This window comes from Carcharhinus amblyrhynchos, chromosome 4 (genome assembly GCF_965287045.1).
Source record: "Carcharhinus amblyrhynchos chromosome 4, sCarAmb.v2.hapA, whole genome shotgun sequence".
Taxonomy (NCBI): Eukaryota; Metazoa; Chordata; class Chondrichthyes; order Carcharhiniformes; family Carcharhinidae; genus Carcharhinus; species Carcharhinus amblyrhynchos.
This window is the reverse complement of record NC_137327.1, coordinates 15972097-16116275: the sequence shown is the minus strand read 5'-3', so window position 1 is coordinate 16116275 and position 144179 is coordinate 15972097. Positions and strand designations below refer to the sequence as shown.

The following is a 144179-nucleotide window of genomic DNA, read 5'->3' as shown; positions in this document are numbered from 1 at the left end:
GCAGGTACTAAGAAGGCAGTTATTACAGGTAGTTATTACAGTCAATACCATCCTTAGGGTGATCAGAGTTTGCAAAAGTCAAAAGCGCGGCACATTGAAAATCTCTGGGAAGACGGGGCTCCATGATGAACCAATGACATGGTTCCAGGGCAATGATGAGTGTAGGGGTGAGGGTCAAATGTAGGAGGTCATATGATGCTATCTCAAAAATGTCCAGCCAGTGTTGGCAACTCTATTATGGAGCTCAATTATTGAAGACAGTGCCTAAAATCCACAGACATTCACTTGAAGGCCATTTTTGCTTCATTATCCAAAATTAAACTCAACCAATAGTTTTGTTTGTTACGTGAGAACAGAATCCTCTAATCCACTCTACTGTGCAATGCACAATGATAAGGCCAGACTCTACTCAAAGGTCCCATTTATTTTAATTTGCACACTGAGTTCTAAGAGTAGATATTTTCAGACAGAAGCTGAAGTGAAAACCAGTGAACATAACTCCAATGTGGGAGATTTTGTTTGCCCAAGAGCTATAGTCAGGATAGCACGTGGCCTTTGGTTGAATGTGCCACGGCCCAACTGAACTTGCCTGTCACCTTCTTCAGCACTGATTGATGACTTACTGGGTGGCACGGTTAGCACTGCTGTCTCACAGTGCCAGAGACTCGGGGCCCGATTTTACCATCGAGTTGCACCCGTTTTCAGGCACGAAAACTTGTTAAAGTCGGGCGTGAGGCGAATGGCACAATCCGTGCCCGCCTCCGTGCCCATTCCCTCTTTATCAATCGCCAAAAATGGCTGCTATCTGGACTGTGTCCGAAATGCGTGCGACCTTAATTTGAATGCATTTGCATGCATTTAAATTGATTTAATGAGTGCACGCCCAAACTTCCCAGCATTTCTCCCTTTACCACAGCGTTGCCCGTCTGGAATCAGCGCAAAACAGACATGTTCGGCAAAGGTCTGTTTCGGGCGCTGCATCTCTGAGGAGGTAAGTTCAGATCTTCCAGCGGCTGTCGGACTCAGATCGGTGGGGGGGCGGGGGGTGGAGGGGAGTGGGGTGGGGGGGGGGGGGGGTGAAGCGGGCGAGGTGGTGAGGTTGGGTGGGAGAGAGGCAGATCAGCGCTCTCTGGTGGGGGGATGACAGGGGCAGTAATGTTGTGAGGGTGGGGCAAAGTCTGTGGGGGCCAGGAGGAGGTATTATTGGCTTGGGAACGATGTGGCAGAGGAGCGTTTTTCCATTTTGTTTATTGCGCATGCGCAGTTGGAGTCTCCACTTGGAGCTACAAGATTTTGGGTGCATTAAGCCCCACCCACAGACTTGTGCAGCGCGATTCAGAATCGCTGCTATTTTTTCAAGCAGAGTATGTATGGGGGTGCCTGAGAACGAGTCTAAAAGTCAGATCTGAAACACCCCCAGATTCAAGCCTGCCTAGCATTTAGAGTCAAAATGGTGAAATTGGGCCCTCGGGTTCAATTCCTGGCTTCGGCTATTGACTGTGTGGGGGTTGTATGTTCTCTCCATGTCTGCGTGGGTTTCATTTGGGTGCTCTGGATTCCTCCCACAGTCCAGAGATGTGCTGGTTTGGTGCATCGGCCACGCTAAATTCCCCCTCGCTGTATCTGAACAGGCAACTCGGGGATTTTCACAGTAACTTCATTGCAGTATTAATGTAAGACTACTTGTGACACTAATAAATAAACTTAAACTTAAAGTTAACTGTTTTGGCAAAGCCACATTCCACTTGCCTCTCAGAGTTCAGAGAGAACACAATGAAGTCCCGTCTCGGGCGATATGGAGCCTGTGTCACCTCCCTGAATTGGGAACTGGGCGATGTTAGCTATGTTCTCGATTGGAAGTGTGTTGACATGTACAAGGGCCATAGTTACCTTCAGTATCATGGAACAAAGCTACCCATGAGGCTGCACTTCTAGTTGCGAGAGGCAGCAGAGTTCTGTGAGCAGGTCCTTCACAAATCTCAGTCACCGAACATAGTAATTTATTATTGTCACGTGTATTAATATATTGTGAGAGGTATTGTTTCTTGTGTGCTATTACAGACAAAGCATACTGTTCATAGAGAAGGAAGGGAGCGAGTGCAGAATGTAGTGTTACAGTCATAGCTAAGGTGTAGAGAAAGATCAACTTAACGCGAGGTAGGTCCATTCAAAAGTCTGACAGCAGCAGGGAAGAAACTGTACTTGAGTCGGTTGGTTTGTGACCTCAGACTTTTGTATCTTTTTCCGGACGGAGAAAGGTGGAAGAGAGAATGTCCAGGGTACGTGGAGTCCTTGATTATGCTGGCTGACTGCCCGTGGTTTCGGTGGAAGCAGGAGCACCCGTCAGATTCTGCGTGCCAAATTCACCATCCTCACTTGTAGTATCGGCGGAGTGTGAAATGCCAGAAAATTCCAGCCAGTATGTTTTACTAAGTTATCCAAAAGAGTTTTAATGGACTGACATGTAGCTGTCCAGTTCCAAACCTCGTCACCTTACTGTAAGAACTTCAAACCTCTCTATCTTTCAGAAATGTTGTCCTATGTGATGCAAAGGATCAGCTATTTAATAGAAAACACAGCTCTTTATTATCCGGCTTTTATCCTTTGTTATCCAGTGGCTGGTTTCATTTGGGTTTCCTATGGAATTGACCGAAAGTTGCTGATTCAGCACTTTAAACAAAGCCTGACCTGGCCGATTCATGTTATTCCCCTTAGCTTTTCAAGCGAGTGTAACTCACCCTGCTGTTTTCAATGAATCCCGTGGAATATGTCATTGCAGTCAGGAACAAGCGAGCACAAAAATTCACAAGTGAGTTGGAGTGATTCACAGTGCAGGCATTGTCCGAATAAAAGAGATTAGAGAAGTTACAAGATGCTGGGCCCTATAAACTTGCATCATTTCTCTGACTCTAAGTCGTCAATGTGGCATCGGTTTTCAACAGAAATAAACAGCTCAGAAACGCTAAAGGCTTTCAGGACATGAAGTAACAACAGGTCTTTGTATTTTTTGGGAGGGAGATGAGGCACATGCTACTTGTGTTATTAAACACGTAAATGCTAGATGTGTAACATGGTCTCCTGCTGTTTGCTCTCACCTCCAAGATGAATTAGTTTCCACATATTAGCTCTTAGTTTTACAATGTTGTGAAAAAAGCAAGTGAAAGATTAGAATCAGACTTTCTTTTACATTTCATTTATTTTCTTCCTCCTTACACTACTAATTTCCTGCCTGTACTACATCCACTCTGAAAGACTGGGTGGGCAGAATTTTCCTGTCCCGCCCACCATGGGAATCATAGCCATGCAAAGATCTGTTGACACAGGTGGGATTTTCCGGTTTTGGGGCTGGAAAATCCTATCCAACGACAGGATTCCGTTCGCTGACCACTGGTTGTCCTCCTTTTGGCAATTACTCACCTGTGGGCTAAACCAGTGATGTTTGCGAAAGGGGGAACTGAGCTGCAATCTCCCCCCGCTGGGCAATGCTCACACATGCACTTCCAACAGGAGGCGTTACAGGAGAAGAGGCAACAGAAGAGACCCTTGCCAATCCTTTCCCCTTCCTGATCAAGGAGCACTGAGGCCAATTGTAGCGCTGACTGAGATCAACTCATTCAACAGATCAAAGCCGAAACAAAATCAGAGAATGCTGGAAAACCTGAGCCAGTCTGAAAGCATCTGTCAAAAGAGAATAGCGCCAACCTTTCAGAGTCAGGGTAACCCTGAAGACAAGGAAAATTGGACAAGATTTATACTGTGAGGGTGAGAGGGGCTTGTGGGGGAGGGGGGAGCTACAATTAATGGGAATAGGATAGGAATCAAACTTAAAACTGTGCTCTTGCGTACAGCCCAGCCAATCGCCATTCCTTTGCAGTCACTGGGTCAAACCTGGGATTCCCGCCCTATCAGTATTGTGGCTCAACCCCACAGCACGTGGACTACAGCGATTCAAAAAGGCAGCTCACCACCACCTTCTCAAGGCCAACTCGGGATGGGTAATAAAGGCTGGCCAGCCAGCGACACCCGTGTCCCAGAAATAAGTTTTAAAAAAAATCACTCTCTTAACCAAGTTACGTAACAGGAAGCTGATTTATGTTATTAGATTTTACAAAAAGAACATTTTAATTAATGTTTCTGATCCTTTTTTCATTGGGATGGTTAGCGTTTCTTGAGCATTGTTTGAGGTTTGAAATTATTGCTCGCCGTCAGTCTCAGTGGCTGATGGTGTTAACCTGCTGATCCAAGATGGCGCCGGAGTGAGGAGACTTCTTGCCAGTTGTGCCCAGCTAATTCTATCTTTTACTCTCGTTCTACACTTCTAAAACTTCATTCTAACTACCACATTCTGCACTCTCTTGTTTTCTTCTCTATGAATGGTATGCTTTGTCTGTATAGAAAAGATACAATACCTTTCACTGTCTGCTAACACATGTGACAATAATAAATCACATCAAATGCAATCAGAATCCCTTTAAAGACACAGCTTGGCCACTGTCTGTGGGTCCAGTGGCCAATTAGAGGCAAGATATTTTTGTTATTGGAAAATTCTCTGCATTGGCAGCTGCTTGCTTCTTTTCCAGGTTATCGCAAAGACCAAAAATAACAGGAAATAGCTGTGTGCGTTTTTATTTAAAAGATTGTTGAGTTGTGACTTATGAGGTGTGACATCCTGAGGGTCAAGTCCGCAGTGCGATGTCGAGAGTGTTTCAGAAACATTGTTGTGGATAGATTTTCCTTCTGCAGATGAGCGTTGAGACATTAGGAACAGGCAGAGGCCACTCAGCCCCTCGAGCCTGCTCCGCCATTAAATGAAATCATGGCCGGAATCTTACCATCCCGCCCGCCATGAGAATCGGAGCTGGCAAGGGGCGGAACATGGAAAGATCCGTTGACTTAGGGCAGGATTTTGCGGTTTCAGGGCAAGCAGCGCCTTAAAATCCCTTACCCGTGTCTGATCTGACTGTAACCTCAACTCCACATTCCCTCCTACCTCCAATAACCTCCCACTGCCTTGCTTGTAAAGGACGTTTCCACCACTGCCTTAAAAAAGAGCCCAAAATTCTGCTTCCACTGCCATTTGAGGAAAAGATTCCAAAGACTCACAACTCTCTGACAGAAAATAATTTCTCCTCATCTCTGTCCCTAGTACAAGAGTCTCCTACAAGAGGTGGATTGGCCATGCTAAATTGCCTTTAGTGTCAGAGGGACTCGCTAGGGTAAATACATGGGGTTATGGGGTGTGGGCCTGAGTGGGATTGTGGTTGGTGCAGACTTGATGGGCTGAATGGCCTCTTTCTGCGCTGCAGGATTCTATAATTCTATGATTCTATGAAGTGGAAACATCCTCTCCATGCTGACCCTGTCAAGACCTCTTAGGATCTTTTGTTTTTAAACACATCATCTCTTAAACTCCAGTGGACATAAGCCTATCTTATCCAACCCTTCTTCAGGAGACAATCCACCAAATCCAGTTAACCTCTGAATTGCTCCCAACATGTTTATATCTTTCCTTAAGTGAGGACACTAGTACTGCATGCAGTACTCCAGATGTGGTTTTACCAAACCCTGTACAATTGAAGCATAACCTCCCTACTTTTGTATTCAATTCCCCTCGCAATAAATGGTAACATTCTATTAGCTTTCCTAATTATTTGCCTGTGCACTATCCTTTTGCAATTCATGCACAAAGACACCTATAGTCCTCTGCATCTCAGAGCTCTGCGATCTCTCACCAATTGGATATTATGTCTCTTTGCTTTTTTTTTCCTGCCAATATGAACGCTTCGTCCAAGGTATCAACTTAATCTTAGAATAGAACAGAATCATAAAATCCCTACCGTGCAGAAGGAGGCCATTCGTCCCATCAAGCCTGTACAGACAACAATCCCACCCCGGCTCTATCCCTGTAACCTCACATATATACCCTGCTAGTCCCCCTGACACTAGGGTTAATTTAGCACAGCCAATCCATCTAACCTGCACATCTTTGCACTGTGGGAGGAAACTGAAGCACCCGGAGAAATGGGGAGAACATAAAGGGAATTTTGAATCTTACAGTCAGCGGGAATTGAATTCAGATGAAAATTTAAATGGAAACCAAGTCAGTGTGCAATGTTGACAGTAAGAAGCTATAATATGAATATACTGAATAGTTAATGGAACACTTTGAAGCAGAATGTGAACATGTTCAAGATTTGGAGTCACCATTATTCCGGACTAAATTTGGAACTCTGGCTGCAGCAGAGTATTAAATATATTGTGGATAACTATTTTAAATTGTAGACTTCAGAGAGTAGCACCTCCAGAGCTGTTCATGACTGATGTAATCATGTATAACTTTAACTATTTGATGAACAAGATAAATGTAAAGTCAAGTTATACTTTATGTTTGACTGCTGATTTCTTTTTGCCTCCCTTTGGGAGTGCTTAATTTTGTCTATGCCAGTTGTTTCCACCACTTATTGTTCTGGAGAGCGCATTGCAGCTCACTCATCACTGATCGATGAAGTGAGACTTTTGGAATGTAGTTGAGGCCAAAACATTGTGTGATTTCAAGAAGAAATTAGATATAGTTCTTGGGGCTAAAGGGATCAAGGGATATGGGGGGAGGGGGAACCAGGATATTGAATTCAACGATCAGCCATGATCAAAATGAATGTGGAGCAGGCTCAAAGGGCTGAATGGCCTACTCTTGCTTCCAATTTCTATGTTTCTATGTTTTTTATGGATCAAAATGCAGGTAGCACAATGCTTAGCATCGCTGCTTCACAGCGCCATGGTCTCAGGTTCAATTCTGGTCTCGGGTGACTGTCTGCATGGAGTTTGTACATTCTCCCCGTGCCTGTGTGGGTTTCCTCTGGGTGCTCCAGTTTCCTTCCACACTCTTAAGATGTGCAAGTTAGGTGGATTGGCCATACTAAATTGCCCCTTTCTGTCAGGGGAATTAGCAGGGTAAAAACATGGGGTTAAGGGGAAAGGACCTGGGTGGGATTGTGATCGGTGCGGACTCGATGGGCCAAATGACCTCCTCCTGCACTGTAGTGATTCTATGATTCTATCATTCTATGGTTCCGCTCATGTTGGTAGGGATAAAGGTTTACCTTCAGGTTGAATCGAGCATTTGGGAAGCCCAGTTAGGTTCATAATTACTCTACCACCACAATTTTGGATTATAGCTAGGCCTGGTCTCCAAAATGGTTTGAACATCTGAATATTTTGAACGGAATCCCAGTAGCTGGTTATACCCTATTTTCCTATACGTTTGAATTGTCCGTGAACCTCATGCATGCACTAAAAGAATACTCGCTGGGGAATTAGTCCCCAGATGTTCATTGGCAAGTTAACCGGTTTCAACAGTAAACATTTATTAGGATTCGGCAAATTATCTACCATGACAACAGTAAAAAAAAATGTAGCCAGCGGAAAATAAATTCCATCAGCATTAAAATAAGTCACCAAATCCCACAGCAGCTCTCGTTAACACAAATAAACATCAGTGAAACATTAACCCTTGGCTAAATGAAGACGAAGGAACAATAACTGATGTATTATCTTGTCACTTGTTTATCTCCCCAGGTACTGACTGACCTACTGACTTATTTTTCTTCACTTACAGGACGGAAGCTTTTCTGGCAAGACCAATGTTTGCTGTCCTTCCCTAGTGGCCCTTGAAAGTGTGGTGATGAGTCACATCCTTGAGCTGCTCAGACCGTGTGATATAGTTCCCCACAGGACTGCTCGGGAGGGAGTTCCAGGGTTTTGAGCAACCATGCAGGAGCGATGATATATTTCCAAGTCAGGATGGTGTGTGGTCCTGAGTGGAAAATGTTTCTACGTGTCCGCTGACCTTGTGTGTCTGGGTGGTCACCGGTTTGGAAAGTGCTGTCGAAGGCGTCTTGCAGCGTTTTGGTGAGTTGCTACAGTGCATCTTGTAAATGGTGCACACTAGCGCCATAGAACATTGCGGCGCAGTACAGGCCCTTCGGCCCTCAATGTTGCGCCGATCTGTGAAACCAACCTAAAGCGCATCTAACCTACATTATTCCAATATCATCCAAATGTTTATCCAATGACTATTTAAATGCCTTTATGGTTGGCAAAATGTTGGTGCATCGGTGATGAAGGGTCTAAGGTGGTGGATCGGATACCAATTTGGCAAGTTGCTATTTCCTGTGGAGTGTTGAGTTTTTGAGCATTGTCAAACTGGTGAGATTATCTCTGGTTGTGGCCTGACTCATGTTTGTTACTTGCTACTTATCTGCCCAAACAGGAGTATTGTCTGGGGTGGAATTTTATCAATATTTGACGAAGGGTCAAGTCAGGCAGGAAAAGCAGGGTGTAGCCTGTCAGCCACATCACTGGCTTTTCCCTCCATGTTTTTGATGCTTATACAATAGGAATCCTGGAGATGATCCAAGGATATATTGGTTGCGAGCACGTCTCACCAGCAACCTTGGCTTTCAAGTGATCAGTTTGCTGTTTTAAAAGGACGCCCTGATCTAAAAGATATAAGAACACAGAAAAGGTTTCTTCTTCCACAGAAATGGAGGCATCCTCAATGCACACAGCCCCTACTCCCCACCTCCCTCCCTCCACCCAATTCCAGGGAGCACTTAGCATCCCACAGACATGGGAAACCACCCTCCCACACCAGGGACAAGGGAATCCCCCCACGGACCTCCCCACTGTAACCTCTTACTCCCTGACAGGGGGCAATACCAGGGCTGTGCCGGGGACAATGCCTGGGACAATGGGAATAGGAAATCCTGCCAGCGTAGAAACCTTTTAGGGACTCCCGTTTGATTGTCCGCCTCCACCTGCTGTTCTGCCCACTGAAAATGGGGGCAAAAATCCACCATCCCCAGCTTTTCCTTAATATCCATGGAATGGATAATGAGCTGGGTCAGCCATGATCCGATTGTAGCAGGCTGGAGGGGCTGATCGATCTACTCCTGTTCCTGTTTTCTATGGTCTTGTGGTCTTATTAACATCAGCAATAAATGCTGGCCTTTATAAAAAAAATTAAAAACAAAAAAATCAGCGAACCTTCCCACTTTTGACCTTATAATGGAGGGAGGGTCATTGACGGAGCAGTTGCTGAAGATGGTTGGGCCTGGACACTAAGGAGTATCCGCAGTGAAGTCCAGAGGCTGAGATGATTACCTTCCAACAAGCACAATCATCTTCCTTTGACTCCAACCAGTGAAGTCTTGTCCTCCTGATATCCATTTACTTCAACTTGGCTGGGGTTCCCCAGTGCCACAATCAGTCAAACACTGCCTTATGCCAAAAACCGTCACTCTCACCTGACCTTTTGAATTCAACTCTCTTGACCAAGTTTGGGGCAGGACTATAATGAAATCTGGAGGCTAGTGGCTCTGGAGTGTTCATAACACTTTCTATTTTTACCCATGGATATTCAGGGGTGGCACGCTAGCACAGTGGTTAGCATTGCTGCTTCACAGCACCAGGGACCCGGGTTCAATTCTGACCTCGGGTGACTGTTTAGAGTTTGCACATTCTCCCTGTGTCTGCGTGGGTTTCCTCTGGGTGCTCGGGTTTCCTCTTACACTCCAAAGATGTGCGGGTTAGGTTGATTGGCCAGGCTAAATTGACCCTTAGTTCAGGAGGACTAGCAGGGTAAATGTATGGGGTAATGGAGATAGGGACTTTAACCTGGTGTTGTGAGACTTCTTACAATATGCTGGCCAGCCAGCAATGCCCATGTCCCAAGAGTGAATTAAAAAAAAAGTTTGCTGCCCTCCTCTTGTTTCCTCTCTGTGAGTGAGAGAATGGCGAGTGGAAGGGAAGGATTGGGAGGGAGTTGGGTTATGGAAGCAGCAAGTGGGAGGGTTGGGGAAGGAAAGAAGTGAGTGGGAGGGTGGAAGTGATGGGCAGAAGATATATGGAAAGAGTTAGTAAGTTATTTGGAGCTAGTAAGAACACTTTTGGGTCGAGCAATAAATGTTCCACGAATGAATTTTTAAAAATGAATCAATTCAGTGAATTCTATCAGTCACTGCATTTTTCTGAACTCCTTTGTTTACTGTCTTTTAGGAATTTTAGGGCCTTGAATTTCTGAGAAATAACTTTCTGCAACACTCAAAAGGTCAGAAGAGGGACAATTGGTTATTATTTCAGTATCAATCAGCAAAAACATGAAGCACATCCCTACAAAGTGCTCTGGATCCAGAATAAGGCTGCCCCGTTCCGAACTTCAGCCAAGAGGAAATGGGAAAGTTCTGCTTAATCAGTAATCATCAACTGATTATGTCTTCCAAGAAGGTTAAGATTTTGAAAGACGTCAGGGTGAAATTCTCATTCGAAGGAATTTGACCCAGTGTACGCACTACAAAACATACAAAATTACAACTAATTATGAATAAGGAACTTCTGAATACTGTAAGTAAAACAAGGAATACATGGGAACAGACAAACTTTACAGAAATGATCCGCTACTGAAACACAGACATTTACAATGGAGCTTGCTCACACATTCCAAGCAGGCTGCATCTTAACTTATCCAGGCTGTAAATTAAGATATCCTATTTTGAATCTGATCATGATGTTTCCACTTTGTTGAGTGGGAATGAGATACTTGACCTGTGGAAATTATGTCACATTGTGCTGGTAAAATGTGCAACATGCAACTCAGAGAAGAAACAAGGGATTGCAAACTCCAAGGGAGTTGGAGCTTCATCCAATTACTTGTTTTGTGATCATTCATCACCAGCAAGGCCAGCATTTGTTGCACATCCATAGCTGCCCTTGAAGAAATGATGGTGAGATGCACACTTGAACTGCTGCAGCATTTGGTGACATTGTAACGGTGACACAGTGGTTAGCACTGTTGCCTTACAGCACCAAGGTCCTGGGTTCGATTCCCAGCTTGAGTCACTGTCTGTGTGAAGTTTGCACATTCTCCTCATGCCTGCATGAGTTTCCTCCAGGAGTTCTGCTTTCCACCCATAGTCTAAAAATGTGTGGGTAAGATGGATTGGCCATGCTAAATTGCCCCTTTGTGTCAAGGAGGAGCTAGCTAGGATAGATGCATGGGGTTATGTGGAATAGAGCCTGGATGAGATTGTGGTCGATGCAGACTTGATGGGCTGAATGGCCTCGTTCTATACTGTATGATTCTATAATAACTGGTCCATATGGTGAAGACTCTCCCACAGTGCTGTTATGCAGGGAATTCTGAGATTTGAAGGAATGGTGATATATGTTCAGGTTGGGATATGACTCAAAGAGGGAATTTTCCTATCCCGCCTGCCACAGGAATTGTAGGAGTTGGGAGGGGATGGACAATGCAAAGGTCCATTGACCTTGGGCAGGGTTTTCCAGTAACTTTAATTTAAAACCATAATGGCTGTCTTAAACCTAACTAACCCAAAAATGTTTTACTAACTCTTAATAACTTGCTCTTAATAACTCTTTCTATATATCTCTGCTCACCACTTCCATTCTTCCATTCACCTCTTTCCTTCCCCAGCCCTCCCACTTGCTGCTTCCATACCCCAACTCCCTCCCATTCCTTCCCTCCCACTCACTGTTCTCTCACTCACAGAGAAGAAAAAAAGGAGGGGCAACAAACTTTTTTAAATTCATTCATAGGACATGGGTGTTGCTGGCTGGTCAGCATTTATTCCCCATCCCTGGTTGCCCTGGGAAGACAATTGAGAGTCAACCACATTGCTATGGATCTGGACTCATATGTAAGCCAGGCCAGGTAAGGATGGCAGATTTCCTTCCCTGAAGGACATTAGTGGACCAGATGGGTTTTTCTGACCATCCACAATGATTCTGGTTTCATAGCCATCAGTAGATTCTTAATTCAAATATTTATTTTTATTGAATTTAAATTCTACCATCTGCCATGGCGAGATCCGAACCTGGGTCCCCAGTATGTTAGCTGAGTTTCTGGATTAATAATCTAGCGTTAATACTACTTGGCCATTACCTCCCTAGAATCAATGAGAGCACAGGAGAGGCAAGTAGCAAGGGAGAGCGTCGATGAGGAATGCAGGAAGTAGGAAGGAATGGAATTGTTGGAAGACGCACCAAGACAGTTCAAGACAGCTTGTTCTGCGAGAAGACCGAGTGTGAACAGTAACTGCCTTAAAAAAAAATGGACACTGTACTATTCGGGAACTTCTGTAATCTATAAACTGCACTCGGATGAAAACCAGCTATTCTAAGGAGCTTTAAATGCACAAGTCATCCATAATTTAACAGAAGGACAGAACAAGGCAAGGGGGAAGCAGATAATTTGTATATTTCAATGAAATTATGATTTGATTCTGAATCTTTGGTTTATTCAAGATAAACATTAACCACTGCATATGGGTGGCAAGTGGCACAGTGGTTAGCACTGTTGCCTCACAGTTTTGGAGACTTGGTTCAATTTCGGCCTCAGGTCACTCGCTGTGTGAAGCTTGCACATTCTCCCTGTGTCTGCTCTTGTTTCCTCCCTCAGTCCAAAGATGTGCAGTTTAGGTGAATTGGCCATGCTAAATTGTCCCTTAGAATCAGGGGGATTAGTGGGTAAATACGTGGGGATAGAACCTGGATGGGATTGTTGTTGGTGCAGGCTTGATGGGCTGAAAAGCCTCCTTCTGCACGAAAGTGATTCCACGATTAATTTTATTTCAATATTTGGATTAATCAAGGGAGAAAATTATGGTTAATTTCATCAAATGAAACAATGAAAGAAAAAAAAAGCAGAGAAGTTTATTATATTCATTACCTGTGAGTGAAGTGAATTAAACAGCTTCAGTGTGGGCTCGAAGAGTAGAATGCTGATGTCACTCTGTTCAGGCAAGTGCTCAACTATAACCCACATAACATGTAACTCCCTAAGTTTTCTGGAAACTGAAATTAAGAAACAAATTATTAAAAGGAATTTGGAAGTGGATGTCTCAGCAGCGTCAGTTGATTGCAGCACTTAGTTCCTCTTCAGAAATGTCAAAGGTTCAAGTCCCAGGGCTGTCTGTGATTCCAGCGTGTCTGCCTTGCCAGTTTGTCAAACATGAACAAAAGCCACAGAATGTTGTCAACACTTGGCCAGAGTAAAGGGAAATGAGGCCTTTTTCACTAGATGGAGGAAAATGATGGAGAGCAGCTGGCCCTCAATGAGACCGAGTCCCGATGGACTGTCGTAGAATATTGTTGCTGGCACAGATCACAGTGAAAGATGCTTGCTGAGTCATTAGTGACCTATTGAGGGAGGAAGTATCTTTTCTTGTGTGGATAGGGAATGGGGAAGGGGAGGAGGGGGGGGCGGCGTTGGAGGGAGGAAGGGTGGGGAAGAGGGAGGGGGTAGGGAGGGGTCAGAAAGGGGGGAGGGAAGGGGTAAGAAGGGGGATAGAGGAGGAGAGAGAGGGGGGAAAAGTTTAAAGTTTAAGTTCATTTAGTAATGTCACAAGTAAGCTTACATTAACACTGCAATAAAGATACTGTGAAAATCCCCAAAGTCACCACACTCCGGTGCCTGCTCAGATACGTCGCGGGAGAATTTACCAAGGTCAGTGCGCCTAACCAACACAACTTTTGGACTGTGAGAGGAAACCAGAGCACCCGGAGGAAACCCACGCAGATACAGGAAGAAAGTGCAAACTCCACACAGACAGTGACCCGAGGCCAGGATTGAAACCTGACGCTGTGAGGCAGCAGTGCTAACCACTGTACCATCGTGCTGCCCAGTGACACCTCATATGCAGATCTTGCTTCCTAATGCAAATCAAACTTAAAATGGTCAATTGAAGTGCAACGATGTCTTTGTGTTTTATGTGCCACTTCAGTGTATTAAAAATGATGTTCAGCTTTGCCTAAAAGAAATATTAATTTAAGGTCAGTTTCATTAAATATGAGAGAAACCACAGAGCTAGGTGACTTTTATGTTTGTTTATCTGAGATGGGTGCTGTCAAATATATTTCTGTTTGCGGCCACACGAAATAGATACTAATCAGCGAGTAACTGCAGGATCTATCTATGCTGGTCAGGTCTCCATTACAATGCGATAAGGGATGTTCAGTGCCTGTATCTGAGCTGGTGGGCTGTGAATGTCAGGTCATTTAATGATACAGCTTCTTCAAACGTCTGCCCTTGTTCTAACCCCTTATTATCAGTCTACGCTGGTTAGTCCGGTATCTGTTGGACATCTGAAATCATAAATGAGAAGAGTAGGGATGCGGGAGGGGGTTATAGGCTATCCCTCACTAGCGGGAATGATTGACTTCCATTAGAGTTAAGGAGAGCTGATGAGCCCTATTCTGCAGACTTTCTGATACGTAGGACGTTTGTTTTCACGTGTTATCAGCTCAGGTCATGGCTTGTTCTTTCTGCCGCTTTTGCTCCCTCTTCATTTTCTCATCATTCAGTCTCAACATATTAGGATCCTTCCCATAGACTCTGCCTCTATTTGGTTTGGTTCAAAGGCGTTGCTCTTCGATGTCAATATTACATTTCTTCATGTTGGCTTTCAGCATATCCGTGAAGCACTTCATCTATCCTCCTCCGTTACATCTGCCCTGACTGAGCTGGGAGAAGGAGACCTGCCTGGTTTCTAACATCCGGCCTATATGACCAACACAACGAAACTTAAGGTGGGTGATTGCAGCCTCGATGCTTGTGGTGACTGATGTTGGTACATCTGTCCTCCCTCAGTGTCGCCCCATATCCATAGGTAACATTGATGTCTCTGGTACTTTGAGGTGCCCCCTATGCATTGTCCATGTTTCATGCCTGTGGACTAAGAGACCAATGCCATGATGGATCCTACCATGGATGCCATAAGCTGGATTTCAGTTTTGATCTTCAAACACCCCCCATTTCCTCAGTTGGCCAGAGGCTGAACCCAACGATTTCAGGGGATGCTGGATTTCTTTGTCAATGTCAGCTTTCTGTGAATGATAACTCCCAAGGTGCTGAAAGTGTTGAACATTTTCCAGGCACTCATCATGAATCCTAATCAATGGAGCTGGGGCCATGTGCATTCGGAGCTCGCTTTGGACAACTTTGCTCTTCTAAATGTTGAGTGGAAGTCCCAAATTCTCATACACCTTGGTAAATATGTCAATAACTTTCTGGAGATTTGCAGCACTTACTGCAGCATTGTCAGTGTATTAGAGCTTACTGACTGAAATGGAGCCGATCTTAGTGCTTTGTTGGAGACATTTGATTTTAAATAGTTTACCATCCATTCAATAAATAAGCAGGGAGCTTGACTCTAGTCAGACAGAGCATAGCAACAAGGACGATCAAAACTAGAGTTGTAGCTATGACACTACCTTGTTTTACTCTTGTCTTAACCTTGAAGGGAGCTGTAATTAATCCATTGCTGATGGTCACTGCTCATATATCTATGGAAACACCACTGCCTGGAAGTTCCCCTACAAATCACACACCATCCTGACTTGGAAATATATTGCCATTTCTTCACTGTCAATGGGTCAAAATCCTGCAACTCCCTCCCTGACTGCATTATGGGTGTTCTGACACCACATGGAGTGTAGCAGTTCAAGAAGGCAGCTCACCGATGCCTTCCTGAGAGCAAGTAGGGATGGACAATAAATGCTGGCCTGGTTAATGATGCCCACATCCCACAAATGAATTTTAAAAAATCATCATGAAGCAGACAAAGGATGGTAATGAATTTTGGAGAACATCTAAGCATCAGCAGAGTCTGCCGAAGCACCTCACCATTTGCGTAGCCAAAAGCCCTTGTCGGTAACACAGTTTCTTTTGTTTTTCCCTCCTATTATGTGCCACCCTATCTGGCAAGCAAGAGGGAAGTGAATGTGCCGCAATGTGTTTTGCTGCTGTGTCTATATGTATATCTATGGTATAGACATATACTTCCTAACTGGAGAACTTACTCTGATGGAACATGGCACCTTTCCTCTTTTCCACCAAATAAGGCGTTTACCAGTGAAACTGTGGGAGGTATTTCTTGGGACTGCTACTCCAATGATAGTTCCAATGCAGCCAGAATGCACCTCCCTTTGTAAAGGTACAACTGCCCTTTACAATATTCAGGATAGCTTTAACTCATGCTAGATTCCTGTCTGGGCATGCAGTCACTCGGCAGCCTATTTGACTGTGGGCAGCCCACCACAATGATGGAGATGAGTAATCAGTGTAAGGGCTGCAGACTGCTTGCATCAACTTAATTGGGTGCTGAGTAATGATACATTCCTGTGCCCACAAACCTGCCACATCAAATTTCTACTTCTTGCACTAAAGATAGCAGAAATGTTGAGAAGGATGAAGAAAGATATAAAGCCATGAACACAGACACTCCAGAGGTGCTTTTACCACAGTCTGAGTGTTATTCATGTGCCTGGTAATCATTTTATCTTGATTATTTTTGATTAATTGCAAGTTTATTTATTAGAGTGACAAGTAGGCTTACATTAACACTGCAATGAAGTTACTGTGATAATCCCCTAGTTGCCACACTCCGGTATCTGTTCAGTTACACTGAGGGACAACTTAGCATGGCCAATGCACCTAACCAGCACATCTTTAGACCATAGGAGGAATGATGTGGATATGCCGGTGTTGGACTGGGATAAACACAGTAAAAAGTCTGACAACACCAGGTTTCAGTCCAACCGATTTATTTGATAGTAAATTGACAGTGAATTTACTATCAAATAAATCAGTTGGACTGAAACCTGGTATTATCAGACTTTTTACCATAGGAGGAAACCAGAGCACCCAGTGGAAACCCATGCAGACACAGGGAGAAAGTGCAGACTCAACACAAGCAGTGACCCAAGTCAGGAATCGAACACAGGTCCCTGGTGCTGTGAAGCACAGTAAAAGTCTCAAAACACCAGGTTAACTTCCAACAGGCTTATTTGGCAGCACAAGCTTTTGAAGTTTCAGGCTCCTTTTTCAGGTGAGTGAGGAATTGTGTCCACAAAAGTGCTTCTCGGCCTTTTGGCTAAGATCAAGTGTAGTATCGACATGCTGCGCTTGGTTGAAGTCATTAGGTTACATTTCAGCTTCATCTGAAGCAATTTTTTAAAGCGGCTTTTGGCTTCTTGGCTAAGATGCAAATGAGATCAAGCCTTGGAGGAGGAGCAATGCCTACTCCAATCAGCTTGGATCATGTAGATCAAGCCCAAGACAGGAGGTGAGAGCCCTGTCTTGTCAGCTTGAATCGGGAATGTCTCAACTGGTTGAGACTCAGAATTGGACTCGACTGGATTGAATTGGAATAAAAACAAGAAAAACAAGCAAGGCATATGCAAACACAAACTCAGTTTACAAGACAATGGTTGAAATGCAAGTCTTTACAGATAACCAAGTCTTAAAGGTACAGACAATGTGAGTGGAGAGAGCATTAAGCACAGGTTAAAGAGATGTGTATTGTCTCCAGCCAGGACAGTTAGTGAGATTTTGCAAGCCCAGGCAAGTTGTGGGGGTTACAGATAGTGTGACATGACCCTGGTTGAGGCCATCCTCATATGTGCGGAACTTGGCTATCAGATTCTGCTCAGCGATTCTGCATTGTCGTGTGTCGTGAAGGCCATCTTGGAGAACGCTTACCTGAAGATCAGAGGCTGAATGCCCATGACCGCTGAAGTGTGCCCCGACTGGAAGGGAACATTCCTGCCTGGTGATTATCGAGCGGTGTTCATTCATCCGTTGTCGTAGTGTCTGCATGGTCTCCTCAACATACCATGCCTCAGGACATCCTTTCCTGCAGCTTAGACAACGTTGGCCGAGTTGCAAGAGTATGTACCGTGTACCTGATGGATGGTGTTCTCACGTGAGATGATGGCATCTGTGTCGATGATCCAGCTTGCAGAAGTTGCTGTGGCAGGGTTGTGTGGTGTCATGGTCACTATTCTCCTGAAAGCTGGGTAGTTTGCTGCGGACAATTGTCTGAGGTTGTGCGGTTGTTTGAAGGTAAGGAGTGGGGGTGTGGGGATGGCCTTGGCGAGATGTTCATCTTCATCAATGATATGTCAAAGGCTCCAGAGATGTTGTAGCTTCTCCGCTCTGTGGCACTGTTATGAGGCAGCAATGCTAGCCACCGTGCCACTGTGCTGCCTTGTCAGCTGATTTTGCAAAAGTGGATTTTTTTTATACCCAATTCAATCCAATCAAAGTCCAATTCAAAAGCTGATGAGACAGGCTTACTATTACCTGTCTTAGGCTTGATCTACACGATCCAAACTAATTGGAGCAGGCATTGCACCTTCTCCAAGGTTTGATCTCATTTGCTTCTTAGCCAAAAGGCCGAGATGCAGTTTTAAAAAATTGCTTCAAATGAAGCCTCAGTGTAACCTTCAACCAAGTGCAGGACGTTGATACTACACTTGATCTTAGCCAAAAGGCAAAGGTAGATTTGCCAGAATAGCTTTTCTGCTGCATCCAACAAATAGTGCGATGTCCGAACGCGAACCAAACTTAAATAGTCCATTGCATCACAAACATGTTTTCATATGCCTTACGTGTAACTTCTTTGTGTTAATGATGATGTTTAATTGTCCCTATATCAGAGATTAAAGACAGAATTCCTTTAAGGTTCAGCTCATTGAGCAGGTTAGAAAATATATGCTGGTGAGTTGTTTACCTGATATAGGTGCTGTCAAGTATATTTCTGTTTGAGACCACTAGAGGTAGCTATGAATCAGTGAGTAACTACTGAGCCCGTTTCTGCTGATCAAGCCTCCTTCTCTTATTGGTAAGTGAGACAAAAGCAGGCCTTTTATGGAAATAAAAGTTTATGCTCAAACCATAGCTCTTGCATCACTCAGATCTGCTTCAATCTCTCATGTTCAAATTTCCCTGACTTTTCTCCTTTATTTTTTCTCTCTTTGTCTGTATTGTTCATTCAGTAATCTCCCAAAAACTTCTTCCTAACGCCACTTGGGTCCCAGATGTCCCGTGTGAATTGCCTGGGCCATTCCCTCCATTAAAGATCCTGTACAAGTATGAGGTGATGTATTTGATTCATAGACAACTGTGAAAGTCAGGCTATCATAGCATTAAAATCGTAGAATCCTGACAGAGCGGACGAGGCTATTCAGCCCATCAAGTCTGCACCTATTCTCTGATAGAGCATCTCACCCAGGTGCTCTCCAATGCCTTATCCCTTTAACACCATGCACTTCCCATGGCTAATTCATCTAATCTACACATCTTGGGACACAGAGGGGCAATTTAGTATTGTTGACCTAATTAACCCGCTCAAGTAGTGAACCAACGCCCACCCACTCCACCCCACAGCCCCAATAGAAACGGGTGCCTATGTGGAGCCATTTTGCTGTCATGGAGTGCAAGATCTCAGGGTTATGGTGGAAACGTCCTGCCTTGTGAGACAATGGTTTTCTGAGATAGGATTATAACCCTATTTCTAATTGGTGCTTCTATATAGCAAGGGCCCATGCTGGGAGTGGAGTGTTATAAAATTAGCCCTTGTTTTATTGGAGGGCTATGGTTAATGCTGGAATAGCCCCTTCTCTTCTTTCATTAACACTCTCCAGGGAAAAAACAAGAGAATTGTCAGGGATCATTCTTCCAAGTCCATATGCATATTGTAATCCTCACATGGACACACCACTCATTTGGATCTCTAATGAATGAGGGAATGTTATTAACCTGTTGAATCCAAATTAAAGAAATTTTCTCATAAAAGCTCTTCTCGCTAATCATAGAATCCCTACAGTGATGAAGGCGGCCATTCAGCCCATCAAGCCTGCATCAATAACAACTCCATTCAGGCCCAATCCTCTTAACCTCCATTTACCTTGCTAATTCCCCTGACCCTAAGGGACAATTTAGCACGGCCAATCTACCTAACCTGCACATCTTTTGACTGTGGGAGGAAACCGAAGCACCCGGAGAATGTGCAAACTCCACAAGGACAGTCACCCAAGGCTGGAATCGAACCTAGGTCCCTGTGAAGAAACAGTGCTAATCACTGTGCCACAATGGCACCCCATGTATTTGCACTAAATGTTTACCTTTACTGCACTGACCATGAGTGATTAATCACTCAGCCAGCTTGCACATGTCCATGTTCAGTGATATAAAACATAACACCCACAGCCAGAATGCTTATCTGAGATCAAGATATCTCACTTAAGATCAGACTAGATCAGTTCTCTTCTTTACACCATTTTGGATAGGAGTACCAACAAAATAGATTCTACAAAAGGCTGCCTTATCACTGAGGACAGAGCATAACCATGAGAGTGTGCATGCTGACTAAAAGACATTTTAACTGGGTCCACTATCAATTTGTAAATGCAGCAATTGATCCAACTCTTAGTAAGAGAAAAGGGTGTCAGCACTAATGCTGTGGTGACATCATGTTGCATGTCAGTGCGCCACACAAGATGGTAGATGTGGGTTCACACTGTGACTCACCACAGATTGGGTTACTGTTCTTAACTGTGCACTCATCAGAAACAGCCAGAGAAACTTAGCTGAGTTCCCAGAAAGGGCGACATGGAATCTAGGGAGTATCCTTGCATGGTAGCTTGTATCTGAAAGCTAACCATTTCCTCTTGCAAGGAATGAAGACTGTGAATACTGCGCTAAAAAGGAAAAAAAAATAGCAAAATGTTTGCAGAACCTGAGGTTAAAAGGGCCACAAGTTCCATCGCTTGTTTATACTGGATTAACTGAGTTAAGAGAAGTGGCTCAAAAAATAGTCTTTGAAGGATAAACTGCTGTCAAGTTAAACTGCTGTAAGACCACATGAGAAACTGTAGCCCACATTGTTGTCCACTGTCCCTGTGTTCCAGTACAGACAATACTTCAGAATCTTGAACAAAAACAGACTGTTAAAATGGCCCACCCTGATAATCAGTTTCAGCTCCAGACAATCCTGAAATTCAAGCCTAGTTAAATACCGACCTTCACATCTTTCTGGGGAATTCGCACATCCCTTTGTTTAAGGATGAAACATCAATCAAAGAATCATAGCATTCCAGTCAACTCATCTTGCTGGTACACCATGGACAAAGGGCACATCGAATCATAATGTGTATTAGATGAATGCGAATCAGCTCTAATTGCATTATGGTGGCCCCCGATCCAAACGCAGACTGGTAGATTGCAAAATGTCAAAAGACAAACACGGGGGCAGGATTTTATGGCTTCGATTGGCCCAAGATCGGAAAACGCTGCCTGGGGTCAACGCACCTTCCCATTGTCCGCCCCTTGCCTTCTCCGATTCCCATGGCAAGCAAAGTGGTAGAATTCTGGTGAGGTTGTTTATCCACCTGACCACTTATCTGACTTGGGAAAGGGTTTTGTGCTTGTAACTGGTCACATGAGTGTGTCAGCCATAAAAAACCAATAAATATCGTCTCTGCTGAGAAAGATGGCCCATCAGAAAGGCATTAAACCAACTGGAGTCAACTTGACAGCCAAGGCTGCTTAAACAGCAATATCTAGAAAGTGGGAGAAGGATTCTGCCCAACCTGTTCCAACTTCAAGTTCACTTGTGAACTAGCCTCCTGTAAATTAAACTACTGATAGCTCAATTAGCTATCCTCAGAGCTCACTGAGAATCCTCTACTTTCTAAGCCCTTCATTCTGATCAAAGTTTCAACTCATCTAAGAAAATGCAGGCCTGATATGAAGGAGATCGAAATAATCCCAAATTGCACTTGTGTTTTTTTTTATCTCATCTGGTCCGTGTGTGATAATGTGAATGAATTGAGTCACGAGGCCTTCTTCGTGGCTTGGCATTTTCCACCCCTATCTACCGTTTGGACCATTCGGTTCCACCTAAACTCAATGGGCTTTTGTCTGGGTGGCTGGATTTCTCGCAGCGGGTCCTACCACGTCGGTGCCTAAAAGTCCCAGCCATTTCTGGTAGGTGAGTGATGCCGGTGAATTAAGCAGTGACTGAGGCTAGTGGTACAGTTTGTTTTTGTTTCTGTATTTAATATTGTTGCTCACTGGGAGAGCCGATACCTAATCCGTTTCATCTCTGAGGAAACCCGTCATCAGACATGCTGGTCTGCAAATGTAAAACTCCAGAACATCTACTATTTATCCTCAGTTGGGATGTACTGTCACCAGTGCTGTGGAATTCATCTCCCAGGCCGTAGATTTTTCTCCATGTCCACCCTACAGGATAATTGTCCAATGTGAAGAGTTTGTTCGACAGTCAGTCTATCAATTGATGACCACAATGTTTTAATTCATTAGTATCTTTGTTGGAGTTAAAGTTGCTAACTTTGATTGGATTTATTCCAGGAAGTTTTGTCACATAACTCCCAGCCACCCTGCCCACCTCCTGCAATCCTTCCAGTGATCACCTCCTATGAATTTTTTTGCCAACTGGAGAGAGAATTGACTCTTTGGCCTGAATTTTACCGCGGGCTTCAGGATCCTGGGGGTGAAATGGGGACCCACACCTGTCAGCAGTGTGACCAATTTTACCACAGGCAACCTCCTAAGAGGCCACATGGAGGCCCTCTGACCAAATAAGGACAGTGTGTTCTATAAGATGCTGGGTGGCACGGTGGTTAGCACTGCTGCTTCACAGCATCAAGGAGCTGGGTTCAATTCTGGCCTCAGCTGACTATCTTTGCAAACATTCTCTGTGTCTGCATGGGTTTCCTCCGTGTACTCTGGTTTCCTCCCACGATCCAAAGACATGCGGGTTAAGTGAGATTGGCCATGCTAAATTGCCCCTTAGTGTCCCAAGATATGTAGGTTTGGGGGATTAGCAAGATAAATCCATGGGGTTTAGTGGATAGGGCCTAGATGGGATGCGCTGTTAGAGAGTCAGTTTCAGAGACTCAAAGGGCTGAATGGCTTCTTTTGGGACTGTAGAGATTCTATAAAATTCTATGAAAATTAATAGGACCTCTACTATTGCAAATCTGCTACCCGCCTCCTAACTAATTGATAAGCAGACCATGATTGGGACTGTGTCAAGGAGTCATCCCTATGTGGCTTCTTGCTATTTTATCAGCGACCCTTGTTTCTCATCTCACTAACTATGGGTGGCAAAAATCTGCCTTTTTCACCCAACGAGCTGATTTTTTTGCCTGATAATAAAACAGCCTTTCGTTTCCTATCTTCAGTAACTTCCTAAAAACTGCTCAAAGGAACTTTAAAAAGAGATTATTTTCCTATGAATTCTTTCCTCCGTCCTGGATATTGGTCTTTAATTCCAGAAGATTCCAGGCCACTCTTGGAACACTGAAAACCCTGGATGAAATTGAATTCTACTATTCAAGGTCGAGTTACTTTGCAGATTCAGCTGAAATTTTAAAATAAAACAACTCATCAGTTTTAAAGTGACATCACATTCCTGTCCACCTTGGCTCAGTTGGTCGCTCTTTCACCCACTTCAGCAAGGTTCACCTAAGAACAGCTTCCTGCGCTGCTCAGTATCACAGTGGTTAGCACTGCTGCCTCACAGTACCAACAACCCAGGTTTGAATCCCAGATTGGGTCACTGTTTGTGTGGAGTCTGTACATTCCCCCTGTCTCTGCATGGGTTTCCTCCAGATGTTCCAGTTTCCTCCCACTCTCTGGAAATGTGCAGGTTAGGTTGATTGGCCATGCTAAATTGCTCCTTAGCATTAGGGGAATTAGTAGGGTAAATATGTGGGGTCACGGGGATAGGTCCTGGGTGGACTTGTTGTCGGTGCAGGCTCGATGGGCCGAATGGCCTCCTTCTGCACTGTAGGTATTCTATGATTCTATTCTATGGTTCTATGACAGTACTGAGGGAGTGCCACATTGTTGTAGCTGCTGTCTTTCGGATGCGACCAAACTGTAAAAGATCGCACCATTTCAAGGAAGAACAGCTGAGTTATCCCTGGTGTCCTGATCAATGTTTATCCCTCAGCATCACAACAACAGAATGCTATGTTATCGTTTACTGGGGTTTGCTGTGCATATATTAACTGCTATGCTCCCCACTTTAAACAGTAGCTACACTTAAGAAGTACTTTTTAAGCTGTAGTTTGCATGTGAAAGCCTTGTTGTCACATATGAGAGGCATAATATAAATGCAAGTCAAATGTTCATCTGTCCAACACCAACGAAGAACATGCAAGCTTCTGATGATAAGGCAGGGAGTGGGACTGGATCGAATGCTCTTTCTGTGAGCCAGTACAGACTCAATGGACCAAATGGCCTCCTTCTGCCCTGTGAATATTCTGTGATTTCATTATCTGCTTCCTGACTCCTTCACTCTATTCACTCTTTGCCACTCCGCTTTGCCACGATGCTCTCACTGGCTTAAGTTACTCCTCAATTTATAATTCATTTCTTACGGCCAATATTTAAAGTTTCCCATCTTGGCAGGCTGATTTTCTTTCTAAAGTTCATCTTTCCAGGTATTAAGTTTTAAAATATGTTCCTATAGTGCCATATTGGTTCATCCACTTCATTGTGCTCTGAGCAGTATGGTGCGATGTATCAAGAAATTTAAACAAAAATTAACAACAGTTTGGAGTTCTGTCTTCACTGCCAGATGCAGTAAAACATGATTTTGACCTTGTGGTACCTGCTACATATTATTTGACAAACACATTATTTTGATAAGGAACTTCATAGTCTCAATTTAATACAATGAATCTCTAGTTTTACATCAGAGTTTTGAGCTCCAGATTTGCATAGAGCAAAAAGTGACTTTTAACCGTATTAGGAATAAAGATTTTGGCTAGTGTTTTATGTCAGACAATAGAAGTGACATAGGTCTCTGCTTCATTCATCTCCGCTTCAGCAGTCTGTGGTTCGTGCTGCGGTGTTGCCTGATTTCACTTGTAACCATCTACCTGCCCCTACAAGTTCTCTTGGCTGATTACCATATACGGCAAAATCGACTGAGCTTCCAGCTTATCAGGCCCTCACAAACACTACATATCTTAAAGCAACTGAGTATGAGGAAGTGTTCAGTTTTGCAATCGGTTTTATTTGCACAATGATTGCAGACAGCAAAAAGTGGCGCATTCATTGTGAAAGCACTGTATAAAATATCGGTGCAGTCGGAATTGCAGCTGAGTGCATGCGAACAGTATAACACACGTCATGAAGATAACTCTTTGGTTTTCTTAAGTTGGTTCCCCGGTGTATATAAAACTGGGTCACTTTGCCTCAACTCTCATTCATTTGCCAGGTAACTGCATCGATACTTTTCAATCATCTAAAGCAATTTTTTTTGTACAAACGAGGTGCAAAGCTCATTCAAAAACAAATGGTTTCCCAACATCCTACTGTCAACCAGACATTTCCTGTGTTTTTAATTTTCATGCATCTTCTGAGTTTATATCTGAAGAGGTATTGGCACTCAAGTTACAGCATGTCACACTAATTTTGCAGCTTAAGTTCTTTCGTAAGTTAATATTTACACTTTGGAAATATAATTAGTGTGTTTGTTAATACTTAACATCAGGGATCTGATGCCCAAGTGCTTAGAATTGTTTTCAATAAATTTAACACTGGGACCAACGCTTGTACAGTTTGGGAGAGATTGTTTTTGTTTCCCTCTCTGAAGAGGAACACATACCAATCTTTACCACAAAATCTGTAGAAGAAACAGCACAAAACTCAGTCATGAGTTATTTCCATATTTGGCAAACAAACACCAAAGCTCCTGGAGATATTTGGTGAGTCCATGGTGTGTCAGACAAAATGACCCAAATCTGAATCATCATATTCCCTTCTTCAAATGCTCCAGGTGAACATCAATAAGGCAAAGCTTGCCCTGTTCAGCTAATGCCAATTTCCCTCAGTGCACAAAGAGGGGAGGTAGGCACAGTTTGCCACACCCAGAACTTAAGTTATAACTGGTAAGAGGATCGGTAGTCTATTGCGGCTGTACTGGTAAGACGCAGCATCGGTGTAAACTCGGCAGCAGTGGCTTGAGAAACAACATCAGTTGAGGGGGTTGAGCTATGAGGAGAGGCTGAATAAACTGGGCTTGTACTCGTTAGAGTTTAGAAGAATGAGGGGAGATCTCATTGAGACGTATAAGATGATGAATGGGATGGATAGGATAGAGGTGGAAAGACTCTTCCCGCTCAAAAAAGACAGTAGGACTAGGGGGCACAGCCTCAAGATAAAAGGGGGGCGGTTTAGAACGGAGTTGAGGAGGAACTTCTTCACTCAAAGGGTGGTGAATCTCTGGAATTCTCTGCCCGTTGAAGTGGTGGAGGCTGCCTCTCTGGCTGGATGGCCTACTCCTGCTCCTATTTCTTATGTTCTTATGTTCTTATGTTCTCTGATGTTAAGTTGGCAGTAAAACATGAAATCAGCAACTGGGGCACCATTGTGGAAGAGGGTATTCTACACATGGCACCCTGCAAATGCAGCTAACTATAGACAAATGGGTGGGTGGACTCAAAACCTGGCTGGTGCATGGTCCCCTGCTCTGTCACCCTCAAGAAAACAACACCGGACAGAATGCCAAAAAACGGCCATGGCAACTGGCGGCACACATTTTCACACCTGCCCATCCCTGTGTGCAACACCATCAAACCAGAAATCTTACCCTTCACTTCTATCCCTCCGGTGTTACTTCCTGTCTCTACCTTTGTTCTCTTTCCTCTTTGCACACTAACATTTCAAACCCTGAGTTAGGATTCTCCATTGAGAAGGAGGTGGATGAACATTAACTGAGGCAGTGCTATCTATCCCATTCCCTACCTGAGAAGATATGCGGTCTAACTGCGGAACACCTTGAGCGCTCATGAATGAATAACAGGCAGCAAACAAAAGCCTTTCATAAACAAAGCGGAATCATTAGGTTGGCTTTCCATGATCTGCCAACACCAATTAAAAACAAGCAGTTGATTTTCTTGGGGCCACTGAGATAAGCAGTATTATCAGAGCAATGCAATGGAACCTTTTTCTATTTTAGGCACTCGTCTAAGTATAAGAAGGAAATATGCGGAATAGGCCTTTCTGTACTCTGCCTCATATTAACCCAGGCACAGGAGAGTACCTCTGCTGAACTGGAGTGTGGTTTGCCAATGTTTACATGGCCTGAATGAAGATGTCAAGTTTGCACTAAATTGTGTTCTAGTGTGGCCTGAGATCCAGCTCTGAAACTTAGCACATCATTCATCAATTTGCCAATTTGATCTTGTCAGCAGAGTTATCCTCACAGCTTTCTGGGCCTTTCACGTCTAAGTCAGTGAAAAGAAAACACAGACGTATCAACAGTATGTTTGTCATGATGTAATGTAGTATATATCCAGAGACAATTTTTCAGATAACGTTAATAAAAACTCGGGGTATTTTTCATAGGTTCAATTCTAAAGTTTACTGAAAGGCTGTCAGAAAAGGTGTCGTGTCCCACTCCTGCTGTGTCTTGTTAAAGAGTCGCTGTGACAGCGAGGGAATCTGTTGATTTGAGAGTAAGTTAAAAATAATACTTTCCATTCTCATTTACTTGACTCGGCCCTGGTTTGAACAACAACTTTCAAAGATGTCCTTGTTTGTCTCCCGTCCTGTTAATGTAGCTGTGCTGATTCCTGATTGGTTGCCATTGTTGCCTCTGGCATCGTCTCCTGGGGTTTACCAAGATCTGTCAGGTGATTCAAACTTCCCCTGGGCTTTTCCCAGCCTTTGAATAGCTACATGAAGTTCCATGTTGTGATCAACAATTACGTTAGTATGACAAGTTAATATGACACCATATTGCTAACAGCCTTTCTGTTATGTGAGTGAGACAGAGGACAGAGTGCCTTATTTCAACAGGAGTCTTATTGACATGGATAAAATATCGGGGATGTAAGTGTGGCACTTGCATGAAGTGCACTCAATAAATTTTGAATGAGTTATAATAGGCTGTGATTTTCCAGCTTCCTCTAGGGGGTGTTTTCCGGCAGTTCGCCATTGGCCGCCAGCCGGATATTCCGGCCCTTCCGAAGTGGATGGCATTTTCACTGGCTGCACCACCAGGGAACCCACCACACGAAGCAAGTCGCCTTTGGCAGGACTAGAAGATAATGCTAGCGGGAAGGGTTGAAAAATTCCACCCATTGAGTGAGGGAGAACGTGTCGCATTGTTTGCTAGGAAGCTGCTGCAGGTTTCAGTCATCCATCAGCAAATGTTGCAACAGTGCCATTTTTCGGTTAAGGAACTTTAAAACTGTAATAAAGCCAAGAGTCAGCTCTCGAGGAACAGTGCAAAATAAAGTAAAGCAAAATCCACAAGCCGATGGTTCCACAAGCTAAACAGGTGCCAGCTGGGACAATGCAACACTGAACCCACTCAGGAGCCTGCTTTATACAGAGCTTGGCATACAAGCTCCACCTGGTTAGTTAACTACCAATCCTCAGGGAGCTCATATTCAACACGTCCTACCGGGATGTCAATTAGTGATTCCCCATGCAAATTTTGGGGGTTAGCACAAAAATAACCAAATGAAGCATCTTGTTCATTGATTGTACAGCATAGTGGCACAGTGGTTAGCACTGATGCCTCACAGCCCAGGGACCTGTGTTCAATTCTGGCCTTGGATCAATATCTGTGTGGAGTTTGCACATTCTCCCCGTGTCTGTGTGGGTTTCCTCCGGGTGCTCCAGTTTCTTCCCACAGTCCAAAGATGTGCTACTTGGGTTGATTGGCCTAAACTAAACCGAGTGTCAGGGAGATTAGCAGGATAAATATGTGAGGTTGTGGGAATAGGGCCTGAGTGGGATTGTGGGCCGAATGGTCTCCTTCTACACTGTAGGGATTCTATGATACTGCCCATACTCTGCCAAAAAATGGGTTCCATGCATTCAAAGAGGACAATAATGATTATTCTTGAAAATAACACACTTCCTGCATTAATAAACAAAATTGGAGAGTCACAGTAAAGATATCTCATATGTCGGAATCTTGCTGCCACTCACGGTGGCAAGATTTTACAATCCCACCACTGGTACTTCACCACATTAACGCACTGCCGGACAGCCACCACGAATTTCCCAGCGGAGACGGGTGCATTCAACAGGAAATCCAGTTTCCTGTAGTCGGACCATAAGATCCCGTCACCAGCGAACAGTGCGCCTCCTCCCACCGCTGCAGACCACATCACGGAAAGGGAGGAAAATCCCCCCCAACACCTTGAGTCATGACAACAGACAAGGAAGCCAATCGGCTGATCAACTTCAGCCGATTTATGTCATGGGTAGATAGGTTTCTGATAGACAGGAGAATTAAGGGTTATGGGGAAAAAGTGGGAAAGTGGAACTGATCCACTTCAGATCAGCCATGATCTTATTGAATGGCGGGGCAGGCTCGAAGGGCTAGATGGCCTACTCCTGCTCCTATTTCTTATGTTCTTATGTTCTTAACTTCATGCCAGCTTACATTGACTCTGCACTGAAGTTACTGTGTGTGAAAATCCCCTAGTCGCCACACTCCGGCGCCTGTTCGGGTACACTGAGGGAGAATTTTAGCATGGCCAATGCAACCAACCAGCACATCTTTCAAACTATAGGAGGAAACTGGAGGAAACCCATGCAGACACAGGGAGAATGTGCAGACTCCGCACAGACAGTGACCCAAGCCGAGAATCAAACCCGGGTCCCTGGCGTTGTAAGGCAGTCATGCTAACCAGTGTGCCACCGACATCCCACACTCAGGATAAAGAAAACAGGTCTTTTTTTTGGTGATATTTTTTGAAGAAGGAATGCTGTCCAAATCCTAAGAGAATGTGTTAAAAAGAGAAGAATTAAAAAGGGAAGACAGGGCTGAGATAAATATAAATCAGAAGTGATATGCAGTCAGTCCCATTTTCCCACTCTATCCCTGTATCTCTGCAGCTTTATTTTGCTCAGGTGCCCACCCAATTCCCTTTTGAAGTAATTCACCATCTCTACTTCCATCATCCATGTAAGCAGCCAGTTCCACAGTGTAAAAAGTTTCTTCATCATAACCCCCACAAGCCACATCTCTTGCCCAAAACTTTCAATAGTTACCACCCTGACATTGCAACATCAGCCACTGAGATCTGTTTTTCTCTGTCTGCGTAACCTAAAGCGGACATAGCCTCCACCCCTAGGTTTTCCTGTGCTATATTTGGTGGGCCATTGGCCATTGGTGGGATCTTCTAGTCCCTTCAAAGTCTATGGGCTTTTGCATGGCTGGCCTGCCCTGCTGCCGGGGAACACACCATGAGGGATCGACTTCGGGAAGAGTGGAAGATCCCGGTGGTGGAAGGGGCCAGAATATCCCATCCACAATCGTGTACACCTCTGTCAAATCTCCCCTTGACCTCCATTGCTCCAGGATTTAGATTACAATGAAGCTATGACATATTGGAGCTAGAAGATCACTTGGCTGCTCTGCTGTGGCACACCATGTTCCTCAGGTGCGTCTAAGACCAGGCTGGCCTTGACTGAGTCCTTGCACAAATTACATTGCAGCACCAATTGTACCAACAAGCCACCACTCTTACTTTTAAATTAGGCCATTGCCCGCCTACAACTGACTCCAAAGTTGGCGAAGATAAGATAGCACTGAGCAGGAGCAGTATAACCTATAGCACAATAAGCCCTCTCTTACACTATTCTCATTGGTCAAGAGAGATTAACATCTACCACATTAATGCTGCTACATGTCATATTAGCTCTGCCCTTATCCCGCTGCTCCGTCACAATGAAAGTTCCAAAATATTTAAGAGGTGGAGATACTGGTGTTGGACTAGGGTGGGCACAGTAAGAAGTCTCACAAGACCAGGTTAAAGTCCAACAGTCTATTTGGAATCACAAGCTTTCAGAGCGCTGCTCCTTCATCAGGTGAGTGGAGGTTAGTCCGCAAACACGGCATATAAATGCAAAGACACTACTGCAAGATACTTACAGATTGGAATGTGAAGAGTGGTTGGAATGCGAGTCTTTACAGGTAATCAAGTCTTTACAGGTCCAGACAGTGTGAGCGGAGAGAGGGATAATCGCAGGTTAAAGCTTTCCAAAAGCTCGTGATTCCAAATAAACCTGTTGGGTTTTAACCTGTTGTTGTGAGACTTCCTACTGCGCCCAAATTTTTTTAAACATGTCTTATTAATATGTGGTTAGATGAGAAATATATCTTTGAAACTAGGTCAGAGATTATTCTAGCTATCGCAGGTCAACTGGGCATCCAATAGCCAGTGGGAACATTAAATGAATATTTATTTTTCTGGTTAGGTTAACCAATTGGATTGAATCTCAATATTTCTATAGCAGAAAAAAAATCATGCTTCCATTTGACAACATTTTTAAATGTTCTGTAAACAGTTATAATTCAGTGTCTCATCTTTATAGCCTTCGTCTAATGCGCTTCCAATTGAAAATGCTGGCATTTAAAACTCTTGACCAACAATGAGACTATTTTGTGTTCCCCTTTTATCTTCGCAGAAGTAATTAGGATGGGTAATAAATGCTGGCACAGCAAGGGACGCCCACACCCTGTGAGAGAAGTTTTTGAAACCTCTGAGCACAGCATAACTTCATCAGTTAACCATTGCTGGAAGTCTGTGTCCAGCTGACAGAGTTGCCTTAATGTTGGTCTGTTATGTAAGACTGAGTGTACTTTCTCACCATTATTAAACTTAGCACTGAGTCAACAAAACATTTTGCTGAACGGGCATTTTTGCGAAACGTGGCAGACAAGAGGCTTTAATTTTGTTTTTGTTTTCGATAAGTAAACACGTGCTGGTAAACAATTTTTTTTCCCACCCGATGCTTGTTGGCTCTATTGCTGCACATTTACGGGTATCGATTCTCTTGCTGCGCAGAAAAGGAGGCAAACTGCATGCTGGCTGAACACAAGGAGTTGGAACTTGGTCCTCGGCCATGCCAGGAGAAGGCTGCATAGGGGCAGAGAGCCAATTCTGTTAATTAGATATTTCTGCTTGCAAGCAAGAAAAGTTCTGTTGGTGAGCTTTAAAGAACAAAGAGCGGTACAGCACAGGAACAGATCCTTCGGCCCATCAAGTCTGTGCTGACACAGATGCCTCTCTCGTCTCTAATCTTTTCTTGCCCCTAAATGGTCCATATCCCTCTATTTCCTGCCAATTCATGTATTTATCCAGATGCCCCTTGAACATTGTTATAGAATCTGGCAGCACGTTCCAGGCATTCACCATCCTCTGTGTGAAAAACTTGCCCCTTACATCTCTTTTAAACTTGCCCCCTCGCACTTTCAACCTATCCCCTGAGTAATTGACCGCTCAATGCTAAGAAAAAGACTCTGACTATCCATTCTACCCAAGATTGTCATAATCTTGTGAATCTCTGTCAGGTCCCCCCACATCCTTCAACACTTCAGTAAAACAATCCAAGTTTGTTCAATCTTTCTTCTTAGTCCATATCCTGCAAATCAGGCAACATCCTGGTAAATCTTTTCTGCACCCTTTCCAATGCATCAACATCCTTCTGGTGGAGTGGCAACCAGAATTGTACGCAATTCTCCAAATGCGGCCAAACCAAAGCCTTATACAACGGCAACATGATTTTCCAATTCCTATACTCAATGCCCTGACTAATAAAGGCTAGCATGCTACACGCCTTTTTGAACACCTTGTCCACCTGAGGGAACTATGGATCTGCACGCCTAGATCCCTCTATAAGCTAATATTTCTAAAGTCTCTACCATTTACTATGTACTTTCCTTCTGCAGTAGTCCTTCCAAATCACATCACCTCACATTTGTCGGGGTTAAATTCCATCTGCCATCTTTCGGCCCAGGTCTCCAGCCGATTTATACCTGCTGTATCCTCTGACAATCATCTTCACTATCCGCTACTCCCCCAATATTTGTATCATCTGCAAATTTACTGATCAGACCACCTACATTTTCCTCCAAATCATTTATATATATTACAAACAACATAGGACCCAGCACTGATCCTTGTGAGACACCACTTGTCGCAGACCTCCAGTTAGAAAAGTACCCTACCACTGCTACTCTGTGATTTCTATGCCCAAGCCAGTTTTGTATCGAACTTACCAGCTCACCTCAGATCCCATATGACTTCACCTTCTGTGTCAGCCTGCCATGAGGAACCTTATTGAAGGCTTATTGAAGTCCATGTATACAACATCCACTGCCCTGCCCTGGTCAATTTTCCTCATCACTTTCTCAAAGGACTCAATCAAGTTTGTGAGACATGACCTCCAGTTCATAAAGTCATGCTGCCTATCACTAATAAGCCTATTCTCTTCCAGATGTGAATACATCCTGTACCTAATAATCTTCTTCAATAATTTCTCTACCACTGATGTAAGACTCTCAGGCCTGTAATCTCCTAGAGTGCCTCTTCTGCCCTTCTTAAACAGAGGAACAGTATTAGCGACTCTTCAATCCTCTGGTATCTTGCCCATGGCTGAAGAGGATATAAAGATTTTGACCAAGGCCTCAGCAATTTCTTCCCCTGCCTCTCTCAGTATTCTGGGTTAGACCCTATCTGGCCCAGGGGACTTGTTCACCTCAATGTTTTTCAAAACCTCCAAAACCTCCTCCCTTTTTACCTCAACATGTCTTAGAATGTCAACATCCTCCTTTCTACACTCCCCATTCACCACATCCTTCTCCTTTGTGAATACTGATGCAAAGTTTCAAATGTATCAACAGTAGGGGTAGGGCAGCCTGGATGGCACAATTAGCAGATAATTAGAATGGTGTGGGTCAATTAGAAATTGTGAGCACCCAAAAAGGCAGTCAGTTGTATTAGAATTTGTATCAAGCATGCGCTTACATGCGAGTTGCAAATCTCTATGACACTCATGTCACTGTCCCATGGCCTGCACCTTGAAAAGTTTATTTATTCATCACAAGTCAGCTTACAGTCACACTGTAGCAAAGTTACTGTGAAAGTTGCCTAATCATCACATTCTGGTGCCTGTTCAGGTACATTAATGGGCAATTTAGCATGGACAATTCATCTAACTACTCATCATTTGGACTGTGGGAGGAAACCGGAGCACCCTGAGAAAACCCATGCAGACACGGGGAGAATGTGCAATCTCCATACAGACAGTGACCCAAGCCAGGAATCCAACCCAGATCCCTGGCGCAGTGAGGCAGCAGTGCTAATCACTGTGTCACTGTGGTACAATCCCCATGGGCCGGCAGCTGTTGAGGTTCTCCATGCTGATCATCCCAAGTGAAGCTCTCTCAGTGTGGTCTTCCAGCTCCAGTGCTACTCCCCCGCTGGAACACCAGCAGATGAGAATGAGACAGGATACCTCTGAGGCGGCATCTGAAACCCATCTTCAAAACCAAAGGCTTTCTTGTTGGTAGCCCCTGTACACTCTCTTCAACCATTTCCCAGCACAGTGGCACAGTGGTTAGCATTGCTGCCTCACAGCAGCGGGGAACCGGGTTCAATTCTGGCCTTGGGTGCCTGTGTGGTGTTTGCACATTCTCCCCATGACTGAGTGGGCTTTCTCTGGGTGCTCCAGTTTCCTTCCAAACTCCAAAGATGTGCAGGTTAGATGGATTGGCTATGCTGAATTGCCCCTTCGTGGCCCAAGATGTGTAGGTTAGGGGATTAGCCAAAGTAAATGTGTGGGGACACAGGGATAGGGCCTGACTGTGGGAGGAAACTGGAGCACCCAGAAGAAATACACACAGACACAAGGAGAATGTGCAGACTCCACAAAGACAGTGACCCAAGCCAGGAATCAAATTCCTGGCAGTGTGAGGCAGCAGAGCTAACCACTATACCACCATGACCTAGCTCTACGCTATTTTACCATTAATTGCACCCCCGGCCACAGAACTGGTAACCTACTGTCCAAAGTTTGAAAAGGAAGACTTAAATTTCTTGGTTAGGTATGGAGGCGATTTACAGTGATGCACATAAAGTTACGTTTTTAAGTAATTTAAAGTGGCTTCATCAACACAGGGCCACCAGATTTCAGTGTGGAAAGGTCACTTTATTTCAGAAGCCCTAGACCCATATCCTTACTGTTGCTACTGCCATAACAAAGCAAGGTGACTATTTTCTGGAGAAAACATGGTTTCTCAAAGTTACATCTTCTCAGCTGTGGTGTGGTGCATGTTTGAATATTTTTGTCATTGACATCTCAGAAATGCGAACGTATACCACTTCCTCTTTCAGACACCACATCCCTCCCTCTGAATTCCACGCGGTTCAAGAAACCGTTAGTTTCCGTGCGATTTGACAGTTCCTGCTGGAGGAGGAGCAGTCAAGAGTTTCATCTCCAACAATCTTAGCAATTGTGTCCTGATTATTCATTTAAATTATTTGTAATGTCCTTTCCATAAATCCTCTAACGAGATGGAACATTCATTTGTGGATGATAAATCCTGTAGAAATGTGTCTGAAACTGTAGGAAGCACTAAGCATGAATCAGCACCTGAAAGAAAGATGACTCAAAAAACCGAGAACTGAAATGTGAATGCTCACCCCTAATCGTCTGCTGTTCCTTTTCAGATGATTGGTCAAAATGAGACAAAGTGGAATAGAAGAAAAACAGAGTTGCCTTAGCATTCCAGGAACCATACTTCTCTCTGCCAATGCTACTGTAGGTCATCTTTACAATACTGCCAGGATTGGCTGTGCACATTGTGCCTGCCAAAGTTAAGAGGTGGTGATGGCCTGGTGGTATTATCACTTAACTATTCATCCAGAAACTCAACTAATGTTCTGGGGACCCGGGTTCGAATCCTACCAGGGCAGATGGTAGAATTTGGATTCAATAAAAAATATCTGGAATTAAGTATTGACATGATTGCACAGTGATTAGCACTGCTGCCTCACAGCACCAGGGACCCGGGTTCAATTCTCGGCTTGGGTCACTGTCTCTGCAGAATTTGCATGTTCTCTCCGTATCCACATGGGTTTCATCCAGATGCTCCAGTTTCCTCCCACAGTCCAAAGGCGTGCTGGCTAGGTGCATTGGCCATGCTAAATTCTCTATCAGTATACTCGAACAGGTAGCATATTATGATGACTAGGGGATCTTCACAGTAACTTTATTGCAGTGTTGATGTAAGCCTACTTGTGACTAATAAATAAACTTTAAAAACTTTACATAAGAACACAAGAACATAAGAAATAGGAGCAGGAGTAGGCCATCTAGCCCTTCAAGCCTGCCCCGCCATTCAATAAGATCATGGCTGATCTGAAGTGGCTCAGTTCCACTTTCCTGCTTACTCCCCATAACCCTTAATCCCCTTGCCTACCAAAAACCTATCTACCCGCGTCTTAAATATATTTAGCGAGGTAGCCTCCACCACTTCAACGGGCAGAGAATTCCAGAGATTCACCACCCTTTGAAGTTCCTCCTCAACTCTGTTCTAAACCGCTACCCCCCTTTATCTTGAGGCTGTGCCCTCTAGTCCTGCTGTCCTTTCTGAGCGGGAAGAAACTCTCCACCTCTACCCTATCCATCCCTTTCATCATCTTATACGTCTCAATAAAATCCCCCCTCATCCTTCTAAACTCTAACGAGTACAAGCCCAGTCTATTCAGCCTCTCCTCATAGCTCAACCCCCTCAACTCCATTATCAGCCTAGTGAACCTCCTCTGCACTCCCTCCAAGGCCAAAATATCCTTGCACAAGTGCGGCGACCAAAACTGCACACAGTACTCCAGCTGCGGCCTCACCAGTGCCCTGTACAGTTGCAGCAAGACCTCCCTATTTTTATATTCAATCCCCCTTGCTATGAAGGCCAGCATCCCATTTGCCTTCCTGACCACCTGCTGCACCTGTAGGCTGGGTTTTTACAACTCATGCACAAGGACCCCCAGGTCCCTCTGCACTGTAGCATGCTGCAGCTTTTTGCCCTGTAAGTAGTAGTCCTTCCTACTATTATTCCTACCAAAGTGGATAACCTCACACTTGCCAACATTGTATTCCATCTGCCAGGTCCTCGCCCACTCGCTCAGCCTATCTAGATCCCTCTGCAGACTTTCCACACCCTCCGCACAATTTGCTGTTCCACTTATCTTGGTGTCATCAGCAAATTTCGACACCTTACACTTAGCTCCCTCCTCCAGATCATCTATATAAATGGTAAATAGCTGAGGCCCCAGCACCGATTCCTGGGGCACTCCACTAGTCACCAACCGCCAATCCGAATAGCACCCATTGACACCCAATACCTTTTACTGATGACCACAAAACCATTGCCGATTGTCGGAAAAACTCATCTCATTCACTATGTTCTTTAGGGAAGGAAATCTGCCGTCCTTACCTGATTTGGCCTACATGTGACTCCAGAGCCATAGTGAAGTGGTTGACTTTTACCTGACCTCCGCAATGGTTCAGCAAGCTACTTAGTTTATGAGTAGGCAACAAATACTAGTCAGTTAATGCTCGCATCGCACGAAAGAATAAATTAAAACAAAAGCTTCTAGGGAATATTACTTACATTGGAACTAGAAAGACAACTAGCTGTTAACAATTATACATTAACATGTTTAAGAATTTCTATTGATAAAAAATATGCTCATTTTTTTTGTGATATTTTAACTGTGTTGTTGAGTAAAGTTTGTTTTAATAAAAGATTCCTGGTCGGGCAATCGATTCATACCTGGAGCAGCACACTCACCCTAATGTTAAACCAAAAGAAATTGGGGTCCAAGCTAACTTCATAATATACTTAGAAGTTTCTGACCTGGTCCCTAACAAAGGGTTATGTGACTTTGGAACTCTCTGCATAAGAAGGTGGTAAAAGAAGGTCACTGCATATTTTTAAGGCAGAGGTAAATAGATTCTTGTCAGGCAAGAAAATCAAAGCTAATTGGAGGTAGATGGGAAATGTGGAACTCAGCATCTACAGATCACTCTGATCTTATAAAATGGTGGAGCAGGCTCGAGGGCCTACTTCTGGGCCTAATTTGGATCTTCGTATGTTTGTATGGTTGTATGGAATTCTCTGCCCGTTGAAGTGGTGGAGGCTGCCTCGCTAAATATTTTTAAGAAGCGGGTTGATGGGTTTTTGATAGGAGAGGGGATTAAGGGTTATGGGGAGAGGGCGGGAAAGTGGAACTGAGCAGCGACAGATCAGCCATGATCTTATTGAATGGCGGGGCAGGCTCGAAGGGCTGGATGGCCTACTCCTGCTCCTATTTCTTATGTTCTTATTTCTTATGTTCTTAAATATGGATGTGTAATAAGCCCCTTTAATGAAAGCCAATGTCAGCTCTGTTACAAGGGTACAGTACCCTTCCACATCAATTTTTTTTTCAATTCATTCATGGGACGGGGTGTGGCCAGCATTTATTGCCCACCTTGAGTTGCCCTTGAGAGCTGCCTTCTTGAATCATTGCAGTCCATGTTCTGTGGGTTGACCCACAATGCCGTTAGGAAGGGAATTCCAGGGTTTTGACACAGCGAGACTTCATTTATGAATATAACCTTTTGATTTCTGAACATATCATACTCCATCACTCCACCAAGAAGTTCTTGCGTTTGATTTGAGGTGTTTCATTGTACATTGACCTTCTAACGAAGATAAAGAAAATTAAAGCAGTTATTATAATTGTAACAGGGCAAATGTAATCTTTCACAGTCCATGTTTTAATCCCATTTTGGCTGAATGCGTTATTAAGATCTCTAGAATATGACTTTGATTCCATTCATGTTGCTGACCATAGCTCACTCACAAGTTTATCACCTGTCACTTTTAAGGCCAATTTACTGGTAGTTTAGAAATTATATGCCTGAGCATTTAGAAAACAAATACGGCGGGGGCGGGGGTGGAGGGGGTGGAATCTTAGTAAAAAGATTCTTGGAATCTTAGTTAAAAAATGGCTGAATATTGTTTCTGGCAAGAAAACCGGCATGTTTCTCTCCAGAAAAATAGGCCGGTTTTCTGTCCAGATCTTACGACATTCAGTCTAAAATAATCAGGTTGGTGTGTTTCACGCCATTATGCAGGGTGGAGATTTGGGAGAGTGAGGGGGAGGGGGATAGGGGAAGGGGGTGCTCAACTCAGCGGCAAAACCTGGCTGCATGGAAATCTTCTTTTAAAGTTTATTTATTAGTGTGACAAGAAGGCTTACTGCAATGAAGTTGGAATGGAAATCCCCTCATCATCACGCTCTGACGACTGTTTGGATACACTGAGGGAGAATTTCACATGGCCAATCCACCCAACCTGCATGTCTTTTGGACTGTAGGAGGAAACTGGAGCACCCTGAGGGAACCCATGGAGACACAGGGAGAATGTGCAGTCTCTGCATAGATAGAGATCCAAGCAGGAATCTTCAAAGAGTGCCCCAATAATAACAGCAATAATCCTTCTTCCTCTAGCCCACCACAAGAGTGTCAGGAGCCTCCTCCCTACTCTGATCAAATTCGACATTCTCTCCCCTCCACCCCTTCCCCCACTTCCATATTTCCCTCAATCATTAGCCCCTCCCCACCCAAACTCAGAGCCTGCACCCATGCACCCTCCCACCCCATTCCCAATGGCCATCTCTGTCATCCCCTGCTTCTCTGACTGTTCTTGGCCCACAACCAGATCTGAATAAGACCATAAGACCATAGGACATAGGTGCAGAATTAGGCCACTAGGCCCATCGAGTCTGCTCCACCATTCAATCGTGGCTGATAATTTTCTTATCCTCATTCTCCCGTCCTGTCCTCATAACCCCTTATCCCCTTATTAATCAAGAATCTATCTATCTCTGTCTCAAAGACACTCAATGACCTGGCCTCCACAGCCCTCTGCAGCAGTTCCACAGATTCACTAGTCCCTTGCTGAAGAAACTCCTCTTAAGAACATAAGAAATAGGAGCAGGAATAGGCCATCTAGCCCTTCAAGCCTGCCCTGCCATTGAACAAGACCTTGGCTGATCTGAAGTGGATCAGTTCCACTTTCCCGCTTTCTCCCCATAACCCTTAATTCCCTTGCCTATCAGAAACCTATCTACCCGTGACTTAAATATATTTAGCGAGGTAGCCTCCACCACTTCAATGGGCAGAGAATTCCAGAGACTCACCACCCTTTGAGTGAAGAAGTTCCTCCTCAACTCCGATCTAAACGGCCCCCCCCCCTTATTTTGAGGCTGTGCCCCCTAGTTCTGCTATCCTTTCTAAGTGGGAAGAAGGCGGAAGAAGACACCAAAGTCGGAGGTGTGGTAGATTGTGAGGAAGGGTGTCATAGTTTGCAGGGTGACTTAGAAAGGTTGCAGAGCTGGGCCGCGAGGTGGCGGATGGAGTTTAATGTGGAGAAGTGTGAGGTAATTCATTTCGGTAGGAATAACAGATGTGTTGAGTATAGGGCTAACGGGAGGACTTTGAATAGTGTGGAGGAGCAGAGGGATCTAGGTGTATGTGTACATAGATCCCTGAAAGTTGGGAATCAAGTAGATAAGGTTGTTAAGAAGGCATATGGTGTCTTGGCGTTTATTGGTAGGGGGATTGAATTTAGGAGTCGCAGCGTCATGATGCAACTGTACACAACTCTGGTGCGGCCGCACTTGGAGTATTGTGTGCAGTTCTGGTCCCCACATTACAGGAAGGATGTAGAGGCTTTGGAGAGGGTGCAGAGGAGGTTTACCAGGATGTTGCCTGGTATGGAGGGGAGATCCTATGAGGAGAGACTGAGAGATTTGGGGTTGTTTTCGCTGGAAAGAAGGCGGCTAAGAGGGGATCTTATTGAAACATATAAGATGATTAGAGGTTTAGACAGGGTGGATAGTGATAGCCTTTTTCCTAGGATGGAGAAAGCTAGCACGAGGGGGCACGGCTTTAAATTAAGGGGGGGTAGTTATAGGACTGATGTCAGGGGTAGGTTCTTTACCCAGAGGGTGGTGAGGGACTGGAATGCCCTGCCAGCTGCAGTTGTAAATGCGCCTAGTTTGGGGGCGTTTAAGAGATCTGTGGATAGGTTTATGGACGAAATGGGATTGGTTTAGATTAGTGGGTTAGTGTTGTTTTTTTTAAAAAAAGCTGGTCGGCGCAACATCGTGGGCCGAAGGGCCTGTTCTGCGCTGTAATGTTCTATGTTCTATGTTCTAAGTTGTGCCCTCAGGTTCTAGTTTTTCCTCCTAGTGGAAACACCTTCTTCATATCCACTCTATCAAGGCTTTGCAGTATCTTGTAAGTTTCCGTAAGATCCCCATTCATCCTTCTAAATTCCAATGAGTACAGACCTTGACTCCTCAACCATTCCTCATATGACAAGCTCTTCATTCCAGGGATCATTCTTGTGAATCTTCCAAGGCCAGCACATCCCTCCTTAGATATGGGCTCCAAAACTGGGGTCCAAATCTGCTCACAAATGGCATCTGACCAGAGCCTTATACAGCCTCAGCATTACATTCCTGCTCTTCTATTTAGCCCTTTTGACATGAATGCTAACATTGTATTTGCCTTCTTAACTGCTGATTGAACCTGCACGTTAACCTTAAGAGAATCTTGAACAAAGACTCCCAAGTCCCTTTGTCTTACTGATTTCTGAAGCATTTTCCCATTTGGGAAATAGTCTATGCCTCCATTCCTCCTTCCAAATTACATAACCTCACACTTTTCCACATTGTATTCATCTGCCACTTCTTTGTCCACTCTCCTAACCTATCCAAATCCCTCTGCTTCCTTTACACTACCTGTCCCTCTACATGCCTTTGTATCACCTGCAAACGTGGCAACAGTGCCTTCAGTTCTTTCTTCCAAATGGTGAATCACCCCTTCCCCCATTGGGACCCACATCTTGGCACAGCTTTGCAGTGTCAGATTAACATTGGCACGGTGCCAAACTGGCTGTTCCAACAATGCTAAGAGGCCATGACAGCAGGAATCGCCAGGCCGCAGTCTGGCCTTGAGCCTCTGCCCCCAGGGGCTATACTCAGTCTAAGCCTCCCCGGCAGACAACCCCAAATTTCCCCATGGGATATAGGAGCAGCGCGGCACTGCTTTGGAGGCAGAGTTGGCCCTCTGAGGCTAAATGGAAATCCTCCCTCTTCACATTTGCTGTGCCTAATACAGCAGTCACTGGAAAGGTCCCCTCCATGATTGATTCCCTTTGCTTGGCAAAGATTTGGGGCTCAATTCCTCAGCAACTGGTTCTACAGCGAGCTATGCAGTGCACAAAAGGATAAACCTCAAGGAAGCTCAGGAACTACCTCAGAAATGCCCATTGACGTGAACGGTGCAAGTGAGAGGTGGAAGGAGAGAGAGGGAGAGAGCATATAGATAATCCACTCATGGTAACCCTGTTCTAATACGCTATTAAAATATTGGGACATGCCATCACTGGAAAGGAAGTGTGCCCTGCGGTCCAGTTTTAGTTTCACTTTTGCTTAGAGCAGAGCACACACAGAGAGCTCTGCCGATGATGTCTTCAGGCTTTCTGTCCAAGTCTACCTCTTATGTGTCTTGTCTTAATAGGTGAACCCCAAAGTGTTATGTATGATTGATGCCTTTATTTGAGTATTAACACAAGACAGTGCCCTCTTCCCCAACACTTGAATTGTAAAGACCATCGCAAAAGGGGTTGAATTTAGCCCTTACTTGCTTTATCTTTCTCTCACAATCCCTGCCAGAGACAGAACTGGAGCTTCCTTATTTCATTTTTTCCAGAAATTTCATGTAAAGACTTGTGTTGGAACAGACCTTAACATGATTGAAAGAATGTTTTGTTTTTAATGTTGTGAGTGAGTGAGTGATTTATGGGCATATCTCTGAGATCCTTATCTCAATGCCAACGATTTACGCATTTTAATATATTTCATTTTAGCCACTGTTAACCTGTGATTGTAAAATGCCCAATCACATAAATAGACAATTACTGCCTCGCAATTTCCTCATCTGCGACCATTGGTCTGACCTTCGCTCGAACCACGCTGGGATCAGTTTTCGAGCAAGTCTTCTAACTGCAGCAGTAGAGAGGACATTAAACTAAATAGTGGCGGGGGGGCGGTGAGGGAATGGGTATGAAAAGATATGATAAACTAAATGGAGAAAAGAAAGCAAAAGAGCACGTTACGAAAAGGGAAGTGATGATCTGAGCATGACAGGAAGGGACAGAATGTACAAACCTAAGTGTGCATCGGCAGATAATGCTACAGATGACAGTAATAGTAAAAAGACAGAACTAAAAAGGCTCTGTAGCTGAATACACGGAACATTTGTAACAAAATTGATGAATTGGCAGCAAAAATAGAAGTAAATATTTATAATGTGATGGCTATTACAGAGACACGGTGGCAAGATGACAAAAACTGTGACCTGGATATTCAAAGGTCCATAACATTTGGGAAGGACAGGAAATTAGGAATAGGTGGAGGGGTAGCTTTGTTAATAAATGATGATATTGGTACAATAGAGTAATGACTTTAGTTTCAGAGATCAAGATGTAAGCCTAGGTTTTCTGGTCCCACCCATTGTAGAAATTGTCATAGATGGGATGGATAATTTGATGGATAGCGGAAGGTCCACTGGCACTGGTCCTGGGGCGGGCAGGACTGGAAAATTCAACCATAGAATCAAAATAAAAGCAAAATACTACAGATGCAGGAAATCTGAAATAAAGACAGAAAATGCTGGAAAAGCACAACAAGTCTGGCAGCATCTGCGGAGATGGGAACATAGTTAAAGTTTTGAGTCTGTATAACTCTTCCTCAGATGTAGGATCAATTTGGTCAGTGATGGGAAATAGTAAGGCGAAAAAGACTCTTGTGGGAGTGGGCATACAGGATGAAATAATGGGAGCTTGTGTCATAATCTTGGGTAATTTCTATCTACATATAAGTTGGATGTATGAGATCAGCAAAGGTAACTTGTTTTCACGATGGTTTCTTGGAGCAACATGTTCTAGAGCCAACCAGAGAGTAGGCTATAGCAGATCTGGTACCGTGCAATGAGAGGCTTCATTAATAACCTCATAGCAAAGGTTCCCCTAGGTAGCAGTGGTCATAATATGATTAAATTTCACATTCAGTTTTAAGGAGAAAAGTGTGGATCTGAGATTAGTGTTTTAAACGTAAATTAGGGAAATTATGAAAGCTAAGTTTGCTAAAATGAGCTGAGAAAGGTTAAGGATAGGCCAGTAGAATACAGTGGTAGATATTTAAGGAGATATTTCAGAAAAGTGAAAAGGAAAGACTCTTAAGGGATAGACATATCATCCTTGGCTAAGTAAGTAAGTTAAAAGATGGAATCAAATATAAAGAAAAAGTGTATCATTCAGCAAAGATGGCTTGAAGATCAGAAGATTTGGATAGAATATAAAGAACAACAAGGAATGACTAAAGGGTTAAAAGGAGGGAAAATGCAGAGTATGATAGAAAGCTGGCTAGAAATGGAAAACAGAAATTAAGCATTTCTATAGGTATATAAAAATATAAAAGAATAAGTAAGGTGTGCGTTAGATCTGTAGAGAGTGGACTGGGAATTAATAATGGAAAATAAATAAATGGCAGATGAACTGAACAGATATGTTGCCTAAGTCTTCATTTAGTCGATAACACCCAAAAATAAGTCTGAATCAGGAGATGAAAGGGAAGGAGGAACTTAAATTGATTACAATTACCAGAGAAGGGGTAATGAGAAAATTGTTAGCTGAAAAGTCCCCAGGTACTGTGGCTGCTGAGATAGATCGACTGATTTCAATTTTCCAAAATTTCCTAGATTCGGGGAAAGTCCCATAAGATTGAAAAATAGCAAATGTGACTCAGTATTCAAGAACAGAGGGAAAAAGAAAATAGGAAACTATAGGTCCATTCGTTTAATTTTTGTCATAAGGAAAATGTTGGAATCTATTATTAAGGAGGTTATAGTGGGGCACTGACAAAATCTCAATGCAATCTGGCAGTGTCAACATGGTTTTGTGAAACATAAATCATGTTTGTCTAACTTGCTGCAGCTTTTTGAGGAAGTAATGTGCATTATGTATAAAGGGGAACCTGTGGCTGTGCAGTACTTAGATTTCCAGAAGTCATCTGACAAGGTATCACATCAAAGATCACTTCAAAAATAGGACCTCATGCCGTTGAAAGTAACACATTAGCATGGATAAATCATAGAATCATAGAATCTGTACTGTGCAGAAGGAGGCCATTTGGCCCATCGAGCCTGCACTATTAACAATCTACCCAGGCCCTATGCCCATAACCTCACGTATTTACCTTGCTAATCCTCCTGATACTAAGTGGCAATGTAGTATGGCCAATCAACTTAACCCAGACATTTTTGGAGTGTGGGAGGAAACTAGAGCACCAGAAGGAGGCTCACGCAGACACGGAGAGAATGTACAAACTCCACACAGATAGTCACCAGTGCTAACCGCTGGGCCATGGTGCTGCCCCAATGATTGGTTAGCTGACAGGGAATTGAGAGTTGACGTCAATGGATCATTCTCAGGTTTGCAAGTTGCGAAGAATGGGGATAAATGCTGTAACTTTTATCAATTTATATTCATGACTTTGATGAAGGGAAAGAAAGTGAGGTTTGCTGATGGCTCAAAGTTAGGTCGGAAAGTCAGTTGTGAAGAGGACACGAGGAGCTAGAAAAGGGATATAACAGAAAACAGAAAATGCTGGAAAATCTCAGCAGGTCTGACAGCATCTGTGGAAAGAGAATAGAGCTAAAGTTTCGAGTCCAAAGGATCATCCAGATTTGAAACATTGACTCTATTCTCTCTCTCCACAGATGCTGTCAGACCTGCTGAGATTTTCCAGCATTTTCTGTTTTTGCTTCAGATTCCAGCATCTGCACTGTTTTGCTTTTATTTTGCAAAGGGATATAGTTAGGTTAAGTGAACAGGTAAAAATTTGGCAGATGGAGTATTGTAGGGAAATGTGAAGTTTCCCACAGAAAAGACTAGAAAAGTAGTATATTATTTGAATGGAGAGGGATTGCAGAAACCTGAGGTATAGAGGAATCTCATTATCCTGGTACATTCGGCCCATCAAGACTACACCAACAACAATCCCACCCAGTCCCTATCCCTGTAACTCTACATATTTATGCTACTAATCCCTCTAAACTACGCATCCCGGAACACTAAGAGACAAATTAGCACGGCCAATCTACCTAACTCTCACATCTTTGGACTGTTGGAGGAAACCGGAGCACCCAGAGGAAACCCAAGCAGACATGAGGAGAACATGCAGACTCCACATAGACGGTGACCCAAGACAGGAATCAAAGCCGGGTCTTTGGAGCAGCGAGGCAGCAGTGCCAACCATTGTGCCACCGAGCTGCCCATCTGATGTGCTGTGTATTAATTTAAGAAAGAACACAATTGTGTTCGAAGAAGTTCAGGAAAGTTTCACTCAACCGGGATGAAGGGTGTGGGGGGGAGGGGGCAGTGATTTTATGAGACAAGGTTGGATGGGCTGGGCACATATCCTTTGGAGTTTAGGATAATGAGAATGAGAATGAACCTTATTAAAACATATAAGTATGTGAGAAGACTTGTTTTGGAGGATGATGAAAGGGTGTACCCCTTGTGAGAGAGATTAGACAAGACACAGTTTAAAAACAGGGGCCTGAGCTTACTGGCTGCTCAAGCCAGTGGGATCTGGTCACACTGACAACGCGCACCCTGCCACAGGTTTCCCAGCGGCTTGGGGTAGAGTCAATGGGACAGAGCATCCTGCCGCCGGCCAGTAGTGGGCTATCTCCCGCCATGAGAAACACACCACTGGAAAGCCAGAGAATCCCAACCAGGGGCTCTCCCATTTAAGGCTGAGGTAAGGAGAATTTTTTTGTCTTAGTGGGTCATGGGTCTTTGGAACTCTCTCCCCCGGACAGTGGTGGAGGCAAGGTCATTGAATATTTTTAAGGCAGAAGTAAATAGATTTTTGATTAACAAGAGAGTCAAAGGTCATCCTGAATAGATGGGAATGTGGAGTTGAGGCCATTTTCAGAGCAGCTGTGATCTTATTGAATGTTGGAGCAGAATTAAAGGGGCCTAATGGCCTCCACCCACTCCTGATTCATGTATTTGCATATTCATATTCTCATGCTCACTTCCAGTACAAGAATTTGTAGAAGTGCTTCAGGAATTTTGGGGAGGTGGTGGCACAATGGCATTGTCACCAGATTAGTAACCCAGAGATCCAAGGCAATGTTTTGTTGACCTGTGTTCGAATCCCACCAAGGCAATCGATGCTGTTTGAATTCAATGAAAATGAGCTGCCTGAAAGTGTGGTGGAAGCAAATTCAATCGCGGCATTAAAAAGGACATTAGATGATGACTTGAGTAAAAGAAATGTGCGGGGGTACGGAGAAAAGGCAGGAGAATGACACTAAGTTATAATGTTCATTTGGAGAGCTGGCACAGGCACATGGGCCAAATGGCCTCCCTCTGCACCGTAAACATTCTGTGATTCTTTGATTTCCCAGTTTGCTGTTAACTGCTGTAGCGAGGTGACAAACATTCTTTAAGTTTAAAGTTTATTTGTTAATGTCACAAGTAGGCTTACATTAACACTGCAATGAGGCTACTGTGAAAATCCCCTAGTCACCACACTCCAGCACCTGTTTGGGCACACTGAGGGACAATTTAGCTTGGCCAATGCACCTAACCAGCACATCTTACAGAAACCAGAGCACCCAGAAGAAACCCACACAGACATGGGGAGAGTGCACAGACTGCATACAAACAGTGACCCAAGCTGGGAATCGAACCCGGGTCCTTGCCTCTCTGAAGCAGCAGTGCTAACCACTGTGCCACCATGCCATCCCCAGTTGCTGCTCCTGCAATTATTCAGCCATCAAATCACGAAGGCCTATCCCTTTGTAATCCTGGCTCATGAATCCTGTCTGAATACCAACATACTGTGGTCATCAGGTATATAATAACAGCCATGCTGCCAAAGAAACATCATGGAGCAAAGGATGCGGAAGCTAAAGCTACAGTTTCGCTGCCTCTACCCCTCAGGAGAGGCTTTTGAGTGCTCACCAAGGTGGCCATCCTGATTCATAGTAGACTGCCATCCACCAGGGTCTGACCATCACAAGGGCACAGACTTTGCCACTTTGCCACTGATGATTCAGCATACCCCTCAGGAGGAGAAGGCAGAACAGAAGGAGGAATTGGAGGAAGAAGGGAAGATAAAGCCAGCCATCAGAACAGGTTGTCCATAAGGGCTTTGTCAGTCTGAGAAATCTGCTGGAGCACAAATTTGTTGGATTACAATGAAACTCTGTTGATATTCACAGCCATGTGACAGCGGTCTGAGCCTGCACAGTTTAAGGCTGAGATTTCATGATCTGTGTCAGATAAAAATGACTTGCTGTAACATGTTTTTCAGCATATGATCAGGTCTTTAACTTTAACAGTTAAACATGAGAGGGGGGAGATACAAAAGGGTCCAGAGGGGCAATTTTTTCACACCAAGAGTAGTGAGTGTCTGGAATGAGCTGACAGAGGTGGAAGCAAAGATAGGTACAATTTTGTCTTTTAAGAAGCATTTAGACAATTATATGGATAAGATTGGTATTGAGGGATATGGGCCAAATACAGGCAATTGGGACTAGTTTAATAGTAAAAACTGGGCGGGATGGACAAGTTGGGCCAAAGGGCCTGTTTCCATGCTGTAAACCTCTATGACTCACTCTATCTGACCATCACTTAAGCTTGCAGGGAAGCTGTGAGCACTGATGCATTTATTTTAGCCCTTAATTAGCATCCACCAAGATACTGCAGTAACAAACAGGCTATTTTAACACAAAAGCAAAATGCTGCAGCTACTGGGAATCTGAAATAGAAACAGAAGATGCTCAAAGTGCTCAGCAGGTCAGGCAGCATCTGTGGAGAAAGTTAACGATTCAGATCGATGGTCAGGACTGTCTGTTTGTTTTACATTTCAGTTTAATTTAAGCTTATTTATTAGTGTCACAAGTAGGCTTAAACTGACACTGCAATTACGTTACTGTGAAAATCCCCTAGTCGAAACACACTCCAGCTCCTGTTCGGGTACATTGAGGGAGAATTTAGTGAGGCCAGTGCACCTAAACAGCACATCTTTCAGACTGTGGAAGGAAACCAGAGCACCCGGAGGAAACCCACGCAGACACAGGGAGAACGTGCAAACTCCGCACAGACAGTGACCCAAGCTGGGACTCGAACCTGGGTCCCGGGTGCTGTGAGGTAGCAGTGCTAACCACTGTGCCACTGTGCTTCCCAACACATGGCTGCCTGTCTCTCTGTTATGAGTACTGAAGTGTGTACAAGTTCCAAATAAAAGTGAGGAATGGATCCAGTAAACATGTGTCTGCTTGTAGGTGAGTGTCCATGGTAATGTTAGAGAGAGAAAGGAATGTGTTTTTTTCCTTTGAGATGTATATGATGAAGATTTTCATGCTCCAAACAGTATCTGTTTTCACACTGATAGAGATCAAATCAAACAGCACTTTAATCTGAAAAATAAAACTTCCAACAAATAAATCATTGGCTGGAAAACAACATGCAGGCTGTAATTCTACTGATCCAGCTGTTATATCGTAGAAACACAGAATCCCTACAATGCAGAAGGAGGCCATTCAGTCCATCAAGTCTGCATTGACTCTCCAATAGAACATCCTACCCATGCCCTATCCTCAGAACTCCACATATGTACCCTATTACTCCCCCAGCTCACAGGTCTTTGGACACTAAGGAGCAATTAGCACGGCTAATCAAGTTAACTTGCACATCTTTACACCGCGGGAGGAATCCGGAGCACCCGGAGGAAACCTACACACACAAGGGGAGAATGTGCAAACTCCACACTGCCAGTCACCCAAGGCTGGAATTGAACCCCGGTCCCTGGCGCTGTGAGGCAACAGTGCTAACCACTGTGCCTCTGTGCCATTATGTCAACTACTTGCTTCTAATTATGTGTGAGTGTCAGTTATAGGCCTAAACTAGGTGCATTGCCACCGAGTGCTGTCATGTTAACAATCTCCCAATATTTTTAACTATAATGCTCTCTTTTCAGTGGTGAATAAGGGACAGAGCAGAGAGCAGGGGGTGCAATTTTCCCACATACTTTGTGCACTTAAGAGGCTAAGAGGTGACTGAAATGCCAGATTATCCCATGTGTCACACAAGGCCTCACCTTAGTAAAGGAGTTGAGGCTTGCGCCAGGAGCAACCGCCCACTGAATCATTAAACAATTCATTTCCACTTAGCATGCCTGCTGGCACACGGTAATGATGCTGCTTAGTATTTTGGTGACTAAATCTTGACATAATGCCCTCTCTTAACAGCAGCCAGCTGTTTGGGGGTAAGTTCGGCATTGCAGAGGATGTTGAGTGCTTCTTAAAGGTACATCACCTTTTTTTGTTCGCTTGCTGCTGGAGTTCCGCAGAGGACCTTTGAAGCGCACCAGGAGACTTTCGATATCACAAACATTCTGTCAACACTTATTCTGGAAATTTTCTCAGAATTTCAGCTTAAAAGAGAGTGTTGCGCTACTCTAACTTATTGAACACTTTATTGGGGTCACCAAGAATGAAATTCTGTTTGGTCATTGGGATGGCGCAGTGGAACATTGGTTAGCACTGCTGCCTCACATCACCAGGGACCTGAGTTCAATTCCAGCTTCAGATCACTATGTGGAGTTCTCCCCATACCTGCATGAGTTTCCTTCAGGTGCTTCAGTTTCCTCCCACAGCCCAAAGATGTCCAGTTTTGGGTTGATTGGCCATGCTAAGTTAACCCTAGTGTCAGGGGGATTAGCAGGGTAAATGTGAACGGTTATGTGAATAGGGCCTGGGTGGGATTGTGGTTGGTGCAGACTCGATGGGCTGAATGGCCTCCTTTTGCACTGTGGTATTCAATGATTCTAAACCATCTTGCTAGGTATCCCCATTGCTTTAACATATCAACATGCAAAATAAGAGCAGAGCTCGGCCATTTGGCCCCTCAAGCCTGCTCTATCATTTGATAAGATCGTGGTTGATATGTTTCTAACTCTATATTCCCATCTAACCCCCTCCCCCCACTACCTTCGATTCCTTTGCCTAACAAGAATCTTTCTACTTCTGCCTTTGTAATATTTAATGACCCCCAGCTTCTGAGGCAGAGAATTCCGAAGTTTGAAGAAAAAGATTCTCCTCATCTCTGTCCTAAAAGGGCAAACCCTAATTTCAAAACAGCATCCCCTCACTCTGGATTCATCCCACAAGATGCGACATCCTTTCCACATTCATTTTGTCAAGTCAGTTCAGGATCCTTTACACTTCAATCAAGTCACCCCTCACTCTTCTAAACTCCAATGGAAACAAGCTCAACCTGTCTAACTTTTCTTCATAAACTAACCTACTTATTCCAGGTATCAATCTAGTAAACTGCACTCAACCATCTCCGATGCATTTACATCCTCCCTTAAGTAAGGAGACTAAAACTGCACACGATATTCGAGAAGGGGTCTCACTAATGTCTAGTATAACTGAAGCACAACATCCTTACATTTATGTTCAATTTCTCTCATAATAAAGGATAGCATTCCATTAGTCTTATTCATCACTTCAGGGGAATGGGAGGAGGACGTGGACCTCGTCCCAGTAAGAAACAGGAGAGTGAGATAGGTTCTTTTCATGGTCATGCTACAGGGTATCAGTCCTCCACCAGGCCCTCCAGTACCGCACCCAGGAAACTATATCATGGACATTGTAGACAATGAGTAAAAGTCAGAAGCAGTGTAGAGCTTGCCCACATCACTGCTACCAAATATTTCAATCTCAGTGCGATCTCTGCATTCTACATAAACTCTATTCTTGTAGCCTTTTGTTGATTATTACTCATTGCTGTAACTGGTTGTAATTGTTGTCAGCGAGTGACATCATTATGACCAAGCTCCCTATGCACATGTTCAGTAGCTAGGATGAGAGTCAATCCTTCACCCTACATCTGCAGAGCCACTTTACTCGTGAGTTGAAGATACATAGTTCCAGAAAAGATAATATCTCAATAGACTGTTACGGTAATGTCTCTGTACATAAGTGCCAATTCTGTTTCTCAGATATCCCAAAAATCAAGCCTGAATTTTATTTTTCTTCAGGAGAAAGTTGAGGGGTGATCTAACAGATCCCTTTAAAAATTATGAAGAGGTTTGATGGGGGAGAGGCAGAGATGATAGTGCCTTTTTTGGATAATCCAAAACTATAAGATAGTTACTTATAACTCCAATAAGGAATTCAGAAGAAACGTAGATGGTTAAAATATGGAACTCCTTACCAAATGGGGTAGTTGAAGCATGTTGCTTTGCCACATTTAAGAGGAAGCTTGATAAGTATATAGCGGAGAAATTAATAGAAGGACACGCTGATTGGGTTAGATGAAGTAAAGTGGAAGTATCCTGTGGAATGTAAAACCAGCACAGGGTGGTTTGGTTGAATGGGCTGTAACTTCCTGAATTATCACTTACATGTATTAAAGTGCAATAATCTGTACATACATTTCATAGATGAAGTTGCCTTCAGCAACCAGTGTAACATTCACACCCATTCTGCACCATCAAAGTGAAGCCTTTGTTCGCTTGGAGAGTGATGACAGCAAACACTGCAGAGGAAGCTGGGCTACTCAAATCTTTAATGGAAAAGAGTTTTCCGTATCTGAACGCTGTGTCAGCTCCCACAAGATCAAGGGCTGGACAATATTTGTCTTCGGCAATATGATGCCATGAATGGTCCGTTCACTTGACCAGAGATTTTTTTGTGATGAGTGTGCAATTTATTTGCACCGTACTACTTCCTCAGAAAACGTTGCTGCTTTCCATATCGGCCAATTCTGTGGATTGTGCTGAATAGCTATTTCAATGCTTATGTATCAAACAAGACATGTTAACCCAGCCTCAGATGAACTTTAGTTAATGATAGCACCACAATTACCAAAATATTTGCCCTGTTCCACACTGCATTCACAACAGGGTGGCATCTCGGCACAGTGATTAACACTGCTGCGTCACAGCGCCAGAGACCTGGGTTCAATTCCAGCCTTGGGTCACCATCTGTGTGGAGTCTATATGTTCTCCCTGTGCCTACATGGGTTTCCATCGGGTGCTCCAGTTTACTCCCAAGTACAAAAGACATGCAGGTTAGGTGCATTGGCCATGCTAAACTCTCCCTCAGTGTACCCAAACAGGTACTGGAATGTGGCATCTTCATAATCTTATAGAAACATGTAAGATTATGAAGGGAATAGGCAAGATGGAAGTGGGAAGTTGTTTCCACATGCAGGTGAATCTAGAACTAGGGGGCATAGCCTCAAAATAAGGGGAATCAGATTTAGGGCTGAGTTGAGGAGGAACTTCTTCACACAATGGATTATGAACCCTGTGGAATTCCCTGCCCTGTGACGCAGTTGAGGCTATCTCATTGAATGTTTTTAAGGCAAGGATAGATAAGCCAGATGTTAGGACACATGACGGAACCTTATAACGGAACCTAAAGGAGACAGAGTAGAGGAAGATAGAAAGGTTTAGGGAGGGAATTCCATCGCTTACAGGTCAGGCAATTGGCTGTGGTGGAGTCATGGAAATTGGAGAGCTCAAGAGGCCATAAAGCTAAAAGTGATTGAGAACAAATGTGACTTGTACATTTTTCCTGATTTTTTTAAGCATTTGTAAGCCACCTTCATCAAGTGGCCAATAACATTTTAATTGAATATTCAGCTTGTATTTTCCCATGTTGAATTACGGGATGGGAGGCCACACGGGAGAATGATAACTTTGATCAGTATATCAGAGTGCAGGGTTCTGTGCTTTCCGAGTCCCTCCAACCTTGTCACCCAGCACAGGTGAGGCCGACTTCCAAATCCGGAACACAGTGTGAGGAAGTTGTAACTCCCAGGCAGAAAAACATGCAGGAAGTCTCTATTGATGTATCCATGGAGGACCTGGGCCAATATAAACTGCTGGGTGTTGTTGCCAGCTGACAGCCTGAGAAAATGCGAAGAGGCAGCTGGCAAACAGCCAGCGAGCATAAACAAGGCAACCCCCAGGCAGTGAGTACTTCTGCTGGAGGGAGGTAAGGCAGGAATATAAAGACAAGAAAAATAGGAGTAGGCATTGGCCTTACTGCTCCTTAAATCTGCCCCGCTATTCATTTTACTTCATCCTTCATTCCATTTTGTTTTGCCTTGCCCCCACATTTCCTTGATTCTGTAAGAGTCCAGAAACCTAATGACCTGAGTCTTGAATGTACTCAGCAACTGACTATCCACTGCTCTCCAGGTAGGGAATTCCAAAGAAGCCCAGGCAGCAGAGGCCCAATCTTCCCTTGGGACCCACATGATTAAACTAAAAACTTACCCTTCAAGGCCTCAGACAGTACCTTGGTAAGTTATATTATTGTATTGGGGCACTCAGCAGCCCATTAAAGTGCCACCTGGTGCCACAGGGCCACAACTGAATATATTAGTGAGGATCCCACCTGAAACAGGTACCTTGGCCACTGCAAAGGCATTAGGTTTAAACCGGCAGTGAGATGATAGTGACCAAATTTTGCCTCCAATTATGGGTGATGGCAGGACCTACACCTCAAGTCCAATGGACAAATGAAGGACCATTGAAGACATTCACAAGGCAAATGATCATAAAATCGTTCCATATGCCCTGAAGGTAAATAAGCGGAAAATAAACAATCGTGACTATAACCACGCATGGGTGGCACAATGGCTAGCACTGTGGCTTCACAGTACCAGGGATCCAGGCTCAATTCTGACCTCGGGTTACTGTCTGTGCGGAGTTTGCACATTCTCCCTGTGTGTGCATGGGTTTCCTACAGATGTTTCAGTTTCCTCCCACAGTCCAAAGATGTGTGGGTTAGGTTGATTGGACATGCTAAATTGTCCCTTAGTGCCAGGGGGACTAGCGGGGTAAATACGTTGGGTAATGGGGATAGGGCCTGGATGGGATTGTTGTCGATGGAGTCTCGATGAGCCAAACAGCCTCCTTCTGCACTTTAGGGATTCTATGATTAATCTTTATATTGGCCACTAATTGAGAATTGATTGTATTTTACATTCGTCTTTGGTGTCCCAAGTTGTAGACAGCAGGGGTCTTTGCCCAACTCCATCTTGCTTTGTTAACATAACTGCTGTGATTCTTCGACTTCATGGCTTTTGCTTGACTGAATGTAACATTAGATGTTTTTTGTTGTAAAGGTTGCCCAGTTTGCATTCCCCCCTGTATTTTTCACTCACCACCCAATGTACTGTCCCACTTTGAAAGGTATAGATACCTTAACTATTCAATTCCCCATTATTGCTGTCAATGATACTCAGTTGTTGCAAGTAGACTTGAGCCTGTTTTCTCTTCCCATTTCGTCTTCTGGCGAGATGGTCAGCCCACCTCTGCTGGCAACTATAGCTCTGAAATGACACAGTGTGGAAGGAAGCAAGTCTGAGTAACGTGCAAATCTGAGATTCACTCATCTTCAGAAGCTAAGCAATTGAAAAGTCTAGGCTTTGATTTTTTGAATCATTCCAGTACGCACACTGGAGTCTGTAATACCTGCTCCCAGAATGGATAGCTGCTCTGTAATTTATGGTAATATCAATCCTACAAAGCTAATTTTATTATCTATGATTGCGAGAGAAATAGTGTTATTGGAATCCAAGTGACTGATCTAAATCCTTACTTATTATTAATTTTAAATAGTCATTTGATAGTACAGAACTTGAATATTGCTGAAAAAAGACAATTTGTCTAAACTTTTCATCTTGCACTCATCAGGACAATTGCAGTGTAACAACTTCAGGAAAACAACAACCTTATACTGTATGAGGAGAAGACGTTGATTCATTGACAAGTGGACACTGATTGGCAGAGACATTGCCACAGAGAATACACCAGTTGATGGTGACTGACAATTAACCATAAAACATTGTTCAAAATTTAAAACAGGCAGCTTGACTCTGATTGCTCAAGGCATTTCCCTGTGAAATGAACCAATGAATAGCTGTAATTTGTGTGTTAAAAGTTATGCTGACAGACTCACAGTGTGGCTTACTTGCGTGTATTGAAAGTTACATATATTAGGTCCTGTTCTTTTGGGTCAAAATCCTGGAATTCCCTCCCTAATGGCATTGTGAGTCAATCCACTGCACATGAACTGCAACAATTCAAGAAGGCAACTCATCACCACCTTCTCAAGGGCAACTAGGGATGGGCAATAAATGCCGGCCATCCAGCGACGCCCATGCCCCACGAATGAATAAGAAAAGCACAAAGAGCATCTGCATACATTGAATCTGTTTCAGCTAAACAAAATAGGTGATAACCATTCACTGGTTCATTTCAAAACGCAGTGCCTTGAGCAATCAGAATCAAGCTGCCTGCTCTAAATTTCACACAATGCTTGGCAGTTAACTGTCAGTCACTACCAACTCACGTATTCCCCATGGCAACATCTCTGCTGATCAGAATTCACTTGTCAACCAATTAGTACCTTCTTTACATACAGTGTAAAGTTTCTGCTTCCCTGACGCTGGTATTCTGTGATTGCCTTCACGAATGCAAGATGAAAAGTTTCGACAAAGTGTCTTCTTTCAGCAATACTAATTTTAACTTCTCATTGGGCTTCATTCATTGAGTCTCTGCTTCAGTGATCATAATTGAAACGATGACATTTTAACTGAGATTCAATTCTAAAGCATTTTCAAATAGTTTATTCATTCATCTGTGAAAATGAACATTAATAATGGCCAGTATGGTCATAAACATTCATGGCATCTCACAAAACAGCCTCAATTTAACAAGCCCAAAGCAAAGGTAATTCACCATTGATATTTTGTCTACACTGGATGTTCAGATAGATAATTACAACTTTCAGCAAATGAGACAACTTGTTGATGGCAATTGCAGTTTATATTGCAAAATGAGGCAACGCCTCTGATTATTAATGAGTCTGGAAGAGAAGGAGCAATGCTCTATCTAGCTATCTATTCTCACCATCGCACAACATTCTAACTCAAGTAGAACTTTTAAAATTTGCAAATGATTACTTTGATGCTTCTGATATAATAAGCTGGAAAATTCAGTGCTAAATATATAAGTATTGTGTATGGTTTTTAACAGCATGATAGACAGAAAGGTGACAACTTTCGCATTGGCCTTTGTGATTCACCATCACGACTAATGTCATCACCAAGGTCACGGACAATTGACAACCTCCCAGACCGAAAACCAACGTATTCAACTACGATGTTTAATAATGTGGAATTGAGGAGTCTCTAATTTGGGTGTTATACTCTTGAATTGTTTGAATGTTTTCATTATGTGCTTATATGCTTTGTCATCCTGCCATTTGTAACAGAAATTCATCCTACCCATAACTAAACACAGATGGCTGAAAAATGAAATATCCAACACTGGTAATGACTTTATTCCTCATGGAATAGTAAAAATGACAGAAACATAAAGACTAAATTGTCAGATCTTCTAGCTGTGATTCTTCAGATGAAAGGGATTAGAAGTGATAGCCAAATGCATGTCAGTCTAAGAATAAGACTTTTCAGGAGCAACACAAAGAACTTCCAGAAAGTTGTCCTACATGACACAGCCCTTCCTCCCCCTGAATAATATTAGGTCTAATTTTCTTTGTCCCTCCAATGACCAGGGAACAGCTTTTGGATCCAGTGAAACTCCTCACTTGCCATTCCCTTATCGCAGTACTCAACACCCCGTCTCCATTGACCAGCATTGCTATGCATACGCACAGGGACATATACACAGTGACATACCCACAGTGATATACTCACAGTGATATACCCACGGTGACATACACACAGTGATATACACACAGTGATATACACACAATGATATACACACAGTGACATGCCTACAGTAACATACACAAAGTGACATCCAAGCAATGATATACACACAGTGATATACCCACAGTGATAAACCTACAGTGACAAACACATCGTGGTATACCACTGAGACATACCCACAGTGATATACCCACAGTTACATACACATAGTGATATATATACACAGTGATATACACACGTTGACATACCCACAGTGACATACCCACAGTGATATATCCACAGTGACATGCCCACAGTAACATACACACAGTGATACACACACAGTGACATACACACGACCGACTCAAGACAGCTTCTTCCCAACTGCTGTCAGACTTTTGAATGGACTTACCTTGCATTAAGTTAATCTTTCTCTACACCCTATCAATGACTGTAAAACTACATTCTGCACTCTCTCGTTTCCTTCTCTATGAATGGTATGTTTTGCCTGTATAGTGCGCAAGAAACAATACTTTTCACTGTATGTTAATATATGTGACAAGTAATAAATCAACTCAAATTAAAATCACAGTGACATACACACAGTGATATGCACACAGTGATATACCCACAGTGATATACAGACAGTGATATACCCACAGTGATGTATAGACAGTGATATACATACAGCTGAATCAACTCCTAACATCAATGATTACTAAATTTGATACTGCACACTCGCACTATTTCCCAACTGAGCAACCTTCACAACATTGACCTGCAATGTGAGCCCTAACTCTCTTTAGACCCCTCTCCCACCCTGCTGAGATCTGGGCCTGATGCAGGGAATGGGCTCTCTCCCATCACTGCATGAAAGTCTTTTGTGTTCTCAGCACCTTTTGACATGGGAGTTCTCCTGCCTCAGCTCTCTTTCTCTAACACAGCCCCCCCACCCCCCCAACCTACCATCCGCCCGCCCACACACACACACACACACACACACACACACACACACATTCCTCCACTTAGATCATAGATCATAGATCATAGATCATGGAACATTACAGCGCAGAACAGGCCCTTCGGCCCACGATGTTGCGCCGACCAGTTTTTTTTTAAAAAACACTGACCCACTAATCTAAACCAATCCCTTTTCGTCCATAAACCTATCCACAGATCCCTTAAACGCCCCCAAACTAGGCGCATTTACAACCGCAGCAGGCAGCGCATTCCAATCCCTCACCACCCTCTGGGTAAAGAACCTACCCCTGACATCCGTCCTATAACTACCACCCCTTAATTTAAAGCCATGCCCCCTCATGCTAGCATTCTCCATCCGAGGAAAAAGGCTATCACTGTCCACCCTATCTAAACCTCTAATCATCTTATATGTTTCAATAAGATCCCCTCTTAGCCTCCTTCTTTCCAGCGAAAACAACCCCAAATCCCTCAGTCTCTCCTCATATGACCTCCCCTCCATACCAGGCAACATCCTGGTAAACCTCCTCTGCACCCTCTCCAAAGCCTCCACGTCCTTCCTGTAATGTGGGGACCAGAACTGCACACAGTACTCCAAGTGCGGCCGCACCAGAGTTGTGTACAGTTGCAACATGACGCTGCGACTCCTAAATTCAATCCCCCTACCAATAAACGCCAAGACACCGTATGCCTTCTTAACTACCTTATCTACTTGATTCCCAACTTTCAGGGAGCTATGTACACATACACCTAGATCCCTCTGCTCCTCCACACTATTCAAAGTCCTCCCATTAGCCCTATACTGAACACATCTGTTACTCCTACCGAAATGAATTACCTCACACTTCTCCGCATTAAACTCCATCCGCCACCTCGCGGCCCAGCTCTGCAACCTGTCTAAGTCACCCTGCAAACTATGACACCCTTCCTCACAATCTACCACACCACCGACTTTGGTGTCATCAGCAAACTTACTAATCCACCCAACTATACCCTCATCCAGATCATTAATAAAAATTACAAACAGCAGTGGCCCCAAAACAGATCCCTGAGGCACACCACTCGTAACCGAACTCCATGACGAATATTCGCCATCAACCACCACCCTCTGTCTCCTATCTGCTAGCCAATTCCTGATCCAAGTACCTAGATTACCCCCAATCCCATACATCTGCATTTTCTGCAGAAGCCCACCATGGTGAACCTTATCAAACGCCTTACTAAAATCCATATATACCACATCAACTGCCTTACCCCTATCCACCTCTTTGGTCACTTTCTCAAAGAACTCAATAAGGTTAGTAAGGCACGACCTACCTGCTACAAAACTATGCTGACTGTCTCTAATCAATTCATTACTCTCCAAATAACTATAAATCCTATCCCTAATAATTCTTTCTAAAACCTTGCCCACAACAGAAGCGAGACTCACCGGTCTATAATTCCCGGGGAAGTCTCTGTTCCCCTTCTTAAACAATGGGACAACATTCGCTGTCCTCCAATCTTCCGGTACTATACCAGAGACCAACGATGACCTGAAGATCAGAGCCAGAGGCTCTGCAATCACCTCTCTGGCCTCCCAGAGAATCCTAGGGTAAATCCCATCCAGACCAGGGGACTTATCTATTTTCAAGCCCTCTAGAATATCCAGCACATCCCTGGTTTCAACTGCAATACTTTCTATTTTACACCCCTGCACCCCAGTGTCCTCCACAGCTACATTCATGTCCCCCTGCGTGAACACCGAAGAGAAATATTGGTTCAATGCCTCTCCAATCTCTTCCGGTTCCACACACAACTTCCCTCTACTGTCTATAACTGGCCCTAATCTTGCCCTAACCAACCTTCTGTTCTTGACATACCTATAGAACGCCTTAGGATTCACCTTAATCCTATCAGCCAAAGTCATCTCATGTCCTCTTTTAGCCCTTCTTAACTCCCTCTTCAACTCCCTCCTAGCCAATCTAAAGCTTTCTAATGCACTACCTGAGCCCTCAAGCCTCATCCGAACATAAGCCTCCTTTTTCTTCCTAACCAACGAATCAACTTTTTTAGTACACCACGGTTCCCTAGCCCTACCAAATCCTCCTTGCCTGACAGGGACATACGTATTGCAGACCCGCAGTAGCTGTTCCTTGAAAAAATTCCACATTTCGGACGTTCCCAGTCCCTGTAATCTCCTAGTCCAACCTATGCTTCCTAATTCTCTCCTAATAGCCTCATAATTACCCTTCCCCCAGCTAAAACTACTGACCCGAGGTTCATGCCTATCCCTATCCATCACTAAGGTGAGCGTAACCGAATTGTGGTCACTATCACCAAAATGCACACCAACTTCCAAGTCTAGCACCTGGTCTGGCTCATTACCCAGCACCAAATCCAATATAGCCTCACCTCTAGTTGGCCTATCAACATACTGAGTCAAAAAACCTTCCTGCACACTTTGAACAAAAACTGACCCCTCTAACGAGCTAGAGCTATAGCAGTTCCAATCAATATTAGTAAAGTTAAAGTCCCCCATAACAATTACCCTATTACTTTCACTCCTAACCAGGATCGTCTCCGCAATCCTTTCCTCAACCTCTCTAGAACTTTTTGGAGGTCTATAAAAGACTCCCAGCAGGGTGACCTCTCCTCTCCTATTTCTAATCTCCGCCCGTACTACCTCAACAGACAAGTCCTCATCAAACTTCCTCTCTGACACTGTGATACAGTCCTTGACCAATAATGCTACCCCACCCCGCCTTCTACCTCCTTCTCTACTCCGACTAAAGCATTTGTACCCCGGGACCTGCAACATCCATTCCTGCCCCTGCTCTATCCATGTCTCTGAAATGGCCACAACATCAAAGTCCCAGGTACTGATCCACGCTGCAAGTTCATCCACTTTATTGCGAATACTCCTTGCATTAAAGTATACGCATTTCAAACCCTGCTCCGCCCCACCCCCACAATGCCATGCATTGCAGGCCCCATCTATGCCCCCCTCACTTTCACCCCCTCTACTCAGGATCCCACCCCCCCTCTGAATCAGTTTAAACCACCCCGCATAGCCTTCACAAATTTACCCCCCAGGATATTTGTTCCCCTCTGGTTCAGGTGTAAACCATCACTCTTATAGAGGTCCCACCTTCCCCAGAATGAGCCCCAATTGCTCAAGTACTTGAACCCCTCCCTCCTGCACCATCCCCTCAGCCACAAGTTCAAACTTTCCCTCTCTCTATTCCTCTCTAAACTATCCCTTGGCACAGGCAAGAGTCCAGAGATAACCACTTCTTCCCAACTTGTTAAGCTGCTGTTTTTTTTTCCATTTTCCGCATTCTTCATATCTCCTCCGAGGCTGTCTGCCCGTCTACTTTCCCATATCCCTTTGCCCACTTTTCCATTTAACTGAATCCCACCATGGGTCCTGATATCCTCCACCGTCTTTGACCACACTTGAATTGAGTATTACACTTCATTTTGATCGCCTTTAGTCAACACCACTGGAAACTGCTACATTCTCTTGTGTTTTCAGGTCTCTTTATTCCTATGTATACCCACAGTGATATACACGCAATGATCTATCACAGTGACATACCCGCAATGATATACACACAGTAGTATCAATGCCTCATTGACATACCCACAGTGGCATACACATAGTACATACACACAGTGATATACCCAGAGTGGTGCACCTACAGTGATATGCTCACAGTGATACACCCACAGGGATATACCCACAGTGATACACCCACAGTGATATACCTGCGGTGATATACCGACAGTACACACCAGCAATGATATGCATATCAATGGTTTCTACACCGATGCTCACAGGACCAATGTTCTACAATATTTTCTTCATAATTTGCCATCGATTTTCTCATTTATTAAATTGGTTTTATTTTATTTGAGAGTAAAACACTTCATTCTCGCTTGATTATGCATGGGCAGAATGCTGCAGCAATTCTGAACCAATTGCGAGGATTTAATAAGCAAAAAACAGAGAGTTTATTAGTTTCATTTCGCTGTTGCACTTTGACAAATGATCTGTTGACTGTCCAATTATCTGTGTCCATTTCTTCACTAAAGGGAAGAAAATAAGACCTCAGTGCGCTTTATTTACTGTAACTTTCCATTTCCAAGTTTCACTGATGGAAGAATGATTCTTGTGCTGTGAGCTGATGAAAACCACATGTCGAGCAGACTTGAAAGGAACTTTGGCATTTAATGCATCTGATGAATCTTCAGATACAATTGTCAGTAAGTTCCGAAGTCTAAACGGTGCACAAAGATCTCTGGTCTTTCCAAAGTCTCACCCCCATCTTATTTTAGTCACATGTTTCCTTTTAACTCACGGTTGATTTTGTTCTGTGAATTTTTTTTCTCCACAAGAGCCTTTGGCCTAGAAATTTGATGGCACTGCTCTTTTTTCAAGGCATGATTCAGGTGCTAAGCATTCAGTAATCACATGCTGGCATTGTACCGTCTGTCATATTGGCCAGAGCAGAAAAAGAGCCTAAAACAGGCACAAACTCCTAAAATATGTAAAACACGGGCCTAGTTCCAGTTGAAGAACCCAATCCTTAAATTAATCAGTGATAAGGCAGCAGGCCTGTGCTGCTTAGTGGCTCCCAGTGGCCTCCAACTTCAGACAAGTTAAAAGAAAATGTTAAAACGTCCATCCTATGGACACAGGGGAAAAATTATAGTTAAAGCAAAATTATGTCAAAGTCTCTATCATTTGTTTCATATTTTCCAGCTTCCTTCAGGATGCTCAGATGGGAATCTTCAAGTCCAGAGGAGTTGAATGTCACTTTCTCCTCTATAGGATCTCCCAATCTCCTCTCCTGGGTATTTTCCTGAGGCCTGCTGTTGCTAACGTGGGTATCAAAGTTTTCACGGAATGTTATAAACCTCACAAGTTTAACCTCTGATTAATTGATTAACCTCTCTTTGGAGCTCTTAGAGTTTGGGTTCCCCTGGAAACAAGCAGTGGGCTATCCAGCTGGAACTCATTACCCGGGCCTCTTATAAGGCAGGCCCAGGACTGGGCCTGCTGAACTGCAGCCCCAGGCAGGCACTCGTGTGTGTACACCACGGTAGTGGTTTTATTTTGCATTCTGGAATAAACTAGGGCCCTTAGCTTCTGACCAGCAGCGGCAGAAAGCCATATGCCACCCAAATATTTTTGTATTTACCTGAGCTGAAAAATCATGATGCAGCACTCGATAAGAGCAGCAGCCTTCAACCTCCAGCCGGACAATCTCCGCAGGCTCCAGCAGGAGAACACTAGCCATGGCCTCTTATGACGGGACCATGACTGGGAATGCCAATTAAGGTCTAGCTTTGAGACAGCAGTTTTAAAGTGAAGGCAGAGAGATCAAAAGAATTCCCTGCTATTATAAGATGGTAAAAAGTCTGACAACACCAGGTCCACATCATTATAAGATGGCACAGTGGTTAGCTCTGCTGCCTCACAGTGCCAGGGAACCAGGTTCAATCCTGGATTTAGGTGACTGTCTGTGTGAAGTTTGGACATTCTCCCTGTGTCCGCATCAGTTTCTTGCAGGTCCTCTCACAGTCCAAAGATGTGCAGGTTAGGTGGATTGGCCATGCTAAATTCCCCCTTAGTGTACCTAGATGTGTAGTTTAGGAGATTAGCAGAGTAGATTTGTGGGGTTATCGGAATGGGTCTGGGTGTTTTGGAGAGTCAGTGCAGACTTGATGGGCCAAATGGCCTCTCTCTGTACTATCAGAATTCTATGATAAAGATATATTGAATGTATTTTTGGATCTTTTTTGCTGTTTCCTTTAATCAATTAATTCTATTGTTATTGGCTCATTTAACGTGTAATTTTTAATTTTACTTTTATGATTGAAGATTAGTCTTATTTTATATGTATAAATAAAGGTTTTATTACTTGTTTTAAATCTGTGAAACGACCCTTTAAATCTGCATTATATTGTGCTATAACTTTACGGGTGGCATGTTCATAATTGCTCGCATGTTTTAACCTAGAATATGGAAACCGAAAACCTTTTGATATAATTGCCTCATCTTTTCAAATTTCTTGCAATAATATATACTTTTCTCTTCAACACAATGTTTTTTTTCATTTTAGCACATTTCTGCTGTCTCTGTAAATGAGGAGGTAAGGGAGGGAGGGAGGGATGGATGTGAGGAGCAGTAAGGAGGGGAGAGAAAGGGAGAAGAGGGAGAGGAAGGGAAGGGGAGGGGAGGGTTTGAACATTTCAATTGTACATTTTACATGTAGCCTGACACTTCTCTCTTGATCTCTGCATCTACGTCACAGCCTCAAAACAGCATCAGTTATTTTAAGAAGACATGCTAAAAGTGTGATGTACCAGCAGTGGTGGAACATGACCCCAAATCAAATCATGGTGTCAGTGGCCAGGGTTCCAGGGGAAGTGCACCACTGGCATTGCCAAAGCACGTGGCCTGAAGGGGCAAGGGGGATCTGACAGCAAAGAGAGGCTGAGCTGTGGGGGTGGGGTGGCGGGGGTGGGGTGAGAGGGGGCTGGGGGCGGGGTCAGAGGGAGGGTGCCTGGTTAACCAAATTGATTCCGGCAATGGCAGGACTGATGTATGTGGAGAAATTGAGGATGAAATTCTCAAATTTTCGGGTCACGTTGGCAGGAAAACCGCTGTTTCCCGTTGGCATTGGAAATGTCTGCAAGGTCACCCTCATGCCTACATGATGTTGGTGGTGGTGATGGTGGGGGGGGGGGGTATCTTTTATATGTAGGAGGAGTGGAGGATTACCCTCTTTGGTGAAGTGTTGGTGGTGCTCCATTAGCCAGTGTTGGGGGGAAGGGTACTATGTCATTTTTTGGGGGGATAAGGGCCCATTTCTGAGCACAGAGAAAGGAGTGGCAGTTTTCCCAAGATGAACTTCTTAGCATCTTTCAGGTGGGCGAATCCAATGCAAGCGGGAAACATTCCTGTTTCCTGCCAACATGGGTACTTCACCTGAAAATGGGACAATTTTGACCTCAATCTCCCCTCATACATCAGTCTCGTCATCCCAGGAATCAATCTGGTAAACCTTCTATGCGGTCCCTCTACGGAAAGAATATCTTCCTCAGATAAGGAGACCAAAACTACACACAACTTTCCAGGTGTGGTTTCAGCAAGGCCCTGTATAATTGAAGCAAACACGGTATATCCACAGTAATAGACACACAATGACCGATCATGGGCATTCGGCCTCTGATCTTCAGGTAAGCATTCTCCAAGGTGGCCTTCACGACACATGACAGCGCAGAGTCGCTGAGCAGAGACTGATAGCCAAGTTCCGCACAAATGACGACTGTCTCAACCGGGATCTTGGGTTCATGTCACACTATTTGTAACCCCCATGACTTGCCTGGGCTTGCAACATCTCACTTACTGTCCTGTCTGGAGACAATACACATCTCTTTAACCTATGCTTAATGCTATCTCCACTCACATTGTCTGCACCTTTAAGACTTGATTAGCTGTAATGACTTGCATTCTAATCAGAATTCTGTAAACTGAGTGTGCGTCTTTATATGCCCTATTTGTGATGAGAACTCCCCACTCATCTGACGAAGGGACAGAGCCCCAGAAGCAAGTGGTGTTTGCTACCAAATAAACCTGTTGGACTTTAACCTGGTGTTGTGAGACTTCTTACTGTGTTTTCCCCAGTCCAATGCCGGCATCTCCACATCATAATTGAGGCAAGGCATCCCTGCTCCAGTACTCGAAATCTCTTGTTTTGAAAGCCAACATACCATTTGCTTCTTTACTGCTTACTGCACCTACAGAGAAGGGGATAGGGTTGTCTCATCACCTATTCGTAATGGAATGGTATCTTTTCTCCTTAATTCCATCATATCCTTCTACCTCCTTCATTATTATTGTAGCAACACACTGATTGAGAAAGCAAAACTGGATACACGAAAAAACCCATCCTTTTTCACTAGAAACATTTGCCCTGGCTACTTTTGGAAACTTAAGACTGTTTGTTTTCCAAATATTTTAGTATTTTAGTACTTGTTGCATTTGTTGACCATTTTAATTTTCAATTGCGTCTGTGGGTACATAATCTATAATATACTTCTAATAGTAAAAACAGGAGCTTGCAAGTCCTCAGTTCAGTGCAAAGGATTTGTGTTTTAAACCATTTCTTTATTTAAATCCTTTTTTATCATTTCTTTACAGCTCAAGATTTGATTTGATTTGCTCATAGTAAAATCTTATAGATATCCTTCTGATTCAGTGTCCAACATTAACTGGAAATGGGTAACAGATGAAAATAAAGCCGGATGATGAAAAATAGACAAATTGCTTTTGATTCCTGCAGGTCTATTTTGACTTTCAGGTGGCTGACTGATGGGGCACACCAGTCAGCAAAGTGTAACAGCAGTGAAGAGAAGGCCACCATTTTGAGACCTGAGTCGATGTCGGACCACCCTGGCGGACAAAAAGGTCAATGCAATAGATTCTCAATCATACAGGAGGGGACCCTGAGCAAAGGATAACTGCCCAGAATATATTCATCGGCCCGGAAGACTATAAGGTAAAATCAGGGCAGGATAAGCACTTAAGAGATGAGTTTTCATGGGTTAGCACTGCTGCCTCACAGGGACCTGTGTTCGATTCCTGGCTTCGAACACCGTCTGCGCAGAGTCCACACATTCCGCGTGGATTTCCTCCTGGTGCACTGGTTTCCTTCTACAGTCCACAAGGCACGCTGGTTAGATGCATTGGCTGCACTAAATTCTCCCTCAGTATACCCAAAGCTGGAGTGTGGCAACTAGGGGATTTTCACAGTAACTTCAATGCTGTGTTAATGTAAGCCTCCTTGAGACACTAATAAATAAACATATACAATCATAGAATCCCGTCAGTGCAGAAAGAGGCCATTCAGCCCATCAAGTTTGTGCCAAACACAATCCCACCTAGGCTCTTTTCCCATAACCTGCTAAGCCCCCCTGACACTGGGATCAATTTAGCTTGGCCAATCAACTTAACCCACACATCTTTGGATTGTGGGAGGAAACCGAAGCACCCAGAGGAAACCCACACAGACACGGGGAGAACATGCAAGCTCCACATAGACAATGACCTGGGGCCAGAATTGGACCTGGACCTTGGCGCTGTGCGGCAGCTGTGCTAACGCTGTGCCAATGTGCCGCCCATATAAATACTTAAATATTTATTTCAAGCATCTGTTTCCTCTTTGACTCTTTCTAAGAACTTTTACCTTCTATTTATTATCCTATTCCCCTATGCTGGTTCCCAATATTCCCTGTCCAAGAGATAACGTGGGACATCTGTTTTAATCCTTTCAGTTATCAGCTTGAAGGAAGTATACAAGAATGGTTTTACTTGGACTGAGCTACATCTCCTGTGTGGGGACGTGTCTGCCTCAATGCTCCATCTGAGATTGTGAACATTTCAAACATTCCTGGAATAAATCCATTCCCAGCATTGCCCTATCCCTGGATACCATGCCATAACTAATAGTTATTCAATCATTGAGAACAAACAGTACCCCCGAGAAATGGGAATCTTTTCCCAAACTGACACTAATTCATGCATGTATATTTTCCACTGCACATTGAACAAGAATAATTGGATAAAGAGACAACTTGGGTCTACAATTTTTTTCTCTATCACTCAGAGGGACTAATTGAATTTATTTCTACCTTTGGAAATCTTCCGTCACCACTTAAAGCTGATTTTTTTTTTTGGTTACTTTTTTTTCTTAAAACAATTTATGCTGTAAGAAAATGTTGACATTGTCAGCCTCCGTAACATGAAATGCTAGCTGCCTGATTAAAATATGGAATATGTGATGGGGATTTACATCTGAGGGAATGGCAGCTGTGATAAATTATGAGGCAGCTGAGCCCAATCCAGCCTCAGAAATGCAAAGATAAGGAATCGAGTTTTAGCAGAACACCACCATGCTTTGCAGATAAGGTGCTTTATACAAAAGAAAATAAGAATAAGTCACTTCTATCTATTCAGTTTAAAAAATGTTGTGTGCGGTGAAAAAAACATGCCTTTCTAAATTACAACGCCTGGAAAATATAAATTGTTATTCGGACTCACCTGACATCTTTCGAATAAGATATTACTAACCCGTCTGCCTTCTTAGATGGTGTAAAGGACCCCATGGTGTTATTTAAAAAGGAGAAAATGAGCTTAAGTTTCAAGTTCATTTATAAGTGTCACAAATTTAAGTTTATTTATTACAGCCATTATTTATTGGTACATTAACACTGCAATGAAGTTACTGTGAAAATTCCCAAGTCACCGCACTCTGGCGCCTCTTCGGGTACACTGAGGGAGAATTTATCATGGCCAATGCATTTAACCAGCACGTCTTTCTGACTGTGGGAGAAAACCCGCACAGACATGGGGAGAATGTGCAGACTCCACACAGACAGTGAGTGACCCAAGCTGGGATTCGAACCTGGGTGACTGGCGCTACGAAGCGACAGTGCTAACCACTGTGCCATGCTGCCTCCCTTTTCTACTGTTCTGACCAACAATTATCCCTCAATCAACATCACTAAAATAGATTATGTCGGCATCATCACCTTGCTGTTGGTGGAATCTTGCTGTGCACAAAATGGCTGCTGTGTGCCCCATATCACACAGTAGTAACTGCACTTCAAAGGTACTTCATTGGTGGCAAAGTGCTTGAGGGTGGCCACAGATTGCAGAAGGCACTATGCAAATGCAAAGCCTTCCTTTCTGCTTTTGTTAGTGTTTAGTTGCTAAGCACAAATAACAGTCGGAGATGGAGCTGTGCAGCTGGACGCGCTGATAGCTAAAGTCCTACTACTGGCATCGGAACGCTTGGGCTGGGAAAGCGGGAACAAGAGCCAAATCTTCTCTCTCCTGATTGCAGTCCGCTGACTGCTGTCAGAAAAGGATCATATGTGGTTGAGGACTGAATCAAGCTAGGCTCTGAGGTCTCCACCCCCACAGGCAGACACACAGTTGAAGTATGGCTACTTGGATGTGGAACACTAAAAGGCAGCCAGCACATGTGGAACAATATGTGTCAACAGGGGAGGGGATGAAATTTTCAGGAAGGAGATAAAATCGACAAGCAAAGTAGGAGTTAGTCAATAAAGGATTAATCAGAGTTTCACCCCTTTTATATAGCAATGGAAAATTACTTGCAAGGGATTCCAGCTGTTCATATCCAGCTCCTTGTGCTTCGACAGGGAAATATTCCTCAGCACCTTGTTCAGGTATATAAACATTTGCAGAAAACATGATCTCAAATTGCACTTTTAATCATAGATGGGAGGGTGCCAGTTCTTTTTCCATGGTTAATGATCTACTAATAAATTGCAGGAACACATGGCTTTGGCTTGTACGCTTTTTGAAAAGGTGATTTTACTAGCAAGGCCTAATTGCTGTGGGGAAAAACCTGGAAATTATCCTATTTTCCATTCTGCATGTTGTTATGGCTACATGAAGAGGGACTTCCCTAGTTTACCACTCCGAATCTGACCTGAACAGGAGTTTTCTTTGTGAATTTAGAAGGTTGAAGATACTGACTCAACTCCTGTGTTTAATCATTTATGTGCTAATTGCAACGAAACTAGTTGGGCAGTTGGTTTAAAACAAAAGGGAGTTATTAAATATTAAAACACACCTAAGTAAAGATATGCAACAAATTAACCCCACTTCTCAACCTTAGCACCCATATGTGGGCGATATAATGGCTAGCACTGCTGCCTCGCAGCCCCAGAGACTTGGGTTCGATTCCTGGCTTGTGTCGCTGTGTGTGTAGAGCCTGTGTCGGCGTGGGTTTCCTCCAGGTTCTCTGGTTTCCTCCAAAAGGCAAGCTGGCTAGGTGCATTGGCCATGTTAAATTCTCCCTCATTGTACCGAACAGGCACTGGAGTGTGGTGAGTAAGGGATTGTCACGGTAACTTCATTGGAGTGTTAATGTAAGCCTACTTGTGACACAATCAAATAAATAAACATACACACACACACACACACACACACACAAGCATGTAAAATTTACAAGCTACGCAATAGGAAGTTAATTTCTTATTAAAATTCAATGCAAAATGTTTTCAAAAAAATGACTGTGCGTTGTTTATGAGTCTTTTGCTGGTTTGTGTGTCGGCGGCAGAACATTTTCAGGCTGATCTTGCTCTAGAGGTGTGGATCAACTTCATCGATGGTACATTCATCTAATTCACGAGGCTCTCTTAAATTCTCCCTCATTGTACCGAACAGGCACTGGAGTGTGGCAAGTAACGGATTGTCACAGTAACTTCATTGGAGTGTTAACATAAGCCTACTTGTGACACAATCAAATAAATAAACATACACACACACACACACACACACACGCACACACACACACACAAGCATGTAAAATTTACAAGCTATGCAATAGGAAGTTAATTTCTTATTAAAATTCAATGCAAAATGTTTTCAAAAAAATGACTGTGTTGTTTATGTGTCTTTTGCTGGTTTCTGTGTCTGCAGCAGAACATTTTCAGGCTGATCTTGCTCTAGAGGTGTTGGTCATCTTCATCGATGGTACATTCATCTAATTCACGAGGCTCTCTAAGAAGATCATTCTTTGCCTCCCTTGTCCTCTCTTTACCATCGAACTTTCCCATCAACACCGGACTTTCCAAATCAGGATTCCTTTATTACACACTCAAGAAATTCCAACTCTCTATTCCCAATCTTGGTCAGCAGAGCTCTCTGAATTTACTAGCATCTCTTCATTGGTAGTGTGACTTACCCAGATACCTTCACTACTCAGATACCTTCACTATTCAGATACCTTCACTATTCACCACAACCCTGCAATGCTTCAACGATTATCCAACACTCACTTCTTTTATGTCAAAATTGGTGTGTGTGGCATTCCAGGATTCTCAGCTTTATTTTCATGACTATTTTTGAATTAATCAAAATGTTTTCATTTTTGGAAATGTGTCTTGAGCTGTTCCAATCCTCCACCTTATTTGTTGGTCACACTTTCTGTCTGATGTTAACATGCTTCCTAAGATAACTACATTTTTCTACCCACTTTACTTTTTCATTTTTTGCTGTGATCTTGTATCCTGTACAGTAGGAAATTTTGTTTTCTGACAAAATATACTCCGTGCTGTTATTGCACTTCTACTCAGGACTCAATCCAAAACCTTTTGCATTTTCTCTTCGAAGATGGCCGATAAGAGCAGTGTTATTAGTATATTTATAGTATTAAAGTTACAACCGCCAACTAATAATCAAGGAAGATCTTCAAACTCCTTAAGACTATTTTCACTATACAGACATAATTGCTGAGATTTTGCATCTGTGTACACTGTGAGCGTGAATGACGACGTGGGTACAAAAAAGTCACGAGAGTGCGAAAATGAGTTTCTTGCCAGTAAGATTCTCCTCACACCCCCGCTAGTGATGTAACACAGAGAAGTCAGGAATCCCATTTAAATAAATAAATATAATATTATTAAAGGGCGTTCCCATCACACTAGCCACCACCCCCCCCCCTTCCCCTCCCCCTTCCCCATATTGGGATCTCCTCCTTGTTTACAACAAGTTTTTCAGAATGGTAACCAGGCAGGGGGAACCCACTAGGGGTACACAAGTGAGTATGGCTTCCGTGGGGAGAGGAACAAGATCAGACTGCACACTGGCACTACCTGGCACTGTCCAATGGCATTTTGGCAATGCCCCTGGCACTGTCCTGACACTGTCTTGTTGGCAGTGCCAGGGTGCTGTGCCAGGGTAGTAAAGAGGGGCCCCTCTCAGGAGCTCTAGTGAAGGGATTGTCACAGTAACTTCATTGGAGTGTTAACATAAGCCTACTTGTGACACAATCAAATAAATAAACATACACACACACACACACACACACACGCAAGCATGTAAAATTTACAAGCTACGCAATAGGAAGTTAATTTCTTATTAAAATTCAATGCAAAATGTTTTCAAAAAAATGACTGTGTTGTTTATGAGTCTTTTGCTGGTTTGTGTGTCGGTGGCAGAACATTTTCAGGCTGATCTTGCTCTAGAGGTGTTGGTCATCTTCATCGATGGTACATTCATCTAATTCATGAGGCTCTCTAAGAAGACCATTCTTTGCCTCCCTTGACCTCTTTTTACCATCGAACTTTCCCATCAACACTGGACTTTCCAAATCAAGATTCCTCTATTACACACTCAAGAAATTCCAACTCTCTATTCCCAATCTTGGTCAGCAGAGCTCTCTGAATTTACTAGCATCTCTTCATTGGTAGTGTGACTTACCCAGATACCTTCACCTTATCCATGGGGCGGGGGGGGTGCGGTTGGGGTGGGGGGTGGTTCCTCTTTTGTATGAGGATGAGGTGTCTCTGCATGCCTGGAGGAGAAAGGGTTTTTTTTTCCCATTTGAGATCAGGGTACTTTAATATCAGTCCTCCAATCTCAGATTCCAAGCTGCTGGTATTTTCCAGCCCTGGCGTGATGACATGGGCCCTGCCTGCAGAGGCCCTCTCTGCAGAGAGGCCTGTTTGCAGGGAGGCCTGCCTGTGGAGGCCTGGCCTGCAGATGCCCTGTCTGCAGGGAGGCCTGTCTGCAGAGGCCTGGCCTGCAGAGGCCCAGCCTGCAGAGGCCCTGTCTGCACAGATGCCTGAATGCCTGTTTTCTTCCGTCTGCCAGCACTGTGCAAAATCTGGAAAATTCCATAAAACACACCCCTGTCTGGCTCCACTTTTAATCTTCACAAAATCACTGGGATCATCCTCAACCTTTACATGAATACATAGATATTGTATTCCTCGGGGGAAAAGGATGACAGGATGCATAATATGGCTCAGTGAGGCATTCCCTACACGTTTACAGGCCTGCTTTTACTCAGATTGTCCCTGGTCCCAGGTGCTATTAATTGCACAAATTACAATTATTTAATTGCATGAGTGCTCCAACCTTGCAATATAAAAGTGTCAAACCAAGCCATTTCCAAACTGCTCGTTGTCATGGAAATCTGAGCATCCCTGGCTATTACAAGCGTGAATTATAATTGATTGCAGTGCAACAGGCTTCACTCTGTCACGCCTGTTAGTTCATCAATCAGCTCCGAGTGGCTATTTTCAAACAACCCTCGCTGTTTGATTTAGACGCAGAGTCTCCTCCTCCAAGGGTTGTTCTCAATGTGAAACTAAGGTCTAATGGGCACCCGTGCAAATAAATTATTGACTAATGAAGAAGGCACCTCTCATTAAGCGTTGCCAGCCATTAAGACATCTAACTGTGGTGTTGGTCTGCCAGGATCTGCAGTCTCTGTGTGACAGTGAGCCATTAATCACCCAGATTGTGCTCTTCCTGTCTAAGGAGAAACAGCTGGCACAATGGACATTCACAGTGGCAATGTCAGTAATAATTTAGATTGATTCATTAAGTATGAGGTACTGTTGAAGGCAGCATCACCATGCACCTACATATAACAAAGCATAGAACCCATATATATGGCACATTAAGTCCTTGGGGTCGATTTCTTTGCCTTGGTGCAATCCTAAATAATTAGTAACAGATGCAAATCTACCCAGAAGTGTACTGTGTTGAGAGTATGCAAGTTGTCCCAGTGCACCTAATTTATACAATTCTTCACACTGTTGTGATCTCCATAGAGACCAATCACATTTAAAAAGAGATTTGAACTTCCAGTTACTAGCTGAAAGAATGAAAAACAAGATTCCACATTTTAAAATTTTTACCATAACAATTAACTAAGAGTACTATTGAGTAAACACTGTTTCCTTTTAGTAGGCAATGTGTACTTTAATCCACAGAGGAACATTCCCATGTTTACAATTCTTACACATTTCACTCCCCATTGAATTACAAGCCAGCAATCCACTGCAGCTTCCAATGCGTTTCTATATCCCGGTTTCTCCAAGTATCGACTTTGAGTTGCCATCTCCAGGTACCTCCCTCAGTTTTGATGAATCCACCGTCAGCAGTGATGATCCTTCTTCCCCAGGTCATGCCAGGACAAAAGTCCCAGAATCCTTAAAAGGTTGCAGGATGCATCTCTTTGACTAGAAACTATTTCACATCTGCATCCAGTTGTGCCAGCTCACAAATCCCAGCAGCTTCCTCTTTCTGCTGACCACCCAGAACTGCTGCCTGTCTGTGATATTCATTGATTTATAAGGAAGCCTGTAACCTGATCGGAAGAATGACTTTCTTTGCCTTCTTCCCTTTGTAAGAAGTATCACAACACCAGATTAAAGTCCAACTGGTTTATTTGGAATCACGAACTTTCAGAATACTGCTCCCTTCATCAGGTGCATGACAACTCATCTAATGAAGGAGCAGTGCTCCGAAAGCCCAAATAAACTTGTTGAACGTTAACCTGGTGTTGTGAGATTTCCTACTGTGCCCACCCCAGTCCAACGCCAGAATCCCCACCTCATTCTTCCCTTTGGAAATGTGAAACATGTTAACCTTGCATCAAAGTAGAACTGCTGATTAGCTATCCTTGACCCTTTCATCTTGGAAGTAAATATACTGTTAACAGACTAACTATTTACAACCTAATAACAACAATGACATTCTGGGACTTCCAGAATCTCACAACCTACGCACTGTAAATTCAGAGGCTGCTGCCATTGTCTCCAAATGTAATCACCTTTGCACCCACTTCTTAACAAAATAATCTAAGCCTTCCTTTGATCGCCAATCAAACCACCCAGGCTTCCAGGTTGGGTGCATTGGCCGTGCTAAATTCCCCTTCAGCGTACCTGAACAGACACCAGAGTGTGGCGCCCAGGGGATTTTCACAGTAACTTCATTGCAGTGTTAGTGTAAGATTACTTGCGACACTAATAAATAAACTTTAAAATTTGATGCAGCTTAAGGGGCCAATGCTTCTTAAAGAGAACTTGCCTCATCGGGAGGAAAATTTACAAAATCTTTAGAACTCTTTAAGAGGTACTTTGTCTTTGATGGTCGTCTTCAGCCAGGCTGAAGTGGAGGTGGCTGGGTGGGTGGGGGGTGGGGGTTGGCGGTGGGGGGGGGGGGGGGGGCGGCGGGGGGGTGTTGGCAGGGGCGGGTAGTGCCAGGCTAAAAGGAAAGACAATGAGAAGTTTTGGGTGAACAGATGAACATCTGACACTGCAGGAATGGACATTATGCTGCCTGATTGGGATATGAGTGGGCATTTATCATTTCAGGCCATCTGCCAAATAAAGGAGCAATGTAGCGTGCCAGACATAAGCCTGAGTGAGTTGTAAATGTTAATGGCTGAAGTGACCTTCGATCCTAGCCACTGCCGGTGTTTTGTTTGTGCTGAAGTTTAATTGCGGCTCAGGTTGCCGAAGGCGTGTAATTCCGTGCCTGTACTGTTTCCCAGATGAATCGGGGCCCCACCGGGTTTGAGTGATTTGAATAAACCCAGGTCGAATTCATCTCTGCCAGTGTTAGTGAGTGGACGGTGAGCTGGGTCTTCACGTCACGAAACACCAGCTGCCTGCCACCTCTCCACTTCTTTTGCTCTTTCTCCTTAAAAAAAAAACAGAACTCCAAAAAGTGCACAATATGACTACAGCCAAATTTATGATACCAAAACCTTTACTCCCCCCGTTATTTTAAGCAAAAATGTAAGGAAAGGGAGTGGGGAATCTGTGAAGAAAAATTGCTCCCAGATTATACTTTGTAGTCCTCTTAGAACATAGAACATTACAGCGCGGAACAGGCCCTTCGGCCCACGATGTTGCGCCGACCAGTTAAAAAACAATGACTCACTAACCTAAACCAATCCCTTTTCGTCCATAAACCTATCCACGGATCTCTTAAACGCCCCCAAACTAGGCGCATTTACAACCGCAGCAGGCAGGGCATTCCAATCCCTCACCACCCTCTGGGTAAAGAACCTACCCCTGACATCCGTCCTATAACTACCACCCCTTAATTTAAAGCCATGCCCCCTCGTGCTAGCTTTCTCCATCCGAGGAAAAAGGCTATCACTGTCCACCCTATCTAAACCTCTAATCATCTTATATGTTTCAATAAGATCCCCTCTTAGCCGCCTTCTTTCCAGCGAAAACAACCCCAAATCCCTCAGTCTCTCCTCATAGGACCTCCCCTCCATACCAGGCAACATCCTGGTAAACCTCCTCTGCACCCTCTCCAAAGCCTCCACATCCTTCCTGTAATGTGGGGACCAGAACTGCACACAATACTCCAAGTGCGGCCGCACCAGAGTTGTGTACAGTTGCAACATGACACTGCGACTCCTAAATTCAATCCCCCTACCAATGAACGCCAAGACACCGTATGCCTTCTTAACAACCTTATCTACTTGATTCCCAATTGTAAAATCTTCACAATTGTAAAATTGTACAATGTCTTCACAATTGTAAAATCTTGTCGCTGTTACCCCAAGCTCCTCATGTAAATTGTACTTATCACAATAGGTAGGAATCTATTTGAAACCAACTTACCTCATTGAGTTAATCAAGATACTGCGGATGCTGGAATCTGAAACAAAAACAGAAAATGCTGGAAAATTTCAGCGGACCTGACAGCATCTGTGGGAGGGAGAACAGAGCCAACATTTCGAGTCTGGATGAGGGTTCTGATGAAGGGTCATCTAGACTCGAAATATTCTCCCCCCAACAGATGCTCTTTCTGCCCCCAACAGACCTGCTGAGATTTTCCACGTTTTCTGTTTTTACCTCATTGATTGCCAATTGGCTAAACCTTCTGGATTCAGAAACAGCACAACTTAATTTCCTGAACTACTTGAAATTAATTCGAATAAAAAAGGAGCAAATGATATGTACGAAGACAATGGCCAAGATTATCAGGCCCTGCTCATTGCCGGGATCTTTCCATCCCCGCTGGAAACCAAAGGACTGGAATCTTATGGCAGTTCACGCCGGCGGGATTTTCTGCTCCCACTCCCACTGGCCGCCAAATTCTCCATCCTCGCTGCAGTGGGAGTCATGCCCAATGGACTTTTGGCTTAGCCCACCACAGACCCCTCAACAGGTCCCACCAGGGAAGGCCTGGAAAACCCCAGCCTAGTGTTTTGTGCACAAGTGTACATTTCATAAGGATTTGTGCCCATTTTTGAGCACATACATGGAAATCAAGAAGATTTTTAATGACTAAAATGTTCCCTACATATTGTAATCACTCTCAATTTCCATTATTACTGTATATCAAACTCTATGACTGTTCACAGACCAGCCAGAGAAGATGGAGAATTTGGCATTCAGCCAAAATCTCTTTTCATTGTAATGGGATGGGAGAATCCTGCTGGCGTGAATGGCTGGAGATTCCCATCCGATTTACAGAATTGACCATCAGTAACTTTGAACAATTGTGCTAATTTTTTATCTATTCATTGATAGGAGGTAGGCGTCACTGGCAGAACCAGAATTTATTGCCCATCTCTAATTGCCCATGAGAAAGTGATGGTGAGCTGTCTTCTTGAACTGCTGAAGTTTATGTGGTGAAGATATTCCAACATATAAGTGTGTTAACAGTTGTACACTAGAGCTAAAGACATCTCATGTCTAATGTTATGTCAGCAATATTACCTCATTGCTGCTTTGTGAAAAAGCCTTGGCAAATTGAGGAATTTCAGACCTGCTCAGTACAGTCTATCCTGACAACTGGCCCAAGCTTTAGTGTTGTATGGAATTTATACAATGGCACTGGTTTGGAAATTATTTTATTTTTGGTTGATGGCATTGGTGATACAATTGGTGATACAGCGCAGCGCGGTGGCGCAGTGGTTAGCAATGCGGTCTCACAGCACCGGGGACCCCGGTTCGATTCCTTGATTGGGTCACTATCTATGTGGAATCAGCACGTTCTCCCTGTATCTGCATGGATTTCCTCCGGGTGCTCCAGTTTCCCTCCACAGTCCAAAAGGCGTGCTGGTTAGTTACATTGGTCATGCTAAATTCTCCTCAGTGCATCCAAACAGGCGCCAGACAGTGGTGACCAGGGGATTTTCATAGTGACTTCATTGCAGTGTTAATGTAAGCTTACTTGTGACACCAATAAATAACCTAAAAAAATTATTTTGTAGGATCAAATTGCACTCACCTGATCGGCAGCTTGCAAGGCATATTGACCAGAATTCTCCGGCGGCTCACGCCATCGGGATTCTCTGGCCCCACCAGTGGCACACCCCGATTGCTGGGTAGGTTTTCAACAGGAAATCCCATTGAAAGTGATGGGGCCAAAGAATCTGGCATCAGTGAACACCCCACCATTTCCCATCACCGAGAAACATGCAGTTGGAAGGCTGGAGAATCCTCCCATTGTTATTACAACTACACTTTAGGTTATCGTTAACTGTATCTTTTGCAGCAGGTATTTGTATATGTAAAAATATCACAAGTGTTCCTCAACAAACCAGCTATTTAGATTGGCAGAGATACACTCAGTTCAAAAACTGACTTGCGTCTTACATGTCGCATTGTCATGTTTCTAAGGAGGATACCAAAACAATTCACAAGAAAGAATTACTTTGTAATACTATTGTTATGTAGGTAAATACAGCAGCCATTCAAACAGATCAAAGTCCCACTAAACAGCAATGATATGAATGGCTAATTAAACTAATAATAGGATCATAAAACAATACATCACAAAAGCAGGACATTTGGCTCATTGACTCTGTCCAGGCACTTTGAAAGAATTATTTATTTTGTCACACTATTTGTTGCCCATTCCCTATGAGCTTGGAAATTTGTCCCCTTCAAATATACATTTGATTCCCTTTTGCAAATAATTATTTAATCTCCTTTCACCATCCTTTCTGGCAGCACATGCCAGGTCAGAACAAAGCTCACCTCATTTCTTCACGCAGAGAGTGCAAATGTCTGGAATTCACTACCACAGAAAGTAGTTGAGGCCAAAACATTGTGTGATTTCAAAAGGAGATTTGATATAGTCTTTCGGGCTAAAGAGATCAAGGCACATGGTGGAAAGGGGGATGAGGATATTGAATTTGACAATTAGCCATGATCAAAATGAATGGCAGACCAGGCCGAAAGGCCTTCACCTGCTTCTATTTTTTATGTTTCTCCAGATCTTGCCTTCAGATCTTTTTTCAATCACTTAAATCAGCATACCCTGGCTATCAACTGCTTACTATTGGACAATGCTTCTCCTTTCTCTATCAAAATCTGTCATACTATTGAATATCTTTATTAAGTTGCTCCTTAATCTTCTCTGCTCTAAGGAGCAGACAGGGAGAACGTACTCATTCCACATAGATAGTCACCCAATCAAGGAATCGAACCGGGGTCCCTGGTGCTGTGAGGCAGCAGTGCTAACCACTGTGTCACCATGCTGTGCTGTATCACCAATGCCATCAACCAAAAACAAAATAATTTCCAAGCCAGTGCCATTGTATCAATTCAGCAAGTTCCTCTTGTTTTCTTATCCCCATGTAACTGAAAGGGGGTATAGAACATTCCTTGCTCTATTCCAGTACATCCCCCTGCACCCACTCTAAGATCTTCACACCCTTTATGAGGTGTGATGCCTTTCTCTGGTAGAGGACTGCTGGCAGCATATCTAGGGTGATGAGGATCTTGCGACTCCATACCAATTTCCAAGGTCCGGGGTATTAGTATACGGATGTGCCATTTATGGAGGGAGTAACATGAACTGGGAGAATTGCCATTAGGGTCGGCTGTGTAAGTCAGCTGGCATTACTCAGCCAAGATCTTAAACATCGGGACAAATGTGCAGGTCAGGGGTCACACAGAAAATCTATCGAAAAAATAAATTTTAATAATACCTTTGTTTCAAGAATAAGAGATAGCAATTCAATAAAATCCGACAACCAAACAATTGTTAGTGGATTTAATCATTAACCACACTCAACTGCCTCAGTAACTGTGCCAGCGTTCTGATGCATGCTAATTTAGCTCTCTCATACTGTTAAGCTTACTGGCTCCTTTGACTTTGATGTTTGAAGCAAATTGTAAGTACCTTATTCAGCAGAAATGGCCATTTAAAGCAAAAAGCCTCTGTGTGAAGGCGTAACCGAGGGAATTGTAATCATAGAAATCGTAGAAATCATAGAAACCCGGCAATACAGAAAGAGGCCATTTGGCCCATCGAGTCTGCACCGACCACAATCCCACCCAGGCTCTACCCCCATATCCCTACATATTTACCCACTAATCCCTCTAACATACACATCTCAGGACACTAAGGGGCAATTTTTAGCATGACAAATCAACCTAACCTGCACGTCTTTGGACTATGGCAGAAAATCAGAGCACTTGGAGGAAATCCACGCAGGCATGAGGAGAATGTAATGGAGCATCAGTGCGAGATTTAAAAGTATTGCCAGCTTCATTGTAATGAATGCACGCTTACAGACTTTGTCAGGAACCCATAGGATATTCATTAACAAAGAAAAACTGGACTGAGTCTGGCAGCCCCTCAGCTGCCCTGGAGCATCCCACCAGATACACTTGTCTCCACATGTTTACGATCAGCAGGATTTTACGACCTCGTCCAGGCAAGGCTCATAAAATTCCATCCAAGACCAAAGGAGAATTTCATTCTGCGAGCTGCGCCCACCCCAATTCCAGGGAGGGCGAAGTGGTAAATTTTTGGCACTTAAGTGAATGGAAGCTAAAATACAGGTGCAGCAAGCAATTAGGAAGGCAAGTGGTGGGTTGACCGTCAATGCAAGGGGATTTTGAGTACAGGAGTAAATAAATCCTTCCGCAATTGTATAAAGCCTTGGTGAGAACACAACTGAATTATTGTCAGCGGTAAAATTCCTGCCTATATATCCACAATCACCACAATCATGAAGGGGAGGTGGTAGCCTAGTGGTATTATCGCTAGACTATTAATCCATAAGCTCAGCTAATGTTCTGGGGACCCAGGTTCGAATCCCGCCATGGCAGATGGCGGAATTTGAATTCAATAAAGAAAATCTGGAATTAAGAATCCACTGATGACCACAAAACCATTGTCTATCGTCAGAAAAACCCATCTGGTTTACTAATCTCCTTTAGGAAAGGAAACCTGCCGCCCTTATCTGGTCTGCCCTGCATGTGACTCCAGAGCCACAGCAATGTAGATGAATCTCAACTGCCCTCTGAACAAAAGTAACTAGGGATGGGCAATAAATGTTGGCCATCCAGCCCATGTCCCACGAGTAAATTATTTAAAAATGCCTTCTTCAGACTGTCTCCTGTCTACACAAGGACTCCTTCCCCTGGGGTGATTACCCACGCTCACTCCCACTTGGGCCCTCAAGTCCAGTGGCCTTCTTCTGCCATGTGGCCCTTAAAGGGACAGACACTACGAGCGCCACATTCATGGATTTTAAGTAAACGTGTATGTTTGCCGAATAAACAGCAACTCAGCACCATTGGCACAACAAATATTGGAACACAATAAATGGTTTGGTTTCACTTTAATAACTGGTTTGAAAAAGGAAGGTTGGGTTTTAGTGTTGTTTAGGTTTTGAGTTTCTTTGTGCATCTCATTTAAGCTATAGCAAGAAAACTTCCCTTTGATTTCAAAATTACTGCACCATTTGTGCTTGCCTGCATCACAGTTACAAGTTTAAAAAATGGTCTGGTTCAGGGAGGTCAGAATTCTCATGCACTTGCAGCAATCCAAGATTTAAAAGTTGCAATAGAAACTATTGGCTTGAAAGCACTTCCGTGCGTTCCTGGGAGTGTAGAATAGTCATTAACTTCAAACCATTTTGTTCTTCTAAACCTAGGCGTACTAAAAAAAAAATTGAATGAATGTACTGCAGCAATTATCATTGCGCTGTGCTGGGGCCAGCCAAACTGCAGCCAGAGATCACATTAACCCTGCCTGCCATCTGTACTGCAACACAGGTCATTAATAATTGACAAGTTCACTTTTGCAGACATTGGAAAGGCTCCATTTATGTTAAATACTGTAAGTCAAAAACCGTGATAGCCCGCGAGAGGCTGTGGAAACCAGGATTGAGAACCCAAATCAGGTACAATACGTTACACTGGAACCCAAATATTGGTAGGGTTTAGAACTCCACAAAGACATTCTTTGAATCAGTTGTAACACTCAAGAGGACATAAATAATACGGAGATAAGAAATGGAGTCCTGTAAACTTACTGATCTGTAATGATGACTTTGAAATGTCCCTGTTCTTTTCATTTTATGATTAGAGGGCCCAATAACTCCAGTTTCCTCAGGACAGGTAGGTAGTTAAAATCACTCTGGTTGCTTACCTGTTTTGGAGGTTTGAGAACATTATAATTCCTGATTTCGCCTTCCAAAAGGATCTGGCCAAGACTCTGTCCAATTGAAGCATAATTCCCTCACTTTTATAATTCAGCTTCCTCGAGATTGTTAGCGCACAGAGCCATGGCGGATGAAGTTCGATGTGTTTAAAACGTAGAAACAGGAGTAGGCCATTTGGCCCTTCAAGCCTGATCCACCATTCATTTTGATCGTAGCTCATCATCAAATTCAATATCCTGATCTCACCTCCACTCCCCGCCACCACCCACCCCCCCAACATATCCCTTGATCCCTTTAGCCCCAAGAGCTATATCTAATTTTTTTTTTGAAATCTGTATGATTAAGTATGATTTTATCCACATTGGTGCCAAGAAAAACAAACTGGAGTATTTTTTTATCAAATTAAGATGAGGAGTTGCAGAGCTGGACAGCTATGTATTCCTTGACCCAGGTTCAAAAAGGCTAGTGGAATGTTGGACTTTATCTCAAAAGGATGCAAACTGAGAAAATGAAGTTTAAGTTGTACACGGCTTTTGGTCAATCTACTTTTGGAATTCCGAATTCAGTCCTGCTCACTCAGGGAAGATATAATAGCCTTGGATGGGAAACTGCGCAGATTCATCCAAGTAATGCTGAAGACATTGAATTATGAGAACAGACTGCTCAAACTTGGTTTGCATTCCTTGGAGTTCACAAGGCTATGGCATAATCGTATTGAGCTATTTAAATGATAAAGGGTGTTTATGGGGCAGATACTCAGGAATCAAACCTAGAGGTGCAGGTACATAGTTCCTTGAAAGTGGCATCACAGCTAGGCAGGGTGGTGAAGAAGACATTTGGCATATTTGCCTTCATCGGTCAGAGCACTAAGTATCGGAGTTGGGACGTTATGTTACAACTGTACAAGACATTGGTAAAGCCACATTTGGAGTGCTGGGTCCACTGTTACGTGTCGTTTATATTAATGATTTGGATGTGAATATAGGAGGCAAGGTTAGTAAGTTTGCCGATAACACCAAGATTGGTGGTGTAGTGGGCAATGAAGAAAGTTATCTCTGATTGCAATGGGATCTTGATCAATTGGGCCAGTGGGCTCACAAATGGCAGATGATGTTTAATTTAGATAAATGAGAGGTGGGATGCATTTTGGTAGATTGAACCAGGGCATGACTTACTCAGCTAATGGTAGGGCGTTGGGGAGAGTCACAGAACAAAGAGATCTAGGGGTACATGTTCATAGCTCCTTGAAAGTGGCGTCACAGGTGGACAGAGTGATGAAGAAGGCATTCAACATGCTTGGTTTCATTGATCAGAACATTGAATACAGGAGCTGGGATGTCTTGCTGAAGTTGTACAAGACATTGGTAAGGCCACACTTGGAATACTATGTGGAATTCTGGTCACCCTATTATAGAAAGGATATTATTAAACTAGAAACAGTGCAGAAAAGATTTACTAGGATGCTATCAAGACTTGATGGTTTGACTTATAAGGAGAGGCTGGATAGACTGGGACTTTTTCCTCTGGAGCAGAGGAGGCTGAGGGGTGATCTTACGGAGGTCTATAAAATAATGAAGGTCATAGATCAGCTAGATAGTCAATATCTTTTCCCAAAGACAGGGGAGTCTAAAACTAGAGGGCATAGATTTAAGATAAGAGGGGAGAGATACAAAAGTTCCAGAGAGGCAATTTTTTCATACCGAGAGTGGCAAGTGTCTGGAACAAGCTGCTAGAGGTAGTAGTAGAGGCGGGCACAACTTTGTCTTTTAAAAAGCATTTAGTTTCATGGGTAAGATGGGTATAGAAGGATATGGGCCAAATGCAGGCAATTGGGATTAGCTTAATGGGACGGCATGGACAAGTTGGGCCGAAGGACCTGATTCCATGCTGTAACCTCTATGACTCTAATTGGATGACACTATCATCCGAACATTGTTTCCTATTTTCAACATCTTTTTATCTGGTAAAGAGAAATGTTCAAAGAATATAGCAACAAGTAACAACCTTTTTTTGATGCCCTGATGATTTCTCCCTGGAGTTGTGCACAGTTGATTGTCCTTCAATTCCAGGAGACTCCAGGCCAATCCTGAAAGGTTAGCAACCTGAGGTAAATTAAAATTTTCTAAACTAAGGGCAATGACTATTTTTGAGGCAATGATACGAAGGGGTAAATGGAATAAAAATGTGTGTCTCAATTCCATGGTAAATGGAGTTGAGACACAAATCAACCAAGGTCTAATTGAACGGTAGAGCACAAGGAGATAAATATCTCCCCCTGAAACTCACTTTTCTTGTGTGGAAAATTTTTCTTATTTTAGGCCCTCAGTGTCAGTAACAAAAAAAAAATCAGGTCAAGTGTAAAAACCAGCCACTGTGACAACAGGTGACAAAACTGCCTGTGACTGATCATGACCGAGTGTTGTCATAACAACAGTCAACAGTACTGCCTGTGACTGGTCATGGCTAAGTGCCACTGTGCCAGGTGGTGGTTTAATCACCCATTCGCCAGGGTAGAGAACCTGAACCAGGTAAAAATTCCTGCCGAACGTTATGCTTGAGCCTTCAGACATTGGCAGGCTATTCCAACCGGACAGGAAAAAACAAATATCCTTTGTGACTCTCAGAGAACTTTTTAACTGATCACAGAGCTCAGAAGAAAGTAGACTCATTGATCTGCAATGATGACTCAATGATGTGCATTGAATTAATCTTTGCAGGGGAGAAATGTCTTTTTGTAAGAGTGGGAGGGGATCTCATAGAAACCTCTAACAGGGTCAGGCAGGGTAGGTTCGGAAAGAGTGTTCCAGGGGTGTCCAGAACAAGGGATCATAGTTTGAGGATAAGGGGTAAACCTTTCAGGATTGAGGTGAGGACACATTTCTTCACCCAGACAGCAGCGAATCTGTGGAATTCATTCCCACAGAAAGTTGTTGAAGCCAAAACATTGTGTAATTTCAAGAAGAAATTAGATAAAGTTCTTGAGGCTCAAGAGATCAAGGGAAATGGGGGGAAGGCAGGATCAGGATATTGAAGTTGATGATCAGCCATGATCAAAATGAATGGCAGAGCAGGCTCGAAGGGCTGAATGGCCTACTCATGCTTTTATTTTCTTTGTTTCTATGTCTTCATTTGCCTTCACTTTACAATCAGAGGAGATGGCTTTAACCCCAGTTTCCACGAGACTCTTGGTTGTTCGAGATTGGCCTAGTGCTTCATGTCGTTAGTGTGTGCCTAAACTGGACAAGATACTGGGCAAGACGACAGCTCAGTGACTATCGCTGATTGCTGTGCAGACACGTGGATTTGGGCCGGTGTCTGTGGGAGTTTGCACATTCTCCCCGTGCTTGCGTGGGTTTTCTCCGGGTGCTCCGGTTTCCTCCCACACCCCAAAGATGTGCTGTTAGGCTGATTGGCAGGAATAAATTGTCCCTAAATCAGTTTCCCTCAATCTGGATGGCCATAAAACATTAGACAGGGGTCGTGGGTGGAGAGGGGGACTGGTGGTGTTGAGATGGTGGCGCAGGCTCGTTGGGCCGAAGGGCCTGTTTCCCGGGCTGATTTTGTTCTTTGGCTTTGTGAATGGTTAAAATCGCCCAGGTTACATACCCATATGTTTATGAGGCATGAGAGAACTGACAGCTCCTGTACTTAATCTGTGAACATCAGTAAAAATCTGCCCCTGATTCTGCACAACTGAAGCACTCCAGAGCCAAACAGCTCTGATCATCTTTGGAGTGTCTACAGCTTGGGCTCGATGATAATCTGGTGGAAGAAAATGGCATCAAAAGGCAAATATGCTAATCTTTATTTATCAGCGTCACAACTAGGCTGATATTAACGCTGCAATGAAGTTACTGTGGAAGTCCCCCATTTGCCACACTCCGACGCCTGTACGGGTACGCTGAGGGAGAATTTAGCATGGTCAATGCACCTAACCAGCACATCTTGCGGACTGTGGGAGGAAACCCACGCAGGCACAGGGAGGACGTGCAAACTCCGCACAGAAAGTCACCCAAGCCATGAATTGAACCCAGGTCCCTGGCGCTGTGAGGTAGCAATGGTAACCACTGTGCCACTGTGCCTTGAATAACCCTTGAATTAGCGAATGGCATCCACCACCAGAAAGCTGCAATGCTAATAAGTTGAGGGGTACATCAGAAAACAAATTCTAACAATATCAACCTACATTTATATAGCACCTTTAATGTCATGAATAATCCCAGGGTGCTTGATATTCAAAGTGTGATACATTCACAGACTAGGCTCTCTCTGTCAAGCAAAATATTTTAATTATTCTGTAGCATGTAGAGTCCACTCAAAGTTAATCTTTAATTAATGGTATAATGCACGGCTATGTCCTTATTTTACTAACAAATACAAACCAATCGTTGAAACTATGATTCATTAACGATATAGCATTGAGTTTTGACATTCAGTCTCAAACTACTCCATTATTCAATTGGTACATTAACTCAGTGAGAAGAGTTAAACAACAAACAATTCTCTGTAGATAATTGACTTATAAAACTGATATCAATTCATCATTGCTCAAGTCATAAACTTATAAAACTGATATCAATTCATCATTGCTCAAGTTGCATTACTTCCTATTCAGTCATGTTCTGACCTTTACCTCACAACAGTTTACTCACACTCCACAGGTTCACTACAGATCAGGGGCAGGAAATGTGCGGGTTAGGTTGATTGGCCATGCTAAATTCAATCTTAGGGCAACATTTTTCTGCTCCCATTCACCCCAAAGCTGGAAAAATCCCACCTGAGGTCAATGGACCTTTGCATGGTCCATCCCTACTCCTGCCACGATTCCCATGGTGAGCAGAGCAGGAAGATTTGCCCCTTAGAGAGGCATTAGCAAGGTAAGTATGTGGGGTTATGGGAATAGGGCCAGGGTAGGACTGCTGTCGGTGCAGGCTTGATGGGCTGAATGGAGCCAAGTTGGAGCTTGGTTTAATGTTCATCCAAAAGTCAACACCTCTGACAGTGTAGCACACCCTCAGTACTGACCTTTTGACAGTGCAGCACTCCCTCAGTACTGACCCTCTGACAGTGTAGCACACCCTCAGTACTGACCTTCTGATTATGCAGTACTCCCTCACTACTGACCTCTGACAGTGCAGTGCTCCCTCAGTGCTGACCCTCTGACAGTGCGGCACTCCCTCAGTACTGACCCTCTGACAGTGCAGCAATCTCTCAGTACTGACCCTCTGACAGTGCAGCACTCCCTCACTACTGACCCTCTGACAGGCAGCACACCCTCAGTGCTGACTCTCTGACAGTCCAGCACTCCCTCAGTCCTGACCCTCTGACAGTGCGGCATACCCTCAGTACTGACCGTCTGACAGTGCAGCACTCCCTCAGTACTGACTCTCTGACAGTGCAGCAATCCCTCAGCACTGACCTCTGACAGTGCAGCAATCCCTCAGTACTGATTCTCTGACAGTACAGCACTCCCTCAGTACTCACCCGACAATGTAGATCCCCCTCAGCTCTGACCCTCTAACTGCAGCACTCCCTCAGTTCTGACCCTCTGACAGTGCAGCACTCCCTTAGTACTGACCCTCTGACAATGCACCACTCCCCCAGCACTGTCCCTTTGACAGTGTAGCATTCCCTCAGCAGTGTGTTGCTGACAATGCTGTCCCTGAATTGGGTCCTGACAACACAAACATTTGACTCAGAGTGAGAGCGATGCTAACGGAGCCACAATTGGCATTTACCACACAAATGGCGGAGGAAACCATCGCAGTTTGGAAACTCAGCCGATGTTTTAAATAAAATTTCCACAAGTCTATACGTCTCTAGGCAGACTCATTTGTTGGTCGGCAGGTGGGAGAGGAAAGTTGTGGCAGGAGGCCAAAGCTGGGGAAACATTTTGGCTGGAAGGATAAGGCAGAAGTGGGTTCCCTTGCTACTGGGAGACAGATTTCCTTGATGGTGAGGCTGGAGCAAGGGGAGCCTTAGGCAGTAGGGAGCCCATGGATGGGAAGGCCCAAAGACTCATTTGTGAGGCCTTGAGGGAGCACATCTGCTCTTCCTGGCTCATAAGGTCTACGAAGTGAATGACATTTTTAAAGCCTTGTCCTCTTTTGGCAGTTGATATGATCAGGGCCTTCCACTCAGTTCCATTTCCTGCTGCCCCTACAAAGCAGCCAGCGTAATTAAGAACCCTATGCCCCCCAGACATATGCTCTTCCACCTTCTTCCGTCAGAAAAAGGATACAAAAGTCTGAGGTCATGTACCAACTGACTCAAGAACGGCTTCTTCCCTGCTGCCATCAGACTTTGGAATGGACCTACCTCGCATTAACTTGATCTTTCTCTACACCCTAGCTATGACTGTAATACTACATTCTGCACTCTTTCCTTTCCTCCTCTTTGAACAGTATGTTTTGTCTGTATAGCAAGCAGGATACAATACTTTTCACTGTATATTAATACATATAACAATAATAAATCAAATCAGCTTTTGTTCTCATGTTGAGCACTGGTGATCAGTTCAAGCTGTGGTTCCTTGGTCTCCATCAGTGCGAAGGCAAACCAATGCATACCAATGACAGAGTCGTATCGCAACTGCACCAGCTTAACATTTAAACTGAAAGACATCTCTGACGGTGCAGCACTTCCTCAGTACATACTGCACTGGAATGTCAACCTGGAACCTGGGCTCCGGTCTCTGAGTCAAAACTGAGCTCACTGTCTTCTGATCCACCAACAGATGCTAAGTGGAGTTAAAAAACTGCCCACTGTTTTAATCGAAACCTTGAATGTAAAGTGACGAACATATGTATAAGCCAGGGAAAAGCTATGCTACATGGGACTATTAACAGCACACATTATTACAAACATACATACGAACATAAGTTACAGAATTTTACCGCCTCGCCCACCCCAGAATCGGGGAGGGCAAGGTCATAGGACAGCATTCTCCATTGGCCTCGGGTGGGATCTTATGAGCCTTAGGCAGACGAGGTTGTAAAATACCGGCCAAGAATTAAGAACAGGAGTAGGCCACTCGGCCCAGCGAGCCTGCACCACCATTCAATAAGATCATGGCTGATCTCATTTTTACCTCAACTCCACATTCCCTCCTATCTACAATAACCTCTAAACCCCTTGCTTATCAAGAATATACAGACATCTGCTTTAAAAATATTCAAAGGCCCGTCTTCTACTGCCTTTGAGGAACAGAGTTCCAAAAGCACACGCCCCTCTGAAAGAGAAAAAGAACATCCCTTTGCTCATGAAACTACTATTCTTTTTCCTTCACTTTGTTTTCTTCCTCTTTTTCATTCTCATGACCAAAGGAAAGCTTACTGCCCCCATCAACCCCCCCACCCCGCTTCCTAAAAAAAAATCAGGCCTCGGTCCTTAAGCCCAATCCCCATGGCAAGCCAGAAAGTGTTGATTTGGAGTATCCACAACATGCCACACATGAACAACAGCATCTTTTGTAGTGATGGATATCACAGCATCCGAGTAACCTGCCATGCAAAATCAATGCAACAACAGATGTTTTGCAAGGGAATTGCTGACTCTGTGTGCTGAGTGCATTTTCCAGCACTGCTTGTGCTCCAGGAGGAGCAGGGTTGCTGCCCCCGCCCCCCCCCCCAACATTCCCACTTCCTGCCCCTCAAAGAAGATTCAACCCTGACAATTGCGGCTTCTCTCTTCTTCATCTTTCCAAAGGCCAAGCAGCTCACTGCCCAGATGGCCCCTGCCTCGTTCTATCCCTCCCTCTCTCCCTCACTCCCTCTCGACCTCTCTACCTCCCTCTCTTTCTCTCTCTAATCATAATAACTGACCTTGTGCCCCCCCCAAATCCCAATGCCACCCTGTGGTCTGCTTGCAGAGGCTGCCAGCTGCAGCCTCCAGCCCGCCTGCCCATGTGGTCACTTGTCAGTTGGGGTTGGAAATTGATAATGAGGTCCTGCTCTCAAGTGCAGCAGAACTCCTGTGTCTCAGGTCTAGCTTGGGTCACTTTCCCTTAACCTAAACTCTCCCCCCTTGCTTCACTTTAAAATCAGGGCACTGGATTGCTTGTTGATGCATATTCCCATGACTGCAAAATATGGTTCAGTGCTTCGTCCCAGTGCAATTATTAATGTGTGTGTGTGTGTGTGTGTGTGTGTGTGTGTGTGTGTGTGTGTGTGTGTGTGTGTGTGTGTGTGTGTGTGTGTGTGTGTGTGTGTGTGTGTGACAGTGATTTCTGGCAGCATTCCCAACCCCAGGGTCTGTGTTCAGGCCATTGGCCTGTTCTGCAAAATCTTCTCATAAATCACATGTTGAATACACAGATAGCCTTCAAAAAAGTTCATTTTTCTTTATAACATAACGTTGATGCGACATAAGCAGGACAAACCGGTTCCTGTTCCCATTGCCAAAAGCTGGACTCGCTCTCAAACCGATGCCATCTTCATGGGTTTTTGATGAATTAGAAGCAGTTTTGTGCAGCGGACGTGCCCCAACTAAGAACTAAGGACTATTCACCTCACAGGGGGTGACCACACAGTCAGCCTAGCAAGGCTTTTGTCCCAATTAGTTCATTGTGAATTCAAATCCAAGTTCCAGAGGTGAAAGAACCTTTGTTATCGTGCACAGTGATACAAGGGAGGGGTTGGACACCACCCTCCCCACCCCACCCCCAACTCACATGTCAGAAACCAGACGGACGGGCAGTTGATGCATGATTTACCCACCACATCCTGCTGCCTTCTTCGCAAACCCTAACATTACCCTGGGCCTTAAGCTTACCATCAGGCGAATGCACGAATTGGATTTTGATCATTTTGCCTGTGTCTGGCAGCCATTTAGTTTGAGCTATTTTCTGCCATAGTAAACCAGTCAGGTTGAGGTGTCAGGTGGCACAGTTGTTAGCACTGTTGCCTCACAGCAACTTCTCCCTCAGTGTATCAGAACAGGTGCCGGAACGTGGCGACAAGGGGATTTTCACAATAACTTCACCGCAGTGTTAATGTTAGCCTGCTTGTGACACCGATAAATAAACTTTTAAAAGAAGGCACCCTGAAAACAACATTTGTTTTCATTTGTTTTAGTTTCCATGTGGGCTCAGAGGAGGACTCCTGCCCTCGGAGCTTCCCTCCTTTTGTCGCAACCCCTCTTGAATCCACCTATCGCTTAACAACCTACCTCCCCCCCAACTTTCCCCAACATTTACCTTTGTGTTTGGCTCATGGGTTCCAGCAGCAACCTCCTTCTCCCAGTGGTCCTCTATTTTTTTAGAGTTGGGCTTGCCCCTGTTTGCATCATAAATGTAAGGTACCTTTAAATGTCCTTTTGTTTGTCCGTGTAGCATCTTAAAGAGGACAATGCTGGACTGTGCATGATATCTGCAGAAACCATTTCCAACTGTGCAAGATTCCACCCTGATCTGCTGGTCACTGAATTGATTTCCACCACTTTCACCCAAAAATTCAAGCAAATTAGCCAGAATGTCCCGGACACTGCAGAGACCTAGAGGGTTTCCGATACACCACCACCCCACTTCCCCTTCCACACACCAATCCTTCTCTAAGGTAAAATCAGAGCTCCAATGTACCTCTTTATTCATCTATTTATTAGTGTCACAAGTAGGCTTACGTTAACACTGCAATGAAGTTATTGTGCAAATCTCCTAGTCGCCGCACTCTGGCGCCTGTTCAGGTACACTAAGGGAGAATTTAGCATGGTCAATGCACCTAACCAGCACATCTTTCGGATGTGAGAGTAAACTAGAGCACCTGGAGGAAACCCATACGGACACGGGGAGAATATGTGTGAATTTTGCACCTTCTCCCCATGTCTGCATAGGTTTCCTCTGGGTGTTCCAGTTTCCTCCCACAGTCCAAAGATGTGCTGGTTAGGTGGATTGGCTATGTTAAATTGCCCCTTAGTGTCAGGGGGACTAGCTAGGATAAATGCATGGGGGTGATGGGGATAGGGCCTGGATGGGATTGTAGTCAGTGCAGACTCAATGGGCCAAATGGCCTCCCTCTGCACTGTAGGATTCTGTGATCCTCCGCACAGACAGGGACCCTAGAATTGAACCCACGTCCCTGGCATTGTGAGGCAGCAGTGCTAACCACCGTGCCACGGTGCTGATCTGTTCCTGCTGATGATCCTTGAATGCTCCTGCGTGTTCAAAACAGTTAAATCAGCTTTGAGTACTTCGGGGCAGATCCCTGCCAATTCAGGCTGTCTGATGTGCTCATCAAATGCAAAGTGAGTCCAGTCTGGGTGAGTCAATGAAAACTTCAGCTCCTACTCTGGCTCTGGCCTTACCGCATTAGCAACAACAAAGGATGAAACATTGTAGGGGGGAGGGGAGAGCAATGAGCACAGAGCATGGCAGTGACCCTGTAAAAATGATTACCTCACTCTGCCAATGCTGCGATTTTGTCTGCATGAAAATGATGCAGACACAGGCATTCTTGTGCTAAGAGAATCACTGTTGGCCATCTACCCCCTCAACCAAAAGCAGCATTAACTCAGTGTGTGAAGTGTGTGCTGTCTCCACACTGGAGCTACAGTTTGCAAACAGAATTAGAATTTAGTGAGGCCGTAGGACACCTGATGAAAGGTTCTCCAAACTTTGCCACCTGTCAGTTGTGACACAAATATATCATAAAGTCCTTGGAGAAATAGACTTATTTATATTAAGAAGCTGAATTTTTAAAAATGGTTGATTTGGGTTCAGGGAAGATGCTTAACTTTTTTAAATATCTGAAATCCTTCCAGATTTGGGGTGGTACGGTAGCACAGTGGTTAGCACTGCTGCCTCACAGCACCAGGGACCCGAGTTCAATTCCAGCCTTGGTCACTGTCTAGGTAGAGTTTGCATGCTCTCCCCATGTCAGAGTGGGTTTCCTCCAAGTGCACTGGTTTCAGAAACAAAAATGAATCTAACCTGTTCTTTTCGTAGACCCCAGCTGGAATTGTCTCATCCCGCCCTCAATCTGGTTATGGTTTCTTTATTGTGTAGTCCAATAGGCGTAGACAAAGGTCATAGGTGGAAGAGGGCACTCACAATGTTAAAATGGCGGCGCCGGCTCGTTGGGCCGAAGGGCCTGTTTCCCGTGCTGTGTTGTTCTTTGTTCACTGGAATTTTAGCAGGTGGGTTACAGACCATGTGAAACCCCACTGACTGTCAGTTGAGAATTTTTGGTTTTTAGACCAGTGAGGCCAGAGAATTCTGCCCCCCATCTACAAACTACACCAACTGCCCCAAAACAGGATACTATCAGCTAAGGACTGGAATAAGCTACTGCACATTCATAGAATCATAAACTCCCATAGCGCAGAATAAGGCCATTTGGCCATCAAGTCTGAACCAATTACAATCCCACCCAGTCCTTATCCCCATCGCCCCATGCATTTTATGCTAGCTAGCTCCCCCCACCCCCTGCCCCCCCCAACACTTAGGGCAATTTAGCATGGCCAATCCATTTAACCTGCACATCTTTGGACTGTGGGAGGAAACAGGAACACACGGAGGAAACCCACACAGATATGGGGAGAATGTGCAAGCTCCACACAGACAGTGACCCAAGATGGAAATCAAATCCGAGTCCTTGGCGCTGTGAGGCAGCAGTGCCAAGAACTGTCCCACTGTGCCACCCCAATTCATTCAATTCATTCGAACTGTGGGTGACCAAATGCTAAACTTGTGGTAGAGCAGTTATGTAGATCGATCAATCCACTCAATTAACAGAATTAAGGTATAAAATTGATGGCTAATTTCAGTGTATAAACAAAATCAAATTTTTGTAATGAGGTTTTCAAACACAAATTGGATGTTTCTTTTCGTCTCATACAAAATATCCAGGTACAAAAATCTATGCTGTTTTAGCAAATGCGACCGTCCACAATTTCTGTGCTTTCATTTTGACCACTGCCATGAGGATAATTGAATAAAACTTCAGAGGCAATATTAAATATTAATATTAGATTTAATAATGAGCTTGATGTAGGCTGCATTTAAAGTAAAGACACTACTCCTTACTCCTAACTTATTGAATTTGACGATCAGCCGTGATCATAATGAATGGTGCAGCAGGCTTGAAGGGCCAAATGGCCTCCTCCAGTTTCTCGTTTCTTTGTTTCTATCAGGGTGATCAATGTATTTGCTAAACTGTAAAGACCATAAGGTACCATGATCAATATTGAAATTACAGTTTTTCCACACTTTCTCCGCTTTGAGGAGTTTGTGCATGTTGGAACGTACGTTATTGTACATCGCAGGGCTGATATAAGGCCCAAATTGAATAAGGCAACAATAATGTGGGTGACACGGTGACATAATGGTTAGCGCTGCTTGCTTCACAGCGTCATGGACCCAGGTTCATGGACCTCAGGTCACTATCTGTGTGGAGTTTGCACATTCTCCCTGTGTCTGCATGGGTTTCCTCTGGGTGCTCCGGTTTCCTCCCACAGTCCAAAGATTTATGGGTTAGGTGGATTGGCCATGCGAAATTGACCCAAGTATCAGGGGGCTTAACAGGATAAATATGTGGGGTTAGGGGAAAAGGGCCTGGGTGGGATTGTGGTCGTTGCAGACTCGATGGGCCGAATGGCCCTCCTACTGCACTGTAAGGATGAAAGGTAAGCGCAGCAAAATGCGCTATCTCTCTGAAATAATTGTGTTTGACCTCGCGACCTCTTCAATGTGTTAAGCAGGCCAAGTGCAGACAAGCCCAATCACTCATCCCCTAACCAATCTATCATATTTATTAGCCATCTGGTATTGTGTTCTGTGTGGCATTTCTAATTGCCCCAGTGTCTCTGCTGTGCTGGGAAAAGCTCTGGTATAACCACATCAGAGTGGAAAAAGTACTTCATTGATCTCCTCAGTGGGCCAATGGTGAGTCACACATGTACATAAGGTAATGTGTAGGTCTCTAATAGGATATATAATTGGTTAATTGGCACAAAGACATTTGTTTGTGGGTCTCAGAGTTATTTCAACAGCAATACAATGATGTGGGTTTTTTTTCTGCTCTGATCTTGAACGAAAGAAATTAAGGTTGTAACATTTAAATAATTTTCACACTGGGGAGAAATGACATCAGAGAAAATCTAATTAGTTGAAATGAATTCTCCAGGTACTGCATGGCTAATGGTTTTCTCTCAAACTGGAGATGGTATTTCAGACTGAGCCTTCACTCACAGGATGATTTTACGAAGACAATGAATAATTAAAATCAGTCTTGACTAAAACGGTTGATTTCACTTAAAAAAATATAAAGCAGTCGGACGTTTTCTTTGAATTGCAGAGATATTAGAATCATAGAATCCCTGCAGTGCAGGAGGACGTAATTCAGCCCATCAAGTCTGCACCAACCACAATCTCACCCAGCCCCTATAGTCCCACATATTTACCCTGATAGTCCCCCCAACAACACTAAGGGGCAATTTGCCATATGACCAGTTTACCACAGGCCAATCAACCTAACCCGCACATCTTTTGGACAGTGGGAGGAAACCGGAGCACCCGAAGGGAACCCATGCGGTCACAAGGAGAATGTGCAAACTCCACATAGACAGCAACCCAAGCTGGGAACCGAACCCACCTCCCTGGTGCTGTGAGGCAGCAGTGCTAACCACAGTGCCACCGTGTTGTTGTTTTATCATGTTGTTATCTCTCTTTCTGTTTCTATGCCTGGTCACTGTTTTTAATGATGTGATTTTTTTTCCTTTACCTCAGGGGCATCAGGAAGGAGACATTTGAGTTGAAAAGTCAGTATAAGCATAAAACAGGATTTCCTTTTTTGTGTCTCTGCTCAACTCCATTTGCTCAAATAATTCAAATAATAGAACTTTACACAGAGGTTTTTGGTTTTGTTTAATAACTGCTTCACAGCTGCATGATAATTATGTTATTATAATCTCTAGTGAATCATGTGACAGTGTTGTTACATTATATATAATAATGGTTATTTTCTCTATTTACTTAATTTTGGTTGAATGGACATGTCCCTAAATGTGTTGCTACTAATTAATTCTGCAAATATTATTTTAAATCTTTCCTATCAAGATTCTAATAAAAACATAAGAACGTAAGAAATAGGAGCAGGAGTAGGCCATCTAGCCCTTCGAGCCTGCCCCGCCATTCAATAAGATCATGGCTGATCTGAAGTGGCTCAGTTCCACATTCCCGCTTTCTCCCCATAACCCTTAATTCCCTTGTCTGCCAAAAACCTATCTACCCATGTCTTAAATATATTTAGCGAGGTAGCCTCCACCACTTCAACGGGCAGAGAATTCCAGAGATTCACCACCCTTTGAGTGAAGAAGTTCCTCCTCAACTCCGTTCTAAACTGCACCCCCCTTATCTTGAGGCTGTGCCCTCTAGTCCTGCTGTCCTTTCTGAGCGGGAAGAATTTCTCCACCTCTACCCTATCCATCCCTTTCATTATTTTATATGTCTCTATAAGATCCCCCCTCATCCTTCTAAACTCCAACGAGTACAGACTCAGTCTATTTAGTCTCTCTTCATAGTCCAACCCCCTCAACTCCGGTATCAGCCTAGCGAACCTCCTCTGCACTCCCTCCAAGGCCAAAATATCCTTGCACAAGTGCGGCAACCAAAACTGCACACAGTACTCCAGCTGTGGCCTCACCAATGCCCTGTACAGTTGCAGCAAGACCTCCCTGCTTCTATATTCTAACCCCCTCACTATAAAGGCCAGCATACCATTCGCCTTCTTGATCACCTGCTGCTCCTGCAGACTGGGTTTTTGCGACTCATGCACAAGGACCCCCGGGCCCCTCTGCACCATAGCATGCTGCAGCTTTTCACCCTTTAAATAGTAATCCCTCCTACTATTATTCCTGCCAAAGTGGATAACCTCACACTTGCTAACATTGTACTCCATCTGCCAGGTCCTCGCCCATTCGCTCAGCCTATCTAGATCCCTCTGCAGACTTTACACACCCTCCACACAATTTGCTTTTCCACTCATCTTTGTGTCATCAGCAAATTTCGTCACCCCACACTCAGCCCCCTCCTCCAGATCATCGAAATAAATGGTAAATAGCTGAGGCCCCAGCACCGATCCCTGCGGCACTCCACTAGTTACCAACCGCCAATCAGAATAGCACCCATTGATACCAACTCTCTGCCTCCTATTAGACAACCAATCCTCTATCCACGCTAACAACTTACCCCCAACTCCATGCCCCCTAACCTTCTGAAGCAACCTTTTGTGCGGCACCTTATCAACCGCCTTTTGAAAATCGAGAAACACCACATCCACCGGTTCCCCTCTGTCTACCGCACTAGTCACAGCCTCATAGAATTCCAATAAATTCGTCAAACACGGCTTCCCCGTAACGAATCCGTGCTGCGTCTGCTCTGTCAAACAATTCTTTTCTAATCAACCAAAATCTACATTGTCTAAATTCACAAATGACACTGTCCTTGGCTGGTGAGTCGTATCTCATTGTCCTTCTTAACCTCTCTGCCCTTTGAACACAGTCAGCCACACCGTCTTTCTCCATTGCCTCTCCTTCATTGTCCAGCTTAGTGGGACCACTTTCACCTAACCAACCATAACCAAAGAACCTGGGCTGTGGAGATTCCGGCGTTGGACTGGGATGGGCACAGTAAGAAATCTCACAACACCAGGTTAAAGTCCAACAGGTTTATTTGGAATCACAAGCTTTCAGAGCACTTCATCAGCACTTCATCAGGTGAAGGAGCTCACCTATTATTTAAATAGTAAAAAATTGCAGCATGCTGCTGTGTAGAGGGACCTGGGTATCCTTGTGCAGGAGCCTCAAGGAGTTGGTTTGCAGGTGAAGCAGGTAGCTAAGAAGACAAATGGAATTTTGTCCTTTGTTGCTAGAAGAACGGAGTTTAAAAACAGCGAGATTATGTTGCAGCTATATAAGGTGCTGGTGAGGCCATACCTAGCGATATTTACTTGAGAAAGGATACGCTGGCACTGGAGGGGATGCAGAGAAGATTCTAGGTTGATTCCGGAGTTGAGAGGGTTGGCTTATGAGGAGGTAATGAGTAGACTGGGGCTATACTCTTTGGAATTCTGAAGAATGAGGGGAGATCTTATAGAAACATATAAGATTATGAAGGGAATAGATAAGATAGAAGCAGGGAAGTTGTTTCCACAGGCAGGTGAAACTAGAACTAGGGGGCATGGTTTCAAAATAAGAGGAAACAGATTTAGGACTGTGTTGAAAAGGAACTTCTTCACACAAAGGATTGTGAACCTGTGGAATTCCCTGCCCAGTGAAGCAGTTGAGGTTACCTCATTGAATCTTTTTAAGGCAAGGATAGATAAATTTTTGAACAGTAAAAGAATTAAGGGTTATTGTGAGCGGGCGGGTAAGTGGAGCTGGGTCCACAAAAAGATCAGCCATGATCTTATTGAATGGCGGAGCAGGCTTGAGGGGCCAGATGGCCTACTCCTGCTCATAGTTCTTATTGTTCTTATGTGGGTGTTGTTGGCAAGGCCAGAATTTATTGCCCATCCCCAATTGCCGTTGAAAAGATGAAGCACATTCTTGAACCACACAGAATAAGTGGCCTAGATAATCCTACATAAATGTTAGTCAGTGAGTTCCAGCCATGATCAAGGAATGGCAATATATTTCCAATTTGTGCTGATGTGTCACTTGGAGGGGATCTTGCACCTTCTGCTCTTGTTGTTCTAGGTAGTAGAGGTCATGGGTTTGTAAGGTGTTGTTAAAGGAGCTGTTGCAATATAATGTGGGCCAGGCTTCCATTCCCTGGAGTTTAGAAAAATGAGAGGTAACCTATTGATACAGGGCAGCACAGTGGTTAGCACGTCTGTCTCACAGCGCCAGGGACACAGGTTCAATTCCGGCTTTGGGTGACTGCCTGTGTGGAGTTTGCACACTCTCCCCATGTCTGCGTGTGTTCCCTTTGGGTGCTCTGGTTTGCTCCCACAGTCCAAAGATGCATGGGTTAAGTGGATTGAAAACGCTAAATTGGCCTTTAGTATTCTGAGATGTATAAATTAGGGTGATTAGCCGGGTAAATACATGGCATTAAGAGGATAGAGCCTGGGTAAGATGCTCTTTCGGAGAGTTGGTGCAGACTCAATGGGCCGAATGGCCTCATTCTGCATTGTAGCAATTCGATGATTCTATTCTATGCTTGAGGGAAGAACAATGACTGGAGATAACACAAATTTATTCCCTGTTTAGGGACCTTTGGTGTCAGAATCAGATTAGACAGTCTGTAGCAGGCTATAATTGGGTGCAAAAGCTATGAACATATACAAGGTGGAGCACAAATATGCATAAGATTAGTTAGTAAGTGAATAGCTAAATTGGAACTACCAGAATTAGGACACTGGCTGTGAGACCCACATTAAAATCATCCTGACCCAACATTAATGGATGCCAAGTTTAATTGAACTTGTAACTCTTTTCTAACATGGCCAGTCAGCTGTTTCTACTCAATTAAAATATCAATTTTTAAAAAGATATTTTGAGGACATACACTCGCTTTTTCTTCATGGGAGTGCTTCCCTGGCAAAGTTGGTCTTCTTTTCGCTAAAAGACTGAGAAGCAGTCTTATGAAAGGGTGCAATAGGGTGGGGTTTTTCAGTCCTGCCAGAAATCCCGGCCAAAGTCAACAGAGCTTTAGGCTCTCTCCAGATTTTCCAGCCCAGCCTGTGCCAATTCCCTCTGTGGGTGGGAGTGGACTATCTCAGCCATAGTAGATGCTTCCGATTTGCAAACTATGGGCCATTCTATTAGATAGTCACTAATAAGGGATTCAGGAAATTTCTCTTTACACAGAGATTGGTGAGAATGCAGAACTCGTTAGTCCATTGTGTGGTTGAAGAATGCATTAGAGGGGCACTTGATACCTACCTGAGAAAGCCTACTTGGGAAAAAAAGGAATAAAATTGCACAATTCCCTGGGTTCTCTCTCCAGAAATGTTCCCTAGCTGACAGAGTGTTTCTAGTGTTTTCTCTTTCGAATATAAGAAGAATATATTGAGGTGAAATGAAATGAGTTGGGAAGAGTTTGGCTGCAGCATATACATCAGCATTGACCAACTGGGTTAAGTGGATTTTTTTTGTGCTGTAGAATTTTATGTACTGTACCTCTGCCTCAGTAGAAGATTAGCTCGGCCTGCGTCCCAGTGCTCCACAGCATTTCCAATCTGTATTAATCAGTGTACAGTGTGTACCAGTAACAAATCACCATGCTGCTCACACTTTGTTCATGAGACAGGCATTTCCTGTCAACCCTAGTCCACACAGATATATGGTGCCAGTAGAATTAAACTGAGGGAATTTGGGCTATGCAAATAGTATCAGTCAATATAAAGGGAGAGGCTGATCAGAGGAAAATTGTGCAAAAAATATCCTTTATAAGTACACAGTGGCACAGTAGTTAGCACTGCTACCTCACATGCCAGGGATCTGGATTCGATTGCTGGCTTGGGTCACCGTCTGTGCAAAGTTTGCATGTTCCCCTTGTGTCTGCATGGGTTTCTTCAGGATGCATCGGTTTCCTCCCACACTCCAAAGATGTGCAGGTTAGGTGGATTGTCAAGCCAGTTTGCCCCTTAATGATCCAACATTTGTAGTCTTGGTCAGGCTAGATTGCCCCTTAATGTCAGGGGGATTAGTAGAGTAAATACAGGTGATTACAAGGATGGGGTCTGGGTGGAATCATTGTTGGTGCAGATTCAATGGGCCAAACAGCTTCTGTCTGCAGTGGAGGGATTCTATGATTTTTTGCAGTTGGCCTAGTTTGTCTGCCATTGATCAGTGCAATCGGCTCACTGAGCTTTACCAAAAGTCAGTGTCCTCACTCCTTCCTCCAAACTTGCAGACTTATGTAATGACCACTAATATTTCATCAACTTGAAGCTCTTTATTTTGTTCCTTTTGAGGTGAGAAATGGAATGCCTTTCACTCTGTGCATTTGTAATCGGAATAAAACAATGTCAGATCTAACATGGTTAATCTACCCAATAATATATCTTAGGTCTAAATTCTAGAAGTCATCCACTTCCCACCCCAGTCCTCTCTAAGTCTCCTTTTTTCACATCAGCCGCCAAAGAATCATAGAATCCCTACAGTGCGAAGGAGGCCATTTGGCCCATCAAGTCTGCATTGACAATAATCCCATCCAGGCCCCATTCCCACAATTCCACACATTTACCCCGCTAATCCCTCTAACCTACACATCCCAGGACACTAGGAGGCAATTTAGCATGGTCAATGCACCTAACCTGCACATCTTTGAACCTATGGTCTCTCTGAATGTGTTTCTCAACTTTGTCTCGATTGATAGATGACCAAAGGGGTGAAAATCCTGATCACTTTTCAGCAAGCAAAAGTTAGAGTTCACCTCAAAGGGGTCTTTTAGATCCCTGGTCCAGAAACACCGATCTTGATATTTACAGAGAGCTGCAGTGTGAGTGTAGCTGTACTGAGTTGGGGTGGGAGGAGGGGGGGGGTGGGGGCATAGGAATGGAGGAACGGGGATGTAGAGATCCTGTTGAGCGTAATGGCAGGACTGCGTGATCATTTCTTTACTCTTTCCCCGCCTGGCTGAGGGCCAGAATGACAGGCTGCCCAGCGGTAAGGCCTAGTCATGGTCAAAGGCACCATCTAAGGATCACCTTCAGCCACCAATATGGGACATATGGTTTGAGATAATGGATTTGGAAGATGGTGGGGGCGGGGGAGTGTGTGTGTGTGGGTGTGGGTTGGCCAGTTACAGCAGAAGACTTGTTTTGAGGGTCTAGGCACAGCACTCCTGGTTCTCACAAGCAATCCTAAACTCAGCACTTGCCTGCTCGATCTGACTCCTTAGGATGAGGAAATACAACCAACCGGCATTAAACTTTAACCAGGCTGCCCGCTGCATTCTAATTGAAATATTATAATGAGGTGTGAACCGGATACAGACACCCTGCACAATCTACAGCCATTAAAATGGCAGCAGATGCCTACCCAGTTAAATGGGTCATTGTCATTTTTAACCCTCACCCGCCCTACAAAATCTCTTCTACTTGTCATGGGGGAAGGAGGATTTTAAAACACCCCCCCAGTTCAAGGAGCAATGCACTCTGCTTTTATGCCTGAATGTTGCTTCTGAAGGGTAATTTCTGTGCACTTATTTTTTTTACCAGGTTTTGCCATCTGTTTACTTATTATTTACCAGGATGTTGCCTGGCATGGAGGGCGTTAGCTATGAGGAGAGGTTGGAGAAACTTGGTTTGTTCTCACTGGAAAGGTGGAGGTTGAGGGTCGACCTGATAGAAGTCTACAAGATTATGAGAAGCGTGGACAGAGTGGATAGTCAGCTTTTTCTCGGGGTGGAAGGGTCAAGTACCCGGGGGCATAGTTTTAAGGCGCGAGGGGCAAGAGTTAAAGGAGATGTATGAGGCAAGTTTTCTACCCAGAGAGCGGCGGGTGCCTGGAATTCACTGCTGGGGGAGATAGTGGAAGCAGATACGATAGTGACTTTCAAGGGGCGTCTTGATAAATACATGAATAGGATTGGAATAGAGGGATATGGTCCCCGGAAGAGTCGGAGATTTTAGTTCAGTCGGGCAGCATAGTCGATCCAGGCTTGGTGGGCCGAAGGGCCCGTTCCTAGGCTGTAATTTTCTTTGCTCTTTGTTCTTCATTGGAGACTTCCAATTGCACACTTGCTGCTGTGTTTGACATTATAAATTTGCTAGTCGGAGGCTGCTTTAAAGCAGACATTGTGGCCTAGAGTTTACTCTGGAGACATTTAAAAATGAGAGGCAAGGTCCGATTCTGCACTTCCCACCACCATTCCCTGTGCCCACTACTGTCACCGCTTAGAATGAGGATGTAGGTAATGAGACTGTCAGTGACCCTCAGATGAACTCTTGACACGGCCGATTCCATTGCCAGGATAGACATCCAGCCTCCATAATTCTTACTGAGTCAGGCCTGATTCTCCATGACTCATACACCCCCTCAGAGCAGCTGTGAACCAGAGTCTGGATTTGGGAAGCTTTTGAAAGTAAGTTCAATAAATCTTCCCCATGCCTTTAAGTTTAACTTATAATTCAGCTCCTATACCTTACAGTTTTATGAAAGAGTGGCATAATGGCATGGGGCATCAGGGTGGCACAGTGTAAGCACTGCTGCCTCACAGCTCCAGGGACCTGGGTTTGGTCCACGGCTTAGGTCACTGTGTGGAATTTGCACATTCTCCTCGTTTCTGCGTGGGTTTCCTCCAGGTGCTCTGGTTTCCTCCTGCAGTCCAAAGATGTGTGGGTTAGGTGCACTGGCCATGCTAAATTGCTCCTTGGTGTCCTGGGATGCGTAGGTTAGAGGAATTAGTGAGGGAAATATGTAGAGTTGTGGGAATAGGGCCTGGGTGGGATAGTTGTTGGTGCAGACTCAGTGAGTCAAATGGCCTCCTTCTGCACTGTAGGGATTCTATGAAGGCAGGTGAATGGGGATGAGAATCATACCAGCGCTGATTGACTGGCAGAGTGGACCCAATATGGCAAGTGGCCTAATTCTGTTCTTATATCTTATGGTCTTATGGTTATATATTTTTGTATTGGCAAGTTAAGAGGGAATCTGAATTTTTGTTTTACATTACCGCAGAAAGCAGATTTCTCAAAAGAACAGGAGAAAGTCCCAGAAACCAGAGAGCGGGACAAAACGAAAGTCCCAGGAAGGCACATAAGTCCAGGAAAAAGAAGAATCTGAACAAGGTCCTATTGAATGAAGTAAGAGCAGAGGAAAAGGCACCAATTTAAAGAGAGCTGCAGGAAGCAGAATCAGGGCAAAGTGGGATTGTGAGATGTCAGAAAATCCAAAGAGATAGCCAAAGGTTTATGATTCCTTTCTACGAGCCAGTGCTGCACTACGGATGAGTATCTGAGAGCATGCATGGAGGGTGATGTTTGAATGTAAGTGATGGTCAAAGGGAGAAAAACATCAAAAGAAGAAGTTGAAACCCTTTAGGCGGATCCTTGTTGAAGGTGTCCAGTGAAAGCACAGTGTGGGGCGATATTCCAAGACAAGTTCTTCCAGATTGAAGATTGGAAACCCAGTGTTAAAGACAGAACTTCTGTGTGATCACTTGACTTACAATGTAACACGAATCTGAGGAAATTGATGAGAAATCCAAAGAAGTTGCTTTGGGTGGCATCTGTCATTTGGCTTCAGAGTATTCTGTGACTGACCATAGTTTGCCTATTGGTTTACATGGACTGTACTTTCTGTAAACATTAGACTATAAGATGGGCTTAGTAACTAATGATATCCTTACAAATCTCTATATATCTGTAAAGGTACAGTTGGAGTGAAGGTGTAGTGTAATGCAGTTCATATTTTCTTGTTTAATAAATGTATATTCTTTTGTTATAAGTTTTTCAGCAGACTCCTGTTACTCTGTTCACCCTCCACATTTCTAACCAAAATATAAAAGTTAAGATGTATCAAGTCAGCTCCTATCCTGGGATCTGACTTGTCCTGTTGTAACATTAGCTGAGATAATAATACACCTCTTAATCTTGTCCAAATAAATATTAAGTCATTGACCAAATTTTCATATTTTCACAGTAACTTCATTGCAGTGTTAATATGAGCCTACTTGTGACTAAACTTTAAAACTTTAAACTTTATATTTCACTTGTTTCACAATGCCCCATCCCTCCTCTACCCCCCCCCCCATTCCACAAGGGTAACTGCCACATTCCTCAGGTTGTCCTTTGACACTCTGCACCTTTGTTCTGCCATTTAAACATTCTGATCTCTAATGGATGCTTTTAGCACCATTCTCAGCCTTTATCATCACCATTTAACTGCCAGAAGGAAGTGAAGGCTTTGGAGAGGGCATAGAAAAGATTTACCAGGATGTTGCCTGGTATGGAGGACATTAGCTATGTGAAGAGGTTGAAGAAACTTGGTCTGTTCTCACTGGAACAACAGAGGTTGAGGGGATGACCTGATAGGAGTGTACAAGACTATGAGGGGCATGGACTGGGTGAATAGTCAGAAGCTTTTTTCCCAGGGTGGAATAATTAATTACTAGGAGGCATCGGTTTACGGTGCGCGGGGCAAGGTTTAAAGGGGATAGACGAGGCAAGGTTTTTACACGGGGGAGGGTGAATTCGCTGCTGAGGGAGGTAGTGGAAGCAGATACAATAGTAGGCAGCTTGACAAATACAGGAATAGAGTGGGAAAAGAGGGATATAATCTCCAGAAGGGTAGGGGTTTTTAGTTCAGTTGGGCAGCACGGTCAGTGCAGGCTTGGAGGACCTAAAGGCCTGCTCGTGCACTGTAATTTTCTTTGTTCTTTGCAATCTTGTTCACCATTTTGCAGCACTTAAAAGATCTACTATGCCTCTCAACTTCACACCTTTGCTTTACTTTCTTTTATCAGACCATTTAACTGTCATTCTCCCTTTTCCTATTGTTGGAGCTTTCTCTTTTCCAGTACTATTCAATATGTTTTTGTTATACTCGCTGACACTTTCTGCACTGGCCTTGGCAATTTGAGCAGTAATTTTATCAATTACTGAGCTCCTCTTCTGTGTCTCCTCAGTAACTCAAACAATTCCATGGCTCCCAAATTGATGTTAAAGTAATCTTGTCATCATTTCCTGGAATTTAACAACAATTTCTCTCTTCAGGAATTTTGAATTTTCCACAAATATTTGATATGATTAATTCTATTGTTAGAATGTTCCCAAATTTGTCCTACATTATTTCACCTTAAAAATTCAGTTTACCTGAAAGTCTTTGATGAAAGTCTTCAGTCAAGTCTTAATTCACATGCCAGGTTATTTTGGTTTTTTTTTCTTACATTCTTTGCCATGTTAGGGGTCATAGTTTGAGGACAAGGGGTAAACCTTTTAGGACTGAGGTGAGGAGAAATTTCTTCATCCAGAGGGTGGTGAATGTGTGGAATTCATGACCACAGAAAGTATGTGAGGCTAAAACATGTGTGATTTCAAGAAGGAATTAGATATAGCCCTTGGGGCTAACGGGATCAAATGGTATGAGGGAAAGATGGGATCAGGATATTGATAATCAGCCGTGGTCATAATGAATGGCAGAACAGACTCAAAAGGCTGAATGAATGGCCTAATCCTGCTTCTATTTTCTATGTTTCTATATTATCTATCAATCTCTTTCCCTGATTTTTTCTTTAAAGCCATGAGTCTACCCTTATGCTTTGCTCCTTTCTCTCATTATGGTTTGTTTTCTCCCATTATTTTAAAATCCTTCTTGTTGGTTTTCTCATTCCAAAATGATTGTTAGTAAACAGTATAACTAATTACTGGTACCTAATGTTCTCTGCTTACTGATGCTCGATAGAGTTTCAAATCAGTTTTAGCTCCATTTAGGATTTATTTCTCACATCTTGAGCATTGCTGAATATATAAATGTGTATCGATCTTAGAAGCTCTTTTATTTTCAACTTAATGACAACATAATACAATATCAGCCATGCTTGATGTGCTCTGTAAATAAACATACGTTGGTAATATTTGTCCTCTTTTTGATATACCCACAGCTTACACCACATCACTGCACTTCAATTCACTCAAAATTTTAAAGACTTCTTCAAGCATAAAAACAGAAAATGTGAACAGGTCTGACAGCATCCATGGAGAGGGAATAGAGCTAAGGGTTTCAATTTTGGATGACCCTTCGTCAAAGCTTCAGAGTTTCATCTTTTTCCACTTAAACATTAAATTGGGTCCTAAAATAGACGCAATTTCAATATTTGTGTTCCACACAGAGGATACATAAGCCTATCTTACGAACATTGTTGAGGTAACACCACAAGTAGATCATGAGAGAAACTGCCCACAGTCCATAAATGTCTCAAGTTCAAACCTTGGACTTTGCTGAGTGAACTGGTCTCAGCCAGATGGCAGATGCACAACATTGGCCATATTCATTTCAGAAAGAGGAAAATGAACCAGGTTTCCTGCTCCTGATCACCATCCAGTGAGCACTACTAATTTGCATATGTTAGGGAGGTTAAGTGAGGGCAAATCACTCTGCCCCATAGCTTTATAGCCTGCTACCATTCACTTCCCACATGCATGAGGGGGCAAATGAAAGAAAATGTTTTTCCACTTGACATCCTGTAACCTGACTTTATAAGATTTTGGTCTCTTGGTAAGTGGGACTTGGCTCTTAACTATCCCAGCAAGATATTCAATTGCATAAAACCACTACAAAAATGGAATGCAGCAAGTGAAGATGAAAACCCAACAAAGCTTCTTCAGGCAACTAAGGATAGGCAATAAGAACAGGTCTTATCATAGATGTTCCGATTGTGGGAGCGTATAATAAAAAACATCACATAATCTTTACAGCGCAGAAATGGGCCATTTAGCCCTTCAAGTCTGCACTGCCTCTGTTTACCTTGATACTGCTCTTTGATATATTCACCTTATCAGTTCATAATTTTGTACATCCCACTGCCAGTTTCCACTCTGATTTTCCCCTCAAATTTCCATTCCCCCCACCAACCTAGTTTAAACCCTTCCAATAGCACTAGTAAATCTCCTTGTTAGGACATTGGCCCTACTCCTGTTAAGGTGTAAACTTGTATGGATCCCACCAGAATTGGTTCCATTGCCTCAAAACTCTAAAGTGCTCCCTCCTACTCCATTTTTTTAGCCAGTTGTTGGACCTCTCAATCTTCCCATTATTATGCTCACGAGGAGGCACTGGGAATAACCCTGAGGTTACTGCTCTTGAAATCCAGCTTCTTAGTTCACTTCCTAACTCCCTAAAGTCTGCATTCAGGACTGCATTGTTTTCCTTTGCTATTGGTCCCAATGTAGACCAATAGCTCTGTCTGTTCGCCTTTCCCCAAAAGAATGTCCTGCAGCCATTCTGTGACACCCTTGGCCTTGGCACCAAGAAGACAATATACCATCCTGGAGTCATATCTACAGCTGCAGAAATGCCTGTCTGTTCCTCTAGCTGTGGAATCTCCTACCACTTTAGCACTTCCACTCTTCCTCCTCCTCTCCTCCACAGCTGAGCCACTCATGATGCCACACACTTGACTTTTGTTATTGTCCTCACAACCTGAGATGGTGAGACACAATCATCTCACCCACCAGTATCCAAAATGAAAAAGTGGCTGGAGAGCAAGATTCCCCCAGGGCCATTACTTGCCTGTTTCTCTTCAATACTTGGGTGGTCCCATTCCCTCTCTCCCCTTGTACATCTTTGCTGTGGTGAGACCATCTCCTTCAACATGCTATCCACATAATCTTTAGCCTTTATGTGACTGCACCATGGTGATCCCAGCTGCCACCCGAGTTCCACAACCCGGAGTTCAGGTTTCTGCAGCTGGTGACACTTCCTGCAATACAGTCATCAAGGACACTTTGTGTCTGCAAACTTCCCACATCCTGCAGGACAAACATTCCACATGTCCAAACTGCACTGACATGCCTTAAACACTACATAAAAAGTTTACCACAGTATAGAATAATAGAATAACTCAACTTTCACTCATCAATCATCACCTTTGTGCCAAGTCCAAGAAGTCCTATTTTCATGGAATTCCTGTGGTGTCACTTTTAATCCCGCAATGCTGTTTTTGGACTTTCAGACCTCTCCTGTTTTGGCTATTTTGAATTCCATATAAGAACTGTATTCTAGCATAGAAATAGCCTTTGAACAAATCGTGGTTCTCCAGTCAACCTCGAGGGCCATCTCTAAGTTTGCTGCCACATATAATATTGTAAAATCATTAAAATTATGTGTCATCAATTTTGGCAGCAGAATGAAGCAAAACACATGTAAATTCCAGCTTGTATGAAAGAAAACTGATTTAGTTACCTTTGTTACCTACCTAAAGTATATTGTTCTAGGTAATCACATTGAAATGATATTGATGATGATAATAATATCCCACACAAAGTTTTCCTGTTTGGGAATGTCTAAGGGTGGGATCCTCCAGCTGCGCTCACCCCAAAACCGGAGAATCCCACCCAAGGTCAATGGACCTTTGCATGGGCCACTTACATCCACTATGATTCTCGGGTGTGCAGGACAGGGGAAATCCCCCCTAACATTTTGAACTCCGATGTCCTCCAGCTGACTCCAATCTTCCCCATCCTTCCTTTGCAAGTCAACATGTAGTGAGGCACTGACTTCAACTAAAATAATTCCAAACTCTGCAACAACATTTGTGGAAGGCCGCAACTCTTCATGGTTAGAGTTGAATACCAATGCGGGAAGTGAACTCAAACCTGGCAAGGTCAAAACCTTCACAGATCTGACTCTGACCATGATTGAAAGCAGATAAAGATTTGTAGAGATTTTACTGGATCTCATTAGCCACAACTATGAATTCATAATGTGTAAGGTTAGGTTGATTGGCCATGCTGAATTAACCCTCAGTGTCAGGGAGACTAGGAAGGTAAATATGTGGGGTTACGGGGCTGGGAATTGTTGTTGGTGCTGGTTTGATGGGCCAAAAGGCTTCCTTCTGCATTGTAGATTCTATGATCCTATAATTATGTGTGTGGCTCCTTCAGCAAGTAATGGTTAGTTGAACATTTGTATTGTTGCATTCTTAGACATTCTGCATCTAGTCAATGTTTTTGTCTTGTCAAAGCTTCAGAATGATGCGAAATGAACCCTCATCACCATTATTCCATTCTGATATTGTGCATTTAATGAAATGCTGAGGTGAGATTTCTTTACCTTTATGTTCTTGGATTGAATCTAAAAGTCTAGGTTGATGACTAAACTGTTTGATTTCAGTCATGACCTTTCAAAACTCGATCTCATCTGTCCAAGTTGCAGATAATTTTCTATGTTTCCATTGTGCACTTTGGGCCTTGGATAGAGGATGTGATACGAAAAAAAACTAAGCTGATCACAAACAGTTATGAAATTCAAATGATGAAGGCTGACATTTTGTGCTTGAGATCCAAACAGTGGGTTTAAAATGTATTCATAGAGTCCTACAGTGCAGAAGGAGGCCATTCGGCCCATTGAGTCTGCTCCAACCACAATCCCACCCAGATCCTATCCCCATAATCCTGTACACTTACCCTAGCTAGTCCCCCTTGACACTAAGGGGGAATTTAGCATGACCAATCTGCCCAATTCATACATCTTTGGACCATGGGAGGAAACTGGAGCACCCAGAGGATTCACACGCAGAGTCAGGGTGAACGTGCAGACTCCGCACTGACAGCGGCCCAAGCCAGGAATGGAACCTGGGTCCCTGGTGCTGTGAAGCAGCAATGCCACCATTCCTCCCCGTTCTTCACTGTGTATGTAAAGACGGCTATTGAATTCAGTTAAAGCCTCTGTTTTTTTTCTATCCTTTTTCTACCCTGAGTCTTGGCTTTCCCTTTTACGTGTGGGGGCATTTTGTTTACAGTTTAAACTGACTAACAATGTTCAAAACACATGCAATGTTGGTTTTACTTTTCAGACTGAACAGGCCGGTCTGCCAAAACAGACAGTTCCCTTCTGCTTTTGGAGCTGGGTTAATAGAACAGCTGTTTAAAAAAAAAGATAATTCATGCAACATAAATTGCACATTGAAAATGCCCTAATTGCACATAGCCATCAACAGCCTCACTTTATTTATTGCAAAATACTCAATAAATCTGGACATGTCGACTTCATTTCTGATTTCACTCTCCTTAGAATGATTTCTTGCTCCATTTCAAGACCTGCAAAATTAAATGTCACGGTTACTGACACTAATAGAATTCCTAAAAGGTCACAAAAGCAAGTCATTACAACTTGGGTGCTGATTCTTGTCAAAGTTTTTTTTTCTCTGGTTTACGTGAGTGCATCATAAAAACAATTTGTATTCCACAAGTATTGGTAATGACATTTAGCCATGTAGCTTCTTCTAAAATATAAGAACAGCAGCAGTATATCTGACAGTGACAACTAATAAGGTGATGCAAAGATTCTCAGATGTACCCTGGCTTTAATCTTTAATTGGATGTACAAAAATATGATGAACAGTGATTTTTTCTGTCTCCATGGTAACTTTTGGTACTGACTGCTCTAACTGCATTTTGTTAGTGAATATGTTTTGTCACCTTATTTACTAAAATATGTGGATGCTTTTCCTGAAAAATGTCCACACAAATGCTGGCCTATTTGTAATATGACCTCTATTATAAAGGGCATTAGATATGTAAAAATCTCTAGTGCCGTTGTCTTAACTTGGCAGCAAGTTCAACACAGTGTTCAGTAATTTGGCATTGGCTCCTAGTTAAGCAATGCCTTTGAGTTTAAAATCTGCCTCTTTGTTTCCAAATTACTGCATGGCCTTACCCCACCCTATCCCTGTCACCTCCTCCACTCCCACGACCCCCCAAGATATTGGCACTAGGTAATTGTCGGTGCAGACTCGATGGGCCAAAGGACCTTTCCTGCTCTGTATGACTCACAGGGCGGAATTTTTCCATCCGGGAATTGTAGTGGGCAAGACAGGACCATGAAAATATCTGTTGGCCTCGGGTGGGTTTTCCGGTCTTGGGGCAAGTGCAGCTGGAAAATCCCGCCCTATGACTCCAGCTGATTCATTGACTTTAATCATTCCGCCATCGGTGCCTATGCCTTCAGTTTAATTTATTCTTTCATGGGCACCAATGTCTAGGAGACCATTGTTGCCCATCCCTATTGGCTGTTGAGGCGGTGGTGGTGAGCCACTTTATTGAACCAGTGGAGCCCATGAGATATAAATACACCCACTGTGCTGTTAAGGAAGGACTGCCAGAGTTTTATCCCAGACAAAGTGAAGCAATGGTGACATCAGTCCAAATAATGAAGGTGTGCGATTTGAAGAGGGACTTGCAGGTGGTGCATCTGCTGCCCTTGTACTTCTGGATTGTGAAGATCACAGGTTTGGAAGGCGCTGTTGAAGGAGGCTTGACAAGTTGCTGCAATTCAAAACATTTCAGAAATCAATTTGCATGGATAGAGATGGACCTAAATTTAATAAGGGTGACATGCATAGCAACATTGAAGACGAATTCTACTAATACATAGAACTTAGAACAGTACAGCACAGGAACAGGCCCTTCAGCCCACAACGTTGTGCCGAACATGACGTCAAATTAATCTAATCCATTCTGCCTGCCCTTGGTTCATATCCCGCTATTCCTTGAATATCATGTGCTTATCTAAAAACCCCTTTTAAACGCCCCTGTCGTATCTGCCTGCACCACCACACTGGCATCGTGTTCCAAACACCTACTACTCTCTGTATAAAAATCGTGGCCTCTCACATCTCCTCTGAACATCCCCCCTCTCACTTCAAGTGATATTAGGCAGTTGTTGTTAAGTTTGTGGGGAAAGGACTAATCTGAGATTTAGCTGTTGAGCGTTTGTACTGACTGTGCTGGACATACCCTACACGCTAATTTATACTGATGTCATTTTCTTTCTGCTTCTGTCGACCAAAATTCCTGGACAAAAGAAATGGCTACTAAGCTTGTGTTAAAACAGTGTGTTTTTCGCAAATATTTTGTGTTGTCTAATCTTAGGGTGGGATATTCTGGCCTTTTTGCCAGCAGGATATTCCAGACCTACTGAAGGCCACCCCCCGCAACCCCCACCCAAATATCGGTTTCCCCAGCAGCATGAGCAGCGAGCAACATAAATGGCTATTGACTTTGGGGGACCAGAAGATCCCACCAGCGGCCAATGGCTGTTTGCCTCTGCCACAGGAAACCACGCCATAGGGGTGGGAAGGGTGCCAGAAAATCCTAACCTCAGTCTGTTCTTCGATCAGTGTTGGATAAATATCACTAATGCTATGTTTGATTGATTACATTTAAACAAACTAATTTGCAGACTGCAACGTTTTTTCAGATTTTCTTAGCATTGTCCCATGCAAAACATACCAACAAGTCAAGTAAATTGAAGTTGTGTTTCTACTTTTTTTATTCATTTGTGGGTTATGGACGTCATTGGTTGGCCAGCATTTATTGCCCATCCCCAGTTGCTTGAGGGCAGTTGAGAATCAACCACACTGCTGTGCCTCTGGCATCACATGTAGGCCAGACAAGGTAAGGATGGCAGATTTCCTTCCCTAAAGGGAATTAATGAACCTGATGGGTTTTTCCAACAATCGACAACGGTCTCATGGTCATCGGCAGATTCTTAATTCCAGATATTTTTTATTGAGTTCAAATGCCACCATCTGCCGTGCGGGATTCGAACGCGGGCTCCTAGAACATCAGTTGAGTTTCTGGATTAATAGTCAAGCGATAATACCACGAGGCCATCGCCTCCCCCTACATTCTCTGCCACGTCCAAAGTTTGCTGTTAATCGCATGCAATTTCTATACATTTGTTTCTTGCCGAGAATAATTTTCACTGGGTGTAATAAAAGGATGAGTTTGCGCTTTCTGATCCTGAAATTCTTACAGTGCTTTTCTGATAATGAACTGCCTACTATTAAAATTGCAACATTATAGCGTAATAACACCGCAACTTCCTTAATAGACCGTTAGTTAAATATAAAAATGGGTACTTGCCTCATCTTCGTGGAATTGCAAAGCCCTGGTGAGAAATGCAACCCAATGCTACCTATAGTGCACCATGATGCCATTTGAGGTCACCAGCTTCCCTTTCACCATTCAGTTATGGAAATCATGTGATCTAACCTTCATTTACTGCTCCAAAAACAGAAAGTGCCAGAAATTCTCAGTAGGTCTGACGGCAATCGTGGAGGGAGAATAGACCCAACGTTTTGGGTGGAATTTTATGACCTCGCTCGTCCCAAAACCACAAAATTCTGCCTGAGGTCAACGGACCTTTTCATGCAGCTCGCTTTGATTCCCCTGGTGGGAAAATTCCGGTCTTCAAGTGGCACCAGGGTAGCACAGTGGTTAGCATTGCTGCCTCACAGCACCAGGGACCCGGGTTCAATTCCTGCCTTGGGTCACTGTGTGGAGTTTGCACATTCTCCCCATGTCTGCGTGGCCTTCCTCCGGGTGCTCCGGTTTCCTCCCGCATTCCAAGGATGTGCAGGTTAGGTGGATTGGCCATGCTAAATTGCCCCTTAGTGTCAGGGGGACTGGGTAGGGTAAATGCATGGGGCTGTGGGGATAGGGCCTGGGTGGGATTGTGGTCAGTGCAGAATCGATGGGTCGAATGGCCTCCTTCTGCACTGTAGAGGTTTTATGATTCCAAGTCAGGATGACCCTTCGTCACTTGTTTCTGTCATCTAGACTCAAAACATTGGCTCTATTCTCTCTCCACAGATGCTGTCAGACCTGTTGAGATTTTCCAGCATTTTCTGTTTTTGTTTCAGATTCCAGCACCCTGCAGTATTTTGACGTTTTGTTAATTTACAGTTTGTCTGGCTATCAAATGTCAACAGGGCTAGATCTACACGTTATTCCCTCTATTCAATTGATGTCCAATGAAGAAATAAAGCAGGATATCACAGAATTAACACATGAAGCTATTATCACTTAGCAAAACTATAGGAACTTTGGTTTGAACAGTAGTCTCTATGGAGTTTCATTGAAATTGTCAGCTTACCGTTTAGGGAGAAGTGGATCCTTACTCGAGTGTGCAACGTGTTGCAAAGTTCACGAGATCAGTCTCCCAGCAAGACTAAGGGTCAGAAAATGAGAACAAGTCCTTAGGGGTTTAATGCAGGATGTATCGATGGTGAGTATCGCTCTGAATCTCAGCAATAGGAGAGAGGAAATATGTTTCCCAGTTGTGGAGGGAGTTTCATGTTTGGCCGTTTTGGATATGGGAACTTTACAGCAACCTGAACTGAAACTTCTGAAGCTTAAATATTCATCATTAACCTTTCTTATTGTGTTCTCAGCTATATGAGAAAAAAACACATTTATTGGGATTATATTTAGAGAAGCTATTAAAATGAAGCAATTTAAGGTCCAGACTTTTGTTTGCAGGTTGGGTTCACAGAGTTGGGAGATTTCCTGGCTCAGTAAACCCCAGCTTTAAAGATGATCGCCCACAGGTTAGGTTTTTGGTTAGCGAGGGAGCAGAATGGGTATAGGGGCACTGAAATAGGAGCCAGGGTGGGCAACCTGAGAATGAGAATGTCAAGTGTAGAGGTGGGCTGGCCTGCCTCTGTGATGTTGTGGGTACGACAACGCTACGACAACGGATGAATGAACATCGCTCGACAGTCACCAGGCAAGACTGTTCCCTTCCTGTTGGCGAACACTTCAGTGGTCACGGGCATTCAGCCTCTGACCTTCGGGTAAGCATTCTCCAAGGCGGCCTTCACGACACACGACAGCGCAGAGTCGCTGAGCAGAGACTGATAGCCAAGTTCCGCACACATGAGGACGGTCTCAACAGGGATCTTGGGTTCATGTCACACTATCTGTAACCCCCGTGACTTGCCTGGGTTTGCAAAACCTCGCTTACTGTACTGTCTGGAGACAATACACATCTCTTTAAACTGATCAGTGCTCCTTCCACTCACATTATCAGCCACTTCAGGTCTTGAACAGCAGGTTAGGTGTAAGGATTCGCATTTTAATCAGTAATCTCTAAACTGTCTGTGCTTTATATGCTCTGTCTGAGGCCAGAACTCTCCATTCACCTGACGAAGGGGCTAACCCGAAAGCTAGTGAGTATATTATCAAATAAATCGGTTAGACTAAAACCTGGTGTTGTCAGACTTTTTACTGCCTCTGTGACCCAGCACTATATTTAAATTAAAAACACAAAATGCTTCCCTCCAACCCTCACCTCCCCTTAAGCCCTCCCCCACACTCTCTATACTCCATTCATGACAATACATGCCAAACTATACACCCTACCCATCACAATTGGTCCTGTAATCCAGGTCAACTCACCTCGTAACGTTTGACACTTCCAGAATGGCTTGACAGTTCCTGGATAGCTTGATACTTTCTGAACTGCTTGACAATTTATTGAGTTTGACACTTCCAAGACAGCTTAACAGTTCCTGGACAGTGGCACATCCCTGGACAGCTTGACATTTCCTGGCAGCTTGACACTTCCTAGACAGTTTGACACTTCCTGGACAGCTTGGCAGTTCCTGTACAGCTTGACATTTCCTGTTCAGCTTGACAGTTCCAGTGAGTTTGTTCATAAAAATTGCATAATCATTTTAAATGCTAACAATTCCAAGGGATGCCTTACCTCAACCAAGAGTGTCCTGAGACCATATCCAAGAACCCACCAAGTTCAAACCTCTTTTTACTTGGTCTGCTCTGCACACTCCGGGATTGGTGCAGCAAGGGTGCAAATATCTGAAGTCAATGGAGGAGATTGGTGAGTAAATGGGCAGTTGTTTCCGTGAATCCCAGCCCTGCCTCCCACGAAGAACTGGGACTTAGACATTTGACCAATTCCAGGAGTTTTGCTACAACAGAGAACCTCCCTATCCCATGGTGAAAATCTAGGCCTAAACCTTTGTTGGAGAAACAATTTCCAATTACCAATGCAAAGAAATGGCAGCTGCCACAACACGTTAAGATAGCTTGCCTAAAAGAATAGGAGTTGTAGAAACAGTTTGTTAAATTTACCAATATCTGTTGACTGTGAACGCAGGCCCATCTGAGGCTTTGGAAAAGGATTGGAAATCCAGTGAACCACATTCTGTTCCTTCTTCCAGCTCTTCCCAATAGCCACTGCCTCGGAGAAGGGCCAGGAGAATCATCCCCATGGGCTGTTGGAGCTTTGTAATGAAGTGCTGGTACAGCAGATTTACATAAGTATCTGCGTGGCAACCACAAGATTCAGATCAACACTCAATGTGGCTGTTTGATCTTTTCTATGTCACTGAAGTTTAAAATGGTTGAAAATCTCGAAGATCATGTTTGCCCCTACAGTACTCTATTTTTTAAAATCTCTTAACCATCTTTCCCTGCAGGTACAAAGATAAATTCAATCACCCCACACTTTCAGTGGACAACTGCGCTCAAAAAAGAACACAAGTCAAACAGTTGCCACAGCAGCGTTGCAGCTGTATCTCCAACCTCTGCTCCCTTTCAGCACTGACTACTTCTGGCAGTTCAGGAACATTGAACTAACCTGATGATTTTCTGCTAATTTACCGTTTCCAGAGACTCTGAGCCTTAAAGCCAGATAACAGAAGGAATGTAATGATGTCTGTTTTTAGCTGGGGGGTGTTTTTAGTGTGTCATTACATAAGCACTAAAGGATGTTGTATGGTTAACAGAAGATGCCTTTATATTTATGTCATCTTTAAACCTGGGGCAGGTCAAGTCATCTCACACAAATCATGTGCTCTGTTCTTAATCAGAACTTTGAGCTTCTTCACCACTGTCCCTGAAATATTGGCAGTGTAGCAGCAAAATAAACCTTTAAGATTTTCTACTTATAAGCAAACTCATTGCTTCAATCTGTTCTGTATCTCCTAAAGATGTCCAGAAATAGTTTGCATTTTGTTTTTCTTTTGCTATGTGACCCGGATTCAGATCATGCAGTACAAGGAATTAAAAATATTTGCTTGACTGAGAGAATAAATTGAAGAGATGGCTTCTAGATCTCTACAATCTGTGGCGCTCCTGCTATATTTCATCCAAACACATATATTTCTGATGTCCTTCTTCAATCAGATACTACCCATTTTAACTCCCTTGGCAGGCGAACAAATCAGTTTATCTGTACCATCTGCAGTCATGGGAAATAAATCTATCTAATCCTTTAGCAGACCTGATTAATCCATCTGCCTGAAGTTGTGGCAGAATTGCTTCCATCCATCAAAGGTAGCAGCGCATCCATATTAACCAATATAGGGATGGACCTTGCTGATCCTGAGTGTAGGTTTATCGGATCACCCATGTTCAGAGAACATAGCAACGTCAGTGGGGGTGGCGTGCAATCCTGTAAAGGAAACCATCAATTTTCCTTTTGTCGCAGTTAGTACTTTACATTTTTGGCAGGGATACAATGGCAATGCAGAAGGTATGACTAGAATGCAAAGTAGAAGTGGAGAAAAGAAAGTAAGGCAAAAAATAGCATATAAATGATGAATAATCTGCAGATTCTCCTAATCTAGTCACCAGAAAACCTTACTTCTGAAACTATCCTGGTAAACCTCCTTTGCCATGATGTGAAGATGCCAGCGTTGGACTGGGGTAAGCATAGTAAGAAGCCTCACAGCACCAGGTTAAAGTCCAACAGGTTTATTTTATTCAGGTGAAGAAGGAGCGATACTCCGAAAGCTTGTGCTACCAAATAAACCTGGTGGACTTTAACCTGGTGTTGTGAGACTCCTTACTGTAATCTCCTTTGCGCCATCTTAAGGATTGTTCTTTCGGAAGTGCGGTGACCCAGAAATGGATGCAACACTCTCGTCATGGGCTGACTAGAGCTGTGCACAGATTCAGCATTAACGTCCCTGCTTTTGTATCGAATACCAGTTCAACAATTATATTGTTGAAAGATCCAAGCTTCAAAAGATCCGAGCTGGTGATTTTGGAGAACCTCTTCAAAAGGAATTCTGTGAGTGTTATGTCATAACAACAGACATAGAACAGCAATACAGCAGGCAAGACTAGAATGATAAATAAGAGTGAAGAGAAGAGTAATGCATGGAATATCATACAAATAATGAATAATCTGCAGATTCTCCTCTCAAAGGTCTGATATTAGATCACATATTGTCATGCTGCATTAAGTTACGTTACAATGCATTATATAACCAAGACAAGAAAAGGCCAACATGCTCAGATGCAGTCACCTATTTGTGATATGCAATTGAATATGGTTCTTACAAACTCACTGAGGTCAGCAAAGCAGAGAACTGGTTACAGAATGGTTGTGACTACAAAATACTCGCAGATCTTCATTTTAAAGAGGTTCTCCAAAATTACCAGCTCTGGTCTTCTGAAGCTTGGATCTTTCAGCAATATAAACAGTGATATTCAGTATAAAAACAAGGAAGTTAATGCTGAAACTGTGAAATGCTGGTGTATTGAGTCCCCCTCCTGTCCCCCTACACTATAAAAGTAGTAAAAAGTCTGACAACACCAGGTTTTAGTCCAACCGATTTATTTGATAATACTCACAAGCTTTCGAGTTTTCCCTCTTTGTCAGGTGAATGGAGAGTTCTGGCCTCAGACAGAGCATATAAAGCACAGACAGTTTAGAGATTACTGATTAGAATGCGAATCTTTACACCTAACCTGCTGTTCAAGACCTGAAGTGGCTGACAATGTGAGTGGAAGGAGCACTGATCACAGGTTACAGAGATGTGTATTGTCTCCAGACAGTACAGTAAGTGAGGTTTTGCAAACCCAGGCAAGTCACGGGGGTTACAGATAGTGCGACATGAACCCAAGATCCCTGTTGAGACTGCCCTCATGTGTGTGGAACTTGGCTATCAGTCTCTGCTCAGCGACTCTGCGCTGTCGTGTGTCGTGAAGGCCGCCTTGGAGAATGCTTACCCGAAGGTCAGAGGCTGAATGCCCGTGACCACTGAAGTGTTCGCCAACAGGAAGGGAACAGTCTTGCCTGGTGACTGTTCCCTTCCTGTTGGCCTCTGACCTTCGGGTAAGCATTCTCCAAGGCGGCCTTCACGACACACGACAGCGCAGAGTCGCTGAGCAGAGACTGATAGCCAAGTTCCGCACACATGAGGACGGTCTCAACAGGGATCTTGGGTTCATGTCGCACTGTCTGTAACCCCCGTGACTTGCCTGGGTTTGCAAAACCTCACTTACTGTACTGTCTGGAGACAATACACATCTCTGTAACCTGTGATCAGTGCTCCTTCCACTCACATTGTCAGCCACTTCAGGTCTTGAACAGCAGGTTAGATGTAAGGATTCGCATTCTAATCAGTAATCTCTAAACTGTCTGTGCTTTATATGCTCTGTCTGAGGCCAGAACTCTCCATTCACCTGACGAAGAGGGAAACCTCGAAAGCTTGTATTATCAAATAAATCGGTTGGACTAAAACCTGGTGTTGTCAGGCTTTTTACTGTGTTTACGCCAGTCCAACGCCGGCATACCCACATCACCCCTACACTATGACATGAAAGACACTGAACTGATTTTTTGTGGCAGATTGCAGTAAGATCTGGAGAAAAAATTGGCGTATTTCTCTGGAGGGAAACACTCCGTTTTTCTCACTGGAACCAATGCACTGCCATTTTTTGGTAAGATTCCCTCTATGGTATTTATTTTCTCATTGTGAATCTGCGACACTTGCTTTATATTTGTTTCTGTTTGGGTTGCACTGGGCATAAAGGTGACAGCTAAGGCCCTTCTATGCCTAAGGATTCTGCAGCACCGGGTACCACAGCTGGATAAGTCTTGGATGAGTTGCTGGATTGAGATTTCCTCCCCTTGGTGTTTCCTCTGTTCCTGATAAGCAGCTGCTCTTGAAGGAGGCCAAAGCAAATTTTTTATTTGATCTTGCTAGGTGAACAATTCTGGCCAAACTTCTCTCAGGACTCTAAGTCAATATCAAAACTCCAAAGTGATGCCTTCAATGTGTCCTTATAAACACCATGAGTGCACCCCAGACGCAAGCACTCCATAAAAGATTTGCTTTATAAGTGAGTGTCCAGCAACATAGAATCTCGACAGTGCAGAAGGAAGTCATTTGACCCATTGAGCCTCCACCGACAACAATCCCACGCAGGCCCTATCCCCATAACCCCACGTGTTTACCCTGCTAATTCCCCTGACACTAAGGGTCAATTTAGCATGGCCAATCCAACTGATCCACATATCTTTGGACTGTGGGAGGAAACTGGAATACCCGCAGGAAACCCATGCAGACACGGGGAGAATGTGCAGACTTTGCACAGACAGTGACCCAAGCCAGGAATCAAACCCGGGTTCCTGGCAGTGTGAGGCAGCAGTGCTAACCACTGCCCCACAATAAGTTCAGAATGACGGAATCACAATCTCCCTTCATAGAATAGTAGAATTCCTACAGTGCAGAAGGAGGCTATTTGGCCCATTGAATCTGCAGCAACTCTCCACCCAAGCCCTATACCTGTAACCCCTCTAATCCCCCTAATTTACCCACCTTGGAACAGTAAGGAACAACTTAGCATGGCCAATCCACTTATCCTGCACATCTTTGGGCTGTGAGAGGAAAGCAAAGCACCCAGGCAAAACCTGCCCAGACACATGGAAAACTTACAAACTCACACAGAGAGTCACCCAAGGTCAGAATTGAATTCAGAGCCCTGGTGCTTTGAGGCAACAGTGATAACCACCGTGCTGTACCTTCAGGCTGTTGGTGGTAATAGATTTCTGCCAGTGTCAACCCAATCACATATGTTGTGTGTTTGAAACACTTAACTGCTCACAATTCAGCACACCTTGACAGTCTCCCTTAGACATCACAGAAGAATGACTGAGATTAAAAACTAGGTCAATGCGGTGGGAAATGGAATGCATTGTGCTGGAAATACTCAGCAGGGCAGGCAGCATCTGAGTGGAGAAAAACAGATTTCCAGCATCAGCAGTATTTTGATTTTGTCTTACTGTAGCAGGACTTACTGTTAGCGGAATGAGTATATATATCACTTGGGAAGAACAGGGGCAGCTTTATTTGTCACCTCACCTGGAAATGTTTGATGGTGACGCCTGGAACCCACAGTGGAAAAGATTTCCGTTCACTAGGACCGACACTTTTCACCTTGATTAGCTTCAGCAGTTGATAAGAGCTTTATACCTGATTTATACCAGGTGTGAGCACAGTAAAGTCAAGTTTCCTTGTACTTGATTATTTGATCCAGATGAACTGCTTTTCATAGAATCATAGAATCCCTACGGTGCAGAAGGAGGCCATTCAGCCCATCGAGTCTGCACCGACAACAATCTCACCCGGGTCCTAATCCCATGTAATTACCCTGATCGTCCATATATTTACCTTGATAGTCCCCCCGACACTAAGGTCAATTTAACATGGCCAATCCACCTAACCGGCACATCTTTGGAATGTGGGAAGAAACCGAAGCACCCAGAGGAAACCCACAGGGAGAATGCGCAAGCTCCAGACAGACAGTGACCCGAGGCCAGAATTGGACCTGGGTCCCTGGCACTGTGAGGCAGCAGTGCTAACCACTGTGCCACCATGCCGCTGATTCCTTTCAAATCCTAAAAGCCTGGTAACCTTTGCACTTAGTGTGGAATGTGGAACTTTGCCCAGTGTTCTGTTGCGCTGTTGATTTTAGTTTAGTGACTTGCATGTGGATTTTAAGTCCCACAAACTGAACATTTGTCCAGTTCAAGATCTGATACATGAATGTGCAAACATATGAATTACAGCCCTACAAGCCTATTCCACTATTCAAAGAAATCACAGCTGGTCTGATTACGACATCCCTTCTAATCCCGATAATCTTTCACTCCTTTGTTTTTCAAGAATAGGTCTACTGTTACCTAAAAATAAAAACTCTGCTTCCATCACCTTTTGAGGGTGGGACTTCCAAAGACTCACAATGCCCTGAGAGAAAAAAATTTTGTTCACCTCTTGCCTTACATGGGTGATCCCTTATTTTTAAACAGTGACCCCTCGTTCTAGAATCTCTCATGAGCAGAAACATCCCTCCGCATCCACCCTGTCAATACCCCTCAGGATCTTAACAATTTCAATCAAGTTGCCATGTACTCGTCTAAACTCTAGTGGATGCAAGCCTAACCTTTCCTCAAAAGACAACCCACCCATTCCAGGTATTAGCCTAGTAAACCTTCCCTGAACTGCTTCTAACACATTTATCTTCTCTGAGATAAGGAGACCAATGCTGTAAACAGTAGCCCAGATGCTGTGAACAGTAGTCTGGATACTGTAAACAGTAACCTTTACCAGTGTCTTGTACAACTGGAGCCTAACCTCCCTACTTTTGCCTTCTAATCTCCTCGCAATCAACAATAACATTCTATTAGCTTTCTCAATTACTTTCTGTACTTGTATTCTAGCCTTTTGCTTTTCATGCACTAGGACGCACAGATCCCTCTGAATCTCTGAGCTGCTCAATCTCTCACCATTTAGATAATTCACTTCTTTTTGATTCTACCTGCCAAAATGGACAATTTGTGAGTTTCCCACATTGTACTCCATTTGCCAGATCCTTGCCCACTCAGTTAACCTATCTATATCCCTCTGTGGCCTCCTTCTGTCCTCTTCACAACTTCCTTTCCTACCTGTCTTTGTGTCAACAACAAATTTAGCAAGCATAGCTTTTTCAGTCCCTTCATCCAAGTTATTTAAATAAATTGTAAAATGGAGACTCCATCACTGATCCTTGTGGCACACCACTCATAATGTTCTGCCAACCAGAAAAAGACCCATTTATGCCTACACTCTGTTTCCTGTTAGCTAGCCAATCGTCTATTATCCATGCCAACATGTTACCCTCTGCACCGTGCCCTTTTATTTTCATCAATAACCCTCGATGTGGCACCTTATCAAATGCCCTCTGGAAATTTAAGCATATTTCATCTACCACTTCCCCTTTATCCACAGGACATGTGATGCCTTCAAAAAATCTTTAATGAACTGGTTATACATGATTTGCCTTTCAAATTGCTTCTGTCTAATTGCCTTAAATTTTCTTAAGCTTCCTGGAATAATATTTAAAAGTAGCTTCTGACATATTCCCTATGACAGACATTAGGCTAACTAGTCTGTAGTTTCCTGCTTTCTGCCTCCTTCCTTTTTTAAATAAAGGAGTTACATTTGTTACTTATCAATCCAATTGAACCTTACCTGAATCTAGGGAATTCTGGAAAACTAAAACCAAAACATCAACAATCTCCCTAGCCTCCTCTTTTAAAACCATAGGATAAAGTCTATCATGATCCAGGGCTTTTCAAACTGTAAGCTCCAATAATTTGCCTAATATCACTTCCCTGGCATCTGTAATTTGCCTGTCTTCTGCCCTCCTTTCTATTTCCTGATTTATAGCTAGTTTTAGGAAGTCACTTGCATCGTCTTCAAGTCCCACCCTAGGAAACGAAAGGAGTTGCCTTCATTATGCAACCAACTTTAGACCAGAAGGACCAGAAGAACAAGAGGTCACTGCTTTAGGCCGAGGGTGGTAGATTTAAAACTGAGATGAGGAAGAACTACTTCTTGCAGAGGGTGGTGAATTTGTGGAACCCGCTGCCCTATAGCACGGTGGAATCTGAATCATTAAATGGCTTTAAGAAGGAGGTGGATATAGTTCTGATTTTAAAAACGGGTTAAAGGGATATGGGGAACCAGTGGGGACGTGGATTTGAGACCAAGAAGAGATCAGCCATGATCTGATTGAAGGCAAAACAGGCTCGAAGAGATGAACTGCCTATTTCTGCTCCTAATTCCTATGTCCCTATGGATAATACAGTCCTCTAAGCATCAGAGAAACAATCATAGCTTCCTGCGTCCCAGATACCTTCAAGCCTACATTCTCATGAGATTTTCCTTAAGAGATTGGTTTTACTCTCTCATGTCCAGGTACTTTTCTTCTTCCCTCCCAACCGTACAAAAAGGCAACTAAGTTGAATATAGTTGGAAAAGAGACTTTTCACTGAAATGGAATATATTTTGCTTTACACAACATCACAAATAACTAGCAATATAGAACAATATTTAAGGGAAACTCATCTTTTTCTACAGGAAACCTTGAGGCAGGACTGACATTTGAAGCTAAATTTATAACTATCTCCTTTGTATCATCATATCCTGTTAGGAACGTTGCAGGAGCCTGATATATAAATGCAGTGAAGTGAGTTTATTGCTGAAGTGACATTATCTGTTATACCAGCTGCCCTCAAGACACAGCGAGCAGGATTTCCCTTTGCCCATTGTGCAGCAGGCACAATGAGAGTATCGACATAATTTGGTCATTGGACTTTTGTTAAGTAAGAGTCTTCAGAGGTATATAGCCAAGGGCAGGAAATGCTGTTAGGATCAGCTCAATCCAATTGAATGGTGAAAGAGGTTTGAGGGGCTGAATAGCCTTCACCTATTCCTATGCCTTTCAGTAAGCAAATCTGCAACTTACTATGAAAAAACAACAGCATAATACCAAATTTCCAACCACATAATGTTGACATTTTTACTGATTATCTTACAGAGGACCAGAATAACTTTCTGTGAGTCACTTGAGCCTAATAATGTGTAATATATAGCAGTGCAAGATCACTAGCATTGTACTTGTTCCTTTTTAATTATAATGTATAAATGTTAAAGGAAAGGGTGCAAAATAGCAGAGTTGAGCTGGAGTTTGACCTTTGTACAATGTAAAAATTAGAACACAGAATTGAAATTAAATGTACTCTAAACTCATGCAGTATTCTAACAGAGGCTGAACTTCTACAAATTCAGTCTTACATATGAAGAAATGAGAATCCATTTATCTTTTTAGAAAGCCTGTACTGATTTCATTGCAGAGTTTAAAAGTTAACAAGGTTGAATATATCCACACATCTTTGGTGGAAACTGGTGTCGTAATAATGGGAAAAAAATATTGAGTTAAGCCTGGAACTGTTAAACTTTAAAAAAGAGACCTGTGAACTGTCTTTTAATGGACAGAGAAGCCAAAGGTGGCTGACAACGTAAAGTCAGTCACTGGCTGAATTACTAGTGAGTGACGTTCTGAGAAAGGCAATGGCGTCACATCCTGTTTCCAGACAAGATTCTAACAAAGCATCCAGAAACTAATTGCCATCTCCAGTGGAGACAATGGGAGATAGTGGGAGGTGAGCATCCTCTCAACAAAAAATATCCTGTGAATAATGTCCAGATGGATTTATGAATTTCACTTTCCAGGGATATACAAAGACTGGGATAAAAGCCAGTTGAAAAACTGCCATGATTGTGTGTGTGTGTGTGTGTGTGTATGCATGTGTGAACTAGTGCTAGAGATGTCAGCACATATGTGACGCAGAAAAGAAAAGTCAACCGGCAACAATATCCCTGCCAAAAGCTTTTGCAGGTACCTTGCTCTCTCACTATGGAAGCAAGCCAAGTCAGCAAAGACCACAGCTGAAGCAGAAACAGGGAAGTTTCTTCACCACACTGAAGAATACTAGAATCTTAAAACCAAGTATTCGCCTGCTGAAGTCAGCGTTACTTTAATCATGGATTGCAATGGCCACAATGTTTAATCATCCACTATCACGAATCAAGAACTGTTTTGTCTACTTTCTTTTAGCCTACTTACTTTAAACACAATTCTCATTTCCAGTCTGTGTGAATGTATATGCATATGTTTATCATTTGCAAACATTTAGCAGCTACTAAACACACTCTTTCTTTATCTCAAGAACACTTGGTTTAATTGGTTCCTTCTAAAACGGAAATGTTGGAACTGGGAAAAGGTATCTATGAAGGAAGAGAGCCTTTTTTGGATTTATCTTGTTGCAACAAACAAATGGGATTAAACAAAAAAAGGGAGCCAGTTCATCAGGATTCGAGACACCTCACCTGGGATTTGGTCATAACACTGGGCAAGAAGTAGTTAAAACTAGAAGTTACTTATTGTAATTCACATGCTTCATCTGTCTGTCCGAACAATGACTCCCACCTAATGGGAAACATCCCACTTCTGGCAGACACAAGTCAACATTCGTTGAGGGCGGGTATCTCACAGAAATGATACCAGCTGTGATATCACTTTAAGAGAGAATATGCTCAGAAGTGAGTAGCCAAGAAGTAAAGTGAGAGTGACTGCCCTTGACCTCAAGGCCACATTCGACTGAGTGTCATCCCAGTCATCTCAGCTCCAGGACATCGTTGCAGGAGTCCCTCAATGCAGTGTCCTCGGCCCAACCATCTTCAGCTGCTTCATCAATGACCCTCCCTCTGTCATAAGGTCAGAAGTGGGGACGTTCACTAATGATTGCACAATGTTCAGCACCATTCACAACTCCTCAGATACTGAAGCAGTCCATGTTCAAATGCAACAAGATCTGGACAATATCAAGGCTTGGGCTGACAAGTGGCAAGTAACATTCACACTACACAAATGCCAGGCAATGACCATTACCCATAAGAGACACTCTAATTACCGCCCCATGACATTCAATGGTGTAGCCATCACTAAATCCCCAGCTGTCAACATCCTCGGGGTTACTATTGACCAGAAACTCAACTGGACTCACTACATAAACACAGTGGCTATGACAGCAGGTCAGAGGCTAAGAATACTGCAGCGCGTAACTCACCTCCTGACTCCCCAAAACCTTCCCACCATCTTCTAGGTACAAGTTAGGAGTGTGATGGAATAGCCCCCACTTGCCTGGGGGGTGCTGCTCCAACAACACTCAAGGAGCTTGACACCATTTAGGACAAAGCAATCTACATGAATGGCACACGTCTACAAACATCCACTGTCCACCACCATGTGTACTATCTACAAGACGCACTGCAGCAATTCACCAAAGATCTTTAAACCCACTCTATCTAGAAGGGCAAGGGCAGCAGATATATGGGAACCCCACGACCTGCAAGTTCCCCTCCAAGCCACTCACTACCTTGATTTAGAAATATATCGCCGTTCCTCCGCAGTCACTGGATCAAAGACCTGGAATTCCCTCCCTAACGGCATTGTGGGTCAACCCACAGCATGTGGACTGCAGCGATTCAAGAAAACAGCACACCACCACCTTCTCAAAGACAACTAGGGATGGGCAACAAATGTTGGCCAGCCAGCGATACCCAAGTTCCATGAACCAATAAAATAAAGGATGTAGACCATGTGACCAGCAGACATTGTTCAGAGAAGCTTTCAGTTTTGCAAGAGCATGTGATGTGGAAGAAGTTGTAGCTGTACTTTCTCTTAACAAGAGCTGTTGAATTGTTACAGTAAATCTCTCTACTGAGAGTTCCTGCAGCACATCTTTGAATAAACCAAATCTATGCAACGTCGAGGCCGAAGGGGCCTGTACTGTGCAACATCGAGGGCCGAAGGGCCTGTACTGTGCAACATCGAGGGCCGAAGGGCCTGTACTGCGCAACATCGAGGGCCGAAGGGCCTGTACTGTGCAACATCGAGGGCCGAAGGGCCTGTACTGTGTTACATCAAGGGCCGAAGGGCCTGTACTGTGCAACATCGAGGGCCGAAGGGCCTGTACTGTGCAACATCGAGGGCCGAAGGGCCTGTACTGTGCAACATCGAGGGCCGAAGGGCCTGTACTGTGTTACATCAAGGGCCGAAGGGCCTGTACTGTGCAACATCGAGGGCCGAAGGGCCTGTACTGTGCAACATCAAGGGCCGAAGGGCCTGTACTGTGCAACATCGAGGGCCGAAGGGCCTGTACTGTGTTACATCAAGGGCCGAAGGGCCTGTACTGTGCAACATCGAGGGCCGAAGGGCCTGTACTGTGCAACATCGAGGGCCGAAGGGCCTGTACTGTGCAACATCGAGGGCCGAAGGGCCTGTACTGTGCAACATCGAGGGCCGAAGGGCCTGTACTGTGCTGTAATGTTCTATGTTCTATGTTTAGTTTACCAGACCTGTGTGAGATGGCCCTTTGGCCCATCGATTCTGCACTGGCAATAACTACACCAAAGAGGTGCTAAACCAATTTCCCAGCACATGATAAGTTTGTATTAAGCAAACATAGAAATACAAAAGTCCCCAGCCAGATAAATGAAGATCCAAAAGTCTTGATAGTGCGTGTGTTTTCCAGATGGTACAGAGCTTAATCAGGCCTTGGCTTAAAATGCTCAACCAACATCATTGGGGTACGACATTAAGCCCCATCTCCTCTGGAGTAGGTGCTCTTCCCCTGCTTGTCAAACCCACTGGCATCACTTCCTGAGAAACACAGAACTAAATGGATGTGTTGCTTGACGGGCACCTCCCTACATCATTTATGGGGCAAAGCACAACGGCAGGTCCTCCTGAACTACCACAGCCAGTATCAGGATTAAACCCACACTGTTGGCATTATTCTGCACACTCTAGATATCTACAGAACCAATCTCTATGCTCAACACTGCATTTTTAAATCTATCCGATAGACCAGAGTTGCCTTTGGTGGGACTGGTCAGCGGGAGGGGCTGGTAAATCCCACCCTGTATTAACTCAAGGTGACTTGATGTGGCATGTAGCAAACTGTAGGATTTTTTGATTGGGAAGAAGTATGTAGAGTGAAGGGTTTAACAGCCCAGCTGTACAGGTCTACTCCCAACAACACCCTGACTCCAACTGCAACCTCCTAGTCCTGGGGACGTGCACTCTCGCTCCCGATTGGATGAGTTCTGCGCACTCACCCTCCATTGGTTCCAATCCGGTTACGTAGCCCATGCAAGATCACCCTTGAAAGGGGCCACACTACCACACTCCTTCCCCGCTAACTCCTTGAAATACCGATGGTAAAATGAAAAGAAAAACAGTTAACACATCAGCAGGCAAACAGCAATATTACAGAAGGATACCAGGGAATTTTTTTTTTGCAAGTCTCCCCGCTTCCATCATTGATATGGGGGGAAAGGGGGGAATCAGGATATTGAATTCGATGATCAGCCATGATCAAAATGAATGGCAGAGTAGGCTCAAAGGGCCAAATGGCCTACTCCTGCTTCTATGGGTCGCATGTAGGCCAGACGAAATAAGGACAGCAGATTTCCTTCCCATGAAGGACATAGTGAACCAGATGGGTTTTCACGATAATTGACAATTGGTTTAATTCCAGATTTTTTATTGAATTCAAATTTTACCATCTGCCGTAATGGGATTCAAACCCAGGGTCCCCAAAGCACTACCCAGGGTCTCTGGAATACTAGTCCAGTGACAATACCACCACGCCACCACCTTCGTACTTCACTTGTACCCTTTCAGTACCTCAAAGCAACTGAACACATGAGTACATGCCCAAATTCACAAGGGAGCTACATGCTGCTCAGGACAGTCCAGATAATGAACCATCTATTCTTGAAGAAGTGGAGAGCTTCATGGAGGGCCTAGGCAGCTGAAGACATGGGCACCAGTGATGTAGAGATAGAAATCGGGAATGTTCAAGAGGCCAGAATTGTAAAAGTTGAGAGACCTTGGAGGTTTGTAGACCTAGAAGAGACTGCAGAGATATGAAGGGGTGGAGGAGGGTTTGGGTGGGGTGGGGTGGGGGGTTGGGGGGCTGGGTGGGTGACAGGGGTGGGTGGGAGACATGGAGGTTTCCAAAAGTAAGGATGGAATTTTACAATCACTGCATTGACAGGCAATGAATGTCGGTCAATGACCATAGGGGTGACATGTGAACTTGGTGCAAGTTAGCAAAGAGGTAGCTGAGTTTTAGAATTCAGAATTACACAACACTGTCGGAGCATATTTTAAAGGAAGCCTGCTTTCGCCTAGACTACCTTAAATCATGTAAATTAGTCAAAGGTCAATTAATGAAATACTTTAAAAGTACATGTCATCCAAAAGTTTTTCAAATTTAGATGCTTGCTGTCAAATCCAATCATTTCTGAAGCAACTATTCAGTCACATAAGCAATTTTACTGGATGACTTAATGGTTATTTAGTACAAGAGCTCCTTCCCGTACAGGCAAATATTCAAGGAGTTCTGAATAACATTGATCAATTTTCCTAATCATCAACTTCTCACCATTTCTCGATCCACAGGAGAGTAGCTTTTATCTCTTGGAACTGTTAATGTTTTTCTGCGATGGTTAATGGGGATGTGTTGTGTCTACACGCCTTAATCGAAAGCAGCTCCAAGAGGCATTGGCAACAGAGAATATGACAGATTACAATGATTTAAAGAACCTTTTTGATGAAAAACATGTAACCCATTGAATATTATTCAGTAATACTAAACTCAAGGATTAACAGGAAAAATTATACTGTGGCTTTGGGGAACCCAAGGAGTCGAGACCCCTCAGAGTAATTACTGCAAGGTTGTTTACGTCAGGTTGTCTGTTGACATTTAGGTTTGACCATGATCAAAAAACATTGCCTGTCAGACAGCTAGAAATTTGAGTCTGCTGAGAAAGCTTTCTTACATCCAATCACTCCTGCAAGTAGTCTGAGCATTTTATTTTTATAGAAGTTGACTCTATGTCCTGTTTCTGCTACCATCAAACCATAACGGTAATGACTTATCATCTAAGCTGGACATTTGTTTCTTCTTTGTCTCTGACAGCAAACCAAGCAAACACTTGGCGAGGCGCGGACAGTTATGAATTGATAAACTACTTTAATACCAAGTACAGCGAGTATATTCGCAATGTGTATAAACATGAATTGTGGTTTTTGGGGGTTGGTGGTGGAAGCTGGAAACTATTATCCTGAATTCATTTTGGATCAGCAGCCATAAATCTCTCTTGCGATGCAACAAACGTTCCTCCGTCTGCACACATGGGAATATTGAGGTTATTGTATCGATGCGATCAAATCCGAAGATGCAGTGCTATGTGCATCCTTATATTTGCATCAAACTTTAAAACATTGCATTCTTCATTTTGAAATGAACTCAGAATCTTGCATGTTTTAAAATGAATTTGTTTTGCATTAACAACTCTTATTTGTCTTGAAGATTTTAGATTATATTAGATTATATAGTAGGATATAAACATGATTCTTTTAAAAACAAACACGTGAGGAACAGGAGTAGGGCCATTCAGCCCTAGAAGACTGTCCCACCATTCAATACGATCATGCTTGATCTGGTTGTGGCCTCAATTCCACTTCCTACCTACCTCCCGATAAGCTTTGATCCTCTTGTTAGTCAAGAATCTATCTACCTCTGCCTTAAGCATCTTTAATGACCATGCATCTGCCACTCTCTGAAAAGTGAGTTCTAAAACTCCTGACTTTCTGAGAGAAAAAGAATTCTTTGCATCTTCATTCCAAATGGGAGACCCCCTCAGGCGGGATTTTCCAGCTGTGCTGGAAAAGCCCACCTGAGGTCAACGGACCTTTGCATGGTCCCGTCTCACCCACTACGATTCCTGTGGCAGGCAGGACAGGAAAATTCCTACCCTTATTTTTAAATAATGTCCCCTGCTGTGCAAAAAGCAATCAATGCCATGAATATGATTCGCAAGAGAAACAAAGGTAATGGGAGGAATTTTACAGCAGCATCGCGGTGGGAGCCATACCACAAAATGCAGTGAGCCATTCAAAGCCCCTTGACTTCAGCAGGACAGGAGAAACCTGCCAGCCGGAGGGACTGGAAGTTCTACCCCTGGAAAATCACTTACTGAGATAAAAGAAACAAACAAGGAAGGTCTACAAAGCTCCTGAGAGAAAATTGTATTCAAAGACAAAGGCTGGGATTCCCTGGTCCTGCTGCAGTGGATGGAGTTTTGGCTGAGCGCCAAATTCTCCATTCTTGCTGGCAGCTGTGGCAGGGCTAATGGCACCGGAGATTTCGAGCCAGTGTCTCAGCATCATTATCAAAAACAAATTTCCAGTTGTGTTGCATTTTCCAGGCATCTTTCTCTTTCACAGCAGCAACACAATGCACTGGTACAAATGTCAGCAACGTCATTCCAATCTTGCTCGCTCCCCCCTCCCCTTGCACCTTCTGAAGTTCCATCACACACTCATGTACAAGGTTTTTTCCATCCACAATGGAATGATGGAATTGACATCCTGAACATTGACATTATGGTGGATGGTAATACCATTCCCCGAGGGAAGCCTCCTCACTCAATTCCCACCTTCCCCAACCAAATCATTGTAGTAACAATATGGTCCAAACATGAAATCATACTTTAATCTCTTCCCTTTCTCCTAACCCATACACCCTGCTTCAACTCCCATTGCAATCTCTTTGCTGCTTTCCTGTTATCTTTAAAATTGTCGCTCCATGTAAATTCCCCTGTCAATGTTCAGTCTTGCCATCTCCTCTCCATTCCCATGAATCTGATCATTGATATGGACCCCTTTCTTCTCTGTATTCCTCACTATGTACCTATACTTTCAGCCACTCTTGCACCTCAATCTTTAATGTCCTGACTCTCAGTAAAACCTTTACTCTCTTCCCTCCCAGCTGTTTCATCTTCTCCTGCTCAAGTTCAAGACTTCACGATATCTGGTTTAACTTTCCATGATTTAAATTGGTTGGGTTTTATCAAGTGGGATAACTCCACACTAAAGCACCCACTACTCCAGGATTAACCTAGGAAGCAAGGGCCATCAGCTTCTTTACTCCACAACCAACTAGTTCCTTAAACCCCTCTCCCACATTCCCTCCATCTTCAGCTCCAGCCAAGAGATCATGGACTTCTTGGGTCAAGACCCTTCATCCCGTTGCCTTTGCTGCTTCTCCTCTGCCAATCTCTCTCTCTTTCACTCTCTCTCTTTTTCTTTCTATTTTCTTCCTCATCAGTCCTCCTGCTCTTTTCAAGTTCACGTCAGCCATGAGATTGGCCTCCTGCTCCCTTGACTCCATTCCTGCGAGACAGGTGACTTTTCTTGGTCACTTTCTCTTCCTCATTTTCTCTTCCAAGTACAACCGGTGACACCTACCTTTCTACCCTTCCACCAACCCCTTAATTCCCTACATCATTGTTTAGCCGGCATCCTGGCCAATGCTTATCTTTCAACTGTTGACCTGAAAGGCACCGAATTTTAACCCGACTTTGATCAAGTTTTGAGTGTGTTAAAATCTCAACAATTAACTCTATTTCTCCCTCCCGAGATGCTACCAAATCTGCTCAGATTTTCCAGCATTTTCTGTTTTCACTTCAGATTTCCCATATCCGCAGCATTTTTGACTTGTATTATTGTTAAGATTGTCTGGGCATTATCTCATTGCCATTTGTAGCGCCTCACATGAAATTTAACTGCTGCATTTCCTGCAAATAACATTTCAAAATAAAGAAGTAGCTCATTGACCATAACGTGCTTTGGGACAACCTGAGGATTGAAAAGGCACCCAACAAGGTACTTTCCACAATACTAGCTCTGATGTGACTACTAGTGCACAGCAAATGCTCTGTTTTTGTGCAATAATACAACGTATTAAAGGGCTGTCTGTTATATTTTTGCCTTTGCATTTCCTTCACGCTGGTTATTATTACAAATGCAAATCTTTATTGTGTTCCTTATCCAAGCATGTGGCACAGTGGTTAACACTGCTGCCTCACGGCGCCAGGAACCCAGGTTCAATTCCGGCCTCGGGTCACTGTCAGTGTGGAGTTTGTACGTTCTCTCCATGTCTGTTTGGGTTTCCTCCAGATGCTCGTTTCATCCCACAGTCCAAAGATGTGAAGGTTAGGTGGATTGGCCATGCCAAGTTGTCGTTAGTGTCAGGGGGACCAGCAGGGTTAATACATGCAGTTACAGGAATAGAGCCTGGGTAGATTTGTTGTTGCTGCAGGTGTGAGGGGCTGAATGGCCTCCTCCTGCACTGTAGGGATTCTATGATCCCACCGCTGTATCCATATACAAGGACCCACAAGCAGTAATGAGATGAATTCCCAATTTATGTCTCTGGAGGTACTGGTTAAGGCATTAATGTTAGGCATCCTGCCTTGTAGCCAGTTAACTGATCCTCACCATCAAGAATCAGAAGCAAAATGTGGCTGCTTCTGTGTTACAGAGGAACAACTGAATAAATTCAAAGATACTGCGATCCAAGCAGGAAAGCTTCACTCAAAGGGACCTCCCCACTGGGAGTGGAAAACAGCTGGATTTAAACCCTCGTGCTACCACAGCTCACATTGTCAGGGGAGAGAGAAGGAAACACCAGTCTTACATTGGCACCCAACAAGGTACTTTCCACAATACTAGCTCTGATGTGACTATTAGTGCAGAGTAAATGATCTGATTTTGTACAATAATACGACATATTAAAGGGCTGTCTGTAATATTTTTGCCTTTGCATTTCCATTACATTGGTCATTATCACAAAATTTTGAACAAGTGCTTCTGTTTGTATTAAGTTGACTAAATTCTAGCAAATTTTCAGAGAAATTCATCTCAATGTTAGCAATTTTGACAGTGTGTTTACACTGGGACAAATAATATTGAAATTAGCCATTATTTTATATAGCCTACATTTCTTTCAAGGAGGGCCAGATAGCAAATAAATTAATTATCTATTAAGCAGTAACCCTCAGCCCCTTATTCTCAGCATTGACAACCAGCTTGTTATTTGCTTGAAGATACAGTCTTGTAGTTTAGTGAAGTTTTGTTTGCTTGGCACCATCTGTGACCAGGGGGACAATAACATGCTGTTGTTTGACTCTGCCAATAACAAATGATTGAGTTGCAGTGCATACATCAGGACTTGTTGATATCTTATAGAATCCCATGGAAGAATCCCTATAGCACAGAAAGAGGCTATCCGGCCCATCAATTCTGAACCAACAACAATCCCACCCAGGCTCTACCCCCATAACCCCATAAATTTACCCTGCTAGTCCCCCAACACTAAAAGGCAATTCAACACAGCCAATGAACCTAATCTGCACATTTTTGGACTGTGGCAAGAAACCGGAGCACCCAAAGAAAACCCACGCAAACACATGGAGGACGTGCAAACTCCACACAGATAGTCACCCAAGGCTGGAATTGAACCTGCATCCCTGGTGCTGTAAGGTAGCAGCGCTAAACACTATGCCACTCTGCCGCCCATATCTACTTGCACATCTACTCCCATTTTAAAGGGACATTTCAGAATGAGCAAATAGTAGGCCATAATAAATAATATATGATCCATTATTTCTCCTGAGAATGGTGTTTCAGAAATATGTTTATCGCGCAATCTATTTCTAAACTATTGTGCTACCATGCCTGACTGCCTATATCCATCGCTGCCTAAGTCCAGCAGTTGCGTCGTCTGATGTGGAAGTTGCAATTCCCATAAGCTGCTAAGCGACAAATCTCCAGAGTCTTAAATAAAATAGAAAACCTGGAATGAGTAAAAAGCATTGGATTCATCAATTGCATTCTGCTATGAAAACTGCAACAACCAAGGGAGATTCCAATGAATCGCATTGGCCACAATATATGAATGCCATTGGTGTGTGATTGAACTCTATAAATGAGAATTTCTGGACTACCCCCAGTTACTCAATGGCATAACATTGCGAATACGAGGCCAAGAAGCTCCTAAGGTTAAAGCTTGTGCAGTGCTGAAATATTTCTTGCGAATTCGACACCAAATCGCAGTGGTTAGCACTGCTGCCTCCCAGCGCCAGGAACCCAAGTTTGATTCCCAGGTTGGGTCACTATATGGAGTTTGCACATTCTCCCTGTGTCTGTGTGGGTTTCCTTCGGGTGCTCCAGTTTCCTCCCACAGTCTGAAAGATGTGCCGGTTAGGTGCCGAACAGGTACCAGAGTGTGGCAACTAGGGGAATTTCACAGCAATTTCATTGCAGTGTTAATGTAAATCTTACCTATGACTAATAAATAAACATCATTTCAAAAAAGAAATCAATTGTTGGATTATCCAACATAAATACCAAATTCACTATTAATCTATATAAAAGCATTAAAATATTTTCCAAGTTCCTCAGGTTTTGAAATAGTTGGTAATTAAATGTCTAGTGACAGTCACTGGATACTAGCACTTTCTGTCTAGGTTCAATTAACTAATCTATTAACAGTGTTGAATTTACAATAGTCAAATTCAGATGACAAGACATCACCTTCTCTCCAGAGCTGAACTCAATGGGGTGAACTTTACTATCCCACCTGCCACGGGAATCAGAGCAAGTGAGGGCGGGCCGTGGAAAGTCCATTGACCTCGGGCAGGATTTTTTGGTTTTGGGACAAGAACATAAGAACATAAGAAATAGGAGCAGGAGTAGGCCATCCAGCCCTTCGAGCCTGCCCCGCCATTCAATAAGATCATGGCTGATCTGTCGTGGCTCAGTTCCACATTCCCACGGTCTCACCATAACCCTTAATCCCCTCTCTTATCAAAAACCCATCAACCCGCGTCTTAAAAATATTTAGCGAGGTAGCCTCCACCACTTCAACGGGCAGAGAATTCCAGAGATTCACCACCCTTTGAGTGAAGAAGTTCCTCCTCAACTCCGTTCTAAACTGCCCCCCCCTTTATCTTGAGGCTGTGCCCTCTAGTCCTACTATCCTACAAGTGAGGCCATAAAGTCCCACCCAATATTTAAGCCAGTTACAAAGCATTGACTGCACCCACATCACTCAACAAGAACCTTCACCCCACTGCCTTCATGAATGGTAAGGGCCACTGTCAAATTAAATGTCCAATTGTTTTCTGATCATAGTTGTGCATCACATAGATCTGTACCTGCATCCCTTACAGCTGCCATGATGCTTTTAAGTTCTCAAATTCCTCCATCTCCCCACTCATTACTTGTAGTTGGCTACTTGAGAACAAGGGCTATCCCTTTGTACAATTGACTCCTAGTGGCCCATACTCAGCAACAAATTCAGCTATAACAAGGTCAATTAGAACCCTTATTAAGCAGACCACTGGAACTTGATGCTTGGTTTGAGTTTTAAGTTTAAGTTTTTTATTTATTAGTCACAAGTAGGCTTACATTCACACTGCAATGAAGTTCACGTATGGTAGAACCCAAATGTGGCCCACAAAAGATATTTTGTAGTTTGCTGCATGCAAAAGTTCCAGGACAGAGACAACATATAGAACCATCTTTGGACAAGATGTGTTTGGCACAATAGGGAAGACATCACTGATGACAGAAGATGGTTGAGAAGTGGAAGGAAGACCAATAGTTGCCTTAAGCCACAATTCTTTAACAGCTCTTGCAGTTGAATAATCACCTTACGTTATCTCCAACAGCCCAGTCCCACTATTTTTATCTATTCATTGGATGTGCACTTCATTGGATAGATGCACATTTATTGCCCATCCCTAATAACTCTTGGGGAGATGACGATGAGCTGCTTTCTTGAACTGAGGGTGCAGTCCATCTGGTGTAGGTACCCCTACAATGCTGTTAAGAAGGGATTTTGACCCAGCAGCAGTGAAGGAATAGCAATATAGTTCCAAGTCAGGGAACTGTGGGTCGTGAAGGGGAACTTGCAATGGATAGTGTTTTCATGTGTTTGCTGCCCTTATCCTTCTTGGTGGTACAGGTCACAGATTTAGAAGATGCTGTTCAAGGAGTCTTGGCAAGGTGCTGCTGCAGGGCATTGTGTAGACAGTACAAACTGAAACCATATCATAGCTGTGGCAAAGGGTATGAATGTCTAAGACAGTGGATGGTGTTCTCTAAAGAAGCCTGCTTAGTGTCGGATAGTGTTGGTCTTTTTGAGTACTGATGGAGTACCACTCATTCAGACAAGTAGAGAGTAATTCATCACACATTTTGCTAGTGATTGAAGATATTAGACGCACTTTCAAGAATCAGGGGAGTTACTTGTCATAGAATTCCTAACAGTATTTAAACTGGCCCAGTTAGTCCCTGGTCAATAATCTCCAGTTGTGGGATTCATTAATGGTGATGCCACTGGAGGAGATGGTCAGTTTATCTTTTTGTTAGAAATTATCATTATGTGGCACTTAAATGATAAGCAACATTCATGCCACCTATCAGTCTAAACCTAAGGGTTGTCTAGATCTCATTATATCTGTCAGAAAGTTGGAATAAATTGAAAATTAAAGCGTAGGATGAAAGGAAATTGATAGGGATTCAGCTGCACTGAGGACTTTTGATACATAGATTATCTTTGCAGCAGGGTGAACAGATATTTACTTAAGTAAATTGGAGAGCAATAGGGCATAGAATTACAGGAGCTAAAGATAAAGAGGACAGGAGTTCAAAAGGAGAAATAAGAATGAACGTTGCATTTACATGTCAAGAGCATGAGTTCTAGGGCTTGTTGTTTAGATAAGACAAGATCAAAAGGGGTAAACTATGCATCAGTGGCAGGGTTAGTCCTGCAGAGGAGGAGAACAACTGATGGGAACTGAGACCACGCCTAGCTGGAAGCTAAGCTCTCCCAAAAAGAACAAGCTTTTATCCTGCAGAGTCTACTTTGAATTGGCAGATAAGTTTCCCAACAGAAAGATGTAGGTCATGTGTGCTAACTATCTGCTGGATTTGGCTCATGGTGTTCAAAATTATGAGATGTTGCTTTGGGGAAGGTATGATCTCAGCGTTTAAGAAAGTGGATAGATGTGGACCAGGGTTAATATGAATATATTGTGTGTATAGCCATTATTGTAGTTAAGTGTAATTTTTGTTGCCTTTCTTGTCACATGTTTTACAATTTAAGGGACATTTTCTTATTTGAATGATTACAGGAGGTCTGAAACTTTCCTCACATTGTACCAACTTGCAAACTGAAAGGTTAAGAACTGGCATTCCAAGTTTCCATTCAGGGATTTGGGAATCCTCTGCGCCTAACATCAGCTGGGTTCTTAACACATGCAGGCGTGGACTACTTCATTATCTGGAGTTTCAAACTGAACTTCACAATCATAAGCAAACACCTGGGTTTATGATGCAAATAAAATCATTGCTGAGACAGCTGAAGATGGTCAGCAGACACTGCCCCCAAATAAATCGCATTTAAAGAACAACATGGCTGTTATTGTCAATTAGTATGTCAGTATCACCAGCTAGCCCAGAACATACGCAATGAACAGAAAACTATAAAGATCAGCATTGAGTGGGTCCCGTGCTCTTTAGTTGACTGCATAGCGTGAATATCATGCACCAGAAATTCACAGCAGTTAGTAGTGGCTGTATCAATAGCCACATGTTGTGGAAATCCACAACAAACCAATGAACTGAATGAATCCAATTCATTCAGCAATTGCAGATGTCAAATTGGAAATCTCCCTCTCAAAAACATGCGATTTATCATTTCTCGCTCTTTCCACCTCCAGTTTCATCTTTAACTGTCCATCAATCCAACTTAATATTGGTAGACATGATACTTAATCTGGAAATAAAACTCCCCCTTCCCTCAACATGAAATGGTCTGCTAATTTGATCGAGAGATCTAGAGAAAGGTAGTCAAACTCAAAATTAAAGGGGAGTCTCACTGGAGCATAAATTGAGACCCAAGGGATCACAATCCAGAATACTACCAATTCTGTTTATTTCAAATTTAGTTAGCCAGATGGTTACTTCAAAAGAACAGCATTCATCCATAGATTTACATGTTACATTTAGATCAGTTTTGACTGGATTTGTCTTGAATGTAAATTTAATTTAAATTCTCTTTGTAGGAAACTCTAAATAGAGATTGCTTCAAGCACCAGTACTGAGCAAAGTATTGAAAGACAACTGGGCATAAACTCTACAGAGCCAGAAATAGATTTCCACTCTGCAAAACAAATAACCTAAACAAATTCTCCTGACTAAGCCTGTAAAAGCCCACCGATTCCATTCTCGTTCACTGAAATAGGAACGTCCTGTAATTGGAAACTATTACAAAACAATTATAAACCTGAAACAAAAATCTAAAAATAAGAAAATTGTGCTACTTTCATCCATAGGACACTCTGTGCCCCTCCACCAGTCTCCACATTTAGTAGGTTAAAGTGTCAATGACATGATGACCGGAACCCTATCTCCTCGCCCACTGTGGAATCAGAGCGGGCGAAGGTCTGACAAATCTCTGTTGACCTCAGATGGGGATTTCCAGTCTTGTTTGTCTGAACCGTAAAATTCCGCTCATCGATGTATCTTTTCTCGACATCAATTATAAGCTATAGAACAAAGAACAAAGAAAATTACAGCACAGGAACAGGCCTTTCAGCCCTCCAAGACTGCACTGACCATGCTGCCCGACTTAACTAAAACCCCCTACCCTTCCAGGGAACATATCCCTCTATTCCCATCCTATTCGTGTATTTGTCAAGACTCCTTTTAAAAGCCACTACTACATCTGCTTCCACTACCTCCCCTGGCAACGAGTTCCAGGCAGTCACCATCCTCTGCGTAAAAAACTTGCCTTGTACATCTCCTGTAAACCTCGCCCCTCACACCTTCAACTTATGCCCCCTAGTAATTGACTCTTCCACCCTGGGAAAAAGCTTCTGACTAGCCACCCTGTCCATGCCTCTCATAATCTTGTAGACTTCTATCAGGGTGATCCCTCAACCTCTGTCATTCCAGTGAGAACAAGCCAAGTTTCTCCAACCTCTCCTCATTGCTAATGCCCTCCATACCAGGTAACATTTTGATAAATCCTTTCTGTACCCTCTCTAAAGCCTCCACATCCTTCTGGTAGTGTGGCAACCAGAATTGAACACTATATTCCAAATGCAGCCTAACTAAGGTTCTATAACGCTGATACATGACTTGCCAACTTTTAACCTCATTGTCCCGACCGATGAAGGCAAGCGTGTCATATGTCTTCTTGATTATCTTCTCCGCCTGCATTGCCACTTTCAGTATGCCACTTTTAGTTTTATTCCTAAAGGAGAGGGAGGAAGAAATATTCACTACCATATTTATCTGGACATTATAGAGATATCCATAGACCATTTAAAGAAAAATGATGATAGCTAGACAATGTTTTATAAATGAGACTGGAACATGCCTTTGGACGTTGATGAACTGGAACTCATGACAGATAACATCAAAAACAACAGAATTAGCACAATATGCAAACAGTACTATTGATCTACAAGAATGCAAATTTCACAAGATAAGATTGATCTAGAAAATCAATACTTATAGTGGTAATGGTGTGTTACAGATCAGTCACAGAGTCCAAGTTACTGTGGTAATGTATTCTTTTAAGATGTATGTTGCAGTCTTATCTTTGGATAGTGATGATAGAAGCTCCAACTTCCTTTCCATCACATTCCCAGCAGCAATGCCTCCCACTTTTATCATCTGCCATTGCCCTATTTTGGAAGGATTTGCTGGCCGATACTCAATCTGTTTGGTTGTGTTGCCTATCAAGAGCTGGGATGGGATTTGAATCCAGTTTTACTGGCTGAAAGGCATAAGGCCTCAACATTTGTAACATTATATTCTAAATCAAAGAACAATCTGAAATATCAAAATGTACTATCATGCCTTGGACAAGACCATTTGACCCTGGAAAGAAGATGATAACAAGGATATTAAGTTAAGGAGGAATGGGAGAATAGGAGAAAACAAAACACAACAAATATACTAATGTAGCAGGCTCAGTAAAAGCAGGTCATAACAACCTCAAAAAAGCAAACCACTAATCAAGATTTTCAAATAGATATAAAGAGATTCTTGAAATCATATGTTCCATTATTTCTTCCAGAGTACTTGAATCTGGAAATCTGATATCACCTGACATAAAGCTGCATGTTGAGCCAACTTCTGCCTTGCAAGCAATATGTTTTCCGCAACTCTTTTATTGTTGAACAGGTTTGCACGTAATGCAGCAAGTTTTACCCCGAGATTATTTCCACCTCGAGGGATTTGTCTCATTCAATAAGTTGTGTATTCGAATAGTGCAGGTGTCAAAATATCTCTGCCTCCTTCACTCAGTCTTCAGTTGCCATGCTACATTATAACTCTTATTAAGTGTTCGTGACCAAATAGGTAAGTAATGGGAAAACTTAAAGCTGATAATTGCCCTGCAGCTAATTGCCCCTGTCCTCAGGTATTAAAAGAAGTGGCTACAGAGATAATGGATGCATTGGTTATAATCTGCCAAAATTCTCAAGATTCCGTTAAGTTCCCAGTTGAGTGAAAAACTGCAAACGTGGCACCACTATTAAAGAAAGGGAGACAGAAAGAGGTAACTATAGACCAATTAATCTAATGCCTGTCATTGGGAAGATGCTAAAATCCATTATGATGAGATGGTCAGCAGGATATTTAAAATCATAATATTGTCAGGCAGGGTCAAAATAGTTTCGTGAAAGATAAATATGTGTTTGACAAATTTATTAGAATTTTTTGAGGATGCAAACAAGGAGAGTGAATACACAGGAACTAGTAGATGTTGTGCATTCAGATCCCAAAAGGCATTAGATAAGGTGATATATTAGCATGGATAGAGAACTGGCTAGCAGAAAGCAGGATCAGAATATATCGGTAATTTTCAGGGTGGCAAACTGTAACCATAGGAGTCAGTGTCATAGGAGTCAGTGCTGGGGCCTCAATTATTTATATTAATGGCTTGGACGAAAGGACAGATTGTATTGCAACCATATTTGCTGATGATATGAAAATTGGTAGGAAAACAAGTTCTGCAGAGGATACAAAGATTTATCAAAGAGATATAGATAGGTTGTGAGTGGGCAAAAATTTGACAGATGCTGTACAACATGGGAAAATGTGAGATTGTCCACTTGGCAGGAAGAATAGAAAAGCAGAATTTCTAAAACAATTTAATTTATTCTTTTATGAAATGTGGGCTACCCTGGCAAGGTGATTTGTTGCCCATCCTGAATTGCCCTTGAACCGAGTGGCTTACTAGGCCATTTCAGAGAGCAGTTACGAGTCAACCACATTGTTTGAGCCTGGAGTCAAATATGGACCAG

The 144179-nt window shown here is 43.5% G+C and overlaps 1 non-coding gene across 1 annotated transcript; it reads left to right on the top strand.

Annotated features, from left to right (window-relative positions):
- Positions 1-16929: 16929 nt before the first annotated feature.
- Positions 16930-17120, top strand: LOC145342802 (U2 spliceosomal RNA). Its single transcript, XR_013886646.1, has one exon. It is a non-coding gene; the product is annotated as a U2 spliceosomal RNA (small nuclear RNA).
- Positions 17121-144179: the final 127059 nt, after the last annotated feature.